Genomic DNA, 144179 nt, shown 5'->3' on the forward strand with positions numbered 1-144179 from the left:
AACCCAAAAAGTATGGCCCTTAGAAACCAGATGATGACATTGTTTCTGGAGCAGAAAGAGTGTTTGCCAAGTGTTAGTTCTGTAAGATGAAGACCATTAGATTTAGCAACTTGGGGGTCATCAGTGGGTGACCTTAAATATAAATTTACTTAATGTGAATCAGTCTTAAGAACGAATCAACTCTCAGGCACTGAAAAGTTGAGTTTTGGATCAAACTACAGAGGGAAAAATGCCAAGAAATACACAACCTTCATGGCCTGCCTACGTATCCAGCTGCCCTCTCTAGGTAATCTGCTGCCTCTTTGCTGATCAAATCACAATGCTCTCTTTGTGTCTCGATGATGAGGCTTAAAATGAAGTCAACACAACTTGGTTTTGGGCTTCTGTAGACTTCAAGTTTTTGTTTCTGATGCCTTAATTGTTTACACAATGCTTGGGATGTAGTAGATAACCAATAATTATCAAATGAATGTTGTTGGGCAAGTAGACATCAGCCAAGAACTGGTTTTCTTCCTCTATTCGGTGTTAGCCTGGATCCTCCAAGAAAGGGACCTCAAGATGAGATTAGCGATGAAAGAGATTTATTAGGGGAAATGCCTTTGCAAGAAAGATAGGGAGGAGGCCATCAGACCTTAAAGAAGATAAGGAAGGAAGGAAAGTTGGTTGAGTGGAGGCATCTTACACTAGAGTACAGTGAAGAAAGTATTGGCAATGCTTATGGGGGATGCTTAAGCCATGGAAGCCCGTCAGGGGAATCCTTGTCTTCCAGGAAAGGACCTGCCTTACAACCCACACTCAGCCGTCGGCTGGAGGCGGTCCTAAGGAAGCATGGCCTTGGCATCAACGTGGTGGCATTTCTCAGAGTGGAATCGCTGGGGCTGTTGGTCGATCATACCACCTGGAGCCAAGATCGGAGAGGAACTTTTAACGGCCACCTTATTTCCCATCATGTAGCTGCCTACTCAATATTTGATATAAACGATTGAATGTAAATACGAATCCCAAAGGAAATCAGAAAAACTCTCTTTTTCAGACTCTCTAGCCAATTCCCTGAATACCCACAACGCTATTCAGTTAAGCAAGTCAATAAATGGCAACAAACCATAATTCAGGCAACTTAAATTGGTAGAAGATGAATCTTTTGTCATTATCACTCTCTCATAAAATGATTTCATAGCTTCTAACAGACAAGATAAATGGAAGAGATAAAGAACACTGTCTCTGTTCTGGTTTCCATTTATCCCTTTTGGTTACTAGCCTTGAATCAGCCCAGACCCCAGCTTGCCTTCTCCTCTTCTGTTCTAGCACTTTCTCGACACAGTTCTTATCAAAGTTAGTCCTTAGACTGCTGCTTAGTTTCTATCCCAGAACGTCCAGCAAAACCTTTTGCCCTCAATCTATGTTTTAAAGGCACCCTTCCATCCCTGAGTGCACACTTGTGCTTTTATCAAGATGTGACCCAACAATCATGTACTCAGAGCACACTTTTCGCAAGATGGGTATTGATGAGTCAAAAGTTGATGATTTTTCTCATAAAGCAAAATTCTGAAGGGGAACATCCGATAGATTTTTTCTAACCCTGTGACCTAAGAGTTTTGGAATATAATGTGTTCATTTTCAAAAGAAGTAAACCGAGTCACGAGATGAAGAGTGATTTTGTCTTTACATTTCCTTGTGAATGATGCAAAAGTCAGAAATCTGAGGTTCTGATCCTGCACCATACTCGACCACTACCTTGTGGCTGCGCTATTTCTGCAGGCTGAGCACATCAATACGGGAGACCCATGTATTGTGTGTGCCCAAGAGTAAATGACTCTACCTTTGAAACTGCATATTGATTCTTCAGTAGTGTGTCTATAATAGACATACCATTTCATTTGAATGAAGCGATGTTCTTTCAGTATTGCAGAAGAAAATAAAATAATAGCCACAGGACAGATTTGCTTGCCTCCTGGTACATTAGTTACAGTTTTTAATTTACTAGTAACCATGTTAGTCCCTGCTTTTGTCATTCCCCCCAATAATATTTATGTGTTTAGGATTTAAAGTTGAGGACGGGTAGGTGGGAGAAGATCACAGATCAGGGGGAAAACTGAGTTTCTCTTTTTTTTCCCCAGGGTGAAGGGAGCCAGGAATGCATAAGTACCTAACGTCTTTTGTAATTGTTCTTTTTCTTCTGGGATTGAAAGTCAACTACCCCTGTCCATGTTGCACTGATACCAGCATCTTCCACGGTTTCTAAAGACGAAACAAAACCCTTATAGAACCTCACTTACCTTCACTTAAAGCAGTCAGTCATTCGGAGGTTTAATTATTCCAAGCAAAGGAGTTGAGCAATTCAGAGGAATTACAACAGTATTCTCAGGTCTCCAAAAGGCCATTCCTATTTTAGAGCCTCAAGGTTATAGACTCACAGTCCCTGGAAGATCCCTAAGATGTGTCACCTACTGTTTCGTTCAATACAGAAATGGGAAAAACAGAGCTTGGAGAAAGCAGTCAGACTTTTCTCGTGCAGCCCTCTGCAACAAGGGGGAAATGGCTGCTCTCAATTGTGGTGTGAGATGTAATATGATGTTTTTTAACAGACCTAGTATGAAACTACCACACGTATATATCAGTTTTATTTCACACAATAAATTACTATTTTTTAACTGTGGCCTTTGGTCAGGAACACTAGTGAATTCTGGTTCCCATCCTTATTTAGTTTGGCCTCACTTCCTGGAATCCTATGGACGGAATTAACCTTAGACTTCCCATACAGATGCAAATCTGTAAAATCTTTGGTCTAGTTTACAAAGACCTCAGAAAGACAGATTATGCAAGTTTTGTTCCAGAAAATTCTTTTCCTGTTTTTTTTTCTTCTCTTCATGATTCTTACTCCCTTAAAAAATCTTTGTTCTTCTGTTTAAATCTTTGTTCTTCTGTTTGTGCTCCCTTAAAAATGTTTGTTCTTCTGTTTAAAAATATATATATATACCTGTGTACCATGATCAAGGATCTTTCTACCAACTGTCCAGGATAATCATTCTTGTCTTCTAATTCATTCAAAGCTCTTTTATCCCAGGGCACCTGGGTGGCTCAGTCAGTTAAGTAGCCAACCCTTGATTTCAGCTCAGGTCATCATCTCATGGGTTCTGGAGTCTGAGCCCCGCATCGGCTCTGTGCTGACAGTGTGGAGCCTGCTTCGGATCCTCTGTCTCCCTCTCTCTGCCTCTCCCCTGCTCTCATGTGTGCACTCTCTCTCCCTCTCTCTCAAAAATAAACATTAAAAAAAAATTAAAGAGAAAAGATCTTTTATCTCAGACTTAAGTAACCCGAAAGGTTGTATTTTTTTTTTTTTAATTTTTCATGTTATGAAGTATTTGGGTGTCTGTCTTGGGCAAGGCCAGCACTGAGTGCTCTGGAGAAGGTCTGCAGACGACCTAGATCTGGAGTGTCCCAGGGTAGGAGCACATGGCCCCAAACCATGCAGGATGTTCCTTCCGCGTGGATCTTTCAGTCTGGTGCACTTTTCTGTTTGCTTCATCATCACGTTGCTAGCAAAGTAGAGAGAGAATGGATGGGATGAGGGTTGCCTCTGCCTTGTTTTTGGTCCTTCTTTTATTTCTCTTTTTTAGAAATGAGAAAATTTTCCCTAGAAATCCTTCCTAGCTTTTCCCTAACCAAGATTTGGTTGTAAGATCACTGCTAAAACGATCGCTAATAAAAGGATGGGATTATTATCTTTGGCTTTATTATTATCTAACCATTTCAGATGGGGAAGATATTGGGAAGCCAACCAGAAAAGTGACGCAGGCACGTACCCAAGCCATAAAGCACGAGATAGAGAGTGTTGAACCATAAAAGAAACATAACTGAAGTGTCTTGGGTGTGAAACCTGGAGAAACTTATTTCCAGCTGGGGATTTAGAAAGAACCGACTTCTCCACTGAAGACTGGAGTCGGGCACAGAAAGATGAGAAGCAACACTTTCATTTGCCAGTCAAGAAATCGCAGTGGGAAGGAAGGGGACGAGTATAGAGTTATGAGTTACATTTGGCCGAGATAGAGGTCTCCGAAGGTGTACCGATTAGCTTTTGCTTTGGTAAGACCCCCCACTTCTCAGAGGTTTATTGCCCCAATTCGTTTTGTACCACTCCTAGATCTGCTGGTTGTCTGCAGCTCTGGTTGGTCCTAAACCACATGTCTTTTTATTCCAGGGAACCAGGCTAAAGGAGCACTCTTTTTCTGGGATACACTTCTCGTGACACAGAGCAAAACCCACACCGATGATGAAGTTTCTAGGGGCCCAGTGGTCTGGGGAATGTTGAAGTATTCTTTGGGGATGAAAGCATAGTCACATCATCTTGCCTGTCCTCCCACTAAGAAAGAGGCGCAGAGGATGGTGGGATTCATTAGATTCTGGAGGCAGCGAGAGTCAGTTAAGTATACACTCTTCTACTTAAACCTACCAAGTAATCGTTAAGTCAGAGAGTTTTGCGAGGGGTTGAGAGGGCAAAGGGTCCAGGCTACTATGTAAGTACTTTACAGTGTATGTGCTTTGACCTAGCAGACCAAAGGAGCAGAGGCTCTGGGAGCAGCTGGAGTGACACCAAGTTGGCAGAGGGACATGAAATTGGAAAGACAGATTGGGACTCAATCACAGAGAACCTTCAGCGTCATACCAAGGAAAAAAGCAACGGAGAGTCATTTAAGGTTTTAGGTAGAGGAGTGGCATCGTCAGGGATCTACTCTGAAGCTCATTCAAGTTCTCTGTAGGTAGGAAGGTCACACAGGTGGACCCAACAGAGTCACGACACTTACCCCTTAACTGTGTTCCATTATTCCTAGCCCTGAAATATGTCCTTTCATTTAATCTTGCCGCTTAAATCCTTGTGATCCGTTACAGGTAGTCCTTCATATATTATCCTTGTGAGGGAGATTTTATCATCCCTATTTTTGACATAAGAAAACTGAGACTCAAAGAGGTTAAGGAATTTGCTCAACTCCCCCCAGCTAAGAAGGTGTAGGAGCTGGTACCTAGGTGGGTTTTCCCTCTCTCAGCATCCAAACACCTACTCTGTTAGACTGCCTCTCCCCATGAACAGAGATGAAAATCCAGGAGCCCCACAGCCAGAGGAGGCCCAGGTGGCATGCCAGTCTGAGGGGATGACATCTCCTCTTTGCATTTATTCATTCCTCCATTCAACACATCACGAGGGGCTAGAAGTCAGGCAATGCCGAGGAGAATTGAAGGGCACTATTTTAGCATGCCTTGAACTGCAGATCTTTAAATGTTGTGTTTAACTTGGGTCCCGGTGAATTCAACCCAATTATAATCGCCGATATAGTTGTCATCCTCTCTATTAGTCTAAACTCCAACAAGGTAGAACTATGTGTGTTTTGTAGCCCCGGTGTCTAGCACATAGTAAGTGCTCAGTAAAGACTTGACGAGTAAATGCTGGAGTGACTGAGGGATGGCTGAATGAATAAGAACCACATGGAATTTACTTCGATGGTGGTAGGCTTTCTCTCAATGATGGGACTGGTTTTTCAAGCCTGGAGCATGCGCTCTCCCTCACACGTCCTCCAGACTAAGAGCTAATCGTCTGAGAACTCTTGTCCAACCTCAGTCTGACTTCCTGCTAATCCCTTGCCACGAGGAAAAGTGTCTAAAACAAACACTCCGTACATCATGGTATTCTCCCAGTGACAAACCTCCAAAGATCCTCCATTTGGCTCCAACGTTCAGCATGGCATCGAAATTCCCACCCAGAGTCTGTCTTCAGCCTGTCCTTCCAGCTTTCTTTCCATCTCTTACCGTAAGCTCCTCCATCCGATGCCCTAGATCCTACGCTCCATCCAGGCGAGACTGTTCTCAGTTCGGTAAATACTCTGGTTCCTCCTTCACTTCTCCACTGGGACTCCAACCAGCCCTTCAAGATACAGCAGCTCAAAAGTTGTCTCGACTGTCCCATCTCCTTCAGGGTTACTCCCATTTGTCACTGAGATCAACGACACTTGCTTTAGAACACTGCTGTGGCTCCTCCCATAGTGCATCCTGGTTATGAATTTCGGCGTCTCGCTCTCCCCAGACTGAGAGAGGGCTCAGCAGTGAGGCTGTATTTATCTTTGCATGGGTGGCTCCTAAAGAGGGGGCCAACAGGTCATAGGTGCTCAGGGAGTTGTGGTGGATGAACGAGCCTACCAGTGAGTGGTGGACAGGCTTCCATTGGGCCATGACACTTTGATCTGGGCCCCTCTTCTGGTTGCAGATACTTCCATGTCCTGTGTGTGCCACTACAAGTGAAGGAAGCGCTACACAGGTCATGTCTCTTCGGTCACAAAAGCGTCCTCTGCTGGAAGCAGTATTCTGGGGTGGTGTGTCCGTGATCACGGAAGGTCCCGCGAGATCTTTCTCTGGAAGAGAGGAAGAAGCTTATGTATATATGTATGTATATATGTATTTAATGTTGAGAGAGAGCGAGAGCGAGTGAGGGAGGGGCAGAGAGAGACACACACAGAATCCAAAGCAGGCTCCAGACTCCGAGCTGTCAGCACAGAGCCCAAAGCGGGGCTCGAACCCACGAACCACGAGACCATGACCTGAGCTGAAGTCAGACAATTAACCAACTGAGCCACCCGGGCACCCACCCAGGCGCCCCAGAGACCTAGCGGTTTACACGTGAGGTGCTGACCTTTGGATCAGCCAGACCCACTTTCTTTTTTTTTAATTTTTTAAAATGTTTTTATTTATTTTTGAAGGAGAGAGAGACAGGGCAGGGGCGGGGGAGGAGCAGAGAGAGAGGGAGACACAGAATCTGAAGCAGGCTCCAGGCTTCGAGCGGTCAGCACAGAGCCCGAGGCGGGGCTCGAACTCACGAGCTGTGAGATCATGACCGGAGCCAAAGTCGGACGCTCAATCGACTGAGCCACCCAGGAGCCCCCGGCCAGACCCACTTTAAGCCTGGCTTTGCTGCTCTAATTTGCCTTGTAGTACAGGCTAATTTATGACAAGAGAAAACACACAGTTAGTTGATGGTTTTGTCAAACTGTTGGCTTGTGTGCTATTCATCAAGGGATGTTCTCAAAAGGGGGTAGATGTAAGGTTGCCTTTTTTTTTTTTTTTTTTTAAGTCCAGTAATGTTGAGGATAGGACCAGACATGCTCCCTTTCAGCTGAGAAATATTCCCCTCTCCTTTGTGGCCGAGTATGAGAATGACAGCCAACTTTCATCTTCCCTGACAAGATAACTCAGACGTTTTCCTCAGGGAAAGGCGATTGATCATTTGGTTCTGCTCAAGGATAACATGGAGTGTATGAAAGCACTCACAGGGCTCCATTCTTTATAGCCGCCTCCTTTGAACACATATGAGGACACACAGAATGTTCTTCATTAGACAAGGAGCCCACTTGTGATTTTTATTTCTGAAGGCTCTTAAGTACTGGGAGGTATGACAGGAGGCCATTTCTGCTTTATAATGCAGACCAAAAGAGCTCTCTGCTGGCCCCCAAATGTGCCCCTCACCTAACTACTCCGGTCGACGTTCATTTCTCTACTCTCTGAACTCTTAAAATCTCTTTCTGCCTGAAGTCCATTGCGGAACGTTTATTATAGATTATATTGGGTCATGTGTTCTCCTCTAATGTTTCATATTGTTTCAGGGAGATGTAAAACTTCTGAAGGACAGAGGACCCACCATATATTTCTTCAGAAACCCTCAGAGTACCTCCCCCAATGCTGAGTACGTAAATGGTGCTCAGCAAGTAATGCGATTGATAAACTCCCAAGCATAGAGTGTGACGAAGATACGTGAGAGACGATGAATTGTATGATGTCACCTTCTCTTTGGGGAACTTCATAAGTAGCCATCGCTAACTCATAACCGAACATTATTTTTTTTTGGAACCTGGATAACAGTGCTCCACGACCAATGACGCATATAGTTAGTTCCCGTCAACATGAAGTTGCTCCTGCCAACATGGGGATGGTTTCTAGCAATAGAATTGAGGCAACATCACAGTGTCGAACCTAATCAGGATATACCTGCCTGAAGAATTCTGTGGGCCATTCTGTTGTCAGACCTTAAACATGATAACTGAGAACTGCAGAAGCCCATGGGAAGGCATTCTAAGAGTAAAGCGATTGGATGAATTATTTTAGGAAAAACAGTTGACATACTAGAATTTTTTTTATCCGGACCACAGAGAGGCTTACAAACTTACAAGCATTAAAACTTACAAAATCACGAAGATGAAAATAGAGTGACCAGAGCATCAACTACCAAATCCTATAATTCTACCACCTAAAGACACTTGGCAAACAACAGGCTTGGAGAATCCCTCATTTAGTGATCATATAACTAAAGATATAAAGAGATCTTAGAAGGATTGGAATCAATTCATGGTGAACAGAGCCACAACATATTATTAAGGAAATCAGGAACACTTGGGGTTCTATAAATGACCGTGTCTTCCTACAAAAAATGTACTTGATGGCCTTTTCAGACACGTAATACTGAAGAGATGAGCATATTGGCTTTCCCTGTATGTCTCAAGTCGTTATTTCCAGTCTGAAATTATTTTTCGTTTCACTGGATTCCCACAGAATTTTACCTGTACCAACGATGCAATCTGTACACTTTCTGCCTCCTTTTGCCACTGTGTGCAGATTATTTATCCTGCTAGATTCAGAGGTTCTTAATAATGGAAATAATGATAAGGATGATGATGATGATGATAAGAGCTAACATTTATTATACTCTTCCTGTGTGCCACCCTTTAGTGGGCAACGTTGATTCCGATTCATTGAGCCACACCGCATATTTATCTTTGTATGTCCATTAAGCCTAATAACACTTGGAATAACATTATCTGTGAAATCAACAAATGGCAAGCGAGTTCAGCCGTTCATTTCCCCCTTGAGTAAACTGGGAACGTGGACACATTTGATCGAGATCTAAGTACATGGTTTTTCTCTCTATTGATCACTTTTCAGAAGCCTCTTCTATCAGGCAAGAAGGGTCATGTCTTGTGATGACATATTTCCCTCCCAGTCCCTAGTGTGGTGGTAACTACCTAATACGTTCTCAGAAAATCCCCCTTGACTTATATATTCCACAGCACCAATTATGAAAAGCAATGATGATATGCATAGCAATGATAATAGCTTGGGGATATTGCCATAGGTCATATACAGGTAACAGTCTACCGTTTCAAATTTGCAACGAATCACCATTCAGTGTCCCATAAAAATCACGAGGTGTTGGACCTACACAAACATGGAGAAGGCCTTGTGTGTTTATAACTAATTTGTCTACATTTTTGAAAGTGGGTGGGCTCTAAAATGCCTGGGCTTGAAACCTTTGAATACCATGAAGATAGTCAAAGAGAAACTGCAAGTGTCATTTTCAAGCTCTGAAAGTTTTAAAAATAAGTTACAAACGTCCTCGAGAAACTCCCACTCTTGGGGAAATTATTAACTTGTGAGTAATGCGAAGACATTCTCAACAGATTCCCAGTTACGTATCCCATCGTCTTCATTGTTTACTCTTGAATTACAGGGAGACTGTCTCATACTTCTTATGGACTCCCAAATGCACGGAATGGCCCAACAAAAATAATTCCTCTTCCTACTCCCCTCTCTGGCATTTTCCAAGGGCTACAGTCTCCTGAGGGAACTTACCCTGGGCCAGTGGAGGTTGAGAGGAGAAGGGCCAGGGGATGTGAAAGTGGATAGCTATGGCAGCCTCGAGCTCCCTCACTACACTGAAAAGTTCTGCAGTGGGTACAATTTACCCCCAAAGAGGAAGTTCGATGCTATAGAGTTCTCTCTTTTCTGATTAGGGGAGTCTTAGCTGCTGGCACTCAGACTTTGCCTGTTTCTTTTTGGTGGTGGGCAGGAAGTCAAAATGGCTGAATTCCCAAGCTTTCTGGATCTATGTGAAAGTTCTCAGCCTCTGCCCAAGCCTTTTTTTTTTTGCTGCCAAGTGATGTGATCAAACTTGTGAGAACAGGTTTTCCATGTGAAGTAGCTGATGCATCTGTATCTACTGTTGGCAGAAAAACCAAGAAAGAAAGGACTTGGAGAAACCTTAAAGAACATCATAAGGGGCTTAATATGAATGCGCTTTGGGAGTTGAATGATTATTCCCAAGGGATGTGATTTTTGTCTGACCTTTATTCAAGCAGCTTCTCCCTGTCATAATACTCCCGCTTAGCTATAACCCAGCGAAACTAGCTGGGACCTAGGCAAGTCACTTTTATTTGGATGAATTATAAGACTTTTCCTGTTCAACATGATCAGCATGTGGCCTAAGAGATTTTTTTCAACGAGGAAGCTGCACTGTAATAGGGCCTTTGACCTGTTATAAGTGTCAGAGGTCTCAAAGGCTTATCACTTTTGATCCTAGGATAGAATTGCTCTATCTGTCCAATAAATCCAGTGATTCGAATTTCTCAGTGAAAGCAACATTTTTTTTGTTTTCCACCCTTTCTCTTTAATAAGAAATGGCATCAAAAGGAACGTATGTGGCCATGGCTTTTCATCAGAAACAAAGAGGGAACGCTGTTGCGTTCTCCCGGGGCTGAGGTCTCTCTCCACTGGCCTCCGATGGTGTCACCATGATCGTTTTTAACTTTTGTTTACCTCTCCACTCAGACCCAAGGAAGCAGCCGTGGGGACCGAGTTCTCAGCTCTTACCACAAAAACCCAGCAGCTGTTTCATACACGCTTGATGGAGATTCCAAGCCTCAAGGTCACCAATGTAGATTTATAAAATGCTTTACTGGTTATCTCATTGAACTCTGAAGATGAAACATTGGGGCAGATGTTATCACCTGTCATTTTAGAGATGAGGAATCAAGATTTTAGTGAGATTAAGGTAGAAGGTGGATTGAACCCATGGCTTTTGACTCACTGACAATGGATTAAATTCACTGCATCCTTGTTATATTCAAAGCGTGCTCCGTGGACAAACAGCATCCGCATCAAGTCGGGTGGGAGTTTGCTAGAAATGGAGAATCTTAGGCACTCCCCAGACCTACAGAACCTGCATGTGACCCAGATCTCAAGTAAATTGTATGTGCATTGACATATGAGAAGTACTGTTCTACAACCTAACTATTGCCGGCCGAAGGGAAGTTCAGCTGAGGCCCCAAATGCAGAGCGACCTAAGGAGACGGATGTTTCCCCAGGAGGAAACTTATCGCAAGCTCACTCTGATTTTGCATTATTTATTTGTGGTTAATCCTAAAAGTTAAATCCTGCTAACTTTTCCAAGTCCAGTGAAACAGAATCTTAGCCTTTATGGGGCAGATGGATCTTTGCTCAATACTCTCTTGGAGGGGGAAAGGCACTGTTTTCATGTGAATCTTTTTGAAGGTCCCCAAATGGAAACATGTTTATTGCTCTGGTTAATGTTAGGGTCCTAGGTAATATGGCTTTTTTAAAAATATTTTTTTAATTTTTAATTTATTTATTTTGAGAGAGAGAGAGAGAGTGAGCAGGGGAGGGGCAGACAGAGAGGGAGAGAGACAATCCCAAGCAGGTCAAAGCCTGATGCGAGGCTCGAACTCATGAACCTCAAGACTGTGATTGGAGCCGAAACCAAGAGTTGAGCACTTAACTGACTGACCCACACTCAGGTGCCCCATTATGGCTCTCCTGAAAGCCCATGTAGTTTGAATATTTTTGGAGATATTCGCAGATAAGCAATATTGATATTTGCTTGCACAAAAGATAACTGGTAGTGGGAGGGGAGGAGAAGGAGTTGGGAAGGAGAGGCTTATAAAGGTCCCCACCAAGCTGCCTCTGACTTCATTCCCCTGCCTGAAAAGCATCTTTTACCAAAGAAGGCTGAATAAGCCACTCAGGGTCTGTCTTTAAGACGTCCTTATCTAAACTCATGGTTCGTGGGTTCGAGCCCTGCGTCAGGCTCTGTGCTGACAGCTCAGAGCCTGGAGCCTGCTCTGGATTCTGTGTCTCCCTCTCTCTTTGCCCCCCCCCCCCCCCCCCCGCTCATGCTCTGTCTCTCTTTCAAAAATAAATAAACATTAAAAAATGTTTTAAAGAGGTGTCCTTATCTAAATAAAAATATTTCTGGATTCTTTTCACCTTCTATTCTTACGAATTGCCCGTAAGAGTGGTCAGGAAACCAAACAGCACGATTTCAGATATTGTGAAAGTCCAGTTGTCCAAAAGGGATCCAATACCCTTGCCACTATCTGCTCTCCTGCACCAGGAATTTCATCAATCAGTGAATCAGGGTGTTTGCTCAAGGAATACTCATTCATATTCTAGAAATCTCACAGTGGTTGATTAAGGAGCCGTAGGTCCTGGGGCACCTGGGTGCCTCAGTCATCTAAGCATCTGACTTCAGCTCAGGTCCTGATCTTGCAGTTTTGGAGTTCAAGCCCCACATTGTGCTGTCTGCTGTCAGCACAGAGCCCACTTGGGATCCTCTGAACCCCCCCTTTCTCTACCCCTCCCCCACTCACTCTCTCTCTGTTTCTTAAAACTAAATAAACATTAAAGAGAGAAAGAAAGAAGAAAGAAACAAAGAAAGAGAAAGAGAAGAAAGGAAGAAAGAGAAAGAAAGAAAGAAAGAAAGAAAGAAAGAAAGAAAGAAAGAAGAAAGAAAGAAAGAAAGAAAGAGAAAGAGCCACAGGTCCTACTGCACAAATGTGATGATTTTGGGAAAAGATTTCAGGCCCCAAGCTTAACGTGTTTATTTGGGGGCATTGGGACTCAGAAATCCAGACTCTGTGACAAAATGACTCCTCGTTTTTCTTTCCGTCTTGAGTGTCCTGGGTCCAAGCGAAAGCTGCCTTAGTGGGCAGATGTGATTCTTCCCTTTCTGTGCAGGCTGCCACATCTGGGATGCATGGCATGATTCAGGCTGCTTGGATAACTCTGTATTGTTAGAGGACAAATGTGTGACAATTTTTAGCATGATCTTTCTCAGGCTGTGGCTTTTTCATTTGATCAACTGTATACGAGCTTGAGCCCCTTGTATATTATTTCATCTTTTTCTGTTCTAGGACAAATATAGTAGCTCTAACCACAATCTGTCTAGACTCTAGTTAACCCTGGCCTCTAAGAATCCGAATCCAATGTGCCCTACCCTATAATTCAAAACTCACTTCACCCCTCAAATTCTCCATAAACCTCTAGGTATTCTGAATCTCCTATGTTAACCTAAATATTAACTCTCTTGTGCCTTTTGATTTCTAGTTCTGTTTCTGGGATCGGTGACCTCGGCATCTACACAGTGATGATAATTTTGCTCTGTCAAATCTCTACTCCAAACAGCACGTCTGTATTGGAAAATTGACCTTCAGTTCAACATAAAAACCATTTATCGAAGTGAAGAGTTTATTATGTAATCAATGAGGAACATTTAGTTGTTTTTCAACGAGAAACTGATATGATTTAGTCTGTATTTTGGAAAACTCGCTCGTGAAGCAATGTGAAAAGGAAAGGTTTCAACCTCAGAATAAATGACACTTCTCTCCCTACCCAAACTGTGAGATTTACTAGAAATTGCCATGTAAGTAGTAAATATAAAGCTTTAGATACATGCGATGTATAAGACTAGTTTCTTTTTTAAACATCAGTACACACACACACACACACACACACACACACAAGCTAGGCAAAAAAATGAGGTCTTACAGGACCTATTTTGGCTATCCACAGCTGAGTGGCAAATTACCCCAGTACTTTGTGGATTACAAAGGTAAGGTCTTTCATTATTCTCGCAATTTGGGCAGTTCTCCTTTGCATGATGTTGCGGGGGTGCTGGGACAGCTGGAAGGTTCACAATGGCCTCAGCCCCATGGCGGGTAGTGGGTGCTGGTGGCTGTCTGGGAACTCAGCTAGGAGCTTCGCTTCTTCTCCGTATGAGCCAGTCCACATGTCTGCTTGGGCTTCCTCCTAGAATGGTGGTTGGATTCCAAGAAGGAGCCTCCCAAAGAGTAAAGACAAAGTTAAGGCTTTGCCTTGGAGGTACACAGCATAATTCTGCAACATTATATTAGTTAAAAGAGGTCACTGGGCTGGCTTAGATGCAAGAGGGGTAGAGAGGAAATAGGCTGTACCTGTTTATGGCAGAATGGCCAGATCCTAGTTCAAAAGACCTATAGAATGAAAGACATTGTTGTAGATACCTTTGAAAATGGAGTGCACTTGTAATGAGCACCGGGTATGGTATGGAAGTGTTGAATCACTGTATTATACACCTGAAACTCATGTTACATTGTGCGTTAACTAAATGAAACTTAAAATTTTTTTTAAAAAGAAAAGAAAATGGAGTCCGCCACAAGGTCATTTAAAAGTCCTCTTGCATGGCACTTGAACTGTTCAGAGTGGCAGGAAAAATATTATGGCACTTTAAGAAAATAAAGGGTAGGATGCCTGAGCTTTTGATAGACCTCCTGCTCTAGAGGTATATTCTTATTCACTGGGTTCAATACATTCCTAACCAGTGTACAGGGCAGAGAAGGACCAGAGTTCATTTTCACCACTTGAACGAAAGTATTAGTTAGCACTAACTAATGGAGCATCCCAACTGTATTAACTGATTGCAGTACATTTTATGTGTTCCCCGTTGCTAGCACTATACTAGGCATGGGGAGCTGCACAGGGCGAAATAGCCAGTCCTTGCCCTCCAACACTTGCCCCCACGTCTTGCATACTTAGATGCACGCTTGAAATGAGAATTAATTCCATCAGGATGGAGCAGCCAAAAGTCTACCTAGCCATACGCTTCCGAGAGTCCTGGGAAGTTTGGTCAAACTTATCAAGAGTTTAATGGAAACAAAACTAAGGAATCATTTCTTGACTTGCTACAACGCTTTAAGAAGAAATGGTTGGTGGAATCTGGCCTAGGGTAAGATGCAGACCACTCTTCTGGGGGAACAAGTCATAGTAGCAAGTCAAATTAAAGTCAAATTAAAACTGGAGGCTCTCTGGGGAGTGCGGGAGGTTTGGAAGAAGGCAAAATCTGGTGCATGTTATCCAGGCACGTGGCTCCCAGTTGCCTGACCCCTTGTGGTCGCAGCTTAGTGTAGGATCGGAAGCTTTGTTAGATGACCTTAACCTGGACAGAAAGAAAGTCTCTTGCTGCAGTGAACTCTGGCAAGAGAGGAACTGGGCACTCCGTAAAATAATCTGGTTGTGTTATTGGAGTAAGAGACCATAACGTGATTTGTCTGTTGGCATGATACAAAGCTTATTCGTTTTGTACGATGAACACAAAGATGGGTCCCAACTTGCCCAGAATTTGTATGATGAATACAGAGTTGGGTCCTGACTTGCTCAGAAGTAGCAGATACGTAGTAGGCATTCAGCAACTGTCGAGTGGATAATTGCATGATTCGAACAGACAGATCAATTGAATTTCCAAGTCTCCCCATCTGCCCTCAGCTCCCACCACCATACACACATGCCTACCATTTGAGTTGCCTTCAAGGACCCAAGAGACTATAAGCTGCTCCAGATTCCGAGGCATTTCAGACCAAAAGTTTAGTACATATTTCCTAACTCAAAACCACACAGACTGCATTCATTCAGTCCTACTACTTGGGAACAGTTGCTTTCCATAGCAAGACACTCAGCAGTTGTAAGTAAGAAACAGGGCTCAAGTGGAAAATATTTGTATAGGGAACAAAAGCAAATGGTGTTGTGTTTGCCAACGACATCTTGGAAAACCAGTGGGTAGTAAGAGAGAGAAAACAAAGAAGCCTGATATTATAATATGCCTTTCTTTCAAGCACACACATACACAAAACCAAAAGAAGGCAAGCCCCTGTAAGGGGGAATATTTCTGGCAGAAATAATTACTCTATACTTATTGCTGTTGGAGTTGTGGCCCAACAGGGGAATAAGAAGTGCAAGGCAATGGAGTAGAGCAGCAAGGGGGGACCAACGGGCATTGAGCAATTTATAAAGGGCTCAGTTTGTTCTACCTGGAGAAAGGAGTGTATATTTTAAAATATCACATTTAATTAACACTTGAAGAGAGGAACCTAATGGCTCACACAGTGATTCTAGGCAGCTTTTGTATGAAACAGATGAAGGGGAAAAAACCTGATTAGGCACTGGCCTTAAGCACAGTTTCCTTGGATTTCCTTTTTCCTCTTTACCATATAATAACATGGCTGAAAATTAGTTCTGACGGCTAATCAGGGTGAGTGGCTCTTTCTTTTCCTGGAGTGGTTAACAAGGACTGTGCATTGTGCCAACACACCGTACTACTGAATGGATGTGGGAAGGAAAGACCTGATTAGTTATTTCATTGTAGGCAGCTCTGTGCCTCCCTTCAGTTGAATCAGAGGGCTCCTGTGGTTACCAGGGTCTGCTATGTGTCTGAGGGCAGCCTGGGAATGTCAGAATTCACTTCTACTAATATGGTGGTTCTTCCTTTTCCCTACTGGTCCTTCTGTGCCCCCCATCTGTCTCCGATGTCTCCCACTCCTAATTACTTCTGTTTTTGATGGTGTATTGGAAATCTGTACTATAAAGATGGAGTGTGGTACTATATTTAAGCTATTGAATGATAAAGCAGGAATTAACTAAAGACAGAAGAACAAAATCAAATCCTGGTTGGCTCAGAATAGGACAAGTATTCACGTGTAAAGGTCAGATGTGAAGCAAGGTCATCCCAGGTGTGTAGGCAGGTGCTTCCCTCGCTAAGGGGGCGTCTTTTACTGGGTTGAAAGGAGTTTGCCTTACCAAGAGTTTTGTTTTTCCAGCTTGGGATGCTAAAAGGGCTGCAAAGAAATGGAACGGAGGTAAGGAGCCTTACGATACTCAGAGGAAAGCTGTGCAAAGGAGTGCAATGATTGCCCCACCAATTAAAAATAATAACAATAGCAAAGGTGGCCAAAGTGCTGGTATCTGGACCAAAAAGAAGCCCGTGGCTGGGGCACCTGGGTGGCTCAGTCGGTTGGGCGGCCGACTTCGGCTCAGGTCATGATCTCGCGGTCTGTGAGTTCGAGCCCCGCGTCGGGCTCTGTGCTGACAGCTCAGAGCCTGGAGCCTGTTTCAGATTCTGTGTCTCCCTCTCTCTGACCCTCCCCTGTTCATGCTCTGTCTCTCTCTGTCTCAAAAATAAATAAACGTTAAAAAAAAAAAAATAAAAAAAACCAAAAAACGAAAAGAAGCCCGTGGGATTCCACGACACCTGCCCTGGAGTTGATCTCATTTGAAATCCTGAAGAGTATCCCTAAACTATAGTTTCTGACATGTCCCCTTCGTAGGGAAGGAGCCAAGGGAATGGGTTCTGCGTTTAGTGGGAAACATAACAAGCCAAGGACTGAACTGTGGCATCTTCGACTAAGCTAAGAGTAGCCACGTCCATAGCAGTGAGCTGGGGTGCTTGGTTATGCCCAAGTGTGGTCCGGGCTGGACTCCTGAAATTTCTCCCTTTTAGATCATCCTTTGAGGGAGGAGTGGGTACTCATATTTTCCAGCCCAGTTTTCTTTGGCCTTCTGGGAGGAAGGGCCCCTGAAATAAGAGTGAGCTTTTTAAAAATTTGTATTTATTTATTTTTATTTCTTTAGCACAAATGTCCTGGCATTTCAGGGCTCTGTTTTGCGGTGTCCACGCAAGACGTTCAAAGGAGAAAGAGAACCCAAGCCTTCGACATTGCTTACAAAATGCACAGACTGTATTTTGCCTGGATAGACACTTGTCCTGTCCTTTTTCATAACAGAAAACTTACATTTGAATTATTTAAAAATGTACAGTTCAGTGGCATCGAGCGCATTCATAATGTGCAACCATCACCACCATCTAGTTCCGGAACTTTGCATCGCCCTAAAAGGAACTTGTACCCATTATCAGTCATTTCCCGTTCCCACCTCCCCCACCCCTGGAAACCACTACTCTGCTTTTTGTCTCTATGGATATTTCACGTAAATGGAATCGTACAATATGTGGCCTTTTGTGTCTGGCTCCTTTCACTTCATATAATGTTTTCGAGGTTCATCCGCATTGTAGCACAGATCAGTATTTCATCCCTTTCACGGGCGAATAATGTTCCATTGTATGGATATACCCTATTCAGTTTATCTGTCCATCAGTTGGTAGACATTTAGATTATTTCCACCTTTTGCATCCTGTGAATAGTGTCGCTATAAACATTTGTGTGCAAGTTTTTGTTTGAACATTTCTTTCCAATTCCTTTGAGTACCTGTCTAACAGTGGAAATGCTAGGCCATATGGCAATTCTATGTTTTACTTATTGAAGGACAGCTGACCTGTTTTCCATAGAGGCTGAGCCATTTTGCATTCCCACCAGCAATGTATAAAGGTTCTAATTTCTTCACATTTTCACCCACACTTGTTATTTTCTGTATTATTATTGCCATCTTAGTGGATATGGAGTGATATCTTACTGTCGTTTTGATTTGCATTTTCTTTTTTTTTTTTTTAATTTTTTTTCAACGTTTTTTATTTATTTTTGGGACAGAGAGAGACAGAGCATGAACGGGGGAGGGGCAGAGAGAGGGAGACACAGAATCGGAAACAGGCTCCAGGCTCTGAGCCATCAGCTCAGAGCCCGACGCGGGGCTCGAACTCACGGACCGCGAGATCGTGACCTGGCTGAAGTCGGACGCTTAACCGACTGCGCCACCCAGGTGCCCCGATTTGCATTTTCTAATGACTAAGCAATGTTGAGTGTCTTTTCATGTGCTTATTGACTGTTTGTCTATCTTCTTTGGAGAAATCACTCTTCAGGTTCTTTGCCTATTTTTAAATTGGGTTGCTTTTTTTTTTTCTTTTTTTGAGTTGTAAGAGTTCCTTGAATATTCTGAGTATTAGGCTCATAATCAAATATGAAATTTCCAGGGGTGCCTGGGTGGCTCAGTCAGTTGAACGTCCAACTCTTGGTTTTGGCTCAGGTCATGATCCCAGGGTCGTGGGATCGAGCCCTGTGTTGGGCTCCATGCTTGGCATGGAGCCTGCTTAAGATACTCTCTTTCCTTCTGCCTCTCTCCCCTGTTTACGTGTTCTCCCTCTAAAAGAACATAAAAATAAAAATGCAATTTACAGATATTTTCTCCTGTTCTATCGGTTGTTGGTTTACTGTCCTGTTTTCAAAGAGACGTATCAGGCAAAGCATTTGGATGCTTTTGAGAAAGGAGTACCAAGCAGGACAGTAGCAGCCTTAAGAGTTCTGACCTATGGGGCGCCTGGGTGGCGTAGTCGGTTAAGCGTCCGACTTCAGCCAGGTCACGATCTCGCGGTCCGTGAGTTCGAGCCCCGTGTCAGGCTCTGGGCTGATGGCTCAGAGCCTGGAGCCTGTTTCCGATTCTGTGTCTCCCTCTCTCTCTGCCCCTCCCCCGTTCATGCTCTGTCTCTCTCTGTCCCAAAAATAAATAAAAACGTTGAAAAAAAATTAAAAAAAAAAAAAGAGTTCTGACCTAAAGGAAGCCTCCTTACTGTCATTTTTCTCTCCCTCTCCTAGCCTCTAGTGGGTAGCTCTCATCCCAAAGTCTCCCGGAAATAATTACATCCACAACAAGTGTGTAAAGATTCCATGTGCCAGGGGTGGTGCTGGGTTGCATGTTCTCCCATCTTGAGAGCTAGTCTGTAACATAAGAGTTGTTAATCCCATTTTACAAATGGGGAAAGTATGGTGCACATATGTTTGTGAATGACTGAAGGTCTCCATGCTCCCAAGCATCAGAGTCAGGATCCCAACCCAGATCTGCCAGACCTCTTTCCACTTACCCACCAGTTTCTTAAATTTTGTTCTGGGAAGCTCTGGGGCCTCTGGGGCCTACCTGGCTGTAGGAAGGAGGATCAGGTTTGGGTCCCGAGACCAGCTCCCAGTCCTAAGAAAACAACTCTGTTTTCCTATTTTTTTAAAAAAATAATTCGGGGCTCTGGTGTGTGACTTTAAAAAAAAAAAAAAAGAGGCTTCCGGTGCTTTAGAAAAATGCTTGAAAACCACTGTGGACTCATCTCGCTTCATGGAAGAAGATCCCAGAGCCCTTAGAACTTCTTGTAATACAGAAGTTGAAAGAAAAGTCAGTTCTAAACAGGGAGCTGCTGTTCCATGGGTACAAGGTTTCAGTTCCACTGAGTGGGCAGGTTCCAGAGGTCTGCTGTATCACAGGGTGCCTACAGTTAACGATGTGGTACGGTGCCCTTAAAATTTGTTAAGAGGGTAGATCCCACGATAAGCGTTTTTACCACAAAACAAAACAAAACAAAAAACACAACCGAAACCAAAAACAACACCAAAAAAGCCCCAGAGACACAAAAACCAACGCTTTGGGAGGCATCAGATACCCCTGTTCGCTTGAGTCTGTGTGTCCAAACTCATCAGATGGTAACACCTTAAATACGTGCAGTTTATTCTATACCGATTATAGTTCGATGAAGCTACGTTTTAAAAGGAAAAGCCGTTCCTCGCTTCATTGGTAGAAACCTGTCCTACTGTGTTTGCGCACCGCCACCCCCACGCGCTCACACGCGCTCTCTCCGTCACCCTTTTCCTGCACTTTCTACTCCGGGTGGGTGATGCCAGCTCCGCAGTGGGTTGCCTCTGAACTCCCACTCACCAAAAAAAAAAAAAAAAGTAGCTTTTGCCAGTGACCGCGCCCACACAACTTCCTGGCAACCAAGACTTTCACCATTCATCTGCCAGGTATGCGGCTGGCTCACCTCTCACAGCACTCTCTCAGCCTCACAGCCTCACAGACACCCCAAACCAGAGACGCCTTTCTTGCTTTACTTTTCAATTAGCACAATGAGTTATACCGCCCATCAGCAAGGGAGCCTTTAGCTTTCCATCATCTCCAGTCACGGTGACCAGATTCAGGAAGAGAGCCACTGTGCCAAAAAAAAAAAAAACCACAGATCTGAGGCCAGCTCTTAAGAGAATATAGCTTGCAGGTGACTGTCCTCCTCGTCTGGCAACAGTTAAGTGTGTGGCCTGGTAAAGGGGTCGTTTAGATTGCCCGTTCCCACTTAACGTGTCCGATGGTCTAGACAGAGCTGGGCTCAGCTCGGCAGTGCTCTGGGCCGGGAAATCCCCTGTGCCCAGAAGTTAGGTTTGGTCTCCAGTTCTGCATTTCCCTTCTCGGGAGGCACCGGGAGCCCTGGGGGAGTTTCCCCACATTGGAATCGACATCTGAGGGTCTTTGCCGTGTGCAGATGAACACTTGACGAGAAGGGGCTCTGTCGTGGCTGGCCAGGGACGTGGGTTTGTGGCTTCTTAGAACTGCGTGCTTCTTGGGTGTCTGAACATTTATTGTGTGCCAGTAGCTTGTTGCCAGATAATTTGCTCAATCACGGTTCTGGTGTGCAATCACGTGAAGAGGTTTAATGCTGTTTAACCGCTTTGGTCAGAGACGAGGAAAGGGTGATGGGAAACCTTCCTGCGCGCTGAAGAAATTGAGATCCAAAAGTGGAACACCTTCGAATCCTGCACTTGGCGTTTTCCCCGACTTAAACGTAACACAGGACATCTTGTTTCCTTTTGCTCTCAAACACAACTCAGCTGAGTATTTATTACCCAACTCCTATAGGGTGAGTGGTGCTCCCTGGCTCCCTTAGGCGCTGACCATGATCGTTTGGGCCTGAACAACCTGCAAGCAGAAACTGGAGAGCAGGCAGGTGTCAACAGGCCATATTTTCCAAAATGGCCCAAGGCCTTCCTCACCTCCAAACCCTCCTCCGTTGACTTACGCAATCTAGCAAAACTTTTCTGAACTTTAAACCATCGAAGTCACTCACAGGTTAGCCAATCAATATGGCGCTGTTGCTACCAAAAGGCCCCTGGTAAAGTACACATAGTGTCGTAGACCCAGCTACAGAGTGGCCCCTTTTGGGGAACAGCCAGACCGTACGGATCCAACGAGACACAGATAAGAGCAAGCCCAGGTTTGTCCTACCACTTGCTGCTCGGGTGTGCACACCCACGCTGGGCTGTGCCCGACTCACCTAGCCACACTGCAGGTGAACATATGGTGAATCATCCCTGAAACACCGCATGTCCTGAAGTTGGGAAAGTGTCCCCTTTCCTCCATCCTCGTTCCTTTCAAAGCCTAGGAGTTCACCTCTCATTTGTTCTCTTCTTTACAATCGGGAAGAGTTTTCCCTGTGTCCCACGAAAGAATAAACGAAGAGGACTCTGTTATAGCCTGGCCTGCCTCCCTTCCCAGTGTCCCAGATATTTATGCAGTGTGGTGTCTAGTTTTTGGTGGTAAAACTTCCAGCTGGGAGTGAGTGAGCAATAGAAGGAAAAGGCATTCCTCCTCTCCTCCAACCCCCCACCCCAACACACACACACACGCGCGCACACACACGCGCGCGCGCACACGCACACACACACACACACACACTACCAGCTGATGGGGAAATCACTGACCGCTGTGTTGTGCCATTCAGGGAAGAGCAACAGCTATCTTTAGACTCTCTATTTACCAGAGAGGAAATTAGTTGATAGGCCTTTGGGAAAACAGAAAGCCTCCCTGAAGGCATGTAAGAGAGGGGGGGATGAGGTGTGGTGGAGAGGCATGGTATCCCTGGAAGGAAAACAGTACTACGAGGTGCAGATATAAACCCTCTGTACTGTGGTGTGGCCTTGCCGTTTAGGGGATCCTTTGCCTTAGGTTTTCCTGTTGAACTGAACTAGCAAATCCGAGGGATCCCAGGTCAGAAAACCCAGGGATTTGATTTAGAATGCTTCCCAGAATACTTTTCTCTCGGGACCTACTAGATTTCAATGGGTAAGAAATAATAGATTTATGCTCGAGGATATGTCTTATATGAAATAAAAAGCAAAACAAAACAAAAACAAACAAACAAACAAACAAAAGCCCCCCAGAAAGCCCAAGAGAGTCTCCTTCCTCTGAAACGACATAGGCTGTGGGCAGCATTTCAAAGTAATCACAGGGCACAATTGAACACATTGGGTTAGGTACACAAAATATGGTTAGTACAAACGTGCTTTCTTTTAAACTATGTAGCTTGCCAAATTAATTCCTATAAGCAATGAAGAAAGACATTCCATTGTCTGACTAATTATTGATTTGTCAAGGTCATGCCCCAAAACGAAGAATATGGTGAAGGTTTAAACATTGCAATAGGACTTTATGAAGAACCTGCATTTGAAACAGTGTTTTATTTCTGTTTCAACAGTACCTATCATTCTTCTTATCAAATGAATAGATTTAGGATCCTCCTTTCCAAACAGTGCCCTGTTTTCATGCTGGGATACAGGCGGTTCTGGATGTGTTTAGGATTTGAGAAGCAGGCACAACTATTTAGAGTCTATCTGCTGCAGCCTAAGAGGTTTCTAGGAAGCAAATTATGCATCCGTCTTCACCCTGCCAATTATATACCTGCGGCGAATAGCAGAATGTATAGTTAGAGGTCATATGATGCTTGCGGTGTTTTTGATGCCCCAGTAACAATTTTACCTTGGGACCAAGATTTATACCTGACCTCAGTCTCACTGTTAACCATGAACCAGGACATCCAATGTAAACAATTGCTTTTTCAGGGAGGGGAAATGGCACGGTTGTTAATGAGGCAAGGATTCAAAAATAACTCTTTGGAGGTATTAGATTAAAAAGGTGTGATTTCTAAAGGATAATCTAAGGATAATAGTTTATTGAAAACAAACATACTCCAGACAAGAGAGAGAAAAAGGAAAACCAATTCTCAGTGTTTAGCTCTGTATATAAAAACCTGGTGTTAACGTCTATATGCATCTACACCCCCACCCACAACCACGCTCTTATTTCCCCATCCTCTGACCCAAGGTCATGCTCCCGAGAATGGTCACCCTGTAATAAAGCTGGGAGGTGGTTTTACCCAATTCTGTGGTTGCATTGGTGACCATCTATTCCCACTCTACCTTATTAGACGGCACAGATCTATAAATCCCTGCCATGGCAGAAAGTTCTGCTGAATGGTGCTGAGCTAGAGGATATTTCCTGCAATTACCTAGAACTGACATCTTTTAAAACAGTGCCCTAGCCCTCACCAGTTGGTTGAGCAAACATGTGATGCGCCTGCCATCTCGGTGAACGCACAGAGTGTGCTGGTTCAGCAAAGCCACAGCGAGCACTTTTGTTTCCAGAGTCCACATTTCCTGACGCATCAGGCTTCTGGAGCTATGCCCTCACTCTTCCTAGATCCCACGAATTTATAACCACTGTTGGTATTGAGTGGAAATGGGGACACGGCATAAGAAACATCCCCCCCCCCGCCCCCCGGCCAGGGGAAAGGCAAGTTAGAAAAAGAAACAGAAACAAACTGCCTGTCGATCTGATGATTCATTGCTGAAAGATCGAGTTGTGAGCAAAGGGATTTATTTGTTTTATAAAATAGTGAGCACCTGCTATGGTCTCTCCTCTGGAGTCCTTCACAGTCTAGTGGGGGGAGTTTAATGTGTTCACTGATTTTTTTTTTAATTTTTAAAGTTTATTTAGAGAGAGAGAGATAGAGAGAGAGAGCACATGAGCAGGGGAGGGGCAGAGAGAGAGAGAGAGAGAGAGAAAGAGAGAGAGAGAAAATCCCTTACAGGTAACATACAATGCAATATTAGTTTCAGGAGTGGAAAATCAGTGATTCATTATTTACATACAGCACCCAGTGCTCATCACAAGTGTACCCATCCCCTATCTAGCCCATCCCTCACCCAACAAACTCCGTCAACCCTCAGTTTGTTCTCTATTGTGAAGAGTCTCTTGTGGTTTGTGTCCCTCTCTCCTCTTTCCCCCCTCTCCCATAGGTTCATCTCTGTTGTTTCTTAAATTACACATATGAGTGAAACCGTATGATTGACTTTTTTTCTTTTTCTGATTGGCTTCTTTCTCTCAGCGTAATACATTCTAGCTCCACTCACGTCGCCGCAAATGGCAAGATTTTGTTCTTTTTGATGGCTGAGTATGAAACTGTATTTTTATATCTTTGGGTAAATACCTGGTAGTGCAATTGCTGGATTTCATGGTAATTCTATTTTTAGGTTTTAGGGTTTGTTTTTGTTTTTTGTTTTTTTTTTTGAGGAACCTCTATACTGTTCTCTAGAGCAGCTGCACCAATTTGCATTTCCACCAACAGTGCAAGAGGGTTCCCCTTTCTCCCCATCCTCACCAACACATTGTTTCTTGTGTTGTTAACTTTAGCCATTCTGACAGATGTGAGGTGGCATCTCATTGTGGCTTTGATTTGTATTTCCCTGATGATGAGTGATGTTGAGCATCTTTTCATGTATCTGTTGGCCATCTGGATGTCTTCTTTGGAAAAAGTGTCTATTCATGTCTTCTGCCCATTTATCAACTGGATTATTCATTTTTGGGGTGTTGAGTTTGATAAGTTCTCAAGATAAGATAAGATCTTGGATAATAACCATTTATCAGATACGTCATTTGCAAATATCTTCTCCCATTGATAAGTGACAAACTATCTCTTCTAAGTGCTTTACATGAAGAAGTACAAAATACTTCGGGAATATAGATGCTAGAAGGATCCCCAGGTGAAAATATAACACACTATTTTTCAAAATTTCTGAGAAATTTAGCATATAAACCAACCAAAACTTTTATAAGTTATTGAGAAAGAATAGTAGGGCAACTTAGATAATGTGTTTTTTTTCAAATAACCTTTTTTATTTTGGAATGATTTTACATTTATGGAATAGTTGCAAAGAAAGTGCATGGAGTCCCCAGATGACAGTAGGTTTCTGATTCAGATAGTAATGACTTCAAGTCCCAGTTCTGCAATTCGTTATTGTATCCTTAGACACATTATTTAAACACCCATATACTTGGATATGGCTTCTTGAATTCTAAAATGGCACAAAAATACTTGCTTTAGAGGTCCGTAGGAAAGAAAAAGGATAGAATATGCGGAAAGTGTTTTGTACGTGCTTGGGCCATTGATGTGCCTAATAAGCATTAGCACTTATAATTTATATGGATGATATATTTGTTTTAAGAAATTAATGCAAATCATACATTACAATAATTGTAAATGGCCAATGTTTAGCAATGATAATTTCAGCTCTTCAACGTATAAGTTCCATTTCCTTCCTTATCTTTCTTCTTTCTTTAGGCAGCTGATGGAGCTCTTAGCTCTAACCTCCATCTAGGCTCATTCCACACCAGCCAAATGGATCCACCGTCTTCTCGTCTCACATTGTCAACAAGCTCTTCCCACCTGAAGAAATGGAGGGAAGATGGAATGGGTACACCCATTTCTTAGTTCAGACTGCTATAACAAAAATACTGGGTGGCTCAACCAACAGTTCTGGAGATGAAAGGTCAAGATTAAAGTACCAACAGATCCAGTGACTGGGGAGAACTCACTTCCTGGTTTGCAGAAGGCTGTATTTTCATTGTCTCCTCACACGACAGAGAGTGGAGAGAGGAAGCAAACTCTCTCCAGCCTCTTCTTATAAGAGCTCCAATCCCATCACGAGATGTCCACCCTCATGACCTAATTACCTTTCAAAGGCTCCTGTCTCCAAATACCATTACCTGGGGCGTTGGGGTTTCAATATGCGAATGTTGACAGTCCATAACACTCATCCAGGATAGGAGGTCGGAACATTCTGTTTTGGTCTGTTCAATGGAAGCTCACTGACAATGGTCACGGTGCACCCTTTCAGGAACTCTGAGAATGGATACAGGACACTATTTTCTTTGGGGCTGGTGAATGATCAGCTTCCCAATGTCTCTCTGCTGAGCTGAGAAAAGGGGTATAAGGGCAGAGAAACCAGGGAGCCAAGCATCATCTTCCCTTTTCTTCCATGTCTGTGAACTTGGAGGTGCTGAGGGCTGTTTCTCTACCTCACAAACACAGAGAACTCCCAGGATTCTCTGCAGGCCTCTCTGTAGTCCATTAGGGTCATGTACATTTCCCTTCACCATTGACTAACAGTCACTCCTACCATCTGATTTCCTTAGAAGAAAATAGTTTTATCTAGACAGTATTTGGGCTATGCTTTCAAAATCAGCTTTTTCAAGCTTCAAAATTTGGTAAACAGTCAGGCATATTTGAATTGTTTCCATATTTCTCTGTGCTACCAGAAGACATTTCTGATTGTCACTTAGCACCCCCTTAATTAAATCAAAGACAGCAGCTCAGGGCTGAGTGTTTGCTTTTCCTCCTACCTTTCCTTGCCCACATGAACTTGCATGTGTATCTGTGTGTGTGTGTGTGTGTGTGTGTGTGTCTATCTGTCTGTCTCTCTCAAGAGAGAGGTAGTGATAATTTGTAAACATCAGATGTTAGGTCAATTTCAGTTGCTCGTTTCAATTCCTAACAAACTTAGCAGGGACGTTGGGAAATTACTGGTCATTGAAGTTTGAATGGAAAGCCCCAGGTCAAGGGTAACAACTTTTCTTCAATTTAAAAGCTAATGTGGCCCTGAAGACAACTCTGAAATACATTTGAAAATTGTTCCCATCAATGTGTTTTGGAAAGAACTCAGGCTGCTTGGAATAGACAGCCTGTCAATACCATGCCATTCAGCAAAGATACATGGCAGAAGTTGCTACTGCAAACACACTTCCTGGTGCTGAGGTGCTTGTGCTTCAGATGCGCATTCTGATCAGATGGTGGCTGCGAGGACAGACATTGTCCAAGGACTTTCTATAAGACCTCACGCTTATTGAATACGTACCATCTTCTAGGCTCTCTCCTTCGCATTTCACACGTAGTGTTTCATTCGACCCGACTGGAAACACTATGACTTGTGCACCATTATTATCTCCACTTCACAGCCGCAGAAACAGAGACACAGAAAGTTCCACGAGTTTGCTCACAGACACACAGGTGGGAAGAAGTGAGACCAGGACGTGAAGTAAGGCACGCTGATTTTGGAGCTCCTGGCCATTGCATGAAGGTAGTTTGCCTTGCTTTGCTTTGGAGGCCATACTTCTTTAGAAGTAAACATTTAGCTGCAGGCTGGCAGCCTCACCGAAATGACAGAAAGCAATTCGAGAGTCTTTGAAATCACCCGGCAGCTTTCAGACATTTCCTCTGTCACCCTCTTTCTGATAACGTCCCCACAATGACGTCACCGCTGGCAGGCGGTAACAGACCAAGAGCAGTGCCAGGACTGAGGGCTGGATTTTTCTACTCGGCCCTTGATCCCAGGGCTTCTAGACCTAGCATGTTCTCTATGAGCTCCTGGGCCAACCGATGCTCACACTAATGCCACTGAAGAGCCAAAAAAAAAAAAAAATATATATATATATATATATATATATATATATGTATATATATATATGTATATACACAAAAACTCTTTTTACGTTACTACTGTGGTGGGGGAGGATGTCATTAGGCCTTCAGTGAAGTAATCATTGTTTCCAAAAACAGGGGGAAAAAGTCGGCTTCTTGCACCTCAAGTAAGTTCATTGGCAAAGAGGCTTCATGGTCTGAGGACAGCCTTGAAGACAAGAGGCTGTACTTCATGTATTTTCCATTAGGACTTCTCCAGATGCTTTTTGCAAGATTTCCTCTGACTCTTGGAAGGTGGACAGAGAAGGGGAGCAGGTAGAATACTGTGCACAAAAGTTTTTTTTTAATTTTTTTTTAATGTTTATTTATTTTTGAAGGCGAGAGAGTCAGAGCATGAGTGGGGGAGGAGCAGAGAGAGGGAGACACAGAATCCGAAGCAGGCTCCAGGCTCCAAGCCGTCAGCACAGAGCCCGACGCGGGGCTCGAACCCACAAACCGCGAGATCATGACCTGAGCCAAAGTCGGACGCTCAACCGACTGAGCCACCCAGGCGCCCTGTGCACAAAAGTTTTGACCTCTTTGAAGACAACTATACAAAGGGTTGGTACCAAAGTAAAGAGTCCGACAATAAATTTCATATATTAAAAAACAAAACAAAACAAAACAAAAGTCAAGAGTCCGAAGGAGACATTTCCTCCAATCAGCTGGGAACCAGCTGTACATCTGTCTCCAGGAGCTGACAGTGTATAAAACATTCTTATCCTGAGCAGGCCACATTTCAGAGAAATCTACCTTTGTCGAAGGTAACAGGAAGAGGCTGATTTTCTTCTGTGCTTTATTTTTGACACCACTAAAGGCTGGATTCACTTTAAGTAGCCCCAAATGCCATGAACGTTCTGGTGGAGAATGGTGCAAATTGCCTAGCGGCCGTAGAGAAACCTCCACTAACCAGATAATGTGAAGCGTTTCCAGCTAAATAATTAACATGTAATAATTTAGACTTGCTTGGCAGGGAGAAAATGCCAAGGAGGCCAACAGATTTGACCTTAAGTTTCAGCCATTTGGTTAACACGAATTCTCTGAGGTTTCATGTAATTTTCACATACTCTGAGGATGCCATTTCTATTCAGAGGGCAGCTGAGTAAATGATTAGCCGAAACAATTCTTTTTGACCAAATGAGTCCAGTCTGCAATAAACAATCTGGCATTTTTTTTTTTTTTAAGTTAAGGGGATTTTGAAAAGCACAGCAACATTTTCCTCACTTTTATGAAACACTGCCCCATGTTTCCAGGCAGAAAAGCAAAAACTTTCAAAAGGTCATGTAATGTCATTTCAGCAATGCAGAAATAAGAAGAAAACCAACTAACAAGCAAAAAGGATATAACTGATAACGATCTTTGGCAACAGGTCTTAAAGGAGAAGATATAAATATGCACACGTATATATGTAGTGCTAAGAGGATTTCACCTTGAAACTTCATAGCTCTAATTCCATAATAAAGACCACTTGTTTGTCTCCGGCTAGATTAGCCTTTGAGCTGCGTTATACAGGAAATCAAATCCTGTTTCATTGCAGGAAGCATTGTCAATCTCCTCCCTGAGTACAAGTTTCAACAAATGGAGTAAGAGGCAAATAAAGCCTTTTCTTCATACCAGGCTGGAGCAGTGGGTGCACACAAACGCACACTGGGATCCTGAAGTTCTCCCATGAGGCTCTGGGGAAGAATATATCCTCCCCTCCCCACAGGATCACGGCCTGTCCCACACCGGGGACATTGAATACTTTTGGCTTCTGCCAAGCAGCGCTCCTCAGCTGGGGATGTTATTCTTTCCAGGGGACTTTTGGAAATGTCTGGAGATATTTTTGGCTGTCATACTAGGAGCGAGCTGCAGTGGCACCAGATCAACAAAGCACATCAAAGTAGCATTACAAAGTCTCAAGAAATTAAGTTATCGTTGGAACCAGAGCCTACAAAAGTCAGGCCGGGCCCTGAGTGCTAAAATAAAAGATTTAAATAAGACTCAGAGTCCCTTAAGATAATAAGCAAAATGTCTAAGATTAAATGAAAATCACTGGCCACACCAAGAACCAGGAAAAGTACGACTTGAATGAAAAAAAGGCAATAAGCTGACACCAACGGAGAAACAGATATTGGAATTATCTGACAAAGATTTTAAGGAGTTATTATCAAGATGCCTTAAAGAACAATTATGAATTCTCCTGAAACAAATGAAAAATAAAAACCATTGACAAAGAAATAGAAGTTATTAAAAAGGACCAAGTTGACATTGTGGAACTGAAAAATACAATAACAGAAATAAAAAAGCAAACAAACACCTCCCTGGGTGGGCTCAGTAATAGGGTAGAGATAACAGAGGATCAAATCGATGAACTTGAGGACCAATTAATAGAATTTACGCAATACAAAAAACAGAAAGTGGACTGGAAAAATATAAACAGAGTCACAGGGAACTGTGGGGATAATAACAAAAATTCCAAAATTCGTATTACCGAAGTCCCAGAAGGAGAGTAGAAAACGAGTTGGAATGAACGAGTATTTAAAAAGAATAATGGCTGAAAATTTCTCAAATTTGGTGAAGGACATAAATCTACAGATTTAAGAAATTGAACAATTCTCCAAATCTGATAGGCCCAAAGAAATCCAGGCCACAACATATCATAATTAAATGCCTAAAAACTAAAGACAAGGTCATCAAAGCAACCAGAGAGAAACAACACATCAACGATAAGGAACACAAATTCAAATAAAAACACGTTTCTTGGGGCGCCTGGGCGGCTCAGTTGGTTAAGCGTCTGACTTCAGCTCAGGTCATGATCTCACAGTTTGTGAGTTCGAGCCCCGCGTCGGGCTCTGTACTCACAGCTCAGAGCCTGGAGCCTGCTTCAGATTCTGTGTCTCCCTCTCTCTCTGCCCCATCCTCACTCACGCTCTGTCTCTCTCTGTCTTAAAAATAATTAAAACATTAAAAAAAAAAATTCTCATCTGAAACCATGAAGGCCAGAGGAAGTTGTACATTTTTTTAAATATATTTCTTTTTCTCCTTTTTAAAAATGTTTTTGAAATGTTTATTTAATTTTGAGAAAGACAGACAGACAGTGCATGCACGCACAACCGAGAGAGGGACAGGGAGAGAGGGAGCCACAGAATCTGAAGCAGGCTCCAGGTTCTGAGCTGTCAGTGCAGAGCCTGACGTGGGGCTCGAACCCGTAAACCATGAGATCGTGACCTAAGCCAAAGTTGGCTGCTTAACCGACTGAGCGACCCAGGTGTCCCACACATTTTTGCGAGGATAAAAACAAAAAGTTGTCGATGGTGAATTCTACATCTTACAAAAGTCTTCAGGAATGAAAGGGGAATAAAGGCATTCTCAGATGAAGGAAAACTCAGATGAAGGAAAACTAAAGAATTTTGTTGCTAGCAGTCTTGCCTTCATAAAACGGTGAAAGGAAATATAATTGACCCTTGAAAACACCAGTTTGAACTGCCCAGGTTCACTTCTATGTAGAGTTTTTTTTTAAGAGTTGACAGCAGAAGCCACAAAATGTTAATTTACAGCTGGGCACCCGAGTCTCCACAGGACCAGATCAAAGGCGACTGGGGCAGAGGCCCTGTCTGCTGGCCCCTGAGACACAGGGAGGCCGACCAAGGCTGTCAGAAGCCCCTGGGGGCCCCTGGAGCTGCAGGTTTCCCTGTGCCAACAGGGTGGTTGGGTGAAGTGCCCGGGGCTGGCAGGAGGGAGGCTAGGCTGAGCAGAGGAATGGCACAGAGGGCAGGGACCACAGTAGGTAGGGAGCCTGAGCCCCTGATGTCTCTGCCCCGTGTTCTCCATACACTAGCTTGTGGAAGCTGCTCTGGGCAAGCTTGGAGCTTCAGGCCCCACCTGGGCTGGGCATGGACCCTTCCCCATGTGGTGCCCTGGCTCTGAGGCCTCCTTGGGCACTCACAAATAGCCACAGTTACAGGCTGATGGTATACTTGTAGGCAGAAGTGGCAACCGTACTATTCCTCTACGCTGCTCTTGCCAGCTTTGGGCCCAACCAATAGCTGATACGGCTGAGCTGGGGCCAACGGGAGAGGAACATCACCATGCTGGGGCCAGGCCCACCCTCACTGCTGTCTTTCCGTGGCCCAGCCTATCTATATGTGGACTGTTTTCAATAAGTATATGAACGGTACTATAAAAGTATTTTCTCGTCCTTATGATTTTCTTAGTGACATTTTTCCCTCTGGCCTGCTTTATTGTAAGAGCACGATATATAACATATACATAATGCTTGTCAATTGGCAGTTATTGGTAAGGCTTCCAGTCAACAGTAGGTTATTAGCAGTTACATTTCTAAAGAGTTGACAGCTGTATGCAGACGGCTGGGGATTGGCATTCCTCACCTCAGCATTGTTCAAGGGCCAATGATAATTCAAACCAAAAGATGATGATAAAGGAGGGAAATTGGAAGCATTGGAAAGGATGAAAGAACAATGTAAAAGGCAAAAGTATGATACATACAGTAGACTAACTCTTGTCACGATCTCTGTAAATCATATTTAATGAGTACAACAAAAATTACAAGACTATCTGATGTTCAAGACTATGACATTTAAAAGTGGGAGAAGGGGGTGCCTGGGTGGCGCAGTCGGTTGGGCGTCCGACTTCAGCCAGGTCACGATCTCACGGTCCGTGAGTTCGAGCCCCGCGTCGGGCTCTGGGCTGATGGCTCAGAGCCTGGAGCCTGCTTCCGATTCTGTGTCTCCCTCTCTCTCTCTGCCCCTCCCCCGTTCATGCTCTGTCTCTCTCTGTCCCAAAAATAAATAAACGTTGAAAAAAAAATTTAAAAAAAATAAAATAAAAAAATAAAAGTGGGAGAAGTATAGGAACTAAAATGGAAGCAAGGAGTCCACACGTCATTTGAAATGGCAAAATGTTAATAATAATAGACTCTAATAAGTCACATGTGTATATTGCCATACCCAGGGCAACCATTAAGAAAACTGTCCGAATAGATACACTCAAAACCGCTATAATGCAATCAAGATAGAATACTAAAAACATACACAATACACTGGAAGGAAAGGAGGAACAGAGGTGCAAGAAATAGAGGAAACAAGTCATAACAAGTAATTAGATGGTAGACAACTACCATAAATGTAAATGGTCTAAATTTGCCAATTAAAAAGCAGAGATTGGCACAGTGAGTTTAAAATTAAAAAAAAAGAAAACCACCCACAACCCATCTATGTTATTTACAAGAAATTCACTTTAGGGGCGCCTGGCTGGCTCTGTTGAAGGGGTGTGTGGCTCTTAATCTCAGGGTCATGAACTGGATGGAGCCCTGTGATGAGTGTAGAGATTATTTAAATACATAAAAACTTTAAAAAATTCACTTTAATTTCAACAAAATTGGTAGATGGTCAGTAAAAGGATCAAAAAATATAACTACATAAACATTAACTTAAAAAAGAAGGAATGGCAATATTAATATCAGATAAGGTAGACCTTATATGAGCAAAGAAACTTATTAGGAACAAAGAAAGACATTGCATAATGATAATTCCTAATCACCAGGAAGACATAGCAATCCTAAGGATGTATGTCCCAAACAAGAGTATTAGATACCTAACGGCAAAATCTGATAGAGCTGAAAAGAGTAATACACAAATCCATAATTATTGTTAGGGATGTCAACACCCCCTTTCAGCAAATCATATAATTATTAGATAGAAAATCAGCAAATCAAAGTGCAGGTTATGTATATGACTATATATGACTCATACGTATTTCTATACAGACTGCCAAAACAAGATAACCAGAGCTTAACTGCTGATCCTCTTCTGGTGAATTTCCCAGGAAAGCAGAAATTCACACGAGAAATTTCAAAGGATTGAAATTAGAGTGTGCCCAAAAGATTGAAACTAGAATGTGCCGATTGGTCAGTATTGAATATGTTTCTTAAGTATGCCAATTCATTTAGAAGGAAAAAATCTGTCGGCAGTATCTGAGTTCTCTTATGAAAAAACTTAAGTCTGATTAACACGGTGTTTGCAAAATACATGAAATCTGACATGGAGTCTGAAAAAGGCATTTCTTTCTTTCTCTTTCTTTCTTTCTTTCTTCCTTTCTTTTCTTCCCTCCTTCCTTCCTTTCTTTGTTTCTTTCCTTTTCTTTTTTTTTTTTAAGATTTTATTTATTTATTTATTTATTTATTTAGAAGAGGTGGGGTAGGGGCAGAGAGAGAGGGAGAGAGGGAATCCTAAGCAGGTTCCATGCCCAGCACAGAGCCCAATGTGGGACTCAGTCTCACAACTGGGAGATCATGACCTGAGCCACCCAGGCACCCTTGAAAAAGGCATTTATGAGTAGATACTTTTTCTTTACTAACTTCATCAGACCTCACATAATCAAGTGACTCACAAATTCAAGCAAGAAAAATTCACCTGAAAATTCTAGAACTTGGGTACAGAACAAAGCAATTCAAAAGACAGTGAGAGCTCCCTGGCTTGATTGGGAGACATGTATTCTAGTCACTGCTCCCCTATTAACAGCTCTGTGATTTGGGGTAAGTACCTTCACCTCTCTGAGCTTTAATTTTCTCATCTAAAAGATGAAAGAGGTTGAATTAACTGACCTCAAAAGGTTCTTTCCTGCCCTGAACTTTGAAAACAATGTGTCAATTTCACGCTTGTAAACAGGAAGCTGCTTTGGCCTCTGGATTGAAAATGCCTCTTCAAAACTGCCAACAGAGAACTTCTCTCCTTTGAGTGAGTTCCAGAAGATCACCACAGAACACTGCATTCCACTGTGAAAACAAACCTGGAGGCCAAAGCGTAAGGTGGGCCTGAAGGAGGTGTCCCAGTGCAACAGGCAGAGTGGAGTGGTGGGCCAGGAAAGTTCTACTAGACCAAAAAAAAAAAAAAAAAAGGATAAGACTCTTCTGCTTTTCAGAGTTGACGTTGGTAGCTGGAAACTCACACATGTTCTCACCCAAGAGACTTCAGAAGGGGTCTCCAATGAATGTTCTAGTTTTTAAAAAGCAGAGTAGTTGCAGTGACCTCTAAGAAAACAAATGTGCCGGGATGGGGTATAAATAACCCAATGAGTGAAATACTTCATTCTAACTCAGCTCTTAGCTGCATGTATAGCAAATGGACAAAGGCTCGTAGGGGAGCAAAATGCACTGAAAAGAAGTGCCTGCTCCCCCTGCACCTTGGCTCCAACTGCACATCACACACATTTGTTAATTTATTTATTTCCAGAATCACTCTCTTTTTACTGGAGAGAGTCCTTTAGAAGTCAATGAAGTGACACTGAGTCAGAGGCAGCAGGGTTCTAGGAAAACACAACCAGCTCTAGGTGATGAGGGTGGTAACAGTCAGGAGAACCACGGGTTCAAGACCCCCTAGGTAGATATTAAGAATACCACAATACTAGAATTGACCCTTGCAAACAAATATTCGTTAGCATCTGGAATTTGCTTACAACCACGAATAGTTCCGAGGTCCCGGAGGTGTCCCAGACACCCCTGGAGGAGCTCACAGTTTGGTTGGCCCCATCAGGTAGGGTTCTGGCAGGAAACAGTCGCCTTCTCAGATGGGAATTTAAGGATGGGACTATTTACTGAAGAGTGGGCGAAGTTAAGGGAGGTTGCAAGGCGTGTGGAGGCATATCAGCTTTCAAGGGAATGAGCCATCTCAAAATGGCCGGGTGCAAGTTAAGAGGCAAGTGGAATGCACACAAGGTCTACTGACCTTGCAGCTTAACACGACTGGGATTCGCTAGGATTTTGTTTGTTCAGCACTTGCAGTTGGAGGGGCCTCTCTCTTGTGCCGAAACGAAACCATACTTCTCAGCCTTTTCACCCTGACCTCGAGAATGCTGAGCTCTGCCAGCCTGATTTCCTTCTCACCGCTGTGCTACCTGTAACCAACCTGCCAACGCTGAAGAGCTCTAGTTGGCTCCATGGAATGAGTAAGTATATATCAGTGTGGGCTTGGGGCTTCCCAACAGTGTCTTCAGAGGCCACCCTTGGCCAGTTCCTCCTTTGGCTCAGTAAATGTCCTGGTTTTCAGAAGCAAGACAATCACCACCCTAGGTACCCCAAGTCCCATTTCACCTTCAAGGTAACTAACATCCCATTGAGGCTGACGGCCAGCCAGCCCAAGGTCACACAGTAGACTCAAGCCCAGCTTGGGCCCCTGCTTTTCGTACCTCATCGTTTTATGACTGGCCTAGGAATGGGTTATAATCTCTCCCAGGCAAAGCCGTTATCCATGCTGGCGGCCAGAGCTACTGTGTTCAGTGAAATAGCTTTAATCTTTACCTTCTCCTACATAGCTTCTGGAGTTTTCCCACGATTCACTCAACGCATTTATCTTGAACTCTATCTTCTGTATATTTAGAATGATGGAAAATATGCAGAAACACATAGTAGGCTATGTGTGCCTCTGTTATAGTACTTATCACATCATGCTATAATTTTTTTGTTTAGATATCTGTCTCTGCCACTTGACTGTGAGTTCCTCCAGAGCCCGGGATATACCTTACTCATCTTAGTGTTCCAGCTCGTCCGCAGAACTAAGCAGCTGAACACTTTAGTGTATTTAGTATATTTCTTAAGTTTTTACTGTGTGTCCAGCACTATGCTGAGCTCTAAGAATCCCCAAACACCACCTCTGAACCCAGGGAGAGAACAGTTGATTAAAGAGATTCATTTCTAATTGCTATGGAGTAAATCTTTTGTTTCTCCAAAATTATTGTGTTGAAATCTTAACCTTCAAAGTGATGGTATTAGGAGGTGAGATGCTCGAGAGGTGATTAGACCCTTAGGGTGGAGCGCTCATGAATGGGATTATTGCCCTTACATAGGAGTCCCCAGAGGGATCCCTCACCCCTCCTCACATGTGGAATTGTAGCAAGATGACCGTCTATGAACCTGGCAGCTCTCATCAGACACTACATCTGCTGGCGCCTTGACCTTGCACTTCCCAGACTCCAGAACTGAAGGAAATACATTTTTGTTGTTTATAAGCTACTCAGACTACGTTTTGTTTTTTGGTTTTTTTTGGTTTTTTTGGTTTTTTTTTTGGTTATAGCATCCTGAATGGACTAAGATGCTAATAATCATCATGCAATTTACAGAGATGCACAGCGTATTAAAGAAAACTAGAGGGGAATATTTAATATGGCCTGTTTTTTTTTTTAAGTATGAAATTTATTGTCACATTGGTTTCTATACAACACCCAGTGCTCATCCCAACAGGTGCCCTCCTTAATGCCCATCACCCACCCACCCTTCCCTCCCACCCCCGATCAACCCTCAGTTTGTTCTTAGTTTTTTTTTTTTTTTTTTCAGTGTTTATTTATTTTTGGGACAGAGAGAGACAGAGCATGAACGGGGGAGGGGCAGAGAGAGAGGGAGACACAGAATCGGAAACAGGCTCCAGGCTCCGAGCCATCAGCCCAGAGCCTGACGCGGGGCTCGAACTCCCGGACCGCGAGATCATGACCTGGCTGAAGTCAGACGCTTAACCGACTGCGCCACCCATGCGCCCCTGTTCTTAGTTTTTAAGAGTTTCTTTGGCTCCCTCCCTCTCTAACCTTTCTTTCTTTCTTTCTTTTTTTTTTTTTTCCTTCCCTTCCCCCATGGTCTTCTGGTAAGTTTCTCAGGCTCCACAGAAGAGTGAAAACATATGGTATCTGTCTTTCTCTGTATGACTTATTTCACTTAGCATCACACTCTCCAGTTCCATCCAGGTTGCTACAAAAGGCCATAATATGGCCTGTTTGAGGAGATGTTCAGGGAAGGATTCCTAGAGAAGGAAAGTGCCGAGCTGCAGTTTTTAGAGGATGGTATCCCGTCAAAGGCACTGGCACATGACATAGCCAGGTGTGGCTGGAGGAACATCAAATGTAAAACCAAAATGAGGCTGGAGAGAATACCAAGTTGGGGATAAGACTAGAATCAGGAAAACCAGGTAGAAGACGGTTGTCGTGGTCCTGGAAAGAGATTGGAAAGACTTGAACCAGGGCAGTTAGAGACAGAATGGAAAGAAGAGGACCGACTTGTGCTTGATTTAGAGATGAAGTTGTCAGGATCTGGGGAAAGAGGGAGACAGAGGAGACCAGGAAGACTCCCAGACAGACCATGGGGCCATCCCCCCGAGACAGAGGATAAAGACAGAAAGTCAGGTTTGGGACAAGACGGTGAGTTCATTTAAGATATCTTGAGTTTGAGGTGCATCTGACTCATTCAGGAAATATGCAACATGTACTCAAAGATCTATTTGAAGCTTTGTGAGGATGGGGAGAGGGCTGGGAGTACATATATAAAATTTGTGGTCATAAACTGGAAAGTAGTGGCAAACACTGTGATTTGTGGTGGGCGGTGTCACCAGGGTGGGTATGTAAGGAGATGGCCAGAGGGCTGGAGCAGGTCCCTGGGAAACACCAACACATAAGGAAGAGCAAAGATAGAGGAGCTCACACAAAAGACTGGGTAGAACAGTCAGAGCATGTTGGGGGCATGGGGAGGGAAGCCCTGGTCATGTGTGGCTTCCTAGGGCCAGCTTCCCTGACCTCAGACCACTCCAGGTCTTGTGCTATTATCCTCCACAGAAGTTACCAGAATTATAAATTAACACCCAATTGTATTATTCTTTAATGTCCACACCCCCTACTAGGATAAAGATTCCATGAGGCCAGGGATTGGATCTCTCAATATTTCTCTCTCTCTCTCTCTCTCTCTCTCTCTCCCTCTTTCCCCAAGGCATCCACAGGACTTGGCAATTAGCAGTTGGTCAGTAAGCATTTGTGACATCAAGGACTGGTGTTCCAAACTCCCAGAGGGTAGAGAGTTTCAAAGAATGTTCTTTTTAGTAGTCAAGTTATCTGTTCAATTCAAAGTATAAAATATGCTTATTGTATATTTTTAGTACTTCCTATGAAAAAAATGCATGTTTCTGTCAGTTTTTTATTAAATTAGGAAACAATTCTCCGTTGCTTCGCCTGGATATGATGTGAGGTCTCAAGATACTTGGAAAATGGAGAAAGGCAGGATAACAGCAGATTTAGTATGTATTAGTTTATAATATTGTGTAGCTAAACAGTAACAGTCATTATTCCCCAGAGCTCTACCTGTTCTCAGAGCAGGAGACAGATGGCCAAAGTGCTTCATGAAAATGTATCTGGTTATTCAACCACAGGTACAAACTGTGATGTGAACATGGTCACAGGTAGAATTTCATTTTCACAACATTTTTATAAGAAATATGCTGAATTAAAAAAATATATATTTTCTATACACAAATCCTCATATATCATCTTATCCATTCATTAAAAAGCTGACGATTGGATTCCAATGTCAAACATTGAGCAACCTACAAATTTAAATAATCGTATCAATATTTATGAAAGGCTTCATCGATGGGCATTGAGGTTAATGCAGGAAAGAAAAAAAATCCTGGTGTTAAAAGGTACCCCCAGGTTGGTGTACGCATCCCAGACATTTGCATGTTTCTCTTCCTCTCTTTTCTCACTTTTTCCCCAAATCCTTACACATCTGCAGATTTTTGCTTGATATTTTTGGGTAAGGGGATAAAACCCCTAAATCCATAATGGCAGGTACCGTGAAAACGCCCCAGGAGACATAGCACAATAGCTTATATGTGCGCCAAGTTTCAAAACGGACCTCTCCTTTCCTGAGAGAACTTTCCCATGGGAGAGATAGAGAAATAAGAGGGGTTAGCGGGGAGTGGAGAAACGTTTGCAAAGGAAGTCATAGGTTCTGCAGAGCAAACATTGTCGCTTTGTGGTCAGGCTCGCTGGTTAGAGTGCAGACTGTAGCTCTGTCTCTTGCTACTTTTCGAGCATCCTTTTAGCAGCCTGGCTTCCATTTCCTCATCTGAGAATGGAGTTCCTAATAGTGAGGTTCATCGTGGTACTTACTTCATAGTGGTGTTTAGAGTGTTAACTGAGCTAAGGTGTGAAGCACTCAGAACAAGGCCTGTCACAGTAAGTATTGGCAAAGCATTAGCTGCTTTTGTAATTTGCCATTATTTTATTCATTTAATGTTTTGAGGATGAGAGAAAGCATGAGCAGGTGAGGGGCAGAGAGAGAAGGGGACAGGGGATCTGCAGCAGGCTCTGTGCTGACAGCAGTGAGCCGGGCGGGGGGCTCGAACTCACAAACTGTGAGATCACGATCCGAGCTGAGGGTGGACGCTCAACCGACCAAGGCACCCAGGCGCCCCTGTCATTTGCAATTTTAACCCAGGCCATGGATGGAGTTGTGTCTATAGTTTTATGTCACCATTTTTGCCAGATCACCCTCTCCCTTGGCAACACTTACGAGGAAGACCCTCCATTGCTGGCTCGGGTTTGCGCTCCCCACCCTAGGCCACCATCTACCACGCTTCCTGATGTGTGGGGCCTGATGACTCTTAGGAGGTGGGTCTGTTTTTCTTTTGCAGCCCACGTGCAGCCTATGGTTCTTTCTCCCAGTACTCGCAAGCCCTGATTAAATCATGCAACAGCATCAACTCCAGACTTACATACTGGCACTGGGAGCCCTTCCCTTGGGGATTTGCTTAGAACCCTCTGAGTCAGTTGCCCGGGGAAACAAGCTGGTGACGTCACAAGGTATGACACTTCTGGCGCTCTCTCAGGGTCCTCCTGTTGAACCTGAGCAGGGCCCGGTTCTGCTGCCCGGCCGGAGCACATGCTCGTCCTCTCTCAGGCAATGCAGAGACCCTCACTGTCTCCCAGCAATGTCTAAACTCAGGTATGTTGGGGTCATGACTACATATCTCTTCCTCACGCTATGCTTCTTCCCTCTCAGGGCTCAGAAATACCCATGCAAATAAATATATGGGGGAGCCCTGGCTAACCTTTGATTCTCTTGGGCTTAGATATAAAACTTAAAAAAAAAAAAAAAGCCTTGGAGCCGTTCCCCGGAGAGCAAAGTTTGTTGCAGGTTTCTTAGGGCCCTGGAGACCTCGGGAACAAGATTACAACATCCTTTCCCATTCTCCTTACCTCCCTCTCCCTCGGTGGCATAAACATGCCTGTAATGTCTCCCTTCTGGTACATCGACCTGATCCTCATCTAGCAAGAAGTATTGTCCCAGCTTTCTTGTTCTGTCCAAATGAAAAGGAAAGAAAAGAGAATGTGGCCAGGACAGTATTTATTAGTTTATTGGCGTTTCACAATGAGGTCATTTAACCCCCACCCCAGCCAAACAGTGCAAAGGGCAGTTCTGGCCTTCCTCCCTGCCTAAGTATTTATGCAAATCTGAGGATTACTTGTTATCTAAAGGAAAGTATCTCAAAGCCACGAATAATCCTGTCTCCCAAGTTTATCAGGGAGGGAGCCTATGAGAGAAGCAACATTCAGCCCTGTTGGAACTCTCAATCCCTGAGGGGTGTATTTTACAGCTCTCTGGCCTGCCCCGGGACTCCAACTGTGACCCACAGGAGAAGGACGCCAAGGAGAGCTCCCTGAGACATTCAGGGCTCCGTGGTCAGAGCTAGCCATGAGGAGAAATTGCACATGCATTTACCACTTCCTTGCTTGGAGCTGGTATCTTTTTCTCAATTACTACATCTCGCAGCAAGGAGGGGACCAGCGGAAATCCAAAATCTTTCTAAATGGTGGACAGTGGAAATACTTGACCTTCCTAAATCTGGTAAGTCGGTATGACCATACCGGGAAGCGATCTGTTTGTCTAGAGTATCAGTGTTTTTGCACCTATCACCTCTGAATTTTATCGGATGCCAGATCCCATTCTTTGCCTTCCTTCTTCGTTGTCTGGAAACTTTGGCTTTTTCCTTGACAATTTGCTCTGAGAGACCCAATTCAGAAGGTACCTGTAGCTACGTGTCGGGCTAGTCGCCCAGCGATCTTTCGAAAAGGATCCTGCCGTGGAGCTCTTCTCAGAGAGCCCAAATGGAAAGACTAAATGAATGGGTTCACCAGGGGACTGACTACAAACACAGGCAGGATTTTGAACTTTGCTTGGGGAAATCTGTGAGGGAAGGCAGAGTGGCGGATGTTGTGTGGGAAGCATAATTTCCAATGGGGGGAACGATGCCATTTCCCAGCGCAGACTAACAGATTTATCTAAGACAAGCAAACACGTTTTGCCATGTTCAGATCCCACTTCAATTTTTTATAGGCTCAGGCTCCATCTTAAAGGGTAAACCACCCAACCAAATGGCAAATACACGTTTTCAACCGTTTACAAACCAATCCAATGACTTGATTCCTTCTCGTCTCTCTAGCCCAGCTGACCACATTCTGATGAATGAAGCGAAAATGAATGGGAGAAAAATCGATTAAAAATAATGTGTTGGAAATATGTAAAAATATTTTCAGAGTTAAAAGCTAAAAATAGCACATCCTTTGGGGATGCCAATGGATGTTTGAGATTTTTAACTAAAATGTAGGGTGTGGTGAAAACCTCTGATTTCAGAGAGCGGGCAAAAATATTCCAATCCTTTGGAATCACGATCCTAAGCAGAGGTTATGCGTGGTCAGAACGCGTTACGCTGTAAGGGGAGGAAATTCAGAAGGTTCGGAGCAAAGACGCCTGGATGTTCTGCTTCCCCCTCTCTGGCCATTTGCTGCCTTTTGATTTTGGCCTGGAAGACCCAAGCCCCCGTAGCTCCCCTGTCCCTGGAAATTATCAAGATGACTGCTTGTTTGAGTCATAGGATTTTATGAAATAGACACACAAATGGAAAACAACAAAGAAATGCTTTTGTGAAGCTAGAATAATTCAGTAAAAACCTCTGCTCTCTGCATCCATTGGCTTTATCTTAGAAATGGTCAACTAAAAGACAAGGGTGTCTGTATTCGGGGTGGATAGTGGAATCTAACCCAAGTTCCAGTATGGAACCTCACACTAAGCACGGCTGAGAACAGACTTATCACCTACTCCCACAAACCAGCTCCCTGACTTCTTCGTTTTCACTCAGTTCCATGCCCCAGAGCTGTCATATTTCCAAGTATGGAAAAAAGCCACTTATCTTGTCAAAGACACTATCATTTCCTAGTATTAATCCCCTTTCCGCTTCCCTGACTAATCAGCCACCAAATCCTATCTTTTTCCTGTTGTTAGGCTCCTTCCTTCTTCCCCAATCTTAATATCCCTCTTATTACAGGCTCTTATTAATTTGTACCTGGGTGACGAGATTATCGCTTCATTGCCCTCTCATTAGCAATTCATCTATCTACCGCTCAGATTCCAGATTAATCTTCCCAAAGCACTGTTTTTGGTTTAGTTTTGTTATAAAAATCATGAGCCTGCTTGAGAAATGTGGTCTGCTACTGAAGAAACCATAGTGGCTCCCTCCTACCTGATGGAACCAATTGCAAATTCCTGACGTGTGAGCTCACCTGCCTACCCAGCCTTCAGGCCCCCCTCTCCCCAGAAAAGCTGGTGTCTTCTCCAGGAAAGCCTGTGTCTTTTCCAGCATTGGTCCCTACGCTTCTTGTCATCACTGTTCTGCCTGTATTTACATCGTCCTTGAATGAGAGGCCTACCTGCCCCTCCACCATTTTGCTGTTTTCTTAGACCCCTGCTATCCCATGTTTTCCTTAAAATCTCTGCTGACCAACTCCAGCCCACATTTGTTTTTTTATTTCTGAGGTTTTTTTTAAAACTCTTTTTAATGTTTGTTTTATCTATTTTGAGTGTGTGTGTGTGTGTGTGTGTGTGTGTGAGCAGGAGAGGGGCAGAGATAGAGGGGGAGAGAGAGAATCCCAAGGAGCCTGTGCCATCGGTGCAGAGCCTGATGTGGGGCTTGAACTCACGAACCATGAGGTTATGACCTGAGCCTAACTGAAGAGTCAGAAGCTTAACTGACTGAGCCACCCAGGCTCCCCTTTCCCTGAGTTTTTATGACATCTCTCAGCCCTTGCTTATTTAGGCATAGTATGATTTTCTTGTTTCCACCCACATGTGAGTCTTAACATTCCGATAAAATCATAAATCCTCTAAACCAGGAGCTTTGTCTCCTGACATTCTGGTTCTACACTGGATTGTTCTACAATGGCTGGCATGGCGTAACTCCCGTATAAAAACCGAGCGACTTGGAATGTTGACTGCACTTGACCTTCAGTGTTTTCTGCCTCCCTGTACAATATTATCTCTTCTGACATCTTCTGGCCTTTGAAATGTGCAGAGAGGGGCTCACCTGCAGCTGTTTCCTTTCCGGGCTCTGTTAGGTGTCACTGAAAGTGTGGCTGGATGCACAGTTTCTCAGTTGGCGACAATGGGTTGACTGTGGTTGGCTGTGTGTCAGCGGATCGATTCAAAGAATAGATTTCACATATGTTACCCAAGGTGAGATACTGGGCCTGAACATTGCTCTGCTTTTGAGGCCTCATGGGCTGATGAAGGGTTGCGTCTCTTAATGATTAATTGGTGTTAACTAAGGATTAATTAGTGACTAGCTGATGGCTGTGTTTATAAAGTCATAGAAGTCTCGTAACCTGTTCTAACGCTCTTCAGTTTATTTTATGTAAGCCTGTGGAAGTCAGTACCCCAGCCTGCTCTCCAGGAAAATTATACCCCCTCCCTTGAAACAGCCTCCATTTTTACTTGGCTGAGTGTCAGTTATGCCTCCTTTCAAGAGCACAATCCGCTTTGGTGTGGGTCAACATTCTGAGCGTCCCATTTCCTCTTGAAGCATCCCAGGGCGTTCAAAGGGAAGACACACAGGCTTGGTGGTGGGGGTGGGGGGCTGGGGTGGGATGGGTGTCACTGAGAGTTGGGCACCGTGACCTATTCCTGCCTGGTGCTTAAGGAGAGTAAAGGAAGGAGAGGGCAGTTGGGAGGTTTTGCCTAATGAGGGAGTCCACCCTCCCCAGGGAAGGGGCAGCCGATTCTCTGTGGGGAGGGAGAGGCTGTGTAGCCTGGTGGTTATAAGCATGAGCTCTAGGGTCATGAGTCTCTGGGATGGTACCTCAGCCTCCCCACCTCCAGGCTCCGTGACACTGGGCTAGGTATTTCTTTGTGTTTTGGGTTCCCAAAGCTGCCAAATAGAAAGAAAAGTAGTGCATCATCACAGAGTGACCATGAGGGATGCGTGGCCTGGCGTGACAGAAGCACTCAGAATGCTGTATGCGCTGGATGATGAAAAGAGAAGGTAGGAGGGTGGGGATGAGCTTCTAGTCATCCCGTCTCTGAATAGAGGTCGTGCGGAGGGAAAGGCGGTTTAGTGGGACATTGGTCCCCTCACAGTACCATGGTTGGTGGGTCCCAGCTCCAGGCAAGGGTCGCCCACCTGCTTCACTGCTCCGGTATCTCCCTCTGTGGGTGACACACTCCAGCTTCCCAGCCAAAGGATGGCCACCACGGAGCCCCCGCTAGAGCTGTGCAGGTGCAGCCCTCGGGATCTGGGGCCGTCCTGGGAGTAGACTTTGCAGGCTCAAGCAGGGAGCATATGATGAATGGGGAAACCCTTGAAGCTGGAGTGGAGACAAGGCAGTGCTATGGACATCCTCATGGTCCCCATGTTGGCTCTGGCTTCCAGCGCCCGGGACCTCCACAAATTTTGTGTCCCCGCCTCTGTAGCCCACTCCATTTCCATCCAGGGACTGTCTCTGACCTCAAGGAATATAAGCTAGGAGGTGGGGGACGGAGGGGACTTTTAGCTTCGATTTAGCTTGTTGACTTTGAACGGCTTGCTGGGTTTTCCTCTTTTTAAAAGTAAGGTTCCTTCTGAAGCCCTGTTGGAGGTGGTGCCACATAACTGGAATCTCCAGGGGAGATTCTGGGTGGGGCCCTCCCCACTTCACCAACCGAGACACGACCTTTCCCTCCATTTGTCATAAAGTTGCCCAAGCCTCAGGCAGCTCCGACCTCATTCTCTTCAAGCTGTCACCATGACAAGAGCAACCTCATCACAGAGGTCCTCAGGGACGGTAAAGCAGGGCCAGCGGAAGAGAGATCCTTGAGGAGCCTCCATGGGTCCAAACTCCAAAGCAGCTCCCGAACACTGGGAAGACAGGGACCCATTTATGCTCCGGCCCCCACTTCGATACTCGGGGCCAACCTTGGATTTCCATCATCAGGTCAATATATCAATCCGCGGAGCTCTGATGCGCAACAGAGTCAGAAATACACTGAACTGTCCTTTCCCAAAAATGCTTAAGGCCCCCGTTGTTAGCTCTCAGGCGGCTGAAAGGAGGAGAACCGATGGCAGGAACCTGTCACCACCAGCACCCAAAACAGAATAGCTGTAGCTTATTGAGCAGCCATGACATTTTGGTGGGTTCTTTACACACTGTATAGATAGAGGACAGGTGGCCTGGGTGTGAGTGCTGGCTCTGTCGTTCACAGGCTGTGTGATCTTGTGTGGGTTACCTAACTTCCCTGAGCCTCAGTGTCCTCATAGGTAGTGGATACTGTGGTGTGGCCCCCAGGATCCCCCCCATCTCCCTAGCATCGAGGTACCCGTTCCCCAGTTCCCGGGAAGAGTGTTGGCTGGTGATGACTCACAGCTAGGGTCCTGTCGTAGGATTGCCCTTCAGCCGAAGGGAGCTGCCTAGACAAGACTTAGGGCCCTCCCCGGAATTGCTGCATCCAGTGACTGGCTGATTTGTGGTGCGAAGGCCGGGCTCTGGGACCACACCGAAGAGTCAGCTCGGATCCAGAGTTCCTCTGGGGACCAGACGATTTCATGCCAATGCATTGCTTTTCCTCTTTTCCTGCCGCTCAGACCTGCTGTCCCCCCTCTTCCCTCCCTCTCACAGTTGTTCCGGGGGGTACCCCTCAATGAACACTCTGCAGGCAGATCTAAGCATCTGATCCTTTCCCAGGGAACCTGACCTACATAACACAAAAGAGTAAATGTACAGGAAAGATGCCTCCTCCTGCTTCTCCTCTCTTCTTCGTCCTAATAAAGACACATTAGCACAGGGCCTGCCCTGGCCTGTACTGTATCTAATACAGGTTGTGGCACCTACACTCTGTGAATGTTGGTGGCATGAATAAATGACCAGAGCATGGGTCTAACTGGGAAGAGTTAAACCCTGGTCTCTTGGGCCCCCCATCCCACCTGTAGCGTCGTCTCCCCACCCCCATCCTGCTGTTTCTCGAAGCCGGTTATCATCAGCACCCAACACTGGCTGAGCGTTCTTAGAATTCTTCTTCCAATCCCCCGCCAGTGTTCTTGGTTTCTTCTCTCGTTTTCCTCCACTTGTTGCCAGCTTATATTCTCCATTTCTCCTATGTCTTCTATCTCATTCTCTTATCTCAGTGTTTTACTGAAGCTAACTGCACCCGAATGATGCTTGAAACAGTATATTGCACATTCTGCAGCTAGATTTTAGCAAAGGTTTCTTCTACCTGCCCCCAAACACCGCTACTCTCATCACTGCAATTATAGAAAATACCATTTTCTGTTAGTCCCCATTTGCTGTTTTATTCTGGAATAGTCTCCCACTGTAAACCTTGCCTCATTTGGAAGGCATGACCTAAGAAAGGTCCAGCCTGTTCAAGTCAGGCACAGAGCTGGGCTGGGCGTTGGATGACGACTCATCCAATGAGAGTTGTAATGCCTTGTTCAGAAAAACTTGTGGAATCTCCCTCTCTGGAGTTATTTCTTACATAGAAGAAATTCTCATTTCCTGAGACAGTTGAAGACAGTTCTGGCTTAAAGGCAAAGAAATGAACTTAATGACTTAGAAAGGCTAAGTTTCCATAATTTCAAGATTTTTGTGAATCTTGCGAAGACACATGAATATAAAAACGAAATTTCCTTTAGCTATGCTTTCTTAAATTGCCCTAGTTATAAAAAATGTAATTCAGCCTTCCCAGGTGGTAAATTTGTTAGCTAGCAACAACAACAACAAAAAAAGTGGAAGCCAGCTAACAAACTTAGACCAGCAACATTTCAGAATAAAAGGCACAAAGACCAAAGAGACTTAGAGCAGACCTGGTCGAAAAGATAAATCACAGGGCAGTAGCTCTCAGGCAAATGCTGGTCAAGAAGATACCATTAGCTGTGCCTTCCTGGTGGCCAAAATAGTTGAGAAATGTAAATGACAGTGGGGCGCCTGGGTGGCTCAGTCGGCTGAGTGTCAGACTTGGGCTCAGGTCGTGATCTCGAGGTACGTGAGTTCGAGCCCCGCGTCGGGCTCTGTGCTGACAGCTCGGAGCCTGAAGCCTGCTTGGGATTCTGTGTCTCCCTCTCTCTCTGCCCCTCCCTCGCTTGCTCTCTGTGCCTCTCAAAAATAGACTTTAAAAAACATTAAAAAAAAAGAAAAGAAATGTAAATGACAGTAATTTTGTCGTAAGATTCTTAACAGGGCCCGTTGTTGCTACCTTGTTTTAATGCTCCCCTGTTGGTCTGCTCTGGCCACCATAACAAAGTATGATGGACGGGTGGCTTAGACAACAGAAATTTATTTTCTCACAGTTCCAGAGGCTAAAAGTCCAGGATGACTGTATCAGCAGTGTTGGTTTTTCCTGAGGCCCCTTCCTCAGCATGCTGACGTGCTCCCCGTGTCTCACTCGGTCATGCCTCACTCTGGCTGTTGTCTGTGTCCTAGAACTCCCCTTGTAAAGACACCAGCCTTATTGGATCAGGACTCACCCTTACCGACCTCATTTTAGCTCACTTACTTCTGTAAAGCCACTTTCAGAGGCACTGGGGGTTATAACTTCAATGTGAATTTGGGGGGAGGGCATCATTCAGTCCCTAATAACTACCATTGTCACCCTTGACTCTTCTTGCTATGCTTGTTTGATAACCATTTCACTGTATTGTCCTTAGGGACCGAGCAGACCCTTGTCCCATTGGGCGAGCTGATCGAGACCTGTTCTTGTGGCCCTCCAAGGAGCCTACCCATTGAATGAGCTTATGGCTCCTCCCTCTCCCTGCCCTCCAGCTCAGCTGTGTGGCTCCTCTCCGCCCTAGTTCTGGCTTACGTATTTCTCTTGGCAACATCCTAGCGCCTCCCTCCCGAGCTCCTTTGCGAGGGCTCCACAAATATTCCTTGTTGATACAGATGATGGCATGCCAATGCAAGATGAAGATCGGCGGGGACAAGGCTGCTCTACGCACCCAGCTGGCATCTTCACAGCGTGGCGTATATATGGGAGCTGGGGGGTAGAGGTGGAGAAGCGATTGGCCAGTTTGCGGCACGGAGAAAAGTTTTATTGATGAAGGAGAAGCCAGGGAGCCTCTGAGTAATGTGTTCTTTTCCCCAGTCCAATTTCGACATTTTTGACTGGGAAAAGCAAGAGAGAGTTAGGACCAGCTTGACTCACGGGGACTCTAGAAAGCTCTTGCTAAGGAAAGCGGTCACATGGACCTCACATGCTGGGCGGAGGCGGCCTCTCCCCAAAGAGAGAAACCCTGGCAGACTCTCCGAGCTCAGGACGTGATTAATTGCTATGTTGATAGAAGAGTGTGGGCCTCCTCGCCAGGGCCCGGGCCCCATGCCTGTCCTTCCTTACTAAAGCAGCTGCCTGCTGCAGCCTAAACAGCTGGAAGTGAAACCAGGGGTGAGGTGAGGGCTGCTGGAGGGGTGGGAGTGGGGAAGGGTGGAGGAGGTGACTTCCTCTAACATCCATGTACTCCAGATTCTACAGCCTGAGGGCTGAGTGTCAAAAGTAGATGACGAGTATTGGGGTGGCCGCGGGTGTATGACATTTAACGCTTGCTTCCCACCCCTCCCTGGAACCACCCTTCTGGCTCGAAGCTTCCTCCTCCCTTCTGGGGCTCCTGTATGTTCTGTCTTGTACCATCAGATCATTCTTTGCTACTTTGCTGACCCTCTTGGCCCTGTGCCCTTTAGACGAAGGCACTGCCCCAGCATTTGCTTTCCATCTCTCTCTCCCTCTCTCTCTGTCCATTGCATCCCGCCTCTCCTGGGAAGGCCAGATCCAAATGTCCAAATGGAAGTTCCTCTAGGCAAGTGGTTCTCAACCTTATCTGTCCTAATTAGAACCACTTGGGAGATTTTTAAAAAATCCTGACGCCTAGGCCACACCCCCAGAAAATTAGAATCTCTGAGGGAAAGGGTGGCAATCAGGCATCAGTATTTTTCAAAGTCATTTTTCATTCTTCCACCCGGAGAGAGCTTTCTTTCTTCTGACCTCTCACGGTGCTTTACCTGAAATGTTCTTAGAAACCTTTGTTTTTTAAAGTCTGACTCTTGTATGGAAACCAATCTGACAACAAATTTCATATTAAAAAAAATTAAATTAAATAAAAAAAAATAAAGTCTGACTCAAGAACCAGACTGTGGGTTTCAAATCCCCATGTATCCACCATGAGACTTTAGGCAAGTGTGTTCATGCCTCTATGCCTCAGTTTCCTCATCTGTAAAATGGGTCGGGAGAGAGCATAATAATAGGACTTACCTCATAAGGTTGTTACGAGAAATTAAAAGCCGGGCACGTAACATCAGTGAAAGTCGTCTATTAGCTTTGAGGAGTCAGTAGGATTTGTAAGTGATAAATTTATGTCTAACCCAGTGAGTGTCTCCAGAACTTCCTGGAGAGTTTGCTAACGAGTTCCTGGACCTCACTCCCAGAGATTCTGACTGCGTAGTCTGGGGTGGGGCTGAGGTCTGCATTTCTCATGAGTTTTGGGGTAACACCAGTGCTGCTGGTCTGCGGACCCAGCTATGCATATTGCTCGCCTAATTCACCTCTGTATCCTCTCCCACCTGCTTCTTCACGCTAAAGACTGGTAGGAGGCCAACTCTGCTAGAACTCTCCTCGAGTTCAGACCTCAGAGGTCATTCCCTGACAGCTGATTGATCCCTCCTGAGTACAATGCCCTGGGGGCCAGAACTTGCCTGACTCATACTCTCAGAGAGGAGTCCAGATGGCCCCTTTTGTACCAGCCCAGAACTTTTAAGGAGTAGGATGGGGTCTAACGCAAGCACAACTCAAAACCAACCCCAACTCTGTAGTGTGACCCATGAGGCCTGAAATCAGGAGCCGTGGGTCTGTGCGAAATGGTAAGAATGGGCAAAGTTTGCCCTTGATTTGGTTTTACTTCTCTGAAGAAGGCCGTCTTTCTCTTATGTCTGGCCTCAGGGACCTCGTGGTATTTAGTGACACAGCAGAGCCCCTGGGTTGCTCTATCCCTGTGGATTTCAGTCACTGCCTTAGCCAGATTTTCTTTGTAAGGCCTTTGCGCACCCCCTTGCAATCAGAGAAGGACATCAACTTCTCCCTCAGATAAGCAAGATGCCATTTTGTGCTTGTCCCTCATAAGAGCACAGAGCTGCTTTGTGGTGCTCTGGACCCTGATTCTGGCTTCTTTAATGCGATTGTAGTGCTAGGCACTTAAACATTTTTTGGTTCCTTCTGGAAGAGGCCAGAATATGCCCACCATTGCGTCTGGCTCTTTGCCTTCGTGTTGTTTATTTGGTTTTGCCCACCTCTGTGCAGCTAAGGTATCTATCTCATTACAGTCTCCTTTTAAGCTGACTATTTTGTTTCCATTTTAGCTCAAGTCCATTACACTAAATACTGTACACATTATTATCCCCTAAACGACTTTACTCAATCAGTTTTAGCAAGCAAGGTCAGGGCCCACTGAGCTGGAAGACCAGCCCTTGAATTGGCTCTCAACCAAAACAGCCAACAGCACCCCCCCCCCCCCACCTCCTCAAATCAACATTGCTCCCAGAGGGACGGAGCTTTACATCGGTGAAGAATGTATTAATTAAAGCAAATGAAAATGTCCTCATTTGTTGTAATGAATTTAGCTCTTGCAGGCCATTTTCTACGGGGTCGCCTGCGTGGAAGATGTGCTGAAAAGAATTAAAGGGGAAAGAGACCTTAAGTTCGTGACCGCCTTCAGAGACCTGCTTTTTACCACGCTGGCTTTTCCAATATCCACAGTAAGTGACGAAGGTGTGTTAGTAATATAATACCCAGGTAGATTCGCAGGAACAACACACCCCCCCTGGGCAGCAAGGCTGTTCAGGGCCCCATGATTGCAAACCAGAGCAACTGCGTTTGCATGAATGTCTTGCCTGAGGACTGTACCGTGTTGCCCACTGGCACCCGGAAATAGGGCTCATTACGGACTGGAGTTAACACTGCCTTCTTATCTTGGTGAACGTTCGATACAAGATCCTTGTTGATGTCTAATGGGGAAGTTTGAAGGATCTTTCTTCATCAAACGACAGCTAAGATAACCTTGGCTCCATGGGAGTACCGGGAATGCAGGGTGCTGGGGAGACAGATGACTCATTTTCCCTTTTATACATCTTGTTTCACTTGCTACAATGAGCATATGTTACTTCTGCAAGTGGAAACCATAAAAAAAAAAAAAAAAGAAAAGGGTATGAGAACTTCAGAGTTGGTACGTGGAAAAGACAATTGGGGAGAGAGCGAGACAGTCTGTCCAAAATATCTCGTGTGGGGTGCACAGTGAGAGCCTCATTCATTTTGTTGAATGAATGGACCCTGGAAAGAAGTACAACATATGCCAGTGACAGTGAGCGTATCTGCTGATTCGGTCCACGTTTCGATGACGTGGCTCCTGTTTCCATTCATCGGGCAGAATGGGAATGAACTGGGATCAAGCCCATCGGCCGCCCAGCAAAATCTGTGCTTAGAAATGGCTGCCTCTTTCCACCTATCCTTGTCCTGAATCCTCTAGCATTGAGCCTTCAAACTTAGATGGGTAAGGAAACTGTAAGACTCAAACCACCCCGTGTGGCTGCTCTCAGTGGTTCTGATGAAAGCTTAGACAAGACAGGTCATTGGTTAAAATAAAATGACTTGGGGCACCTGGGTGGCTCGGTCAGTTGGGTGTCTGACTTCGGCTCAGGTCATGATCTCACAGATCGTGAGTTTGACCCCCGGGCCGGGCTCTGTGCTGACAGCTCGGAGCCTGGAGCCTGCTTCGGATTCTGCGTCTCCCTCTCTCTCTCGGCCCCTCCCCGCTCATGCTCTGTCTCGGTCTCTCAAATATAAACATTAAAAAAAAAAATTTTTTTTAAATGAAAATAAAATAAAGTGACTTAAGAGCCAGTGAATCCTGTTTATCTATATCCACCCTGTCTGCTACGATGACAAACAATTAATCCCCAACTTTCTGGAATCCCCAGAGTGGACCTAGCAATTCAACAGTGAGGGATTTTGTCTTCATCTTACATTTCTATAACGTGTCTGGGGGATATCTTTAAAACTGGTGTCTATTCTTATTTCGCCATGTTTCCTTGGTTAACTTAGAAAGCTCCGACTGACAAAAAAAATTTAATGATGCTATTTTTGTGTTCTATTTTCCAGTTTGTATTTTTGTCGTTCTGGATCCTCTTTCTCTACGATCGAGAGCTCGTTTACCCGAAGGCCCTAGATGATATCTTTCCAGAATGGTTGAATCATGCAATGGTGAGTGAGGGGGAAATTCAGTGACTTTGGAAAGGCAACAGCCTCTGTACTAAGAACTCCACAGTGCCTTATTTATGTTTCCAAACTTCTCAGCCCCCAGCATCCTGTTCACTTCTCACTCTCCATCCCATCACTATTTATTTCAAGAGCACAGTAAGGATACAAAATGAACAAACATGGCTGCTGTAATTGGACCCACCGCAAGCAGAGGGGATGTCGAGGCAACCTTTTTGCCAAGTTACTTCTGAAGTCGTTGAAAAGACACCCAGCCATAAGGACAGGCAACCTCTTGGCGGCTGCAGTCCTGAAAGAGAGGTGACTTCAGCAAATGGCATGTAATGAAAACCTGATCTAGGAAAGAAGTCAAGCAACCTTTAAAAAAAAATCCACCCCAGCATCCAAGGAGCAGCTCACACAGCTTAGCTTTTTAGCTAATACTTCATAGGTCTATACATGGCAACTGGAATTATCATTAACACATTTCTGTGGATATATTCCCATTTCGTTTTTTATTCGCGTGTTTATTTTTGAGGGGCTGGATAGTAAACAGAACCTGTTCTGAGATATTCAGGTCACTGGTATCTGAACGCCAGTAACAGTGAGCTGGACAAGTGGTCCTGGCACACGGCTGTTTAGGTCTTGGATGAAAGGGGAGGTCTGAGTCACTGGCATTGCATGCATGCGCTAATCATTCAAAGTCCTAGCTCAGCTCTCAATATTTACGAAGGAGGCAACATCACATGAAAGCTCTTCAAGCTCACAAACTTTCTTCTGCTCCTAATCCTTACATTGTCTTAAAGCTCAGATGATTACCAATTTGGAAAAGCAACTCATTCCATTAACTCTGCCCTTCTTTGTGCCCTACCCCTGGAAAAATATATTCTTTCACCTTTACTATGTACTCAGTGAGATACTGATGATTAACTGACAAAGATATGCAAGTTCTGATCTAACTTCGAGTTCGGGACAAAAACTATACATTAAATGAGTCCCACCTCTCGGGGATCCCTCCACCACCTTCTTTTGGTGAGACCACTCCTCACCTTCCCAATTTCCCATCAGCATTAATCTCAGATACCCATGTAGGGAATATTTCTGCTTTTTAATGGCACGATACACTGTGCTAAGCTTGTTCCTCAAATATGCGTTCATTTAATTCACACAACCTTCTTTAGATGACAACTGTAATCCTGATCTTTTGCACAAAAAAAAAAAAAAAAAAAGAAGAGGCTCAGAGAGGTTAAGTGATTTGCGTGGGGCTACCAAGCTCAAAAATGGGACAGCTGGATTTAAATCCAAGGCTAATTCACTGTTGCTTTTTAGTACAATAAGTGCAAAATTTGTGGCTCGATCGGGTGTCATAATTCACCAGGCAATCAAAAAGATGTCACTCAGCTTGATTAACATAGCAAAGTGAGAATTCTCACTTAAAAAAAAAAAAAAAGTCCAGAATCCCCATCTGTATGCTCATAAGCCAAAATATGACTTAAGAAAATGAAGTGACTGGGGACACGTGACTGAGCTAGATGTTATTAAAATATAAAGGCAGAGTCTAGGAAATATCTCTTATTTGGAGCCAAACACATATGTCAAACACCTTTTTCCTGGCTTTGTGAGTTCATGTAGGAGTTTTCCTACAACCATTACAGGCTTCCCTACCTCTCGCAGGTTCCACTTTCCACATAGAAGTCAAGTTGGACTTCTTCCAAATAGTTGTAATGGTGATGCCTGGCATTTGTGACCTTGCTAAGCAGCCATATGGATTTTTGATAATTTTGGAAGCAGATAGTTGGATAATGTGCATCATACCCACAAACTAATTAGCAAGGCAGATATTGTACAACAGAGGTCTTAAGATATTTTTGTGCTTTCACAATCTAGGGGTTTCTGTTGACCCTTCTATGTGGCCTCTGGTCAATTAAGTAACTTGAATCCCTGAGAGAGAAAGGACTAGAGTCAACGGAGGAGTGACACAGGTGACAAAGAGAGGAGAGGGGGAGGCAAGCTGTCTTGGGTCAGACACAGACTCTCCTGTGTTTCTGTTCGTTTAATTGGAGAAACTCCCAACAGAGCCTTGATGGAAAAATGTCGGCATGGCAGAACCAACGGTGGGTGTCCCTGATGCGGTCACCTTCAAAGTGTCATGCTTCCTTTTGTTCTGCTCCAAATCCAGTGTCTTCAAGACTGCATCTCATCCCTCTTTCCCAGATTGTGTCCCTTACTGTCTCTAGTTTCTGTCCTAATTATTAAATTCTCCTAGTCTATTGCCTTGAGGAATGCTCTCTACTAATTTCTTAAATACCAGTATGAATGAATATGAAAATGGCTATCACTGGGTCAATTTGTCGACTCTTTCTAAATTCTAACAGTGTCCTTCCATGACAATACAGAGGAGTGAATACCTGGAAACCACCACTGTGGCAGCCAGGGTGATAATGAGCGGTTAGGCTAGACGTTTGGTACCAGTCGTCTCCATATGGGGCCGGCCTTGTTCTGAAGGGAATCGCCCCTTTTCTCTTCCACAAGATAAGGATTATTGTTGTCCATAGCCAGTCACAAGCTTTCCTTAAAGATTCTCTCATTTCACAACAGTCCTCATGTTTGTGATTCTAGCCTTAGCCCTGAAATATTTCCCCTGTTGCCATTTGTGATGTTGCCCTGGGCTTTATGAGTAGTATTTGTCATATTAAGAAATACCACTCTCTCCTTTGACACAGTGTGGTTATAAAACCTTCATGATTCATCAGGTCTTTGGAACCCTACCAGCCTGACCCTTCTAGCTCCTTGGAGGCGTATCATTGAAGAAGAGTCATTCAGAGTTGACTGTCATCTCTCATGGACATTTTCGTACCCTTGTTTTTTAGTCAAACCAAATAGTAACATGAGATATTTGCATTCACCATTGCCAGGCTGCCATTCGCTGGTGCCCTAGGAACTCAAGTAGATCAACCTGACTCACTGCTGAGTGGTTCTCCAGTCTTCATGAAAGAAAGGGAAGATCAGCAAAGTATTCCTCCAGGTTTCACCGGGGAAAACACTACCTCCCTGGGTCTTATCTAAATGACTACTAAAGATAGAACCAGAGCAGACAGATTTAAATAGCAGGAAGACGACTCAGTAACTGAGGAAACCATCAGATCCTAACCTGAAGAGAGCTAGGGAACTTATTTCTCTGGAAACCAACCTACATTGTTCAGGTTGCCCCTAAGGAGAGTTGAAATAGATCAGAGAACCCCCCTCAGAGCCCCTCTATGTTTGAAAATAGTACCCAGTTAATTGAGAACGCATGTGCAAGCACTTTTATGAAATATCAAGGATGGCATAGATATGTGATGGTCATAGAAAACTCTCAATCCATGGTCACAGAATTTTAGAACTGAAAAGCTTTCGTTCGTGTTAACAGACGTTTCAAAATCATCTGCTCTTAAGAGACAGGCCTTACCTTGGCTCTTTAAATTGGAGCAGGTGCCAGATATGGCTTCTTAGTTATTAAATGCCTTGCCATTTATTCATTTGAAAGAAATAATTAAGTACCAACTATGTGTGTAGCATCACGATCAATGTTTGACAAGGGTTTTGATTTCAAGCACCCTTAAATCTGATTGAGGCTAGTATATACACACAGAGGTGAAATAATAAAGTAACAATACAAACGTAAGACATTGACATATGAGGCATCATACAGAAGTCAGTCATTATTACAAAATGAATGACGTAGACAGGAGGGCTTCTATGTCCCCTGTGTCCTGGCCTGGCTGTGACCGACACATGATTCATGTCTAGAAGGCCAGTGGGCCCTCTCTGGGGATGTGCTGGGGAGTCAAAATGTCGTGACAGTGAAACTCTAAACCTTCCAGTTTCTTCCTCCCTCATAGCATGCAAGACGCTGTCTCGCACAAATTCAGACCCAATCTCAGATTTTTCTCTCCCACCCATAAACCTGGTGTGAAATAGTTGGGCTGCCGAGTAGGTGAGTTCTGATGACTAAAGAAGGTCAGCTGTGGACCTATCAGTACCAAATAGCCACACTTTGTTGTAAAAAATTACCAACCCATCCTCCATACCTTTCTGATTCCTCATCCCAGCCCTGCCTCTGAGCAGAGGAGACCCACAATCTAGATATCTATGGATAGGTCAGTGGTTTTCAGCCTTTAGGGAATAGACCTTTTTGTGAATTGGGAAGTCTCTGAGTCTATAAATTCCATCTATGGGACTCAGGTTAACCTTCCCTGGCATAACTGAGCATATGCCTGGAAAGAGGACCCCTAGATGATTTTGATGCTCAGTTCAAATCGAAAAGACAGAATCAAGAATTATGCATTAATTTTTTTCATTTAAATGTTTGAATGTTTATTTATTTTTGAGAGAGAGACAGAGTGTAAGCAGGGGAAGGGCCGAGAGAGGGAGGGAGACACAGAATCTGAAGCAGGCTCCAGGCTCTGAGCTGTCAGCACAGAGCCCGACGCGGGGCTCGAACTCACACACCACGAGATCATGACCTGAGCCAAAGTCTAATGCTTAACCAACTGAGCCACCCAGGTTCCCCAAGGATTATTCATTTAAAAAAAAAAAAAGCCATTATGATATACTTAGATCTGTTTTCATCTTTATGGGGTGAAATGTGAGATATGTGTCCTAACTGCAAAAAGCTTAAACTATAGATATCATATATATATGTATACCATACACATATATATTCCCACTCAGCCTTTTGACTTACTAAATGCAGAGGCTGTGTTTTGCAGCATCTTTGGGAGGATATTTGTGACAGTAAAAAAATACAAAAACAGCCCCCACCCCAGTATTATTAACCAGAACGTCCACATCTGAAAGGAAAGAGGGACCTGGTCAAGTTCCCATGGGATACTCCACCTCCCATCCACCTCTGCGTCCCCATGATGTAAGACATCAGCCAGAGTATGTCCTGTTGGTAGAGTGCCCAGCCCACGTCACTCTTAGGGTGGTAAGTGAGATCTGTTGGAGGATATTTGAATCACAGTCCAAACTCACTGGAAGCCATGCAGCTCTCCTACAGTGAGATAGCTGGAAATAAACTCTCCTCAAAAATACCTTTGCAAACCGTACCTTGATGGACACCATTTTTATCAAATGTTATCTCACTATAGGGAGCCCCCTTTATATTATATCTACATATTTTTATATAATATATAACCATATATATTTTTTTCCAGCTAATGTATGTAATAATAAGCAAGACCTTTAACTTTAACATGAGGCAGTGCTAACAAGCATTTATAGAGTAGCTTCTATGTACCAGGCCCTCTTCTAGGCACTAAAGATGTGAAAACAAACAAACCAAAGAAATCTGTCCTTGTGGAGAATATATATAATCTTAGTGGGGGAGAGAAGCAATAAATGAATAAATAGTGAATGATGTCAAGGAGTGAAAGTATTAAAATGAAAAGTAAAGCAGGGTGAGGGGACAAAGGAGTGTGTGTGTGTGTGTGTGTGTGTGTATAAAACTAGTAGGTTTATAGGGTGTAGGCCAATCAGAGTGGTCAGGGATGCCTCTGTGGTGAGCTGATATTTTCAGAGAAATTTGAATAAAGTGAGGCAGGTGGCCACAGGAAATTTTGGCAAAAGGGCTCAGGCAGACATTAGAGCAAGTACTTGGGGCTCGATCTCACAAACACGAGATCATGACCTGAGCTGAAATCAAGAGTCAGACGCTTAGCTGACTGAGCCACCCAGATGCACCAAGAGAGATAAGGTTTTTAACCTAAGGCATGGGGAAAGGGTATGGATGGAGATCCTAGGGACAGTGCAAGGGTTGAGGAGGACATGTTCTGTGTGGACATGTTTGAGATGCCTGTTAGATGGCAAAATCGAGGTGCAGAACAGCAGGTTGCCATTTGAGCATTGGGGAGATTTTCGGACTGGTGCTATAAATTTGGTTGTCTACATCATGACGATTCTTTTTAAAGTTAATTAAGTTACCACCTAACGGGTAAGTACAGCTCATGAAGATACTCCAGGACTAAGCCTTAGAACATTCCGTTTCCTGTGCCTGAGAGGAAAAGCAGAGTTTTACAAAGGAGATTGTGAAGGGGCTGCCCATGAGTTAGGAGGAAACCCAATGCCTTTAGGTCTCCCAGAAGTCAAGTACACAAATGTTTCAAGAAAGAGGAAGGATTGCATGTCAGAAGCTTCCGAGAGGTCAAGTATGATGATATTGTAAGATGACCTGAGTTAGAATCTTCCATTGGCTTTGGCAATACTAAACTCTCCAGTGACTTGCACAAGAGCAATTTGATGGAGTGATAAGGGGAGGTAGAGCCTTGGTAATGCTACATGCATTAGTTTCCTGTTGCTACTTAACAAAGTAATGGAAACTTAATCAGTTAAGACAACATAAATCTGTCAGCTTAGAGTTCTGGAGGTCAGAAGATCAAAATGCGTCTTGTGGGGTGAGGTCAAGACATCGGTACAGCTGCATTCCTTCTGGAGACTCCACAGGAGAATCGGTTTCCTTGCCTTTTCCACCTACAGTCTGCTTACATTCCTTGGTTTGTGGCCTCTTCCCCCTTCTTCAAATCTGTTGTGCCATTACATTCTAAAATCTTCTCTGGTGATTTTCTATTCTAGACTAGGCTGACGTCAGAACGAAAATATGACTGCCCCAAAAGATCAGAAAGTGGTATTGGGACATGATTCATCCTGGGACTTTAAGGAGGGTAGGGATACACTAGTTAAGTCCTTGAATGGATGGTGTGCCACTGAAGAGATCCTTTTCCAGAGCATTGTTCCAAAGCTCCTGAACCAAGAATGAAAATGTGGTCAATGGCCACACCCTGATATTTCCTTGGATATTTTTTCCAGGTTTAATCACTACAGTGTTATTTATGGGTTGTCCTCTTGTTTAAAACCATTTCTAGCTATTACTTTATTCGCACTATTCCTTTCCTAATCTAAGGCGGGTTAGACTCTCCAACAGACATTCACCTGGGAAACAGGTTGAGTGAATGCTTCAGGCTCAGCAGTGAAATCAGAAGCTAAGCTGGGATTAGGGAGCAGAATTCACTGAGTAAGGACAATAAAGCCATCTTGCCCCTCAGGAAGTCTTAAGGTGAACAGCAGATTTTGATAATGAGCTACCAAAGGAGTACCAATCCACTCACAGTTTTATATAACTACAACCAAGCGATCACAGTGCGTGCTTTTCTTTGATGTTCATTTACTTTTGAGAGAGACAGACAGAGTGTGAGTGGGGGAGGGGCCAAGAGGGAGGGAGCCACAGAATCCAAAGCAGGTTCCAGGCTCTGAGCTGTCAGCACAGAACCCCATGCAGGGCTTAAACTCACAAACTACGAGATCATGACTTGAGCTGAAGTCAGATGCTGAATCGACTGAGCCACCAAGGCGCCCCATGCTTTCTTCATCTCCTGAGAGCAGGGAGGGACCCGAGTGGTGAAAGTTTATCTTTATTTTTCTTTTTTTAAATCCCACTTTGGAGAACTTCCCAGGTGTGCTGAAGAGTGGCTCTCTTTTACGATTCCACGATCTAGTATTTCTTCGTATTTCTAAACAGAATACCCGTTTGGAAATACATCCCAGTTTCAAAATGAAGGTCCAAGACTTTTATTTTATTTTTTTAATATCCAAACGATATACGTGTCTTCTAAGTAGTTACTAGGAATTTGAATAATTAAAATCATTTGGTGCCCTTGAGGCTGTGCTGCTGAGTCTGCCCTCCCATGTGATGTAATTAATCCCTACTTCCATGGCAACCGTGTGTAACACTACCAACAAGAAGAATGACTTTGTGTTGAAGAATAACCAGGACGGAGAAACTCATAACAGGAGGTCCTAAACCCCTCTGAAATACCAAGAGAAAGAAAAAAAAAAAAAAAAAAAAGCTAAGTGGGTAGGAAAGAGCTACTAACATCCCGTGATCTCAGAACAGAAGTGAAAATGCCCAAGAGCAGCAGGGTGGGCGGGTGGGAGAGCCTTCTCCGCCACCAGATTCCAATGAACGTCACCTGCCTGATTACAGAGGCAGCACAAAGTCCCCCCATGCCTGTGGCTGCTTGGGAAACCCACTGGAAGCCACTCAGACAGTTGTGGAGCCCGGTCCTCTCCTGGAGTAGGGAGCCGCTGCGGGACTTTCAACCTGCCCCCAGCCCCCAGCCCCCTTCCCTGGCCTCTGCATCCTCTCTGCCTGTAGAGCAGTCACCCGCGCCCCGCTGGAAATTTCGAGCTTGTCTGAGTCCACCACCTCGTTCTCACCTCCAGGTGCTCGCGTTACCGAGCAGGAGAACATTTCTGCAGGACACTGCTCTCCTGGATGGTGTCTCCACTTACCCACACGCTGCACGCCCATGGCATGGATTCCTGGCTCTGAGACGCTTCTCTGTCTTGAGTTTTGAATTCCCCGCCCTGCCCTTCCTCTCCCTCTCACGATCTAATGGGCACATTCGTGTATACGGGCGCTTGCTTTGCCAGCTCGGTCCTAAATCTCACCCACTCTGGCGCCCTAGCAGCGACCGTACTTTCTTACCAGCTGCCCCCCCGTCTCACCTGCAGGTACTCATGAGATTCATCCATTTTCTCGAAGGTTTCACGGAAGTGAGCACATGGGGGCAAGAGAGAGCTCTTTCTCCAGGGAGGTCCTGCACGCTGAGCCGGGAGGCCTGGGGGGGCCACTGGGCTCCAGGAGTGGGAGTAAAAGCTTTGCTCAAAGTGGGCATCCTGCTTTGATGCTCAGTGATTCTACACGCGCGCGGGGCGTATACTTACAGTCGTTTGGTTTGTTTTAAAAAAAATTTTTTTAACATTTATTCATTTTTGGAGAGACAGAGTGAGACACAGAGTATGAGCGACAGAGGGGCAGAAAGAGAGGGAGACACAGAATCCCAAGCAGGCTCCAGGCTCTGAGCCATCAGCACAGAGCCCCACGCGGGGCTCGAACTCACGAACTGTGAGATCATGACCTGAGCCGAAGTCGGACACTTAACCCACTGAGCCACCCAGGCGCCCCCCCTTGTTCGTTTTTAGAGATAAAATCCTTGTCCTAGTCCCGTGCTTTTGAGGGAAAGATGAATTAAGGAGCCTAAATAAGAGCAGAGCATTTTTTTTTAATTTATTTTTTAATCTTTATTTATTTTTGAGACAGAGACAGAGCACGAGCAGGGGAGGAGCAGAGAGAGAGGGAGACACAGACTCTGAAGCGGGTTCCAGGTTCTGAGCTGTCAGCATAGAGCCCGACGCGGGGCTCGAACCCACGAAAGCGAGTTCACGACCCAAGCCAAAGTCGGACACTTAGGCACCCCAAGAGCAGGGCATTTTTGCGCCTTTGCTGGGCGTCCAGATCTTGTCTGCCGTGTGCTGTGTGTATGGGGCCGGATGACGTATGATACAGACGTAGCCCCCGTCTTCGTGGAGTGTATAGTCTAGAGAAGGGACAGATATTAAACAGTCTCCCAAAGTAATGGATAAGGACAAACTTTACGTATTCTATGAGAAAGACCCACAGCACAGTGTGGGTTTGTGGCTCAGAAAAAAGGCCTCTGTGAGGATGAGTGGCCGGTAGCCGGGAGGGAGTAGGGGGTAAAAAAGGAGTTCAGGCAGAGGTAAGCGCACATGAAGCCCCAGGGTGGGAAGGAGCTCGGGGCACAGAGGAAGGGAGAGCAAGGGAGAGGTGCCGACCAGGTCGGAGAGCAGCTGGTGGGGCTGTCGGGGCCAGAGCATGAAGCCCCGTGGACACCAGGCTGAGGACTGTGCATCCTGTTTTTCTTGCCATGGGAAGGCTCTGCGGAATCATTGCCAGGGGCGTGACATGATCCGGTCTGTGTCAGGAGAGGCCCACCCCGGCTGCCATCTACAGAACACTGTGCAGGTGACAGGACCACTGAGGAGGCCTTTGCAGGCAACCAGGTGTGGGTCGTGGTGCCGGGGCCCGCAAGCCAGGTGTGGAGATGAGCAGAGACGGAGGGACTTCGGGAGTGTTCAGGCGGTAGAATTAACAAACTTGCTGATGCCTTAAAGCGCAAGGCAAAAGAAAGAAGCCAAGATTACTCCCCTGAGACTTAGCTTGAGACACTGGGGGTGACTTTGCATAGAGGGGGAAGACTGGGAGGGGAAGACCTGGTAACTTGGCGGGCTTTCTTTCCCTTTTCTGGGGCTGTGGGCTTTTTTGTATTCTGCTTAGCGCACAGCGGACCTAATGGCCCTTCCAAATTTGAAGCTGTAATTGGGCCCATGCATCCAAATGCATGCAGGCTTGGAGGCTGCCATAAAGCAGCTTTGGGGGGACCATTTGCAGTCATGACCAGGAACGTCTACAATTACCAGAGCTGCTACATGGATCGTTTCGGACTCGATTTGCCTATGCCACGGTGTCCCAACACAGACCCTAGCGCTGGGAGGCTCTCCAAGTCCCTGAAAGGTCTCTGGTCCTGCAGTTATGAGCCGCTGCTTACCTTCAAGGTCTCTTCCTCTGTGAGTACATCAGAATTAGAAATAAGGTGTTCTGGAGGGATAGCATTTAAAAAAAAAAATTGCTTTCGGTCATTATTGTTACTGTCGTAATTTCTTTCTAAATAAAAACCAAGGAGCAGATGATAGACCTGATTTCAGGCTTTCCCCTCGGTGCTGTGGAAACAGCAGGGAGTAGTCTTAGACGGCCTTAAGGGGTAGCTAGTATTTACAAAAACAAACAAAACAAAAAGCTGAAAATCCACATTTTGAAAAATTGTGAAAACTACACAAAATACTAGCTCTTGGAGCACCTGGGTGGCTCAGTCAGTTGAGTGTCTGACTCATGATTTCAGCTCAGGTCATGGTCCCAAGGTGGTGGGATTGAGCCCTGCATAGGGCTCCATGCTGAACGTGTAGCCTGCTTGGAATTCTCTCTCTCTCTCTCTCTCTCTCTCTCGGAAAAAAAAAAAAAAAAAAATGAAAGTTCTGGCTCTAACTATGATTCGTTGAATGTATTTTCCTTTTTTTTTTCTTTTAATCCTTTTTGAATGTTTATTTATCTTTGAGAGAGAGAGACAGAGCCCAAGCCGGGGATGGCCAGAGAGACAGAGAGAGGGAGGCACAGAGTCCAAAGCAGGCTCCAGGCTCTGGGCTGTCAGCACAGAGCCCGATGCGGGACTCGAACCCACCAGCTGTGAGATCGTGACCTGAGCCGAAGTCGGATGCTTAACCGACTGAGCCATCTAGGCGCCTCTGAGCGCACTTTCCTTTTAATCAGACTGTTTTTCTTATCACAAATGCCTCTCTCACTTATCAAGACAGAGAGTATCAGAAAACATAGCGGCTTCTTATTCCACTGATTTCTACCCACGAAAGTCTGCCTTGATTAAACCTGGGAGTGAGGAGTGGACAGCTGGGCCGAGCCCTGTGACTCTGTAAAACACATACTTATCTAAGGAGCTAGAGTTATCAACATTTGGGTAGAACTTAGACTTTTGAAAGCTTTCGTTCATGTTTCTGTGAAATTTGTCCACCTATTCTCATTGTTGAAGTCTACCTTTCTGCCAATTGTCTAAGGCTTTTTGTAACTTATGGACACCCTGCTTTTCGTATTATTGGAGAGAGAATGTCTTCTCTCACTTGTGGGGGTTTGCGTATTTGTACCTGCCTTTCTTGTTGTGAATATACTTGTATTCTTTAAGTGTTTACTGAAAACTAAAAATGCCCTGGATGCCATTACAAAGACCCTCCATTAACACAAAAATCTGCATCTCTCTGCTCAGAGAATCAGCTGTCTAATTATGAATGTTTAAAACCAGAATTAGGGGTGCCTGGGTGGCTCAGTGGGTTAAGCATCTGACTCAGGTCATGATCGAATAAGAACCCCCTATTGGATTCCAAGCAGTGGACCTGCTTGTGATTCTCTCTCCCCTCTATCACTCTTGCATGCTCTCGCTCTCTCTCTCTCTCTCAAAAAAAAAAAAAAAAAAAAAAAAAGCAACACAAAACAAAACAGGATGAAAGCCTGATGTTAGATAAGGGGCAAAAGGGTAGGGCCACTGTTTGAAAACGCTACTTTTTGCGATTGTCTTAGTTAGGACGTGTGACTCTCATAGACAATAATACAGCGATAGTTCTCTTTTTTACCCATTTCATGCTTGGCAATAAATATTCTTTTATTCATTTTTATTCAATATGCATTTGTAGCAATGATTGGCAGAGATAACTAAAATACTTAACCTATCAAACAGTATTTAATAAAAGTCTTTTGTCTCCAATCAGCCCAGGGAGGTTAGTTTAAGGCTTATATGTGGGAACATTTTAATTAATATGCATGCTTTTACTGACATATTTTAAAATACTTTGCTAACCTAATAATGTCAGAGTTAGAAGCATTGAAGTATCATGATGATCACAGAAACTGTAAGCCCGACACAAAAGGTGCTTAAGAAATATTTGTTGAATGATTTTTGACACCTGGAATATGAGTTGTATACCCAATGACAATGGGACTTAATGGTAGTCAGGGGGTTTTTTTGGGGAGGGGCGTTGACCCCTAGAGTACAGTAGGGTGCAAATAATCCAAGACGTTGTCAAGTGCAGGCCATCAGGAAATGGACCATCTGGTGAAGAATTTTCTTTTTTTTTTTTTTAATTTTTTTTTTCAACGTTTATTTATTTTGGGGACAGAGAGAGATAGAGCATGAATGGGGGAGGGGCAGAGAGAGAGGGAGACACAGAATCGGAAACAGGCTCCAGGCTCCGAGCCATCAGCCCAGAGCCTGACTCGGGGCTCCAACTCACGTACCGCGAGATCGTGACCTGGCTGAAGTCGAACGCTTAACCGACTGCGCCACCCAGGCGCCCCTGGTGAAGAATTTTCTATCTTCACATCTGTTAAGTTTCTTCTGGGGCTGAAAAGTTGAAAGGGGTAAATTATTAGGAAAAGGGGTGCTGGAGCTTGATCCTCAAAAATCAGGTTGGGGTGAAAGGACGCAAAATTTCTTCCCTCTGTGTCTAAGTTGCACAAATGATTGAACTCAGATGTTTCCTACAAGTTAATTTTTTATTTCCTGACAAGAATGGCCTTTAAGTACCAGAAAATCCCAGTTTTGGCCCCATTTCTGCCATTGTCTTGCTGTGTGATCCTGGGAACGTTAGTAAACCTCTCTGGGTACGGGGTCCCTTAAGACAGGCGTGTTTACTGTTCTTCCCAGGGATGTTATTAGGAGCAAAGAAAATTATCTATGTGCAACGTGAAGCTATCAGTGATACATAATGACCCATACCAAATCGTTGTCAACTTAGAATCACCATGACTCCCTTCTCCAACCTTCTATGCGTAGCAAGGGGAAGCCTGGGACCACACACAGCTTCTAGAATCACTTTCTCCATATGGTTCCAGGCGAGACTCAGCCAACGAGGGGCATCCTCATGAGATGTGCAAGAGAAGAAGCCGTTATTCTCTAGTGGCAGTTGAGAACAGCTTTGTGGGAAAACAGACACAAGTTTAGCCACATCTGCTGCACAAGCATCTAGGAATCACACACTTTATACTACAGCAGCTAAATCAATGGTGGCAGCTCCCAGAGGCTTATGAGGGTTGCCACGGCCTCTTGGTCAACTCCCTCAAATCCTCCCTTTGAGCAGAAGTTTCCCTGACTCTTACTGCCCTACCTGGTCCAACGGTTGCCTATCCCCCCAAGACCTTCCTCCTTGGAATCTCTCAACGGGCTTCTGTGTTCCTGCTGGGCTCCTGGCGGATACATGGCCATAAAATTCCTGCTTCCTTCTGAATCATGCCCACACCCTTCACATGAGGAAAGATCCATCCAAAGGAAACAAGGTCTCCAGTGACTTCTGTTTCTGGCTGCAGAGTGGGCATAAGTACCCTGAAACAAACATGACAAGACACCTGAGACATTTAATAAAGTATTTTTCAAAATATTTTAAAATGTTGGACTGACAAGAAAGTTATGGAAATTCCCCCAGAGAACCAAAAGAGGAGGTAACAAAGAGAGGGAGGTATAGGCAATATTTGAAGAGCGGATCACTGGTTATTTCCTAGAATTTTCGAAAAATTAACTCTCCGATTCCAGAAGAACCAAATATTGTCACGCAGGACGAAGGGCAGCCACTTGTGTGACCCCGTGGACATGTAGCCACTTGTGTGACCCCGTGGACACCTTAGACGTGAGGAAGATCCTAGAAACAGCCAGACTAACAAGATGGGTTTCCCAAATAGAAATCTGATAGCTGATATCTCATTAGCAACAAAGACGCCAGGAGACAGTAAAGTAACAGCTTCAAGCATTGAAGAAAGAAACAAAAACAAAAACAAAAAAACCCCACCAACCTATTTACTCTATGCAAGTGTCTTCTGAAACAGGGGCAAGAGGAAGGCCTTTTCAGGCACGCAGAAACAGACTTTACCACCTGTAAAGGCTAACGGGGATACTTCAGGAAGCAGGAAAATGATGTCAGAAGGGAGGTCGGCGATCCCAAAAGCAAACGGCAAGCAATTTGTTCAACTTCCGGTGATTTAAAAAAAGAATGCATTAAAATGCTGGATGGAGGGGCGCCTGGGTGGCGCAGTCGGTTAGGCGTCCGACTTCAGCCAGGTCACGATCTCGCGGTCCGTGAGTTCACGATCTCGCGAGATCTCGAGTGATCTCGCGTGAGTTCGAGCCCCGCGTCGGGCTCTGGGCTGATGGCTCGGAGCCTGGAGCCTGTTTCCGGTTCTGTGTCTCCCTCTCTCTCTGCCCCTCCCCCGTTCATGCTCTGTCTCTCTCTGTCCCAAAAATAAATAAAAAGCGTTGAAAAAAAAAATTAAAAAAAAAATGCTGGATGGAAATACGATGCAAATTGGGAGAGGATGGTTGGAAGGAAGGCATTCTAAGGCTGCCTTGGATGGCGGGGGGACGGGGAGGAAGGGGCGAGAGATAAGGACTTCTCTTGGCCCCTACTGAGTTAAAGGAGCACGTTGTAATGTCTATAAGGGCGACATAAAAATGGAGCCTATGGCTTCTGCATCAGTAGAAGAAAAACTGAAGAGGAAAAAAAAAAAATACACTGATGAAAATTTGAATCCATAATCAGAGGCAGTTCCAGGGAGTAGAGAAAAGAGCGGGCACAGGACTCCCGTGGGGTAGGTTCAAACCCACGAATGCAGGTGCGCTTTATGGGGGACAGGCCTTTGAGCACCATCGAGTTACCTCCCCACCCTCACCCCGCAAGCGTTTCTACCGCTTTTAAAGGCACAAATCTCTAAATTATGCAACTAACCCCTGATTGAACGATGCCAGTTATTAATGTCGTCAGACACGGGGACAGGAGTGGCAATACGGAAGATCAGAATACATTTGAGGGGAAAACGCAAAGTTTCTAAAGTACTCGGGTGAAAGGGACCGGCGGAAAAAGAGAGCGAGTGATGAAGCAATCCATTTGGTTCATCCGTTTATCAGGGGCAAGAGCCCAGCTCCCTAAGGCTTATTCCACAGGCCGCCATTTAATAATATTAAATTGTGATTATAGATGCATTTGGTGGAGTGTCCTCCTTTCTAATCCTGGCAGGGGTCCCTGGAGGGGAGGTCCTTAGAGGTTTCTGGCATTAAGGAGAGGCTCTTGATCATAAAGTGATCCCTTCAGGTGACCAAATTGCCTGCCTTCCATGCCGGGCAGCATCACAATTAAGCAGAAGGAGTATGTGCTTCTTTATATCGTGGCTCGTGCTGTTTAGCTGGTGTGTAAGTAAAGCTTTGGTGTTGACTTTTAATGTCCTCGGGATTTCTTGATTTACTTTCCGGCTCACGTCAACGTGGGGGTTCTGCACAAGCCTCCGGGACAGCCTGGGCCACCCCACCAGGGGAAGGGTGAAATGCAAGCCCTGTTTGCGATGTGGGCTGGGCCCCATGGAGAGATTTAACCAGAAACCAAACTCCTAGCTCTCCTCCAAGCCTCCACGAGCTGTGAATGCCCCAAGACGAAGACGTTGCCAACACGGGAGCTGCTTCCTCTCCCCCACACCCCCAGTCCCTTAATCCCTTCCATCCTTGTCAATCAGAGTGGTCCAGCTTGTCCCTTTTGCTTAAGGCCCGGCCAGAAGCAAGATGGCAGCCTGCTGCTTGGTCCCTTTTCTGAGACCCATTCTCTGGCTTCCAATCAGCCGTTCAATCCGACCACTCTAAGAGAAGATGAAAGGAAGGACACCCTTCTCTTTACCACCCAAAGCAAAGACAGACCTCAAGTTAAAACTTCACTGTCCCGAGCCTATCCCTGATTCTCACCAGGGTTTGGGGGCGGGGGCGGGGGCAGGGGTGGCGTGAGGGCAGGGTGGGCTAATTAGGAGTTTCCTTCTGGGCAGACAAGCCACAATGGAAAAGAAGCAGGTGAGTCTCTACAAACGGGACAGCGCCCAAGAGCTTACTAAGTAGCGTCTACGCTTGTTTTGCTCCTTCCTATTCTGGTCACCAACGATCTCCACGTTGCCAGACCGTGCAAGACCTCCCTGTGGGTGTGTCGCAGAGACCGGTGGGTCGGTGTGGCACTCACCGCCAAACCTGGCCCGGGCTCCTCTCTCTCAGACAGTGGAGCCGCCGTCCTCCCAGCTGCTCAGCGCAGAAGCCAGCGTTGACCTTGCCACCTCCCCGCCTTCCACCACACTCACCCCGAATCCATTCTACCCCCAAAATGCTCAGCAAATCTGTTCACCTTCTATCCAACACCCTGGTGTCCACAGGCACTGCCCATCCAAAATATTCATCACCTCCCAACTGGTCTTGCTTCCATTCTTAACCTTTTCCACACCACAGCCAAAGAGATTGAAACAGAGTGTTCCCTTCTTGATACTCTTCAGTGACTCTCTGTTGCCCCGAGAATGACACCTAAATTCCATTCTGTGGCCTACCATGTCTGATGAACCTGGCCTCTGCTCGGAGCCCGAAATCCTCAGAACTCTTTCCTGCACCAGGACCTTTGCACATGCTGTCCCCTTTGCCAGAAATGATCTCCTTCTACTCTTCCATGGCTCGCGCTTATCATTTGGGCCCCAGCTTAAAAATGACCTCTCCAAGATGGCCTTTCCTGTCTACCCTACTTAAACGTACGTCCCTGGCCCTAATGCATGGATTCCTGTTTGTTTACTTCATAACATATATCATGATTGGTATCTCTGTGGGTTTTTTTTACTTGTTTGTAGAAAATCTTGCTGATTCAACTGTAAGATCTACAAAGGCAGGGCCCACATTGTTTACCATTTAATCCCAGCACCTCTCACAGCGCCTGGCATGAAGTAGGCACTTGATAAAGATTGTTTCGTGGAAGAATGAGTGAAATCTTCACCTCTTACTGTCTTAGCTTCTCTGTGCCCTTGACTGGCCCCAAAGTTCCCCCTTAGGGGCAGAGTGGGGTGTGCTCGGGCTAAGGGGGTGTTGGAGGCAGAGAGGAAGCCTTTAGCAGCCCTGCATTGAGAGTCTGTGGCTCACACTATATGCTTTCAAACTGTGAGGTGTTCTTTTGTTCAGAAAGGTGTAAGTGAGGAAAATTCTAGAGAGATTACTGATAGCTTGAAATATCTATGGGAGTTTTGGTTGTTATATCTGAGATATGACGTACTACTGATTGACTTTTGTTCAAAGAGATGCACAGAGACGTAACAATTCCATACGTTTTATGAAAGGAAAGATACTGTTGTTTCCGATCAGGGCTGTGGCTCCAAAACGGACCGTTCTCTGGCAGAAACACTTTCCGGCTCACGCTTTCTTCTGTTATCACCATTCTCGGATGTGAATTGGGTAACTGAGTATTCACGTAGCCCACGGGAGTTCAAAAAAGTTATTGAATCAGGGAAGAAAAATGGCAGAGGCTGAAACTAAGAACAGGAATAAAGACATGACCACATTGGAGGTAACCAGGTGGAAGAAAGGTGGTCAAAGGAAAAATGAGAATCCAAAGAGCCTCTTTCTATCTCTGTGAAAAATGTGTAAAAGGCCAATTCCCCAGCTTCTTTATTGCTGCCTTTCTTGGTTGATAATATATCCAACTAAGGGCTTCTATTGATGGGCAAAGAGGCTAGTAATGGGGTGCATGAGTATATGTAGGTGCCGAGTGAATCCATGAACATAGAACTTCAATAGAAACAGAATAAATCCTTGGGTGGCCTGCCACAGAACCTAATGTTTGAACATCTCAGTAGTAATCAAGAGTTTTCTTAAGTTGGGGGCAGAATTAAAAAAAAAAAAAAAGTTTTGGGCCACCTGGGTGGCTCCGTTGGTTAAGCAACCAATTCCTGATTTTGGCTCAGGTCATGATCTGACAGTTCGTGAGATCAAGCCCCACATCGGTCCTTGTGCTGGCAGAGTGCAAAGCCTGCCTGAGATTCTCTCTCCTCGCTCTTTGCCCCTCCCCCAGCTCACACTTGTGCATGTGCCTTCTCTCTCGCTCTCTTTCTCAAAACAGATAAATAAACTTAAAAAATTTTTTTTGGAAAAGCCTCATAAAGGCAGGCGAGAGTTCAGCATTTCACTTCCCTTCCTAGGAATAGATTTTACCAGTGAAAATTCAGATTTGAAGGCTAAACAAAAACAAAAAACCTTTGTGGGCTTTTTTTTTTTTTTTTTTTTCCTGAGTTTGGAAACCAAAAAGTGCATGATTATTTCAGAGGGTTATTCCAGAGAGCTCTCCTAGTAAGAACTTGTGTGTTTTGGGTCTGCCTCTCCAAACACATCTAGGAACTCATAAAAGCCACATTTTACTATTCAGTGGTGCGAAGGAATTTTGTGACCTTTTGAGAAATTCTGTTTTGTTTTTCCTAAGAAAACCACGATAAGGAAGTGAGGCAAACTTCTTGACAACGGGAAGACTGTCTCAGCGCCCCAGGTTTGCGTTCCCAGTGGCGTGGAGGGACTCTGGGCAAGCAAACTGTCACCAAGTTGTCCTGCATGTGAGTTCCCAGATCTTGCACTCAGAAAGGTGTTCTAATTTCCACCACCCTTGGGATTTGTGGAACAGACATCCGTGGCAACCACGGACACATCCCCGTGCTATTTCCCCAGTGCCCAGGGGCTCCAAGGTCCAAGTCCAAGAACACCGTGAATAAAAGGTTGAAACCAAGGGGACAGGGAACCGAACAAAGAACACGGGAGTCAACCTGGAAGAAAGAACAAAACATTTGGGGAACGTAAGAAATAAGCTCCTGCGTTCCCTTCTTGTCTCTGAAACCAAGGGCGTTGGGACTCAAGCTTTAATACCTTCTCAGCGTTTGACACATTTGACCATATTTATCGAAGAATTCTCTTCCCTTTGTCTTACCTCCAGACTTTCTGACTGCTCCTTGTTGACTACCTCTGCAAGATGTTCTTCCAAATCAGGCATTCTCAACTGGGATTGATTTTGCTCTCCAGGGGACACTTGGCAATATCTGGAGATGGTTTTGATGGGGACACCTGGGGGAGGGCGGGTGCTCCCGGCATCTAGGAAGGAGGCGAGGGTGCCGCTAACCATCCTACAACACACAGGCAGCCCTCCTCAAAGACCTATCAGTTCTACACCATCAGTAGTGCAAGTGTTTATTCCTAAATTCTTTATTCTTTGCACTCATACACTCTTTGGGGGGTCCTCTCATCTTCTGCTACTTAAAAAAGTTGTAGCTACACTCTAATGGCTCCCAAGTCTCTGTCTCTAGCTAGATGTCCCTTCTGAGCACGAAACTCGGATTTCAACCATTCTGTTGGACATCTTCAGTGTGATAACCTACAGACAGCCCTTTGGTTTTGCTTTTTAAAACATTCTTTACTTAAAAATGTTTTTTAATGTTTATTTACTTTTGAGAGAGACAGAGCACGAGCGGGGGAGGGGCAGAGAGAGAGGGAGACACAGAATCTGAAAGAGGCTCCAGGCTCCGAGCTGTCAGCACAGAGCCCGACGTGGGGTTCCAGCTCACAAACTGTGAGATCAAGACCTGAGTCCAACTTAGGCCACCCAGGGGCTTGGGCCACCCAGGTGCCCCCAGAATTTTTTATTTTAAAGAGAGAGAGAGAACACGCGAGTGAGCGAGAGGGGCAGAGGGAGAGAGACTTTTCCAAGCAGGCTCTGTGCTCAGCACAAAGCCTGATGTGAGGCTTGATCTCGTGACCCTTGGGATCACAACCTGAGCCCAAATCAAGAGTCAGATGACCAACTGACTGAGCAATTTAAAAAAAAAAAAAATTCTCGATGGAGTGCCTGGGTGGCTCATTTGGTGGAGCGTCTGACTTCTGCTCAGGTCATGATCTCGCGGTTCATGGGTTCGAGCCCCGCGTCAGGCTCTGTGCTGACAGCTCGGAGCCTGGAGCCTGCTTCGGATTCTGTGTCTCCCTCTCTCTCTGCCCCTGCCCCGTTCACACTCTGTCTCTCAAAAAATAAATACAGGTTAAAACAAATGTTTTTTTTAATAATAAAAAAATAAAAGAATTCTCAGCAAGGAAAAAAAATGTTTGTCATTGAACAACTAGTGTGTGCTATATCATCTTTTAATAAAAGGGGATTAAAATGAGTTTTTGTTCTGAAAGAACAAAGCACCGCTTAGTGACGCGCTGTGAGAGGAGACACAGTTTGGGATGCTGCTGAGGAAGAGAAACCCTAGAGTCGCTTAGGTCAGACCGAGCCTCGCAAAAGAGAAAGGGGGTCTTTGCGTTAAACAAGGACTTCCACCGTGAACTCCAGGCACTCCCGCCAGTGGTACCTCTTGTTGGCCAACACTTCCCGAAGAGTCTCCACTCTGTTATGCTTTAGAGCTCGCCGAGTCCCAGGTCGCACTGCAGGGCTCTAATAAATATGCACTGAAATTCATTAATGTTTCTTTGAGTTTGAAGTCCCTGCCCCATATACTTTCCAGTTTCCCGGAGTGTGAAACGGAACTGCTTCTCGTGAGATAGTTGATGGATAGCAAATGAGGGTGTTTCCCAAGCAAACTTCTTCTTTTCTTCTGCCCCTGTGGCCCCCTCCCAGATGCCTTCCCTTCTGCGGGTTAGACCCCCGCCTCCCCTGCGGTGAACACACGTGTCCCTCTTCACCCCCGTGGAGGCTAACCCCAAATCAACCAACTACTCGCATTTGGGAACGCCACCAGAGAGCAGCAAGCACCCCTCTTCAAGAACAGCTGGCGTGTCGCTTCAGGAATACCCTGATGGGTCAGCAAGGGAGAGCGGGAGGCAGGAAGGCGAGAGAGTTTGGAAACCGGTCCCTCATGGGATCAGTCATGTGGGGAATTTGGAACTTTGCCCCGGAGCGTGTGCGTGCAGGGTGCTTTCCTGAATCGCTGTTATCTCCCAGGGAAACCAGCTGCCCACACATCGTGTCCTTTACTGACATCACGATGTGCTATCTGAGGGGAAGCGACGGTGGCCCGAGACACCGTGGCTCTTAAAGCAAGAGCAGATTCTCATGCTTCTGCAACTTTCTCTTTCGTGAAAAGAACAGTCTCCTCTCTCCAACTTGGAGCAGCTTTCTAGAGAGCTGCCCATCTGTCTATGTCTTAAAAACAAGTCTCCATGTGTGCTATCTGGAGCCAGGCTCAGAAGCACGGAGGAAGGGTGGATCACACTCCAATTCAGAGGAGGAGATGCAAAGAAGATACCGGACGAAACCTGGGGCTTTCCACCCGGCCCGATCCCAGAGCGGAGGGCCAAGGCCAGCAGACCCCAAGACGAACAAAGTACAGCGTCTGCTGGTTACATAGGTTTTGACTTCCTGCAGGGCTGCTGGCTCCTGGGTGCTGACACCCCTTTAGCTGAGTCTCCAGGGTAGTCGTCGTGACGTTGACACCCTGAGCTTGTTCCCAGGCGTCCCATTTTCTCACGGGTTTCCCTGTGACCCACGACGTCCACTCTCAGGACCTGGGGTTCCATCTGTAGCCGTGGCAAAGGATAAAGGTGATGGCCCAAAGAGGGATTGATGTGGCCCTGCGACCGTGGACACAGCCCGCTCTGCGGCCGCCCACGTCAGCTGCACCTGGCCTTCAGCTGCTGTCTTCTCCCTCCAGAACGCTGCATGGTCTTGCCAGGAGAGGTGGAGGACGGCCCCTCGCGCTTCTGCCCCACTCCATCGTTCCACTGATCTGTGCACGAATGCCACAAACAGTCACGTGGCCGGAGAAGGGCAAGTAGTGGGTCGGGCGCTGGCGATGAAACGGGAATAGCCCTAAGCCTCGAGTCGTTTCTGTCCCTGGGAGGTTTGGCCAGTGTCACGTGAGCACAGTGATGTGACTCTGATGTGAAGGAGCACGGGAGGTCCAGCTGTGGCCGGGAAGGGAACGTCCTGGAGGTTTCAGGATGCGGCGAAGGCTCCCCGGAGGCAGCGATATCTACGCCAAGCCCTGTAAGGTGAGAAGAAGGTGAAGGAGGCGACGGAGGGGAGGGACATGTGTGTGACGGATCACTGTGGGTGGCGGAAGAGGGGCGAAGGCTGTATGTAGGGACAGCACGGCCTAGAGGTAAGGCCGGCGAGGCAACCAGATCCTCAGGAGCTCTGCAGGCTGCACGAAGGACTTAATTCTACTTTGCAACACATACGTTCAAATCGAGGAAATCGATCAGAAGGCACTTATTAAGCGGAGGAGGGAGGCGTCCTGAAAAAGTAGATGAGATCTTTGCCCTCAAAGAGTTGATAATCTGATGACACCAGGGGAAGAAAGTTGACCGTGGAAACACGAAAGTGACAGCGTAAGAAACAGAACGGAATGGAGCTGAGCACCGCAGGGCGGAGGGCAGCCCCAAAGAGCTGTGGGAGGGACAGGAGCGTGCGCACCTCGTGCAAAGGCAGGATGTGACATGGGTGTGGCGTGGCCGGGGCATGGGCCCCAGAAGTTGCAGAAAGGGCTGCGTGCTCAGCTCCGAGAGGCGGGCTGGCTTCCTCGGTGAGGCTTCTCCTTTGCAGTAAGGGGCTGTCGTTGTTACCACTGACTGAAATCCTCCAAGCATTTAGATCTCTGTGTCACCAACTGGGGGTAGAATACCTCCGCTCCAGCCTCTCAGCACAGAATAAAATACGGGCTGTTGTCCAACTCATAAGGGGAACAAAACCAACCAAAAACACCCCAGCGGGGGAAAGGGTATTTATGGGAGTCGATCTACTACTCTGATCATGAGAAGCCTAATTATACAATATTATCTCCTTACGGGCAGAGTCCCCGCCTAGAGATTCTGTTTTATTATTTTGCTTTCAGATTGTATCAGTTTATGGAACCTAGATCTCTGACCTGTTCTGCGTCGGGGACACCACCTACTAGTGGAAAATGTTAGTGGAACAATTTGCTTTCCCCTAAACACAGACAAACGAGAAAAGAGACTGTTCGTTCCATCTCTCTCTTTTTACTTCGGTTGTCTGGCAACCTATTGCTGAGTTTCAATCTCAGTAAGAGCAGCCCAGCAAAGCTCCGGTTGGTAGATCTGCATTTCAGTGTCTCCTGGGTCCTGATTTTCCTTCATGTGTCCTCATGGTAAGGCGGGTGCTTTGGGTTGCAGGGCACCTCAAAGGTGTGTGGGGCTGGTCGGGAGAGAAGCATTCTAGAGCTCAGCAAATGGAGGGGGAAAAGAAAGGAAGTTTAGGGAAAGAAACAGAATGATGAGGAGATTGGTTTGAGTCAAAGGAGGGGGGAGCCTGTTGAGAAGCTGTGGAAAATCAGAGATGAGATGAGATCAGGAGTTTAAACAGTGGACCCGAGGCAGCTGGGAGCTGCAGAAGGCTTTTTGAGCAGAAGTAGCAACATGAAACTTGTTTTAGGAAGGTTAGTCTAATTGCAATGTCGAGTATGTACAAGAAAGGGTAAAGCTGGGGGGGGGGGTGGTGATGCTGGGGAAGATAAAAGGATATAGACAACCATGGGATGAATTGGAAAGGAAAAGTGAATCAAGTTTGGGTAGAAAACATGAAGCAGTGGGTCGGTGATTATAGCAGGTGTCTAGGGTGTTGTTATTGCCAGAGAGAATTAAACGAGAGGAAGGGATTTGGGTGCTTTGGAGAGGTACTGAGAGAGAGAACAGGAAAAGGCAAATATATCCCTAGATTGTAGAGTCCTAAGATCCCAGATCTTTCTTTTTGTCCTACCCTTAACTGGATAGAGTCTAAACAGGCACCTCTTCACCAGGCTGGATGCTGTCAAAGCCAAGTAGCTTCCTATCAGAAGATCTGCTGCTCTGAGCTGTTGGCCAAACTCCATATTAACCCAAGGGACAACAGTGTAGTAAGTGAGAAATCACTTAGAAACCCTCTTCAGAAGATTTACAAATGTATCACTTAACTCTCTGTTCAAGCCATGTATGAGTTCATAAATAACACCATGCTTTTTTTTTTTTTTTTGCTCAGCCCAGTGGAGCATTTACTTCTCTTTCCAGGTCAGGAAAGACTATTCACATTGCTCCCAAGCTTTTGTTATGAAAATTTTCAAACCAAGTGCAGTTGAAAGAATTTTTGCAGTGATCCGCTGTAATACCTGCCACTTGGATTCTACTATTTGTAGTTAACTGGATTTGCTTCACCCCAAATCTGTGCATCTGCCCATCCATCAACTCATCTTATTTTTGGTATATTTCAGAGTAAATTGCAAACATCACTACTCTTCCTTGGTAAATAAGACTACTGGTGTTTAACTTCTGTGTCTGGAGTTTTGCCACGCTGGGCTGTGTCAGCCCACCCAGGAAGACCACGAAGATCAAAGGCAAACCCGTGGCTCTTTCTGTGGGTGGTTTATCTTCCCAATCCCCCTCCCCAGGCATTTGAACATTGGCTCTTTAATTATAGTGGTGCCTACCTTGTGCACTTGACTTTCTAGAAAGTGGGAAAGGGACTTTTTACAAATCCAATGGCAGTGTCTTCTATTCTCTGGTATTTGAGGCTGAAAAGACACCTACAGGCAGTGTAGGTGGAAAAGTTTATAAAAAAAGAAAGGAAGAAAGAAAGAAAGAAAGAAAGAAAGAAAGAAAGAAAGAAAGACGGGGCGCCTGGGTGGCGCAGTTGGTTAAGCGTCCGACTTCAGCCAGGTCATGATCTCGCAGGTCCGTGAGTTCGAGCCCCGCGTCAGGCTCTGGGCTGATGGCTCAGAGCCTGGAGCCTGTTTCCGATTCTGTGTCTCCCTCTCTCTCTGCCCCTCCCCCGTTCATGGTCTGTCTCTCTCTGTCCCAAAAATAAGTAAACGTTGAAAAAAAATTTAAAAAAAAAAAAAAAAAAGAAAGAAAGAAAAGAAAGAGGAAGGAGGAAAGGAAAAGAAAGGAAAGGAAAGATATAACCTATGTCTACGTTTCTGGATTTTCATGTATCCGATGGATTTAAAGCAAAATTGTAACTGTAACAACGTAGGGGCCAGAAAGAATACAGATGGTCTCTGCTTTTGGATACAAAATATTCCCAGGGAGACCTTCACCATTGTCCCAACCTGTGGGTGTCAGAGTCAGAAATTACAGTGGTGAGGAAGGAGGCAAAAATTTTTCGCTGGCAAATGAATGGTAGTTATTGAAATCAGAGATGGTCTTACAAGGATTTACAAAACAATTATTACTGTGTGTTTTTACCACATGGAGTTTGCGAGCTTAAGGAACATGGCCCAGCAGTGTAATAACAAGCCTGAGTATAATAGCATTCTATTAAGGTTTGTTTTGCCTCCTTTTCCATGTCTGCTGTATTTACATTTAAGTTTTAATGGATGTTTTGGCCATGTGTTTGCCCCTGAGGAGATTTTGTAAAGGCTTTTGTGTTTTTTAATACAGAAGAAGTGTTATATTTAATGCATAGTAAGCAAAAAATACCCTGAATGTCCCCAGAAATGAGATCTTGCTGGTGCAATAAAACTTCATCTTTCTTTAAGTTTATTTATTTATTTTGATATAGAGCGTGTGGGGGAGGAGCAGAGAGAGAGGGAGAGAGACAAAATCTTAAGGAGGCACAGAGCCTTACACGGGGATCTGTCTCACGAACCGTGAGATCATGACCTGAGCCGAAATCGAGAGTTGGGCACTAGGGGTGCCTGGGTGGCTCAGTCAGTTAGGCGTCTGACTTTGGTTCGGGTCATGATCTCAACGCTCCCGAGTTCGAGCCCCACGTTGGGCTCTGTGCTGACAGCTCAGAGCCTGGAGCCTGCTTTGGATTATGTGTCTCCCTCTCTCTCTGCCCCTCCCCTGCTTGTGCTCTGTCTCTGTCTCTCTGTCTCTCAAAATTAAATAAGCTTTTTAAAAAAGTTAAAAAAAAAAGAATTGGACGCTTAACTGACTGAGCCACCCCGGCACCCCTAAAACTTCATTTAAAATTATCAATCCATTAGCACCATAAACAAACCAAAGACATTGTTTTAGAGACTTGGGGGAAAGGACCTCAGTTTAGAGTCAGTGTGAGGAACTGATTCTAAGATTTCAGCATTGCCTGAACGGAGGGAAGGAGGCGAACACTGAGAAGAACACAAAGTGGGCGATATTACGGAAGCTCATTGTGAGAAACAGCTTCTGAAGGACAAAGTCTCTCAATGACCAGTCCAAGAGGCTAGCTGCAGCCGTGTTTATCTTGATCGACTCAAATCAACACGAGAGCCAGTCCAACAAGGAAATGAAATAGAGGAAAAAGGCAGAGACCGTAGTTTTAAGCATTACCTGGTTTTCAAAATGTGGAGACTCCCTGAATCCTTTCACTGGAGAAAATTAAGTGCTCTTGCCCCTCGAGGATCTTAGAGATAAGAGTGGGACCATCCTAGGCTTATGGATTTAGGGCTTGGAGCCTGCATGACTGTGATGGAAACCTGGGGGCTCCATGGGTTATCTCGGGGATTAAGGCTTGCTTCTTTCTCCAGACTCAGGCAAATGCATCTGATTGTACCCGTAGCCTCAAAAACAGGGAAGCTCTTGGGGCACCAAGGTGGCTCAGTCGGTTGAGCGTTTGACTTCGGCTCAGGTCATGATCTCGCAGTCAGTGAGTTTGAACCCCGTGTTGGGCTCTGTGCTGACAGCTCAGAGCCTGGAACCTGTGTCTCCCTCTCTCTCTCCCCCTCCCTCCGCTCATGCCCTGTCTCTCTCTCTGTCAAAAATAAATAAACATTAAAAAAAATTGTTTTAAAAACCCAACAGGATAGCTCTTTATAACAGCTCAGTAGCTCCCTGGGGCGAAGTGAGTAAAAAGTAAATGCTGGTTATGTTTCACGTTGCCACTCATGTAACCTTGTAAGAATGCTCTGTGCGCTGGTAAATTTAAGTTCTTATGGCCAAGGCTATTTTGCAACAAGGTATCTAAAATGCTTTACCAATAGGGGTGCCTGGGTGGCTCAGTCGCTTGAGGGTCTGACTCTTGATTACGTCTCAGGCCATGACCTCCTGGTTTCGTGAGTTGGAGCCCCGTGTAGGGCTCTGCGCTGACAGTGTGGAGCCTGCTTGGGGTTCTCTCTCTCTCCCTCTCTTCCCCTCCCCTGCTCACATTCTCTCTGTCTTTCTCTCTTTCTCTCATATAAACATTTGGGGCACCTGGGTGACTCAGCCGGTTGGGCGTCCGACTTCGGCTCAGGTCATGATCTCACCATCTAGGGGTTCGAGCCCTGAGTCGGGCTCTGTGCTGACCGCCCGGAGCCTGGAGCCTGCTTGGGATTCTGTGTCTCCCTCGCTCTCTGCCCCTCCCCGGCTCACGCTCTGTCTCTGTCTCTCTCAAAATAAACATTCAAAAAAATTTTTAAAAAGTAACCATTGACATTTTTTTAAAATAAAAATTGAAAGATAAAATGCTTTAATATCCTACTTCTTAAATCCCTGTCTCAGGCTTAGCATTACGTCTGCAAGAGATTCAGACCAAAGTGGGCGTTCCACTGAGGACAGGAGAAAAAGGCATAATTTGGTAGAGAACGGTGGGGAAAGAGCAACACTGTCCTTTTAACCAATGCATTTGGAACGAGATATTCAAGGAAAAACTGTACCAACATGATGGCTAGTTGACAAGGGAAGATCATTTCACCGCATCCTCTCCGTGAGCACGCACTATTGTTTCAGCCCATGATGTTTTTGTTTACTCTGGAAGGAAATATTTTACCCCCTCTGAGATAATTAATTTTTGTCAGTTTCGCTGTTTATAAGGGAAACTGAGAAACTGTTAATTGAAATACAGAATGAGTCACTGTTTTCAGTAATTTTTGGCAGTGTTCTAATTTGTGTCAATCCCAGCCTAATTATTAGATTCTTTGGAAGCAGAAAGCATATTTGATTTTTCTCTTCCTGAGTTGTTTTTTCTTCCTCGGAGGAAAAAAAAAAACCATGCGCAGCCTGATAAAGGTTATACAATGTATACGAATGCGAGGTGAAATACCAGGACGTTTGAAACACCAGGAAGTTTATTGTATCACGCTTGTCTCCTCAGGGTAGTTCCATGTTTAGAAAGCTCTCAGACGACCTTCTTCCTCCTATCCCTCAGCTCCGGCCAAAAAAATGCGATTCTTTTAAAGACCTTTTAGCTGGTATTAAGCCACAGTATATGGCCCGTCACTAATGACATCACCGAGGTAAACTTCCCAGAAGTCATCAGGGAGAAGTCATTTGGAAATCCAATTGAATGTCACTTGCAAAGGGCAGGCTTCTAGAAGAGGTGACCAGTCATGCATTCCTGAGTTATTTGTTGCAAGAGCATTAATCACTACGAACTCATTTGCTCCTAATGCGAACGCACTGCATTATTCCCCGGGAATTCTGTTCCAAATGATCGTTAATGTAGAGAATGGAAGCTGCTGACGACAGACAGGGTTAATAAAATCTGTCAGATCAATGGCCAGTATAATGGGACTGTTAATGCTTCCTAATAGAAGCCGGATCTTCCTGGCTGCGGCAGAGGGAGGGCGGGTGGAGAGGCAGGTGGCCGTGCTGGGAGGACAAGCCCCGTCTCTTGCCTCCCGAGGTGGCCTCTGGGTGAAAAGATCATTGACAGCAGTCACGGGGCGTTGCCAGGGCTCGGAGGTGGCCACGGCTGGGAGCGTAGGCAACCACCGTGGGCTGGGGAGGGAGCCACAGGGTGGCCACAGGGACCGCTGTGCTACCCTCTTCCAGCTGCTCACACGCCTGCATCTGAACACCTGGCGCTGTGGGCAGCCCAGAACCTCCCTTCAGCCACACTGGGCCACCAAGGGGATGAAGGACAGCGGTCACAGTAATAAAGGTGGCAATCCCAGCTAACACTCACTGGAAGTGCTCCGGGGCGGCAGACGAAGCCCATTATACGCTCTACCCCTAATCCTCAGGGTGGTGTTCCCTGTGACATGTGGACTGGCTATCCTCCATAGTATAGCCTAGGAAGCTGAAGTTCAGGTTCAAGTCACGAGCCCAAGGTCAGATCTGAAAGTTGGTGCCTGTAATCACGACGCTCTTTATTAGAGGGAGAGACACAGAAACTATAGCCGAAAATCAGACCAGAGAAAGATGTGGGGTATGCCAATTGGCCTGCGTGTCTTTCCACTTGTACTTGCAACCCGTCAGTAAGTTCAGGACCAACCTGGGGCAAAGTCTATCAAAGCTGTAGCATGGGGACACCGGGCGGGGGGGCTGGGGGGGCTCAGTCAGTTGAGCGTCCGACTCTTGATTTCGGCTCAGGTCATGATGGGTTGTGGGATGGAACCCTGAATGGGGCTGAGTGTGGAGCCTGCTGGAGATTCTCTCTCTCCTTCTGCCCGTCTTCCCCACTTGTGCTCTCTCCTCTCTCTCTCTATGATATTTAAAAAAAAATTATATATAAAAGCTATAGCTTGTCTGCAACACTGTTCCTCTAAGCTTTGCTACTAACATGAGGGAACCCAGGGCCTGGAAGAGGCCTAATTACTTTGTACCAACCAACTGCAGCCTTGTCAGGGCCCCAGGAGGCCCTCTCTGCCCAGCAATGCCTTCCATTAAGATTTGTTCCTTCTTCCTCCACCCTTACCGCCTAAAAACTTGCCACATTTCTTGTCATCTGTGGGTCTGGATCTCCTGACCGTACCCTCCCTAGTTCAGGTAGAGTGAGAAGAAACTGTGGTCTTCTGGAGATGCCTCTGAGCACGATGCAGACATGACTGAGAGCAAAGGCCACCCAGAGCTGGCACCCAGGGCCCTAGCCACACAGCTGGGCAAGGGAGCACGGTGATATGGGCTCTGTGACATCTCTAAGCCCCAGCGACTATTGCCTTGGGGATCAGGAATGGGGATGAGTTGGGGTTTACAAGCGGAGCCTGAGGACACGAGAGGCTACCAAGAGCCGAGGCAATCGGGGCCTGGGGATGAAAGGGGAATGATAGCTGTACGTGTGAAAATATATATACATAAAATACTCACACTACTAGATGTTCCCAGTAAGCAGTATTCTCCACCACCCCACCCCCAGATCTTACGAGTACACATCGTAAGTGCCAGACTGCATAGAGCGGGATACAAATGCAGTGGAATTGGGTGAGAGAAATTAGCAGGAGGAAAATTCAGAGACAGCATCGTGGAAGATTGTCTTGGCTGTGAAGAACATGAATGATTAGAATAGAGGGAGAGAAGGCATTCCACACGGAGAGTTGGGGCATGAACAGAAGTGTGCACTAGCACGCTGAGTGCAAAGGGGAATGAAGGAAACAGCTTTGTTCTAGTGAAGGAGTGTGTGGGGGTGGGTGTGTAAGTGTGTGGGGGGGGTGGGGGGGTGGGAAGAGAAGAGCAGAGAGCAATAAGCAGGAGCAGAGAAGGTGCTAGAACATTACAAAGAGCCTTGGTGGCCAGACAACGGAGTTTGGACCAGGATGGCAGGCAGTAGGGAGCCATTGGAGGCTCTTGAGCATCTAAGGAGCATGATGCGAGCCAAGTTTGGGGAAGTTTCAGCTGGTAGTTGCATAAGAAGTTAGATTGGAAAGGAAGGAGAGAACTGGGGGCATGGCAGGCCACCGGGGCTGTCTGACGTGACGATTTATATCATTTCTTCTCCTCCAGCACACATCCATACTGCCCTTCTCGCTGGTTGAAGTCATCCTCAGGCCACATTGCTACCCACTGAAGAAGAAAGGACTCACCTTGTTGGCTGTGGCCAGCCTCGCTTACATCAGCAGGTATGCATCGCAAAGAGGAAATCTCCTTAGACTTTTCTTTTAAGACTCTGGATACCCCAGAAGAAGCACTCTGTTCTATAAGAGTGCCTCCATCTTGGGTCAACAGGGATTTAACCATCATTACATCATTAGGCAGGAAAGATTCTTACTGTTTGATGTGAAGTCACGGGAACGTCACTTGTGCCAGAGTGCACAGGTGTGAGTGCACAGGGAGCAGTTGCACACTCCTCTCTCTGTCTCGTGAAGAAGTCATCATTGCACAGCTACGCATGCTACTCCCCCCAAGAAAATATTGATCATTGGTTCCGTTTGCAATTAAAAAGGCATTTGATGGCTCGGGCATGCTCCTTTGGCCCGTTTCTGTTGCCTGTATTTTTAGGGGCTTATTTGCATCAACCTCGGGCACCAGAGCTCCTACAGGGCGTTGGGGCAATTTCCCAGCGCCTTGCAGACCAGCCACGCTGGAGGCACGGGAGAGCTGGCCTAGACTTCATTATTCAACTACCTGCTGCCACCAAAACTCAGGAACGCTGCCCAATGGTCTGTAATCAAGGGAAAAGGCTTGGCCTTCCACCCAATGACTAGAACCGCCCCCCTTCCCATGCTGTCGCCTTCTCATCCGCTACCGTATCTTGCTCTACAGACAGGGGCATGCCAAGCATAATCCCTGCAGATCAGAAGCTAATCTTGCTGTTCCTTCTCCAGTCTAGACTCATCTAAGCCGTTCGTGTCTGACAGTCTGGGTAATCCCCCAATCCCTCCTTATATATGGAGGTTCAATTAAGTATAGGGCTCTGCTGGAGGTAGCAGCCAGAATGAGAGCACATTCCATAGGACACTGCTTGTTTCATTGGCTTCACCGTCCTTTGCTTCAGAGCCCATAATCTTTGCGCTCAGAACTCAGATGGTGGCTCGTCCCGTGCCTTTTGTTTCCTTCTGGAATGTATGTCCCTCCTCCCCTGCTGCACCTCTCCTTCTCTGAGTGCCCCACATCTTTCTTGCCTCTCTTCTTTTGAACAAAGAAAGTACTTGCTCAATAAATCTACCTTAGAACTCTACACTGGTCTGGTCTCCAGTCCGGGGCCTTTGCTTTTTTTTTTTTTTGTTTTTTTTTAGAGAGAGAGAGCATGAGCAGGGGAGGAGTAGAGAAAGAGAGAAGGAATCCCAAGCAGGCTCCACATCTATCCCAGATCCTGACACGGGGCTCAGTCGTATGGCTGTCAGATCACGACCTGAGCTGAAATCAAGTCAGAGGCTTAACCGACTGAGCCACCCAGGCACTCCTGGGGTCCTTGCACTTTAACAAAGGACACTTTTAGGGAGCAGGGGATGGTTGGACACCTACTGGCAGTTGATTCTGGAGCACAGTGTCGAGAAGGATTCTGAGACCCTACAAAAAAGAGTTTTGTCATCCTTAGCAATATCTGTCCATAGTGTAAGAAGGCAGGTGGGAAGATACGTGCCACGTACTTACCGTATCTGGCTTAACCCTTAGGACTAAATCCCTAAAGAGAACATCTGGATCCTGAGGTTGGGTAAGAGTATGTATATATCAAGATATTTTCTCGTATTATTATGTGTGGAGCCGAAGCAGGGTGGCACCTGGCAGATTATCCACACGAATTTCCATCCTTTTGCCTTTTGGGGCAGACTTTCATCGGATTGAGTTCTCCTTGCTGAGTGTAACTTTTGGAGTTTATATATACGGTAGCATCTTCGGTCTGTTAACTTCTTCCACCTAACGACGTGGAAGGCGGTCACCCATCGTCACACCTGACCCTTGCCCTCTTATCTTCAGAGACCAAGAGGGTAGAAAAGCACCTAACGCCACTGGTATCTCGGGGAGTAATTGTGGCGGCCGCAAAGATGAGAAGCAGCAGTCAAGAGAGCTTAGCTTGTCGGTGGAGAAAAGAGTTGCAATGAGACGGGGGTCCGGTGCGAGAGTATCATGTGTCCATTCGATTATTCATCAGTGCCAGGCACTGGGTTAACCAACTGAAGACACAGCGGTGTGCAAGGCACCATGCTGCCTTCAGCGTCTGTCTGAGAGACAGGAAATTGCCCACAGGGACAACAGGGTGAGGGGACTATAATAGGAGGAAGCACAGGGTGCTGTGGGTGCCCAGGAAGGATGTTGAGAGCTGGCTTCGGCAGGGAATTGATGTCTCAGCTGAGACCCAAAGAATGAGAAGGAATAAGTCAAGACAGACATGGGAAAGATCTTCACGCAGAGGGAACAGCATCTGCAAAGGGCTGGAGTTGCTGAGGGTAGGGCTGAATTGGAGGACAGGAAAAGCCGGCTCATGAATTCACATCAGCGAATCTGGACCGTAGGAGGTAAGGGCTTGTCTGTGGGAAAGTTTTAAGCGGAGGAGTAAATGATTGATTGGAAAGATGACTCTGGAGGAAATTAAAGAAGAACAAGACGGGGAGACCAATTAGTGGCACTTGTGGTAGCTGGAAAGAATGGATGTTAGCCAACCGATGACAATATCAGACAATCTGCAAATGGAATCAGAGAGGGCGAGTGATGGAAGTGACTGGGAGGTCATCTAGCACCGAAGGCCTGAAGCCTCACAGATTAAATGATATGCCCCAGGTCCTGTGGCTGGGGAAAGTTGAAGCTGGGACTTACACTCAGGGCTCCCGTTTCCAAATCCAGTTCGCTTTCCACCGTCTCCACACGGCCAGGGGTTTGCTCAGCTCTCCGTGTGAGCAAAACATACTCTGCAAAGTGAGCTGGGGGGTGAGCATGAGCCAAAGCTTAACCTCATTTCCACGGTCGAAAAACTTCGGTGATGTCGTTGTTCCCAGCTCTGTGCTCGGACTGGATGTTACAGTGATACAATGGAACGAGGGGAGGGAGGGAGGTGACGGAGACCTGTCACCAGTAGGAACGTGACTGGGTGGGCCCGGGTGAGGAGAGGAAGAGGTTTGCGATTTGGACCCCCACATCACCGATGAAGTACCAAGGCGGCATTTGGCCCCGTTAGGCTCCACTTTTGCTGGGACAAAGAGAGGACACTTCCGCTGCTGCATTGACTACAGCTCCCCTACCTCTGCCCGCTCCCGGTGGTGGGAGCTCAGACTCGGCCGTCGGCCGCCTCCACCCTTACGCAATGCCCTGGGGCCCGTGGGGCCCTCGCAGCGACAGATGGCCATCAACCAAGTTCCACAAAGTGTGGCTATCCACAGAGACGTTTTAGGGAAGTGGCTGGGGGCCAGCTGTCAGGCAGGCCGGTTTGGATGGTCAAATAGGGAAACGGCGTGGCAAGAATGAGGTAAAGAGTATGGGCCGGGGCCAGGGTGAGCGTGAGAAACAAACATGAGTCAGAAAAACGGCAGTAACGCTGAGCCGGGGAAGCATCGCACTGCCGAAACCGTGTCACGACGACCTAAAAATAGCCACTGGGACCGTGGGGACTGCCTCACATGTGGCCCTTGATTTTTGTCATTTTTCAGATTGCAGAATTGGAGGGCTGGCCCGTAAGTGGGAAAAGAAAGCTTTGCAAAGGAGCGATGACTGCAAACGTTTCCTTTCCTTTGGCAAGCTTTACTCACCTGTAAATACGGTAGCTTGCTCCCCGCTCCCTTCTCTCTCACCCCTAAACTCCTCACCCAGCTCTCTCTGAGGTCATGGCGAGGAGCGGGAAAACAGACCTGTTCCTACCGCTGGCTCTGATCCGCTCTTTTAGTGAACAACTATTTCCCCTAACACGAGGCTGGTCCTGCTGGGAAGAGCCAAGTTATATAAGGCCCAGCCCCAGTCTACGGGGGGTTTGTGCTTCATAAGTGGGGATGAGCCGCGCATCGTCAGAGCACAAGATGGGAGGTGAGGAAATACAGCAAATACAAGGAGCCACGGGGAACACAGAGGAGGAAGCAGCTTTGCACGGGAAGCAAAACAGAATAAAATAACACCCAAACAAAAGGTGGGCGGAATATTCTTCTCATTGAGTTTGATCCCAATGTCCTAGTCTTGATCCATGGTTACGTCATAGCTCCCGTGTCAGCCCATGTCTGGGTGCTCCGGGCACTATTTTCCTGGCGGCAGGTGGCCCGGGTCTCCAAGATCCTCCTCCCTGAGCGTTCCAATAAGCCCATGAGTATTCACACCTGCCCATGGTGGTCACCTCTGCCGACTGGTCATGCATACCTAGCCTCCTGGGCCCCCCATCTCCACCGGGCTCCACATCCAAGTCAGGTTGCACTCCACCCCCCGTCTGCTGAGACCCACACTGTAATCGCCCACAGGTCCCCTGTGTCCATAGGATAACACTACCGCCGCTACGACAGCCCCAGCTGACCTGCAGTGGGTCGCCACCTTGCTCTCCGTAGACCAGAAATCTGCAGGTGCCACAGGTGTCTCTGCTATCGCGTGAGGTCTTGCCAGGGACGAGCATCACACAGATACGCAGCTATGACCCAGCAGCAGGGGAGGTGTCTGTAAAGTCGTCCTCAATAGCAGCTCCTGTGAGGCAAGAGAGATCATTTCTGTCTTCTATACTCGGCTCACTCAGGTGAGCTTCCCCATCAAAGGTGCCTGGGCCCTCAGGGACAACAATCCTCTAAATCTGGGCATCCATTTCCATGCACACACATTTACACATACAGATACCTCAGCGCCAGAATACATTAAAAGCTGCCAGAGCGATGCACTAAGCTGAGTTCCAAGATCAGTGTCTACGTCCACTAAGGCATCATGGTAAATCGCTGCCCGGAACCACTGTTAACTTTTTCCCGGGTTTAAATACAACGCTTGTCTGGGATTGTCTAGACGCACTGGAGTTTCACACCCTTGAATCTTGAGATCAGACTCCCAGTCCCATTTTTCCCAGTACCACAGAGGTACTCCTTTGCCCCCATGTAAATTAATATATGAAATAAATATAAAGATGCCAACACAAGGCCCCTAGTTGTCCACATTTGGAGCCCAGGCCAGCTGGGGGGCAATCTGGAGACAGGTAAAAGTGGAGGGCTGGGAGAGGGAAGGGTCGTCCACACTTGTCCCTCCCGTGCAAACCTTGGCTCTTGCTCGACCCAAATGCCTGTTTCAAAAATTAGAAGTAATACGATGCTGAAGAGTGATACTCCTGTACAAGCGGGAATGAGGGCACCTGAGACACATTGTGGAAGTAACAGAATAGGTTTGTGGCTTCATTGACATGCCATGGGCCAACGAGAAGAAAAAGTCAAGGACGGTTCTATGAGTTTTTGGCTGGTAGACCAGGGAAGATGGTGGTCGCACTAATACGTGTAGAAACATTAGGGAAACAAAATGGCCTGGGGGTGTAAGTGAAAGACTCCATTTAAAACCCCCTATCTGTGTCCTATTCCAAAAGATTCTGGTTTAATTAGTTTAGGGTGCGTCCTGAGCATTGGGATTTTTAAAGCTCCCCATGGCAGTTCTCATCTTCAGCCAAGGCTGAGAACCACTTGCCTAGAGGAACTTCCATTTGGACATCCTTCCCAGGAGAGGTGGGACAGTGGAGATCCAGGGAGTAAACCCTCCTGGTAGAATGAGCTTCCTGGAAAAAGAGTGAGAGACTGAGAGTGGGGAGAGAGAGAAAGAGAGAGAGAGATGGAAAGTAAATGCTGGGGGGCAATGCCCTCCTCTAAGGGGCAGGAAGGACAATGGGGCAGCAGAGTAGCAAAGAATGATCCAATGGTAGAAAATGGAGAAGGTACAAGAGCCCAACAGTCCCTGAAGGGAGGATGAGGCACCGGCCCAGAAGGGGGCAATATAGCAAGGGTGGGCAACAGTTTTAACTGTCTTGAACAGGTGGCCACCCCAAACAACTCTCATTATTGCTGATATTTTTCAACGTCTAGGTAAATAATTTAGCCCTCTAGCTTCACCGTTTCTTTCTACTCCATTTAAAATTTCCTTTTCTTTTCCTTTTATTTTTTTTTCTTTTCTTTTTCTTTTCTTTTTTTTCTTTTCTTTTCTTTACTTTTCTTTTCTTTTCTTTTCTTTTCTTTTTTTTCCTTTCCTTTCTTTTCCTTTCCTTTCCTTTCCTTTTCTTTTCCTTTTCTTTTGTCTTTTCCTTTCCTTTCTTTTTTCTTTTCCTTTCCTTTCCTTTCCTTTCCTTTCCTTTCCTTTCCTTTCCTTTTCTTTTCTTTTCTTTGTCTTTTCTTTTCTTTTCCTTTCCTTTTCTTTTCTCTTCTCCTTTTCTTTCCTTTCCTTTTCTTTTCTTCTCCTTTTCTTTTCTTTTCTTTTCCTTTCCTTTTCTTTTCTCTTTTCTTTTCCTTGTCTTTTCTTTTCTTTTCCTTTCCTTTCCTTTCTTTTCTTTCCTTTCCTTTTCTTTTATTTTCCTTTTCTTTTCTTTTCCTTTCCTTTCCTTTCCTTTCCTTTTCTTTTCTTTTCCTTTTCTTTTCTTTTATCTTTTCCTTTCCTTTCTTTTTTTCCTTTTCCTTTCCTTTCCTTTCCTTTCCTTTTTCTTTCTTTTCTTTTCTTTTCTTTTCCTCTTCTTTTATCTTTTCTTTTCTTTTCTTTTCTTTTCTTTTCTCTTTTCTTCTCCTTTTCTTTCCTTTTCTTTTCCTTTCCTTTCCTTTCCTTTCCTTTTCTTTTCTTTTATCTTTTCCTTTCCTTTCTTTTTTTTCCCTTTCCTTTCCTTTCCTTTCCCTTTCCTTTCTTTTCTTTTCTTTTCTTTTCCTTTTCTTTTATCTTTTCTTTTCTTTTCTTTTCTTTTCTCTTTTCTTCTCCTTTTCTTTCCTTTCCTTTTCTTTTCTTTTCCTTTCCTTTCCTTTCCTTTCCTTTCCTTTTCTTTTCCTTTTCTTTTCTTTTATCTTTTCTTTTTTTTCCTTTTCCTTTCCTTTCCTTTCCTTTCCTTTTCCTTTCCTTTCTTTTCTTTTCTTTTCCTTTCTTTTATCTTTTCTTTTCCTTTTCTTTTCTTTTCCTTTCCTTTCTTTTCTTTTCCTTTCCTTTTCTTTTCTTTTCTTTTCCTTTTCTTTTCTTTTCCTTTTCTTTTATCTTTTCCTTTCCTTTATTTTTTTTCCCTTTCCTTTCCTTTCCCTTTCCTTTCTTTTTTCTTTTCTTTTCTTTTCTTTTCTTTTTTCCTTTCCTTTCTTTTCCTTTCCTTTCCTTTCCTTTCCTTTCCTTTTCTTTTCCTTTTCTTTTGTCTTTTCCTTTCCTTTCTTTTTTCTTTTCCTTTCCTTTCCTTTCCTTTCCTTTCCTTTCCTTTTCTTTTCTTTGTCTTTTCTTTTCTTTTCCTTTCTTTTCCTTTCCTTTTCTTTTCTCTTCTCCTTTTCTTTCCTTTCCTTTTCTTTTCTTTTCCTTTTCTTTTCTTTTCCTTTCCTTTTCTTTTTTCTTTTCCTTGTCTTTTCTTTTCTTTTCCTTTCCTTTCCTTTCTTTTCTTTTCCTTTTCTTTTTTCTTTTCTTTTCTTTTCTCTTCTTTTCTTTTCTTTTCTCTTTCCTCTCCTCGCCTCATTCTCTTCTCTTCTCTTTCTGACATTCTTTACCTAACATGGATTTTTTTAAGACAGTGGTAGAAGAGACGTCTGGATGGCTCAGTCGGTTAAACATCTGACTCTTGATTTCCGCTCAGGTCATGATCTCATGGTTTCTGAGTTCAAACCCCACATCGGATTCTGCGCTGACAATGCAGAGCCTGCTTGGGTTTCTCTTTCTTCCTCTCTCTTTGCTCTTCTCCTGCTCTCATGCTCTCCCTCTCTCAGAATGAATAAATGAACTTAAAAAAAAAAGACAGTGGTAGAAATTCACAAGTTACTATTAAAAAGCCAGAGCTGGCAGGTATCTTCGACCTTCCATTGTTTGTGTCTGGGAGCCTGGGAAGGCAGGTGAACAGAAGGGTGACACGGGGCTGCATTCTAAAGGCAGCAATAGGCTCTGTCCTCATCTTAAAGAATCACCAAGTCCCAGTTGTTCTCAAGGACATTTTCATGGTAGGAAGTCTTCTGCTAATTTGTTGAATTTGTTGACAAAATGTGAATTCAGGTTGTGCTTGCCTTCTGGTCTCAGATGCAACAGTGACCATCTTGCATGCTTTTGTAGGAAGTCAGCATGAAAATATGGGGCCAGAGGGTCCTTTAATTCTATTATTCTACTGATACAGCATGAGTGTTCATGCTTTACGAAGTATATGCATACAAGAGCCTAGATGGCTCAGCTGGTAAAGCATCCCGCTTCAGCTCAGGTCATGATCTCATAGTTTGTGAGTTCGAGCCCCACATCAGGCTGTGCACTGGCAGTGTGGAACCTGCTTAGGATTCTCTCTCTCCCCCCCTCTCTCTCTGCCCCTCCCCCACTTGTGCTCGCTCTCCCTCAAAAAAAAATAAATTAAAAAAAATCAAGTACATGTGTAAAGCCCACAAAACCCCTTTTTATCTACTAGTCCCTAACCCACAGACTTCCACTGTTTGTGTACTGATAAGACACAGAAAATATGAATTTTATGAGAACCATCGGATGCTGTAATATCTAGGATAAGAAAACTATAAAAGATTAATTTTTGGCTGCCAGTCTGTGCCTGCCCAGCCTGACTCATATAGAGTCACTCAGCAGACAGCACTAGAAGGACATAGAGTATTGCTCTCTGAACTGAGGGTCAGAATTATTGGCCTCTTCAAAGTATTAATAAAGTGAGCAATTGATTAACTATAGCCTGGAAGGCCAAGGGTACATCTCCCTGGTTTTATTATTTTTTTTAATTTTTTTAACATTTATTCATTTTTGAAAAGCAGAGAGAGACAGAGTGCAAATGGGGGAGGGGCAGAGAGAGAAGGAGACACAGAATCAGAAGCAGGCTCCAGGCTCCCAGCTGTCAGCCCAGAGCCCGACGCGGGGCTCAAACTCACGGACGGCGAGATCATGACCTGAGCCGAAGTTGGCCACTTAACCGACTGAGCCACCCAGGCGCCCCTCCCTGGTTTTAGAGGCTGTGATGTTCTTGATGGGTCACACAGCTGAGAGCTGTCTGCAGAAGCTGCAGTGAACAGCGGTTAGAGAACCATAGGTGCTGGGGTACCTGGGTGGTTCAGTCGGTTGAGCATCCAACTTCGGCTCAGGTCATGATCTCACAGTCTGTGATTTCGAGCCCGCGTCGGACTCTGTGCTGACAGCTCAGAGCCTAGAGCCTACTTTGGATTCTGTGTCTCCTTCTTTCTCTGCCCCTCCCCTGCTCATGCTCTCTCTGTGTCTCAAAAATAAACATTAATATATATATATATGTTATATATATATGTTATATATATATATGTTATATATATGTTATATATATATATGTTATATGTGTGTGTGTGTGTGTGTGTGTGTGTATAAAGAGGGAACTATAGGTGCTAGTAGAAACACCCCAAAGAGTCATTTGCTTAAAAATATAAAGAACTTGCCATGTTCCCAGCACTTGGGAAACAGACGTACATGATAGATATAATCCTTGTCCCATTCCAGGTTGAGAACGACAATCAAATAAACAACAAGGGTAAGTTCGTGGTAAAGGAAGTATCTGGCATAAGAACCTAACTGAATGGGTGTTATGGGATCTTCGGGAAATCTTTTCTAGAGAAATTGACTTACAAGCTGAAACTTGAAGTGTGAGTATGGTTCAGCCAGGCACAGAGCGAGGAGGAGTGTGTTCCAGGCAGAGACAACAGCATGAGTGAAAGCCCAGAGCTGCAGTGCCTGGTTTATTTAAGAAACAGAAAAGGGTCTAATATGGATGGGTTCTAGATCTGAAGGTGGACAGGTGGGCAGGACAAGGCCAGGTAGGCTGGGGAAAGGAGCTTGGGTATGTTCCTAAAGCATTGGTGGGGTCCACTGGAGGCAGGGGAGTGATTTCCTTTTTGGAAAGATTAATGGATCGCTAGTAGCTTGTGGTAAGGAAAGTGGATTGAAGGGTCCGAGAAAGCCCACCAAGTAAGTAGACAATTACAGAAACCCTTCTGGATGAAGGAGCCTGGACCAAGATTAGGAAATGAGTGCAATAGATAAACAATTAGATGTGGTTTTGTGGCATCTTACATGGGGGCTGGGAAAGAGCTGCCATTGACTAAGAAGACATTGATGAATTCCATTTTGGCCTCCATCTTCCTTCCTTCCTTCCTTCCTTCCTTCCTTCCCCCTCCTTCTCCTCCTCCTCTCTCTCTGTCTCTCTTTCTCTGACTGCCCTTCATTAAATAATGGCACTTCTACGTGCTGTTGTATTTGTATTTTCATTACTTTTCTGCTGACAGTGAATACACTTCTAACTTTCTTTGCGCTTTCTCTGTGAAACTACAGACTTCATTAACTTACCTCAGGAACTTTCCTTTATGGAACCTTATGCTGAAGGAAACAAAAATGAAGTAAATAAAGAGAAACTTTCCAGGCCTCCAGGGGAATGTCCTTATTCACAGACTATCTTACATAAATGTGCATGGAAACTAGGAAGCCCTAATTTCTGGTGTATAAAGTAAACAAAGTGAACTAATTAAAACAATCTGTTTGGAGTGCATTCAGATCTCCCTGTTGACCCCAAATTCCAGCCCTAGCTCCTTGGGGGTTTACTTTCTGTCCTTTATACCTTCTCTGGTCTGTCGTGAAAAGCAGCCATGTAAGAAAGAAGTGCTGTAGATACCCTTCTAATGCACATGCCCATGGGACGCACATCGCACAGAATCCCAATATTGGTAATAATGACAACGTAGGGGAACGAAACCCACAACGTCTCTTAGGCATGAGGACTGTTTTCTTTTCATTTTTAAAAATTTTGTTATTCATTTATTTTGAGAATGGGAGAGGGGACGAGAGAGAGAGAGGAGAGAGAACCCCAAGCAGTCTCCATCCTGTCAGCACAGAGCCCAATGAGTGGCTTGCACTCACGAACCATGAGATCATGATCTGAATCGAAATCAAGAGTTGGATGTTTAACTGAGTCACCCAGGCAGCCGGGCATGAGGACTATTTTATGTTGATTAGTTTTAAGAAGCAGAAGGTTGAGGAAGAAACTTTGACCTTCACCCAACTGCCTAAAAGAATTTAAATGGAGGGTCTGCTCTGGGAAGGGAGCTGTCCCCATAGATAAGCGCAGTGTAATATGAACTTGGTGAGGGGGACGGGGAGGACCCTAGCAAAGTCTGTTTATGCCCTCCTTGTGTATGGCCCAGCAAACATTCAGTTAACAAACCTCTACTCTCTCTCATCTTCCTGTGAGTTGTCTTCCTTCCCTTTGAAGACCCAGAACACCCTCCCCTATCCCTTGGTTTCAAATGACATCTAAGTTTCCATTGTTTGACTGCAGATGGGCCCCATATTCTTGTGGAGCCCCCATACATACAAAATTAAATTTGGTATTCTCCTGTTTGTCACGTGTCAATGTAATTCTTAGACCAGCCAAAAGGACCGTGAAAGGTGGAGGAAACGTTTTCCTCCCAAACAATAATCATCATTGTTTGTTTTGTATCTAGTAAAGTTTTAATTATGTAAAAGAAGCATCTAGATGAGTTTGGGACAGCAGAGTGATACAAGCATGGCCAGGACTAGGCACCCAGGGCCAGCCCTAGATTGCTTTCTACTACCCTAAGACAGATGCATCCTTGAATCGTTTTTATTCTGGTAAAATACACATAACAAAAATTTACCATGTTCATTATTTTTAAACTCAGTGGCATCAGGGGCGCCTGGGTGGCGCAGTCGGTTAAGCGTCCGACTTCAGCCAGGTCACGATCTCGCGGCCCGTGAGTTCGAGCCCCGCGTCGGGCTCTGGGCTGATGGCTCAGAGCCTGGAGCCTGTTTCCGATTCTGTGTCTCCCTGTCTCTCTGCCCCTCCCCCGTTCATGCTCTGTCTCTCTCTGTCCCAAAAATAAATAAACGTTGAAAAAAAAAAAAGTAAAAATTGTTGTGAAGTTTAAGTGATGTTTTTAAAAAATAAATAAATAAATAAATAAACTCAGTGGCATCAAATAGTTACAATGTTGTGCAGCCATCACCAACATCCGTCTCTAGGACCTCTTTCTTCCCAAACTGAAAATCTGTACACATGAAACCGTAATCCCCCATTCCCTCCTTCCCACAAGCCCTGACAGCCACCGTTTTGCTTTCTGTCCCTATGGATTTGATCGTATAGTAGGTATTCTCTGGGACTGGTTTGTATCCTCGAGGTTCGTTCATGATGTACCGTGTGTCAGAATTTCCTTCCTTTTTTAAGGGTTAATAATATTCCACTGTGCGTCTATGCCACGTTTTCCTTATCTCTTCATTGATAGATGGACACTTGGATGCTTCCATGTTTTAGCTCTTGAAAATAATACTGCTGGGGCGCCTGGGTGGCTCAGTCGGTTGGGCGTCCGACTTCAGCTCAGGTCACGATCTCGCGGTACGTGAGTTCGAGCCCTGCGTCGGGCTCTGGGCTGACGGCTCGGAGCCTAGAGCCTGCTTCCGATTCTGTGTCTCCCTCTGTCTCTGCCCCTCCCCCGTTCATGCTCTGTCTCTCGGTCTCAAAAGTAAATAAACGTTAAAAAAAAAGAAAATAATACTGCTATTAACACAGATATACAAATATGTCTTTGAGTCCTTGCTTTCGATTTTTTGGGGGTAGGTACCAGGAAGTGGCATTGCCAGATCATATGATAATCCTATATTTACCTGTTTGAGTAACTGCCACACTGTTTTCCACAGCAGTCTCTTTGGCTGATGACGTGCTGAGTACCATTTGTTGGCCATTTGTGTATCTTCTTTGGAAAAAGGTCCGTTTATCCTTTTGCCCATTTTTAATGGGGTTGTTTGGGGTGTTTTGTTGCTGTTGTTGAGTTGTAGGAGTACTTTGTATATCATGGATATGAATCCTCTAACAGATATGTGATTTGAAAATATTGTTTCCCATTCCATAGGCTTCCTTTTCGCCATATTGATTGTGTTCAGGATGTACAGAGACGGCCCCTTGAATTTCATACCATAGGTGCCTCCCTTGCCTCACCCCAGTCCTGACACTGATTTTAGTCCTTGTCTCTTCCATAAGCATTTGAAAAATCTAAAGCATTTTAAACAATCCAGAGTACACTTGGGTTTCTGAAAGTTTAATTAAGCTCAGAATTTTATTCTTCCCTCTGAACTGATAACCTAGGGCATCAAAATTCGCCTGTTGTTTCTGAAGCATGACCCGGTCTATCCTAATTGTTACTGGAGACAGGGAGCCTCAAAGAAAGGTTGCTAAGACCCCTCTGTGCCATCCCTAAGGAGAGGAAAGCTTTAAAACTCTTATTAAATGATCACCGTGGGCCAGACACTATTTTATTGTACATGGGTTAACTCCCTTAATCTTGATGACAGCTTTATAATATGGACGCTGTTTGCACCCCTCACGTTTCACATGAGGGCAGGAGGCAGAGGGGGTTCGATAAACAGCCAAAGGTAAGAGAGGTAATAGGTGACAGAACTAGACTTTGAATCACAGAAGGCTGGTTTCAGACTCTGTCCGCTTCACCAATTATAAACTCTGCTAGATACATCATCTTCCCCATGTTTAATTTTAAAAGTTATTTCAGATTTTGGCATCGTGCGACGCAGTTGGTTTCCAGCATGCTGCCTTTGCAGGCTTCTCTTAGATATCGTGGCTCCTCTCCTAGCATTCCTTTCCCTTCTCTTGGCTTACAGAAGTGACTTCTATTTTATCCTCACGTGAGCAAGATCCGAACCTCCTGTAAATCCATCCTTTCCTACTGCACACTGTATCCATGGTTAGATTCATGAGCTGAAAATCAGGGCCAACAATGAAACCTCTCCTACCTCTAAAAGGCTTATTGCAATCGAGCGATGATGTTCCATGTCTGTCCCTCCTACCCTAAGAGACTCAGGGCTACACCTGACTCTTAGGTACAGAAACGCAAACCCCGCTTGTCTGGCTGAGAGCCAGAAAATGATGCCATCTCGGCAAGTTCAATGTCTCGGCAGGCCCTACCTCTCAGGGAAAAGAATAATTTGCGTCCTCACATACTCTCTTCGGCTGATGATGTGTTTGATGTTCTCCCATATTCTTTCACCAACATTGAATTTTAATGGATTAGGTAGAAGAGCCCAGCACACCTTATGAAATAGGATGTCTCTTTGAATCAAGCCTATTTATCCAGAAAAGAATCACTTCTGTAGGTTTGTGGAACACCTTAGCTGTTGACAAATGATCCCCATGGCTTCTTTTCATCTGCCGGGGCTCCAGAACCCCATTGATCTTGAGGATAAAACGGCTTTACCACCACGCCACCCCCCATCGTCCTAATTATTGTGATTTGTCATTATCTGCAGGGTCCTATGGATCTACTCTGAGACCGGTACGTGGGTGTATCCTTTGTTTGCCAGACTCAGCCCTGTGGGGCTGACAGCCTTCTTCTCCCTCAGCTACATCTTTACCGCCAGCATTTATCTACTTGGAGAGAAGCTCAACCACTGGAAATGGGGTCAGTTTATTTCTCTTTTACCTACAGAGACACATCTTCCTTACACTCTCTCCACTCCTCCTGAAAACAGAGGGAGAATCTAGTCCAAAGCAGAAGGAAGCGGTCCTTGATGGCTCTGTCCAGAGGACTCAGGTCCTACCAAAGCAGGCAAAGGGAAAGCCTGGAAGAAGTTTGCATTTTCTTAAAGGACCCCATCACATTCTTTCCCTGCCCCCCCCCCCACACACACAGCACCTCCTTTAACTTTAAGGCTAAAAATAATCCTATTTAGAGAGTTCAGGACCCAGAGCAAGAGCAAGGTGTCACTATCCCCACGTGAAAAAATGAACTCAGAGTCTTCCTCCCTTAAGTGAGGGACTGAGCGATCCAAGCTGTTAAATGTCGAGGTTTTCTTCTTGAAGGTGTGGGTCCAGATGACCTCTTAGTTCTCACCCTCAGTAGCGCTTTCCCAGATGGCCTCCCATCCCTCTCCCATTCGGCTGCTTCTCAACCCTTAGCACAACATTTACCAGATGAAATCACTCCCTGTACTTGAGATGGGAATTGTCATTTAGACAGGGTCTTAGGCCAAGTGAATAGGTCAGCAAACTAAGCTTCCCAATTCTAGGTGGTTGGAACCATATTGCTTCTTCATTAAAAAAACAAACAAACAAACAAACAAACAAACAAAAACTTAGCAGACTTTAAAATAGATTTTCTTTGATTCCTTGCTCCCCCCACTGCCCCGACCCCCAGAATATTATTTTGTTGGAGAAGTAACTATCAAAAAGTCAGGCTGCAAAATAATCATGATTTTTTTTCCCTACCCAAAGGGAAGTACAGGAACTCTCCCCTGATTTTGTATATAAGGAAGACAAGAGTCACATACAGTCCCCCACATCACTCGCCCACATGCCATTCTGTTCTATCAAAATAGAAATGGCAGAAGTGGCTTCTTCCGCCCAATCTATGAACTGGTGTGAAAACATAAGCCCGTGTATGCAAAAAAGAAAAAAAAAAAAAGGAAAAGAAAAGAAAAACAACATGACAGTTTCAGAAGCTTCAGTACAAGAGTGTATATTTCTGAGAGGAGAATGAGACCCTAGAGAAATAAGCAGGCAACTTGGCTTTTTCACTTGTTTTCTCCTTTTGGAGAATTTAACTGGTTGGGGAAATCTTAAAGGCAATATCCTTGAAAGCAAACACTTAAAAACCAGTTCATTCATGTTGTGTTTATTTATTTCCAAAATCAGCATTCCAAATCGCAGGAAATTATCCGGGGGGGCGGGGAATTTGTTGACATTTCAGATGTGTTGACATCTAATTCTAACTGGTTTGGCAACTTGAAGTTCTTGGTAAGGATTTTTGATGTCTTCCCTAAATATATATATATATATATATATATATATATATATGAAGAAAGAAAAAAAACCTAATCCGTTTGAAATGTGACAGAAACAAGACGTGCAGAGAAAAATATGATTACTCAGGGCTTAGAGAACGTTAACTTTTTAAAACAACTGTATTTAATTCAATAATGATGAATTTTTAAGTTCTTATTCTACAGTGGCTTTTAAACATCCACTGAATTAAAAATTTTTTCACCAAATTTAGTAGTATTGAGATCACTATGTTCAACACAAAGCTCTTTTTTTTTTTTACGTTCATTTATTTTGAGAGAGACAGAGATAGTATGAGCGGGGGAGGGGCAGAGAGAGAGAGAGAGAGAGAGAGAGAATCCTAAGCAGGATCTGCACTGTCAGCAAGGAGACTGACACAGGGCTTGAACCTACAAAACCGTGAGATCCTGACCTGAGCCCAAACCAAGAGTCATGCCTAACCGACTGAGCCACCCAGGTGCCCCACAACACAAAGTGCTTTTAAATAAGCTTCGTTGGTTAAGAACTACATCTAATTTTTCACTACAGTTAGGTCCCAATGAGTAACTAGGCTAGGGTCAACACGTGGACCCTCACATGCACACATGGGAATGTTCATGTGGTGATAGAGATTACTGTGGGTGGCCACGCATCCCTCTCCTCTGTCTAGATTTTTAAGAAATCTAGAGTCTCCTTAAAGAATAGACTGAGTCAAAAGTCCTATATAGCATCAGAATAAGATCATAAATGGGTTAAATTCTAAACAGATCATAATTACAAATGGTCTAATAAGAATTAAAAGAGAAATTACAGGGGCACCTGGGTGGCTCAGTGGGTTAAGCTTCCGACTCTTGGCTTCCGCTCGGAGCATGATCTCCCAGTTCGTGAGTTCGAGCCCCGAGTCAGGCTCTGCGCTGACAGCACAGAGCCTACTTGGGATTTCTCTCTCCCTGTTTCCCTGCCCCTCCCTGGCTTGCTTGCTCTCTCTCTCTCTCTCTTTAAAGAAAAAAATAAATAAACATTTTTAAAAATTTAAAAGAGAGGGAGAAATTAGATTACTTAACATTCCAATGGCAGTGAACACTTTTAAATTGCCTAAAAGTAAACAGAACTATCTATGTGAACACACTTTCTCACGTCTTAGTCTCCTTAAAACACTTTAAGCCTTCCCCAATTTACAGATGAAAATCCAAGTTCTTGGGATGACACGTGAGGGTCTCTGTGAACCAATCCCTGCCTTGGCTTCTCCTCTGCTTTTTCTAAATGTGTGCCCCAGCACCCCCAAATTGCTTGTTTACTTTACACATTGATGCTGTTCCTCACCATCCTGGGCTTCAGTCTCTCACATTCCCCAGTCTTTGCCTGTCTCACACCCACTGAATCATATCAACTCACCCCTTCCAGGAAGCCTTCACTGGTCTGCACAGAGATTTGTTTTTACCCTAGACCCTGAGTTCTATAAGGGTTAGGGTATGTCTTCTCCATCTTTGAATCTCCCCTTTCCATTAGCTTATCCCATGGATGAATCAATGCAGACAAGAGATATCTGAGGGTTCTTCTGTCTAGGCATTTAATGGGATTTTGTGCACAAGGATTCTGGATATAGTGGTCAAGGAGTGATTCTGATGGTTGGAGATTAAAGCACTGGATGGAGAGTTTAAGGAGTAGAGACAGTGACACTATGGAATCCTGGCTGGGGAGCTGTTGAAAAGAGATGCACGTTATGGCAGGCGGTGCAAAGCGGGGGGTAGAGCCCTGGGCTAGAAATCAGGAAACTAGGCTACGTCCCCCACCAAGCCACAAACGGGCCACGTAAGTAAGCTGTGTCAGTACCCTTCAACGACTCAGTGACGGGACCTCACGCCAGTTTGCCTCGGACAGTCCTGGTCAATGTCTGCCACGCCAGTGTGCATGTAGCTTAGCCTTGTCGAGGCTTGGACGGTCAACCGTGTGGTTCTTCTACCTCTGGGTTCCTCTCCGAACCTTCTGTTCTGGATCCAGGGAGAGACGAAGGCAGCCACCTCCTCGGTCCAAATCCAGGGCTCCCTCGATTTTGTCACCTGTTCACACCTGAGCTTCCTTGGATGAGAGCAAAACTCTAAGGAGTGCTTCGGTGACGCAGGGGGAGGTGGTGGTTAGGGGAAATGCTCTGTGCCAGACTGCCAGGGTTCCTACCTTGGTCCTATTCCTGGTAGGCCTGTGACACCAGGCAAGGCACTGAATAGTGCCTTCACAGTAGTGTTCCCGTTTTCCTTGCGCGTCACAGAGACAATCCGAGTAGCCTCCTCCTAACATCCCGGAAAACCGTAACTGATGGGAGAAGTGTCAAGTGACTAGAGCAGGGCCTGGCACATAGAACCCATGACCATTGCCGTTAACGTCATTCTCCCTCCTCAAAACCCAGTCACCTTTTCTATGCGGACGTTCCCATCCTCTCCCTCAGTTTTATGCATCAATGACCAGTTTCCCCAGCCGAATGCCCTTGAAAAGCAACAATCACACAGCTGCGGTCAAATCGACAGAGGTGAAACAATTCTTCTAAAGCTAGCGTGATGGAGGAGGTCAGGCTAACCGAGGCCAGAATTAATCAGAATCCCCGGTTCTGAAATCCTGAGACACAGGAGTTATCAGCCAAGCACCAAGCGGTCAAGAAAATACCAGTGAGGACCCATCGACCATGCGAGGAACTCTCTAGCAACGGTCCTTAATCTCCTCACCACATTGTAAAATTACTGTTGCTAAATCACTGGGGGCGTTTGAGAAACACTGATCCTCGGGTCCACCCCAGACCAATGACACCGCTGTCTCTGGTGGTGGGTCCTTGGCATCGATAGTTTTCAAAGCTTTCCAGTTACTGTGGTTTGCAGGCAACATCCGGAGCCACCGTCTCAGGGCAGCACTTCCCAGACTTGCATGCGCCTCCAGCTCTTGCTAACACGAGGCTCTTGTTAAAATGCAGTAGATTCAGCAGATTTGAGGTATGGCAGGGCATTCTGGCCTTCTGACGCCTACACCCAAAGAAAGACACTGATGCTGCTGGCCTGTTGCAGTGATGGCCACAGTGGCTGAACGCCTACCCTCTTCCTACCTCCTCACGTGTCACGTTGGCGGGTGACAGTGGAGAGGAGTGAGAAGGGCCGTAGGAAAAGGTGATGCCGGTGATCACATGTAAACCTGGATAGTATGTGATGTCCCCCAGGAGCACGCAGACTCACAGGACCGGCCCTGTGTGCAGGGAGACAAACGCTATCAGGCCCTCAGGAAGGTCTTGCTGGTCTCCAAGGGGATGCTGTGGCCCGAAGAGCTCTCAGGCGGTGCCAGAGGGCCACCCTGCCTGACCTGTCGCCATCTCACCCCCCTTCTTGTGCTAGCTGTCATGTGTTACAGGACAGAGGACTGGACCAGCACTGGGTCACTTTGGGGGGACCAGACGTCCACCAGGAAAGATTCGATTTCTACTTTTCGGGCCGAGTTAGATGGAACATACATTTCAAACGATAGTAGAATCAGGCAAGGTGAAACAGCCTCTGGCAGATTGGTGTAAGCTTGGCCCGCCATGTCTGAGCACCTAGGGAGGCCCCAGACATATTCTTTCCACCCTGATTTGGAGAAAGGGATTGTCAAGGGATTCCGGTTCAGGCTTCCTTGTCTGCCATTGAAGTACTGAATTCTCTTTCTTTTCTTGTTTTCTCCTTGATAAGACACAAGAATGCTGACGTCCAGATGCAGGTCTCTTCCTCAGGAAGAGAAACACAACCCACAAGACAGGTCAGGCACAGGAAGGAGCTAAGTGCCTCCAGGACATCATGGCAAAGCCTCTTATATGTAGCTGTGGCCAGAGAGGTAATCAGCTTATCTCTGGCCCCTGACCCCTCTTCTTACATTCCTGAGAGACTTGTGCCCTGAATCAGACTATCCTTTGTCAGGGCCTGTGACCACAAATCCTCTTCTTCCTAAGGAGAGTTTATAAACTGAAAATTCTAGTCTAACCAAGTGACTTTGTCTATGGCTAGGACAGAATAACGTTAAGGCCTTCCTTTAATACTATTTTCTGTAGACAGGATCTTTTTTTTTTAGTGTTTATTTACTTATTTGGAGGGAAAGAGTGAATGAGACTAGGGACAGGAGAGGGGGAGAGAGAGAGAGAGAGAGAGAGAGAGAGAGAGACTCCACAGTCAGCACAGAGCCCGACTCAGGGTGATACCATGACCCTGGGGTAGTGACCTGAGCTGAACTCAAGAGCCCAGCACTTCACCGACTGAGCTGCCCAGGGGCCCCTGTAGACCAGCTATTTTATTTATTTAAAAAAAAAATTTTTTTTTTCAACGTTTATTTATTTTTGGGACAGAGAGAGACAGAGCATGAACGGGGGAGGGGCAGAGAGAGAGGGAGACACAGAATCGGAAACAGGCTCCAGGCTCTGAGCCATCAGCCCAGAGCCTGACGCGGGGCTTGAACTCACGGACCGCGAGATCGTGACCTGGCTGAAGTCGGACGCTTAACCGACTGTGCCACCCAGGCGCCCCATAGACCAGCTATTTTAAAAGGGAGATTTCATTGTTGAAGCTGCTTAGAGGCCATCTAGTCTACCTCTTTAGTTTTATACATGAAGATATTTGCTTTGCGATTTTTTTCTATCTTGCATCTTGCCCCTGATCATTTCCTCACCAAAGAATCTTATCAGGAGATGACTCCATATGCATTTCTTTTTATTTTTATTTTTTTAATTTTTTTTATTTTTTTAAATATTTGTTCATTTTCGAGAGAGTGAGACAGAGCACAAGCCGGGGGAGGAGAAGAGAAACAGGGAGACACAGGCTCCGAAGCAGGCTCCAGGCTCTGAGCCGTCAGCCCAGAGCCCAGCGTGGGGCTCGAACTTGCGAGCATTAAGATCATGACCTGAGCCAAAGTCAGAGGCTTAACTGACTGAGCCACTCAGGCGCCCCAGTCCGTATGTATTTCTAAAGCGTGGTCTCACAGGAGCAGAAATTCAGTCAACAACAAAATCGCGTCTCCTTTTTGCCTTTCTCGCCCTAATTTCATCTCCCTCAGCTCAAACAGAGTCCAAACTGGATTATTGCTTCTCCTCCTTTCACTGCCTCTTTCCTCACGGGGGTTTCTCCAGCCAGAACCTCGAATCCGTCGCCTTCCTGCTACGTCTGCACTGAAACTTTTACTCATTCATGTGCAAACCTCATTCTTCTAACACCTCCTATCTCCCCAACCATCTGCCTTCTCACCCTTTTCCAAGCCAACCCGCATAAACTAGGCAAATATTCTTCAAGTTTTCAGTTCAAAGTCTAGCAGCAGTAGCTTTTGTGATTGTAGATACATAGGTGTAAATCTTTGTGAATATAATGTTTTTCCTTACTCTGTTTTCTGACTATTGGAATAATAAGGAATATAATTACATATGGTATCCATAGTGATGTTGGTTAAAAGAATGGGTTGTTTTTTTTTTGCCATGACGGCAGAAAACGTTTGGCTCTTGCACAAGACAAACGTTAAATGCTTGGCCTAAAATGTCTCTACTCCTTGGTACTATCTAACAGAAGATTAAGAAAGGACTAACATGAGGCAGGGGTGGACGTAGCTCCCTAACTCCCTGCCAACTCCTAGTTGGCATCCCACGGGAAGAACTGTCCTGCCACGAAGAAAAGAGCGATAACAAACACGGTTTCCCGGTCAGAATTTGGAGTCCTTGTTGTGAACTTTGCGTAAGGTAATGCTATCCGTTACTAAGTCAACGGTTCCTTTATCTCCAGCCATGTGCTGTGGAATCGTGGTCAGAGACCAATTCTGAGCATTCAAAGAAGCCTAGAGACCTCTCAGTTCCGTGAGCATTCAGGACTGAGGACCCACCCCTACCTGCCAGAAACAAAAAGAAAAATATGGTTTCTGTGATGTTCACACCACGGAGGTCACTACAGAAGAAATGATTGTTGGAAGTCCACACAGAGACATACTCGATGCCTTCTCTAATGTGTTTGTGGGTGTGTGGAAATGTCTCAGTGCTCCGTCTAGCTGTTTAGTGTTAGACGTGGGAAATTCTGATCCAGGAGAAAGAGACACTTGTGCTCCTCCCACAAAGGAACTTCCTGCCACCACTTCCGCTCCCGGGCTCTTTCGAAGTCTTCAGTTTCTGTCGTGTTTCTTAAATGGAGAAGGACTCTCCAATCATTGGCAACTGGGGTTGCAGAAGTATGTTTATGGTTACAGTTACACTTGAGGGGCTGGGGGGTTGGTAAACAGCATGGATAAAGAGAGTTTTAGGAACCTTCAAAGGGACTGCGGGGAGGCGGGGGGGACAAAGGTGAGAAGCTTATGTTGCCCAAGATCTTGAACAGGGAGGAATTAATGTGTCATTTCGCTGAAAAAGGATTCATTACAGACAAAATGGGTATGCTTCAGAAAAGAGGAGGTCCTTTGTTTGTAGTCAGGGACCTGGGGAGGAGAGAATCTACATGGAAAATGAAAAATAAGTGAGATCATAAATGAAAATGACATGAAGCCTGTAAAGCTGGGTACATTAGGAAGGCTTCTCTGGAGTGACTGAGGGTATCTGGATTGATGAGTAGAAGAATAAGAGAGAGGACGGTCCTTAAGTGTTGAGAGACATGAATGCAGGATGGCCCCAAAGGCTGTGTGATTAGGAGTCTGCTGTCCTAGAAAATCAGTGTGATAAGGGGGATTTCAGGTCATCAGTCACTACAGCCCCCGAGAAGGGGACTTCTAGCAAAATAAAATTAGTAGAAGATATTTAAGGATATAATTGATGGAGGGGGCAGAATCTGAAGGGTGAAGCATGAAACTAGGGGCATGAGGTCGCTGTGGCACAAAGCCAGAACTAACAGGGCTCTGGAATGGGCAAGGAGAGGCTGACTTGAGAAAAGTTTTCGAAGTAGGATTGTTAACATTTGGCAACAGGTGGGAAGGATAATGCATTCGTGAGGTGTTAGACATTTCAGAGCTTGTGTGAAGATGTATGATCAATAAAGACGGAGGTACCAACCTGGCTGAATGGAATGATTCTAGAACTCTAATGCTATAATTTCAGTAGAAGAATGCCCCTCTCAAGAGCTTACTAGAATCTAATATGCCAGTACTTTTCTGTTCTGATAAGGTGATTCGATGAGAGGTTGCGGAATGAACCGTAAATAGGTGAATAGCCACTCTTCTATTTCTCCTCTCATTTGATGTCTCTTCATCTCCGTTTGCAACCATCTCCGAGTTAGTCGATGGGTGGTGTGCTGCCTGTAAAGACTTGACCAAAAGCGACATCAGTCGGTGCACATTAGACGTGCAGAAGCCTTGAAGGCAAATGGAACCATTGGTCAACAGGCTAGCTGTGAGCCAAGCACCAAGTGGGGACAACAGAGTCACTTCTTGCCCTCTCTGGAGAGGTGGTAGGTTTTCAGAACTTCGTAAAGTGCATCTACTTGCCTTGGGATAATTGCCCTTGATCTTCCACTGGCCCAAGGCACAGTGAATGTCTATTCACACAAGAATACCCATTAGGGAAACCCTGAAGTCTGATCTCTCTCTCTCTCTCTCTCTCTGTTCTTCATTGTGCAGGTGACGTGATCCAGCCAAGGAAGAAGAGGAAGTGATCACAGGCCATTTTTTAAGAACAAAAGAGGAAGAAAACATGAGATACTTCTCTTTTCTTTTTTCTTTTTTTTTTCTTTTCTTCTCTTTCTGGTTGGCGGGGAGGTGATAGAGTCAGATAGGAAGGCAGAAAGGACAGAGGATGATATTAAATTTAATAGGAGGGTTTCTGAAGGTAGCTTAATTTGGGGACTCTTCGTTTTTTGAAAGGTTTTACTGGACAGTTGTTCAAAAACAACTGCTGTCTCAGAATCCGTTCCCTTCTTCTGGCCTCTGCAGTCAAAATCTGGCCAAAGGCCAAGGAAATTTGCATAAACTTGGCGTTAGAGAATGCCTAGGAGAGAGAAAGCAACTTAGGGTCGTCAAAACTCTTCACTTTAGAGAGGAGGGTGCTGAGGACCTAGATAAAAAGTAACCTGCATGAGGGCCAAAGACAATAGCATTTGTCCCCCCGATCTTCTAATTCTCAGGCCGGTGCCATTTTTAATAAGCCCAACTTTCCTAAAAGCAAGTATTTTCGTAAACTAGTCATTTTCACGGATTGCTCATCTATTTTATTTTCCACAGTCTAGACATAAATTTAGGGAGACGGGTGCTGCCGAAGTTGTCTGTCCGCCTCACAGGATAGCAAACTGATTGGTGCAATGAGACAGTTAAGTTGTAAAAAAAAAAATATGGGGACATCTGTCCATCTTGGGAGCGAGCATCTGGGGCAGGTCCAAAGACGGGACATAGCAATGTCATCAACATGTCTTCCATTCAAATGTGGATTACTTCATCAAATAAATGTACCTCTTACTTGGGGAGCAAGTGACGGGAAGTGACATGGCCCTGGGGAGCCCCGAGAACGCGTTGGTACAAAACACCTCGCTGAGTGAGCTCTTATGGTTTAACAAAGCTGACTGCCAGGTGACTAACAACGCACATCCGTGAACCCTACTTTGATCTTCCTAGGGGGTTTTTGTGGGTCTTTCTTTACAGGGTCTTTATTTACTGGGCCTTCATTTTGTAAAGAACATGGGTAACAAGGGTTTACATGTGGGGCAACATTTTGGAGTCTGGCAGCGTGTCACCAGGTCCCAGTGGGTTGGGTGTGGGCCCCAGAGTAGACTGTGCTTGGCCTTCCTAACCTAACGCCGTACAGGAGAAATTTGGCAACAATCGGTAAAATTTGGTAAAAACTGTTCCTGGAATCACAGTAAGCCTTGATTGCCATTTGACCGGCCACCGTGCCGTATCTATCCCAACACCAGAAAACCTCAGAAAGACCAAGAAGTCTTGAAATGTCAGAGAAGGCCGCCAACTGACACAGCAGGGCGGGCGGCCCACAGGAAGCCTAGGGCAGGCACCGAGAAACCTGCTGTCTTCCTAATCCTTGATCCACTAATATATAGATATGAGCCTCCAGTCTTTTTGGGCTGAGCTGAGAACACCGACTGCCTCCTTTCCTATACCTGCTGCTGCCTGACTGCTCCAAGCACCTGGTCTCCGCAGGAGCCCCGAGGCAGTTGTCAAGGCGGAAATTCCCCAAATGGGAAACCCGCAGGGGATCACCCACATTTTCCACACCCCGAAAGTGACTCGGGCTGCATACTTCTCAGAGCCATTGTGAGCTGTTGGCCGGAAAGAGCCCGCAGAACTCTCTCTGCGGCCTCGCTGTCCCTGGAACCAAATGAAACCTTGATTTCTGCATGACTGACCAAAGTGCAGCAGCCATTCCAACACCAGAAATCCCTCAGAACCACCTCCGGTTGGGCACGCACATCAGCCCTTAGGTGGCTCCAGGGTGCCGCGGTAAAGGGAAAATCGGCAGAACACCTGCGATGAGCACTGAATAAGCATTACGAGGTCCGCAGGGTTTGCTGCCTGCGTAAGGCTACGCCAGGCCCTGCGTGGTTAGAAAACAACACCCACCAGTGAGAGAATCGGCGATAATATTTGTACAGGGGCATGTAATTTACAAGCTGCACTCAGCCCCGTGGTCTCGTTTTACCCGCACAAAAATATAGGTACAAAATATATTCGGTTCTCATTTTCCAGATGAACAAACGGAGTTTCTGATATTGGTGTGCTCCGTGAATGTTTAAAAATTAACTTTCGGGGGGGGGGCGGGGGGGGGGGCTGGGTGGCTAAGTGGGTTGAGCGAAGGACTTTTGATTTTGGCCTAGGTCGTGATCTCATGGTTCGTGTGATCGAGCCCCGTGTAGGGCTTCTGAGCTGACGGTGGGGAGCCTGCTTGGAATTCTCTTTCTCTCTCTCTCTCTCTCTCTCTCTCTGTCCCTCCCCTACTTGAGCACGCACACGCACATGCACACGTGACCGCGTCCTCTCTCCTTCGAAATGAATAAGCTTTAAAAGAAAACCTAAAAAAAAAAAAAAAAAAAAAAAAGTCAACTCTCCAGGGAAAAGAAAGTGTAAGGCCCTGATTTATAGTGTTTTGCCCACTCCACGGCATAAACACTCCACCACAGCCTTTCCCAAGCCACCAACCGGCCACCGAAGGCAGAGCTGGGACGAGACACGCGTAACCACGTGGGCCTCGCAAGGCTCGAGGAGCTGGCCTGGAGGGCTCCACTGGCCCCGGAGGAAGGAAGCGACTGGGCCAGGGCCACAGGGGCGGTTGCTTCCCGAACCCACCTTCCCACCTCTTGGTCACACGGCAAAGCAGTAACTGGCCATCTGAAAGCTTTCACTTAAAAAAAAAAAAAAAAAAAAGCAAAAATGTATTAGCACGTCAGCAGGGCTGGACCGAAGAAGGTGATGGTCAGGGGCCCCCAACTCGGTGGCAACTGTCATCCCCGGCGGCAGAGGGAAGAGCAACTCTGGTGCCTCATGACCCGGCCATACGTTCTGGAGTGGCTACCTTACGCACGACCCCCGTTTTCAGTTCGAGGCGAAGACTTCTCCTGTTTGCCTAAACGATCCATTAACCCCATCCTCCCCTCAAATGGGTCATCCATTTCTCAAGCTATTTTCAGCTCCCCCGCACCTACTCGCTTGCAGTGCTTGTCATAACAGGAAGTCAGTTTCATCTACTGTAATCCCCGAACACGTGGCGCCTGCACGTGGGGAGCCCAGGGGGCTGAGGGAGGAGCGGGGAGGCGGGGCTTCCAGAAGGCCTCCAGGCTGAGCGCTGAAGCCACCCGTCCCAAGCCTGGGCCTCTCCCTCCGGGGCCCGGGTGGCAAAGACCAGAATCCGTACCCAGACATTGTTTTCCCTTCTCATGGCGTTGGTGGCTCTTTTTCTTTCTTTCTTTCTTTCTTTCTTTCTTTCTTTCTTTCTTTCGTTCTTTCTTTCTTTTCTTCTTCTTCTTCTTTTTTTTTTTAATAAAGCATTTGAGTAGGCAGCAAAGCCAGTCAGAACTGTTTATTTATAGCTGTGGATTCTCAATGCTGTATAAATTAGAAATCATTGCTGAATGAGGCCTGCGCCCACTCACACACGCAGGACTGCTATCTGTGAGTCCTTTCACACAGTTTGCCTGTACACAGTCTAAAATGGGAGAAAATGACATGCTCCGAGTCAAATGACGAAGTCACAGCTCAACTGCAAAGCAGAAAACCGGCAATTATTTTTCCTCAGCACAATATGGGGAGTACGACAGGTGCAATTATCCAATATTATTTAACAGCACCGGTTTGTGGTGTAGGGAGAAAATAAAGGTTTCCGTGTCTCGGAGAAAAAAAAAAGAGAGAGAGAGAGAGAGAAAGAACCTGCCTCCTGGGCTCCGGTTTCTGCGGATTAAGCTGTGTTATGTAAATTGAAACTGGCCAGGATTCCAAATAGGGAATATAGCAGCACCTGGCTCCTTCAGACTTCCTCCCCCCCACCCCCCCAAACGGGCAACCTGCGTCATCAGGGCCTTCTGAGCAAAAGCCCCTCACCTTGGAGACCCTCATCCTCCTCCTCTTGAGGCAGCAACTCCAGATAAAACTGTGGGCAAGGCCAGGTTTGCGGAGCTCCTGTCCCTGAGACTGGGGAAACCCTCTCCTGACCTGCCCCTCCGTCCCTCGGCTGAATTAAGAGGAGGTGAAAGACCAAGTGTCCCACAAGGAATCATCAGGGCCCCCTGTTTGGGCCTCCAGCGTGATTTTATTCCTATTTCCAAGCCTTTCCTTCAACCGGTCTCCCTACCTGGAAAGACCTCTCTCCACCCAGCTATCATCGTATAAGTCAGTTGTCCTTTGTGGCTTCCGGCTTTGGTGGGAGCCAGTGCCCAGTCTCCTAAAAAGCTCCCTGGAGCTCCCCAAGACTCAAGGCTCATTCCCTTCTATGCACCCCAGAGTGGGACGTACCAGTCCCACCCAGTACGACATCTCTCTTCTCCATCCAGCCTCTTGGCTTCTGTCCCCATGGCGGTTGGGATGCTGGAAAGAAGGTGAGCTTCTTAACCCGGCAGACTCCACTCCGCACCATGTATTTGCAATCTGGAGGAAATAGTTTACATTTCTGAGGCCTGGTTCTTTCAAGTCACACGATAATACCTGCCATGAGTGAATAAGACTATTTAAGTGGTGGCAGCATCCAAGATTCTCCATCCCACTTGACTCCAAGCTCGTGGAGAACTTGAGCCATGTCGAGTTGTCTGCATCCCTCACAAGGCCTCGCTCTGTGCCCTGAGAAAGTACTGGAAATATGTACAGAGGATTGACTTGAGGGTTGGTTACAGCCTCATAATCATATGGGCATCGTCACCAGGGGTCTCCCCCTTCTGCCAGAAGCTGAGACTGTTAACATGAGAGCTGCTGTTTCACTTAAGATACTCTCTCCATGTTCGATCCAAGAATCCTGTTAACAGTGATGGTCAGGTGATAGTTTCATGGGACCCGGAAGTAGAAAGCACATTACAGGATGCAGCATATTCTGTAATCAAAATATCAAGCATAATTTTTATTTGATAAAGGGGAAAATCAGACAAGGAATGGCTTGGGGAATAAAGATTGCGCACAGATGGAACTCCAGATCGAATGACTGGATAGCCCTGATTGCCCCAAGGAGCACCTACATGGCACTGATCCAAATCGGGGAGACTTATCCCTAAGAAAGGGGACCACTGAAGACAAATCGTGTTTACCTCAGCATTTATCTTCCTTTCCTTCTTACCCTTTTCTCACAGATAATCGCTCCTATCATTGAGTCTTGGTCTAGTCTGACTCTTCGTCTTAACTGACACTTCTTCAGCCACTCCCAAGGTATGACTCTTCGGGAAAAAGTCTCCAGTCTTTCTGCCACTCCAAATATCTCACTAATATACAAAGCAACCCTTCGCTTGGGTAAAGTATTCCACTGGACGTGGAGAGACACCTTTAACACATAACTGAGAGAGGGGACCCATGGACTTGCTCTCATTCATGTTCAATGATCAGTGAGAGATATTTGGTGATCTGAAAGAAAGTGTTCATATAGGAAAAGGTATGCTTAGCAGAATGGAAATGAGGATATTGGGAGAAAAGGAATAGGTTCAGAAAAGAACAAACTTGCCTAGTTCACAATGGTTTACCATGTGAGTTGCCAAGAGATGCCTGGGGGTGGGTTCCTGGCTCTCCATCCCACTCTGCAGGAGCTAATCTTTGGTTAGTGTGCCCCAAGATAGAGCTACACAATGATCTTGGCCACTGACGGGTCAACAAAACTCTACAAGCCTTTGGAGGAGTGGAAAGAGGAGGCACAGCTGTGACACGCCATTCTCGACGTTTCTAGTCTTGATTGTCTGGCTGGCACTACCGGAATTTAAATTTGCTTTATAGCTAGAGAGAGAAGTTAGTGCTGGATTGTCACCATTCTTAAAAAGAGAGGAGGCAGAGCAAAGAAAAAAAAAATTGGATTCCATTGGCCCTTGAAGAGCTTCAGCCTGGTTGAACTTCTCCAAGATTCCTTCTTATCCAAACATCTTCGCAACCAGTCCCAGACCTCCTGAAGTGTTCAAGATAGACTGACACCTATTAAAGGTACACTGAGTGGCGTTGAGGGCAAGGGGCATGACTTATTCATCACTGTACCTACCCATACACAGAGTATGGTGCATCACACGCTACGATGCACTCACATTTAAATAACATGTTCAGTCAAGGTGGTGTGGGAATTTAAACCCAGATTCATCCAACTCAAGGCCCCCACAGTTTCCACTTCACCAAAGGCTTTTAGTCTTTCCTGACTGATACCTCAGAAATACATTTCACATCACGACTCTGTAGAAACACATAAACACACTTTTAACAGGTGTGACAGACCATTCTCTATCCTATTATTTTCTATTCTATTACCTGAAATATTGCCTGAAATTGTGACCATTAAAATTGATTTCTTTTTTTAAATGTTTATTTATTTTTTTAATTAAAATAATTTTTTTAAAAAAAAAAATTTTTTTTTTCAACGTTTATTTATTTTTGGGACAGAGAGACAGAGCATGAACGGGGGAGGGGCAGATAGAGAGGGAGACACAGAATCGGAAACAGGCTCCAGGCTCCGAGCCATCAGCCCAGAGCCCGACGCGGGGCTCGAACTCACGGACCACGAGATCGTGACCTGGCTGAAGTCGGACGCTTAACCGACTGCGCCACCCAGGCGCCCCTAAAATAATTTTTATCATTTATTCTTGAGAGAGAGAGAGAGAGAGGTGGGAAGGGGCAGAGAGAGAGAGAGAGAGATACACAGAATCGGAAACAGGCTTCAGGCTCTGAGCTGTCAGCAGAGAGCCCGACAGGGGGCTCGAACCCAGCCACCGTGAGATCATGACCTGAGTTGAAATCAAGAGTTGGATGCTCAATCAGCTGAACTATGCAGGTGTCCCCTCATTAAACTGACTTCTTGATCCAGCAATAAGGTTGCAACAAACGACATAGCACTCCACCGTTCAGTAGGATTCATTCATTCATTGAGCAAGTGCCTACTGTGCCTGGGTCATATGCACGCATGGTCTGAGGACAGGGACGAGGTGCTCACTGCTCGGGCCACTCGCATTGGGGTTAGGGGTTTGCAGCCTTTCTGCCTGTAGTGTCTGTGGGAATATAGAAGTGAGCCTTGCTTCTCCCGCTCGCTGTGTTAACAGCTGCTCTGCTAGACTCAGCCCCTCTGAGATGCAGACAGGAAGAAGAGAAAAAACATTTCCACTACAAGAGCTTACAAAACCTTCCGCTGAGGCTTAAGTCTGACCTGAGCTGATACATTTGGTGACACTGTGGGGATTTGTTTTCACTCAACACTTAATTTTATTAAGATTCAAATTATGAAGTTAGATGAAGTTGAGTTAAGAAAACAAATACCGTATGACTTTTACCTTGGCAGGAATCTGATATGTGATGATGAAAACTCCCAATCTAGTTGTGTTTTGTTCCATTGGAAAATTTTCCTTAAGTATCTTCTAAAATGCACTCACATTGCCATTTTATATGCACGCATTCTCTCATCTTTGCCAATTTGTAAAGTCATGTGGTTAGGTAAAATTCTTTTTTTTTTTAATAAAATAGATGGCTTTGGCATTGCCTGTATTTTCCTCTGCTAGACTCTAGTCTGGCCATTTTGACCTTTTGGTGCCCTCACCTATCACCAAACAGAGACGAAGAGGCCAAGAGATATGTCTGCAGCCAATTCAGTCATGGTCTCCCTGCTCAACAGTGGTGATTTCTGGCTAAACCTCCCACCATGGGGAAGAAAAGACCTGTTGCAAATGTCCTTCCAACTCACAGATGAACTCTGTTGGGCCCACCTGGGAGCCATGTTGAGCCCTGGGATAACTTACAGCGACGATAAAGAAAGATTGCTGCACATCCTGAGGGGTTTAATGAAAATGTCACATGCACGTAAATCTTGGTCCTGTGGTTCCTTATTGGGAAAGAGATTGGAAGTACAACTCTGGGATGAGGGTGGAAGGTCTCCAAGGATGAGAGCCAGCAAGGCTCTAAGCTATTCGTGACTGAGTGTGCTTGTGTCTGTGTTACAAGGAGGTTGTGGTCATGTGCCTGAAATCTAAGGGCAGCCAGCCCCTTTTCCCTGGCTGGTGGGTGGAGATGCCCAGTATGGGCAGCTCTTGCATTTGACAGATTGCCTTACTACCTCTCACCTTGCCCCCTTCTCCACTTGACATTTGTCATGTCACTTCATCTCTCATAGGGTCACCCTTGAAAGACCCTCCAAGGACCAGTGAACATCAGGCTAGAGTGTTTATCCAGTATATCTGGATAGCCTCAGTTAACATTTACCATGGCTAAATTTAAGTATATTTATAATATAATTTAAATATATTTATAATTATATTTACAGTATATATTCATTTATAGTTGCAACAGTCTAGAAGTAGTACAGCCATTATTATCTTTATTAGTTTCCCAGGGCTAGCACAATGAAGGACCACAAACTAGGTAGCTTAAAAACAATAGTTTATCCTCTTCCAGTGCTGAAGGCTAGCAATCTGAAATCAAGGTGGCAGCAGCACATGCTTCCTCCGAAGGCTCTAGAGAAGAAGCCTTTCTTCCGATGGCCCCTGATAATCTTTGGTGTGCGGCTGCACTGCTCCAATCTCTGCCTCCGTCTTCACATGACATTCTACCTTGCATGTCTCTGTGTCTCTTACTATGGCAGGATTCTGAAATCGGTGTCCAAATCTACCTCTCCTTTCTCTTTTAAAGACACCAGTCATTGTCTTTAGGGCTCCCCGAAGCCAAGAAGGATCTCATTCAGACCACCCCACTGCAGAGATGTGCCCCATCGCCTAGTGCACCCTTCCTGCCTACAGGGGCAGTGCCTTGGGGAGAAAGATACAGGGCCCCAGAGTTAAATCCACCTGCACCATGGAGATGCCAGGCTCTCCCCCCATAATGGTGAAGCAGGAGAAGTAATGGCTTTCCAGATGAGGCTCTTCAGTTGGAGGAAGAAAAAAGAGGAAGTTTTGTTCCTAGTACACCATGTCAGCCAGGAAATCTGTCCCCTCTACAAGGGCAGGAACTCAGAGTTACACAAGTCCATTTGTTTCCAGGCCTCTGTGATCTCTTTGTGTCCTCTTTGTTTTGTATACCTCTTGATTTATGAGACTAGGGGAGATGATCGCTTCTCATTTAACTTATTTTGAAGATGATCAATAACCAATCGCATCTACAGAGATGCTATTTCTAAATAAGTTTACATGCTGAGGTTCAAGCTGGACATAAAGGCCATTCGACCCAGAACATTATCCCTATTTTGCAAATGAGGGAATTGAGGGTCAGAGGTCTTTGGATATCAAATTCCAGCTTTTTAAAAAAAATTAACTTTATTTATTTGAGAGAGAGAGAGAGAGGGAACACACACACACACACACACACACACACACATACACACACACAAGTGGGGGAGGGGCAGAGAGAGGAGAGAGAGCACTGAGCCTGATGCGGGACTTGAACTCACAAACTGTGAGATCATGACCTGAGCCGAGATCAAGAGTGGGATGCTTATCAACTGAGTGACTCAGGAGCCTCTCAAATTCCAGATTTTAATTCTTCTCACTCATCTGTCTCAATTACAACCTGCTACAGATGGTCATTTGCTGTTTATTACCTCTAGACCTCCTCACAGCCCCGAAAGTAGACATTATTGTCCCAAATGTTAAGGATAAAGAAACTGAGGCTCAGTGAGGTTGGTGTGTTTTCCCAAGGAGGAATTACCCAAGAAGAATGGAGTCCAAGCCCAGTCTGGTAGCTTTGGATGCTTGGCCCCTTTCCTTTATGCTGTGTGATCTCCACCAAATCTTGCTTCTGTTTCCTCTGTAATGTCTAGATGGTTAACCCTTCTTTCTGTGTCCTCAAGGTCAAAATGTTAAACATGTTCAGTTTAAGGCTTCTGGAGCAATATGGGAAGGGTGTAGGCCCAAGAAAACCTCATTATTGTGGAAGAGCCTCTTTCCTGGGCCTCACAGCTTGAATGGCCACGAAAATGGGCTAAATGGACATTGAACAGAAATACAAAGGGCTGATGGAGGAGTAGAGCAGAACTATTCAGCCTTGGGATCCCTGGGGAACTGTAAAAATACTTATGCCCAGATCCCTCCTCCAGAGATTTGAATCCATCTGGGCTATAGATTAGGCATTGGGAATTTAAATTTTTTTTAATGTTTTATTTTTATTTTTAAGACAGAGAGAGACAGAGCATGAGTGGAGACGGGGCAGAGAGAGAGGGAGACACAGAATCTGAAGCAGGCTCCAGGCTCTGAGCTGTCAGCGCAGAGCCCGATGTGGGGCTCGAACTCACGAACTGTGAGATCATGACCTGAGCCGAAGTCGGATGCTCAACCGACTGAGCCACCCGGGTGCACCCTAGGCATTGGGAATTTTAAAAGCACCTCTAGGTCACTCCAGTGTGCAGCCAAAGTTGGAAGCACCGATGTATGGGAATTCTCCTTGGATTTTCCTCGGACATGGTGGCAGCTGAAGTCTGATTGAACATAATAAGTTTCAGGTTGTTTTAAACATCACCCGGAAGAACCTTCTTTCCAAGCTGCCTTCTAGAGTCCAGCCATCCTAATGCTCGGCAAATCTGGTGGCGTGACTGTCTGCCTGGTTCCTTTGGATGTAACTTTGAGGCAGAGTGTGGGGCCAGGATCTGAGAACAGTTCAAAGGCCTCTGCAGGCTTTGTGGTTGGGCATCCTCATGCTTACCTCAGACCTCAACACACTTCCCTAGAAGCAAAAGAGCCCAACTGCAAGGACACGGTGGGGGCCCTTTGTGGGAATTCTGCCAGGGGTCAGGCTTTGGACGGGAACTGCAGCATGGCCTCTCCCTTGGGTCTCTAGCCTGCTGGCTGACCCTGCAGACTTTGGACTTGCCAGCCTCTACGACTCCATGAGCCCATCACTTAAAATGCCCCCTCACGTATGTATGTACATATACATATATATGTAAACACACATCTGCACACAGACACTAAACCTTATTGGTTCTGTTTCTTTGGAGAACCCTGACTAATCCACTCTACTTTTCCTCTTCCCTGCCCTGGCTTTCTTTCCCTGGGTCTGTCTTCCAGCCCTGCTTCACGCCTACCCCCACTCATTCGCCCCTCTCCAGATCATTTGCCTGCAGTGCCTGTGACTCATAGGCCTATAATAAGCCCTCAGCTTCCGTTTGCCAAACGCTCTCTCTCTCTCTCTCTCTCTCTCTCTGTCTGTCTTTCTTCCCTTCATTCAAGAATCGCCCAAAATCCTACATCATCCAATCAAAGACACAACAGTCTGCCCTCCCTCGGATAAGCCCATTCAGTGGAACAGATTTCAGCAAGAAAACCCTAGTGTTGGAGCGTTGCTTGGAAAATGAACTTGCAAGACTGTTCCACACGTGACTCTGAGGGGGCTTGGGGTTTCAAAATGCTCTGCCTCAGATGGGGATGGGCTGGACCGCACAGGGAAGATGTCTGCCTGGTACCTCTTCACATGTGCTAATGACCCTACAAGACTGTGGTCTTGGAGTGGCTTTCTGATTGAGGTGCTAAAGGCCACTGTCCTCCACAGTTAACAGATTTTACAACCAACCTCACGTTACCATCTTGGTCCTATAGCATTGCTTTCCAGGGGAACTGGGTGAGAAGGTGTGAAGGAATCAGAGCAAACCCATAAGCATATGTCCTCTTGACTTTGGGCCACTGTGCTTTCCTCCTGGAAGCAAGTCTAATTATTATACAAGTTCAGTGCAGATGGTCAATACATAAAGTTCCCATCAGGGAGCACAGTTACTGATCTGGTGGCCCATTAACCCTACCTGTGTTTCCTGGCAGGCTGTCCCAGGGTCAAAGGTCATCAGTAGCTGGAATGGGAAGAGCAGCCATGGCCAAACCAGTTATTACAAAAGACCTTCTGGGGTCTCGTCGCTGTCTCCTATGTCCACTGTGGTTGATGGACAGTTGTGGGGGGGACACTGGGGAGAGACCTTGTGCTGTTGCTGTAACCACCATTAGACCACACTCCCAGGAGATACTGCGGGAGCCACTGCCTGAAGTCCCCACCAAAGATCCCTGAATGGCTCGGGGAGAGGGTGGTAGGCAGAGATAAAGAAAGCCCAAGGCATGAGTTCATATTTTAGGGGGGAAATGTAATGTCAGAAAGAGCACAAACACGATAGGCAGGCAAAATTCAGTTAGTCCCATTACCGCAACATTTACCATTTTGGGTGACTCATTCAGCCTTCACAGCTGGGCTTCCTCATCTATAAATTGAGGGCACAATACCTACCTTGTGCTAGAGTGACTGTAATGTATGGATGGAATGTTGTAATGGACCTAGAATACAGCCCAGTGTCTGGAAACCAATAAACATCCATGTCCTTCTCTGCTCGCTTAACTCAAAGCCTCTATTAATCCAATGAGGATATTTATAGGTTATCATTTGTGATCCTGTAGATTCAGTGTTAAGTCACAGAGGACAAAGCGGCTAATGAGGGCACCGGGGTCAGAAGATTTTAATGGAACGGACACTAACTAATTGTCTGAATGCCTTCACAGAATCAACAAGAAGGTCCCCCAAATTCCCTGACTTCGAGTACAAATAAGAGACCATTACAGAGCACCCAGCAGAATAAAAGCGGGAGAAAGCAATACACGATTGTAAATGCGTAGACTCTAGTAATCCTAGTTTTGGGAACCCTGCAGGTCTTCATCAAGCCCTAAAATTTCCACAAACATTGCTACTTTAGAGTGGTTTGCATCAGGGCATACAGTGCGTTGCAACTTCCTCCTTCTTGCCATCCCATATATGGGAAAACCTTCCAAGCAGTCCTCATGTTACAGGGTCCTAGAGATAAGTTCAGTTTTAAATTCACACAAGACAATCCTTGACATTTGGAAATGTAGCCTTTAAAGCACATGTGCTGAGTTTCAATTCTCTCCTCTTGTAATAAGATGACGTGGCTTACAACGGTAGTATAAATTTAATGGGGTGGGGGAGGGGATCTAGTCTCTGTGGGTCTTTGACTACATTTGTCTGTCTCATGAATAATTCTAGGCCTACAATTAAATGGAATGATGAGAGCCCTCTGGTGGCTAAATGGGCTCTTCCCCTTATATTAGAGATAGGAAAACCAATTATCTTGTGTTTTGAAAGTTCTGTGTCTTGTTCCAATTAAGCAACGTTCTGCATGAACTTCATCTTTTCTCCACCTGTGCCCCTTCACCCTCGGGTAAAGAGATGATAAGATTTTTTATTTTCAATCTCTTTGATGCTCACCCTCAGCACATATCTGGGCAATTATTTAATCTACCTTCTGAAGAGATAAAACACATTTTTACAAATTTCATCTTCAGACATTCATCTAACAAATATCTACTGTGTATCTATAACAAGTCAAACACCATATGAGATTCTGTAAGAGATACAAGGACATTTAAAGTATAATCTCCAATTGCAAGAAGCTTATGGTACAATATAGAAAAGAATAGCCTTGAATTTTTTAAAATGTGGGTTTTGTTTTACTAAAACTTGATAATTTTATCAGCTACAGAAATTTCTTCTAAGAGGTATGCTCTTGGGTTCTCTGTCTTCTATCTGCTCAGGTCCTGTACCAGGAACCTGAGCACCATTCTGAACTTTCCCTTCTCCCACTCACCGATACAGTTATCCGCCGTGCCCTGCCAATTCTGTTTCTCTTGTTTCTATTGATGTCAGCTTAGCTTAAGGCACTATCATTTCAGTTTATCACAACATACTTTAAAAATATATATGTGGGGCTCCTGAGTGGCTCAGTCGGTTGAGTGTCTTGATTTTAACTCAAGTCATGATTCCAGGGTCGTGGGCTCGAGCCCTGTACTGGGCTCCGTGTGGAGTGTGGAGCCTGCTTGGGATTCTCTCTCTCTCTGCCTCTGCCCCTCTCCCCAAATCATGCACTCTCTTTCTCTCTCAAAAAATCATAAAAATATATATATATTTAAAAATTACTTTGAGTGGTTAATACACACATTATAAAATTCAAAATATACAATAATGAATGCATTAAAAGCAAGTCTCTTTCATACCTTTATTCCTTGGCTACACAGTCCCCCTCTACAAAGGCAACTACAATTCCAGTCTCTTGCATATGCTTCCAGAGATATTGCCTTCATGTGCAATCATAAATATATGTTTTTTTCACAAGTGACAACATGCTTTTCTGCACCTTGCTTTCACATCTTTCAGTACATCATGGAGAAAATTCTAAATCAGTATAAAGAGGTCTGCTGCATTCCTTTTTAAGAAATGCATAGAATTCCATTATATGTATATTGCCATACTTTGTGTAATCAGTTCCCTTTAGATGGAAATTCAGATGGTTTCCAATCTTTTGCTATTGTAAGTCAATGCTGCAATAAAGATCTTCAGACAGACATCATTTTGCATATGTGCCAGAATATACTTGGGATAAATTTCTAGAAATGGAATTTTTGGATCAAAGGAAATGTGTATTTTTACTCTTGATAGTTATTGCCAAATTACTCTTCTTCGAGGTTTCACCAATGTCTACCTTTGCTGACAAAATATGAGACCCTGATTCCCCAAATCTTCAAAAGTAGAGTGGGTTATACAGTTTCATGGGTAGACACGGCATCTCTCTATAGTTTTAATTTATATGATTCTTACCTCGAATGAGGTTGAACCCCTTGTCATGTTTAAGATGTATCTTAATATGTATTATTTGTATGTGTTTTTAATGCACAGACTTTTGTACCTTTTATTTTTCTCTTTGGGGTTTTTTATTTTGTATTGAACTTCAGGAGCCTATAGTGGGCAGCCTCTAAGACATTCCAGATGACCTTCACTCCCTGACATCCACATTCAGTCATAGGTACCTCCCACACTGTACCAGGTGGTCTCAGTGACCAACAGTGTAGGGCAAAAGGAATGGTGTGTCATTTTCAATATTAGTCTGTAAAACACATTTGGCTTGTCTTTTGGTGACTCTTTCTCATGAGTCACTTGTTCTGGAGTAAAACCAGCTGCAACGTCAGCCAGCTGCTGATGGAGAAGTCTACGTGGTGAGGAACTGACACCTTCAGCAAGTGACTAGGGAGGATGTGAGGTTTCCTGCCAAGATTCACATGAAAGACCTTAGAAGGGGGCCCTCAAGCCCCAGCTGAGCCTTCAGATGAGACCGCAGCCCCAGCTGACCGCAGTCTTGACTGCAATCTTACGATAGACTCTGAGCCACAATCATCCTGCTAAGCTACTCCCATATTCTTGTACCTCAGAAACTAAGTGTTCTAAAATGTTTGTTGGTACTAAATGTACTAAATGTTTGTTGTCCTAAGCTGCTAAATTTGGGGGTAATTTGTTATGCATCAGTCAACAATAATATAGAGCTCTAAATATGTTAAGAAAATCACTCCTTTCTCTTGAGTTCGAGCTTCTTTGAGTTTCAAATACTTCTTCCTATTTGTTGAATGTCTGTTTTCCTTTGTCCTTATGATTTCTTTCCTTTTTATGTCCTTTATTTCTTCCTATGCAGAATTTTAAATTTTTACATAGTGAAATTTACCAATTTAGGTATTTTTATACCTAGAAATTATGAAAAAGGACCTATTAGAAATATTCAAAATTTTATTTTCCTCTATTTCCAATAATGAAGGGCTAGGCCATTTGAACCAACATGCTAAAATCAATGGAAAATATAATTTTCTAATCTCTTTAAAAACATGAAAAAAATAACAACAGGAAATTATCAGACCAAGTCTAAGAGGCTCCAAGAACCCATAAAGGCAAGAAAAGCAACAAAAGCCTTTTGCCCTGAAGACTTATTTGGGGGACTTACATACCTGTTTTGAAGACTTTACAGAGAAAGAAGAAGTCAAAGCTCAGTGTCCACCAGGTTGAAAAGTTAGTATTAGACACCTCTCTTGTGTTAACCTAGAATCCCAAAGGAAGAATCCTCAGGATAAAGATAAATCAGAAGTAAAACAAGCCACTCCTCCCCCCCCCCCCCACTGCCCCCATAAAAAAAAAAAAAACCTCCCAAGATAGAGATGGCCTAATGTTGGATAGGGCAAAGGAGTGGGGAAACACACACACACACACACACACACACACACACACACACAATCTGTCCCTGGGTAGTTCTACCCAGAGGCTAGCCCCCTGAGAAATTATAACCTAAATTAAAAACCCAAGAGTGGTGCAGAAAACTTTAAGCCATGACTTAATTTGAATTGATAACAGAGAGATAGTGTCCACACATGTCTGGCAGAAGCCAATGCAAAACTGAAAAAGAGCTCTTTCACCCAAGCCACGGTAACCACCAAAAATCGTGTCTCATAGATAGCGAGCAGTGCAAAGTCATGATAGCCTAGCCACAAGAAAATAAGTTATAAACAGTGGGAGAAAAAAAAACAGCAGAAAAAAGAAACCTCACTATCTAAGCAGATCCTGAAAGACTTAAGTTTCCCGAATAATCAGAAGCAAATTATAAAATAGCTATGTTTAAAGAAATGAGAATTAAAACTACCTACAGTAAACAGGAACTTGGGGTGGGGGCAGGGAGAGTGACCTAACAGATTTGAAAAATAACCAAATGGAACATCAGAAATGAAAAATACAAAAATGGAAATTAAAAACTCAAAGGAGGAGTCTGAGAGCAGAATCAACTAAGCTGCAGAGAACAAGAAGATCAAAGAAATGATCCCAACTGTAGAACAGAGAGACACAAATGGGAAACATAAGTGGGTAGTTAAGGGAAATGGAAGCTTGAAGGAGGTTTACCATGTGCAGAACCTGAAGAAAATTACATAAAAAAGCCCAACCACCAGAATGAATTAGTGGATTTACCAATAGATGATACAAGGTCAATACACAAAAAGTAATTGACTTGCTATATGTTAATAGTAAATATTTGGGAAAGAAGATTTTAAAAAACACCATTGATAAAAGTGTAAAAACATAAAAGACTTAAGAGTCTTTTTGTTATTAGGGTAGAATTTATATACAGTGAAATGCACACATCTTACCTGTTTGATTTGGTGACTTCGGACAAACGCATACACCTCTGAATCCTATCCCACACCCACCTCCATCAAGATAGAAAACATTTCCATCACTCCAGAAAGCTTACTTATGCCCCTTCCCAGTCAAAACCTGTTCCACCTCCGACCGCCGGCAACCACTTTGATTCCTTTCACCATAGATTAACATGATCTATTATAGAATTTCGTATCAATTGCATAGGATGTACTCTTTTGTGTCTAGCTTCTTACCCTCAGCATGGACATGATGTTCTTGAGGTTCCCATGTCTTTGCATCCACATTTCAGCCTTTTTGTTGCTTTTAATGTGTATGGGTTTATCACAATCTGGTTTTCCATAATCCTACTGTTAGACATTTCAGTCAATCACAGTTTGAGCCATTGTAAATAAAGCTGCCGTGAACAATCCTGTGCAAGTACTTTTGTGGCTACATATTGAACCATCTTCTCTTTTCTCCTAGGAAAATAATTAACAGTGGAACTGCTGAGTCAACATGCACTCACCCCACTGTACTGGGATTACCCACAAAAATGGCTGCCCCATTGGATTGTAAGCTCTTGAAAGAAGAGGCATTAACCATGTATTTCTTGAGTTCATATACTGAGGAGAAAGCACAAGAGACACAAAATACATAAGTAGACAACATATCTTCAATCCAGCTTGTCTTGGTTATGCCATGGTACACTTCAGGGATATGAACACCTAATTAAAAAGTCCTTTTGGGGTACCTGGGTGGCTCAGTCAGTTGAGCATCCGACTCTTGATTTCAGCTTGGGTCATGATCTCACAGTTTGTGAGCTGAAGCACATCAGGATTGGGGTCTGTGCTGACAGCGCAGAGCCCGGTTGGGATTCTCTCTCTCTCCCTTTCTCTCTGCCCCTCCCCCCCCATCCTGTGTGTGTGTGTCTCTCTCTCAAAATAAATACAAAATAAAAAAAATCTTCAAAAATTTCTTGTAACAATTTTGTGAAATAAATCCCATGAAAAAGGTGCAAGGACTTTTGAATCTCTACGATAACTATTTATTTTTATTTTTTTTTAAGATTTTTTTTTTCTTTTCTGAGAGAGAGAGAGAGAGAGAGAGAGCGAGAACAAGTGGGGGAGTGACAGGGAAGGAGAGAGAATCGCAATACTTGGGGCTCAATCTCACGATCATGACCCGAAATCATGACCTGAGCCGAAGTCAAGAGTTGGTCACCTAACCGACTGAGCCACCCAGGAGCCCCTCTAATGATGACTATTTTTAAATAGTTAATATTTATTAAGCCCTAACAATACAAAACAATTTACAATGATCATCACATTCATGCCTTATACTCTGGAAAGTTAGTGCCAGGAGACTAAGGTTTATAGAAGTTAAGTCATTTGCTTAATGTCACACAGCTAAAAATTGGAGGGCCTGCAATGAATCTGAAAGAGGGATTTTGATTCATTATTTCAATAAGTATTACGTTTCAGTACTTATTTTTAAAAAGCTGTTTTGGTCCAAATTTTCCGACACCAGAAATAAAAATGATCATAACAAAATCTGCATCACCTGTGTACTATAGGGATCCAAGGATCTCACTTATTGAATAATAATTTATTCTGTAAGCAGAAAAGCACGATACACAGGTAGCATCTCCCCCTCATTGTCATTACCATCACCATCATCACCATTTTTTTTTAAAGTTTTAAATGTTTATTATTGAGAAACAGAGACAGAGCGTGAGCATGGGAGGGTAGAGAGAAGGGGAGGCACAGAACCCGCAACTCAGCAGGCTGAGCTGTCAGCACAGAGCCCGGTGTGGGGCTCGGACTCGCGAACTACGAGATCATGACCTGAGCTGAAGTCACACACTTAACCGACTGAGCCACCCAGGCGCCTCACCATCATCATTATTTGACCACCTATTAACCATGTGTCCTTAGGTATGTGACTGTTAACTTCTAAAAAGGAGATACTAATCCTACCATCATGTTGTGACAATCAGAAGATACAATGCATCTTATATCACCTTCCACCTGTTCCTACTATGGTGCTTTTCCTTCCTGGCCAACTGGTCAACCCCTGGTAGGGTGGAGGGCTCCCAATCCGTATTCTCCTGCTCTCAGCCCTACCAAAGCTTTTGCACAGAGCCACTATTCAGAATGTCCATTACAAAAGTATCTGGGGCCAGTTTCCAGCAACTTGTCCAAGCATTTGCAAACCCCAGCCTCCCCTCTTCTCTCATGGAAGCTTGCAAGTTTCAAGTTTAAATGCGGCACCTCTGACTTTTCGGTAATACGAATAAAGGGAACGGTGTGTATAAACTGGCGGTCGATTTTTCTAAACACAAAGTACCACGCTTACAACCATATTCATTTCTATGTCAACCAGGAAATATGATTTACACTTTGTTTTGCTATTTTGAGTTATCTTTTGAGCCTTGGAACACTGACATTATATTATCCTCAATGGAAAGCATCATTTGCAGAGGAAATTTGAAAGCTACAAGGCCTCGCTACATCACAGGCCACGTTCATAACTACAGAGCGAAGGGACAGGGGTGCAACTCTTCTGACCTCATAGCCACCAAGAGGGGTTGATGGCCAGTTGATTCTGCTGCAGCAGTTGGCACACGACCCCATTCCCCGCCAAGCCTGGGACTGTCAAAGAAAGGGATCACGTAGACGCCATGGGGCTCAAAAGCTGCCAAGACCCTGGCCGCCCTCCGCTTGCTCCTATGCCAAGGGATGGGCAGTGAATGCCTAGTCAACCTGAAGAACCTCAGACCGATGTGACTCTGCCCAGAGCCAGGCCGGGGCAGCACCAGCCTGATCCCTCTACGTGCCCCCCCCCCCCCCCCCCCCCGCCCCAGCCCAGTCTGGCCTGATGCCCCCGAGGTCGGTGCGCCTGCTTCCGGTCCTCGCTCTGCTCCTCCCCCAGCAGCGCCTTCTACCACGCATGCGCTCCACCCCTCCCTCTGTCACGGTGCCACTGGCTTTCTGTCACGCTCCCCATTTCTGTCCCAAGGGTTACAGGTAAACTGCCACCGAGGTTGCTAAATTTGTTCACTCTTTTTTATAGTTTCCTCTACTGAGGTCACGTTGGCAGATGTTTCCCTATTTAGGAACTTAAATGCAGTCCTCCGGTGGGTATCCTGGGAAGCTATTCTGTGCAACACCACGCCGCCACCGGTGACTCCTCTTCCTCCCTCCACCTGCTCTGTGCTCTACAGACAACAGTTAGTCCCTGACTGCTTCCGGCCCCAGGTAGGCCTGCCTTTCAGTTCACCGGAGCTCTCCTGCCGGGAGAGCAGGAGACAAACACCTCATTCCCTCCTCGCTGGGAACTGGATGCAAATATGGTGAGTGGGGAAAGTCATGGTCGGAGTCCTCATTCTTCAAACGCAGAGGCCTTTCCGCACAAAGGGTCCCCAGGGCCCCCGCTGGCCATATGTAAATTGATCCACGGGCCCAGGGTTTAGCTGGTCAGAACAAAATAGACCTGCTCTCAGGTGGTCTCACACTGGTTACAGCCCCAACACCCAACACGTGATCCAAGAGCATAGCCTCCAGGACTGTGCGTGGTGGCTGCCTGCCCCCACCCCTCTTGCCCAGCTGCACCAGCGGCCCCTGAGACGACTCTGAAGAAGGCAGTGGTTTTGTGTTTGTGTGTTTGGGATTTGTTTGTTTTGGAGGGGCAGAGAGAAGGAAAGACAGAATCCTCGGCAGGCCCCACGCCATCAACGCAGAGCCCGATGCAGGCCTTGAACTCACCAATGGTGAGATCATGACCTACGCAGCGATCAAGAGTCGGCCTCGTAACCCACTGGGCCACCAGGCGTCCCTGTGTGTTGGTTTTCTTCTTTTTTTTTTTTAAACTGTGCTTTGTAATCATCTGTTCTCAAAGATGATGCTTCTCTTTTCATTTGTTTCCCATGGTCCGTGGTGGAAATGCAGGGAGTCTGAGAAGATAACACACAGGCTTCTGGTTCATTACAGGGCAAGTGTAAACCCTAGATGTGAATTTGAGCCCGTTGGAAGGTACGTTTCTAAGGCGCAAGCCCATTCTGAAGGATCGCCCAGGACACGTCTTCCCTGGAGACCTCCACGGTAGCAGACACTTGCCTCCTGAAGGGTTGAAGACAAGTAGGGATTGTTCCGTTTGACCTCTGAGTTTGACTGGAGGCAAGTCCTTTAAACCTACACAGGCCACTCAAGCCCCCATGGTCCCTCTCTGTGTCTCTGAGAGCCTAAATGTCCCTCAGTGTTTTTTGATAACGGCCTCTTCGTTTTCACACAGACTGACCTATTAGTTCCATTTGTTTATTAGAATCAAGGTACCCTTATTTATTGGAATATCAGTGGACAGAATGACACCAAGAATTATAACAGCCCAGAGAGGGCCCGAGGTCATACACAGGAGCCTGAAGAAAAGCGAAGGCAGAGAAACAGTCAAAATAATATGTTACATCCATGGTATCTGTCACAGTTTACGAGGCACTTTTACATGTATGATCTATAATAATCTAAGTTCTTGGTGGCAAATCACAGAAGCAATTTCTGGCTAACGGCAACAGAAATAAATGCATCGGAAAGGCAACGTATCAGTTCACAGGATTTACACGAACACCAAACACGGAGAACAGTCAGGAACGAAGGGGACCTGGTTCCATGTGGCACGACCACATGGTCACATCCTGTCTGAAAGCTGAGCGAGGCACTGCTCCCCCTGCCTCTGACCTCAGGGGTTGACCTCTAATAGTCTCTGAGTCTTTGTGTCCCTCCCCCGAGATTCAAAGTTCCAGGTAGGCACATCTGCTTGATCTCGCCTGTGCCCCAGCGGTCGGAAAGGTGGGGGGGGGGGGGGGGGGCGATATCAGGCGAAAAGAGAGAACGTCCATTTCCCTCACCCCTCACCTCTTGGTGTTTGGTACTGAGTAGCTGTATTAGTTTCTACTGCTGCATAATAGCTAGCACAGACTTAGTTTAAAATGGCAGTCACCTATTACCTTACAGCTTTTGTGGACCAGAGTTCCACCACATTCTTAGCTGGGCTTTCCGCTCATGGTCTCACCAGGTTGTAATGGAGGCATTGGCTGGACTGTATTCCCACTGGGAGGCTCAACTGGACAAGAGCCTGTTTCCAAGCTCCCTCAGATGATGGTGGAATTTTTTTATTTGCAGCCGTATGTCTGAAATCCCTGATTTCTTGGTAGCTATCCACTGGGGACCATTTTCAGCTCCCTGAAGCCACACTCAAGTCCCTGCCAAGGTCACAGGCCCACCCTCCATAGAGAGCTCACAGCAAGACTGTTGACTTCAGAGTCAGCAGGAGCACCTCTCTGGCTTTATATCTCCCTTTAGGAAAGCTATAGTTCCTCTTTCAAGGTTCACTTGATTAGGCCAGGCCCACCCTTTTTGATGAACTCCTAGTCAACTGATTAGTAATCCTTTCATAGCAGTGAAACCCTATCATGGTCACAGGTCCTGCCCACACTCAAGGGGAGGAGATTATACAGGGTATATAAACCAGGGGATGGGAATCTTGGGGCCCATCTCTGAATTCAGCTTATCACACTGGAAAATGTCAAGCACTTCCCTACTTTTAATCTCCTTGGAGCATAAGATCAGGTATAAACTTTACAGCTTTACAGAGGTTAAAAAAAAAAAAAAAGACTCTGAGAAGCCAGAGTGATTTGGTTCTAGCCACAGAGCTAAGAAGTAGTCGAATTGGAAGTTGTCATCAGAGCTTTCCAAAGGTAAATGGAAATAAGCAGTAACAAATATAAACATTCATGAAAATAAGTTATGTGATCATACGTGGTGCTACAGGCTCTGATGGAAAGAAGAAAGAAAGAGCAAAGATGGGAAATTATGACTAATGAACCCACGGCCTGCTGTAGGAGGCCATTCTGGAGCTATTGGAAACAATGCCAGTAAAGAACATGAGCTGTCCGTTTGATGTCAGAGAGAATAACAGGCATCTGGGACGTGATTGCTATATTTAAAAGAGGGAATTCACAGCAACTTTCAAAGGTGAATGGACGAGTTGGCACAGGTCTCCCGAAAAGACCAAACAAGAGCTAGAGAGATCGCCACTGAGATGCTGAAGTTTTCTCTAGCTCGACCCTTCCTGTTCTTCCCTTCACAGCTCAGAGACCAGCCCGTCTCCTAAGGAATCGTTCTGTGACAGGCTTATCAAAGAGACCTTGAGCTTATGTCCAGCCAACTATATTATTTCCTTTATCATCAGCCCGAAGACGTTTTTTTAATTTTTTTTTTTATTTTTATGAGTTTTACGTAGTTAAGTAATAATCTGTACACCCAACCTGGGGCTTGAACTCACAACCGTGAGATCAAGAGTTGTATGCTCTACCAACTGAGCCAGCCAGGCACCCCTCCCCCAAAAGATTTAGATATTTAGATTTTAAAAGGTAGGATATCGAGGGGGCGCCTGGGTGGCTCATTCGGTCGAGCGTCCAACTCTTGATCTCGGCTCAGGGCATGATCTCACGGTTCGTGAGATCGAGCCCCAAGTCAAGGCTCTGTGCTGTCAGCATGAAGCCTGCTTGGGATTCTTTGTCTCCCTTTGTCTCTGTCCTTTCCTCGCTCATTCCCACTCTCTCTCGAAATAAATAAATAAAATCTTAAAAAAAAAAAAAGCTAGGATATAGAATGGTAAAAGGGTTAAGGTTCTCAATGATATAGCTTGATATTCTGCAAATAACAAAATTTTGTCTTTCAAGATTATACAAGTAAAAGCTGGATAGGTCTTTGAACCCATGTCTGTGCATGAAAAACATACGTGTAAAGCAGTGAGAGCAGAGTTTTAAAAAATATATTCAAATGTGTCCGAACACACAATAATATATTTAACTTCTATTCACACATATGCCACGTGAAATGAGTAACGGTAAGTTACTGGAAAACCTTTGTACCGATCCTGGCCATGCCACTGTCCAGCCGTGTGACCCTGGAGATATAACTTAGCCTATCTAGGCCTCAATTTTTCTCATCTACAGGGATAAAAAGTTAGAAATTTTGATTTCTTCCAACTTTAAAATTTAGTAGTTCTTCAATAAGCTGGTTAACGTGCAACAGTCCATATTGGGAAAGAACATCCTACTTTTCCATCTTAGATGAGAGGGCTACCTCTTGATAATCACGGGAGACCGTGAACTTGATTGCACTTTGGATTACATTCAACTAAGCCTATCGTCCAGCCCTTTTGGTTATTCTGGGATACTTGGTGTCTGTAGAACTACTTTCCATAGCGATATATATCTAGCTATTTAGAATTACGCACATGTGCCCGCGCGCGCGTGCACACACACACACACACACACCAAAAATACGAAGACAGCAGCAGGGTCAGCGGGTTAACAGGGAAGAGTAGCTGAGTTAGCCGAGGTCTAGAGGACAAGAGAATGGAAGAATTCCCAGGCCCTCAGAGCTTTTGCAAATTGACATCATCCATATGTATCACCATTAATTATAATAATCATCTCCTACAACAAGTGCTCTGCTTGACCCTATGCCCATGTTTTATTTATTTTTTTTTTAAGCATTTCTTCCTCCTTTATCTACTCTCTGAGCTGATTAATTAACTGCAGTGAAAGATAAGAGAGGTCTCCGCCACATGGTCTTTTTGGCCTATCCCTGCTTCCTACTATCTTACAACACTTCTAACGCTTTTTAAAAAACAACAGTTACATTTTAGTGCGACCAACAAGAGAGCTGGTTCTGTTCTCTTAACCCCTCACTTTCCATTTTTATTGCAGCGGAGCAAGGCACCAGGATCAGAATCCAAATCCTGTCTAGACTACAAGTAGGCTCTCTGGGACACATGCCCACTCTTTTTCCAGTCTATGCAAGGAGAGTGCATATTCTTGCTATGACCTTCTTAAAAGCCAACAGTATTCTCTTCCAGAGAGATATGGAATCTCATCTTTTTAGAAAAAGAAAAAAAAAAAAATGGCTGTCCACTTTGTTGCTTCACTTATCCCACCAACCAACACAGTTGAACATCCTCTGAAGTTATCGTTGAGGTAACTTAACACGTAGTATCTCAAGTTTGTCATCCACAGTCCAAATTTCAATGATTCCTCCCTTGTCCACTACCTTAACTTACTCTCTTTACACTTAGAAATTACCTGCAAATTACCTTACTCAATGCGCATGGTGCTTTCATTACTCAACCTTTCAGAGGTCAAGTTTTTTGTTTGGTTTGTTTAGAGAGACATAGAAAGTGGGGAGAGGCAGGGAGAGAGAGAGACAGAGAGAGGGAGAGAGAATCTTGAGTAGGCTCCCTGCCCAGTGCAGAGTCCAATTTGGGGCTCAATCTCACAACACTGAGATCATGACCTGAGCTGAAATCAAGAGTCTGACAATCAGCTGAATCACTCAGGCACCCCTGAGGTCAAGTTTTTATTAAGCACTCTGTTCTACGTGAAATTCTCCCCGCCTTTGGCTTCTGTGCCTTCTCTCCTTTTTTTTTCCCCTCTTACCATTCTAATCATCCCTTGTCGGTCTTCTCTGGGGCTTTCCTTTCTACCTGCCCCCGAAATGTAGCTTTGATGCAAGCTTCATAGCTTTGATGCAGGCTGGCTGGGTCCGAGGACTCAGAGGGGAGTCCTTGGCTTCAGGCAGGATAGAAATCATATGTAAGCCAAGGAGAAGTGAGAGCAGAGTTGACTGAAGATGTGGCGTGTAGACACAGACAGAGTGTCTGGGAGACTCAGAAGGGAAAAGAGAGGGAGTCCCATCTTTGCTCGGGGTCTGGGGTTTCTCTTGAGGGTTGTGGTACCGTGCACGTGTCTTCTCAGGCATCCAAGAACAAATGCGAATGTGTAGGTGTCCTCCATAAGTCACTTACGCCCTGGAACCTGGGGGTCTTGATGAGTCCGTGGTCTCTGTGCTGAAGGACTCCAAAGAAATCATCAACGCCACGACCTTCACAAGGAGGACACACACGATCTGTTTCTATAAGGCCTGTGTAAGGCGGGCGTGTAGGTCCTAGCAAGAATAGAAGCAGAAAAAGGAGTGAAAAAAGCAGTTTTTCCTGGGATCTCTTTCGTTTCCCTGCCTCAGCCTCATCCCATAACCCTTTGCTCCTTTTATTCATCCCACTTTTCCAGGCAGTTTCATCTAAATTCGTGATTTCACTTACCATCCCTTCAATGACTACTCCTTAATCTATTTCTCCCCCAAAGACCTCCCTTCTGGAGCCCAGAGTTATGGATTCAGATACCTACTAAGAATCACCATTCACATGTTGACCAGATATCGTACGCTCAACTGGGCTATCTCCGTGTACTTGGGCTGCCGTAACAAAACACCATAGAATGAGTGGCTTAAACAACAGAAACTTCTTTTCTCACAGTTCTGGGGGCTGGGAAGTCCAAGATCAAGAGACCAGACAGTTCAGTTCCTAGCGGGGGCCTTCCTCCTGGCTGACAGCAACTTCTCTCTGCGCACGCACTTGACCTTTACTCAGTGCATGCTCACGAAGAGAGAATTCTTTGTCTTCCTTTTCTTTGAAGAGCACTGACCTCATCATGAGGGTGCCACGCTCATGGCCTTATCAACCCTAGCCGCCTCGCAAAGACACATCTCTAAATACCAGCATCACTTTGGGGGTTAGGGATCCAACATATGAATCGGGGGGTGGGGGGAGCCACAAACATTCAGGTCATAACCGAATGCCTCATCTTCCTTCCCAGACCTGCCCCACATGTGCTATGGGTCATGTCAATGGGAGACACCACCACCCACCCAGCTGCCTGCCTGGCAACCGGGAGGGCTCTCCTTCTAGGTTCTCTGCACCTGTTTCTTCATCTGTAAAACAACAATAGTATCTCCTTCACAAAGAGTTAGGTCAAATGAGTTGATACGTGTAAAATGCTAATGAAATTCAGGACACTAAGTTATCCGTAGTATTGACTTAGACTCTCTCTAAAATAATGTTTTTAACCAACTCCACAAAAATGCTTCAGATCCTACCTTGCATAATACCCTTGGACTAACCACCTTCCCCCGACCTCTTCCTCTGCTTCCTTGACTTCCGGTAGCTCACTTCACACACGGAATACTGGGATTGCCACCTAACGAGCTTTTCTTCATTGTCTCAGCTCGCTGTCCGATCCTTTCCTCACACAGCTACGGGAGTCATCCTTTCACATTGGAGCTCCTATCAGCACATATCTCTGGCCAAGTCTTCAAGGGCGCCACATGCTTTGGGGCAAAGCTCAAATTCCTCAGCGTCATCTAAAGCGCCCTTCGTGAGATGGCTCCTGCTTACTGTCTGGCCCCTGTTGGGAGAGGCGGTCCACATGGGGGCCGAGTGTCTCTGCACACCCTTACCAAGCATGCCAGACTGCAAGAATTGCCCTCTCCTGACACTGAGCTGTTCCTGAAGCCAGTCACATAGGGACCCATGGAGATCCAGGTGATGACAGCATGGTCACTGTGTTTCTGCTTGCTCCCTTGGAGTGGGGGACTTGAGAGCTGCTTGCTTCAAAAGGGCTGTGCCTTTGGGTCTGGGTTCCTCAGCTTCAGAGCAAACTTACTGAATGTGTAGCATGCATCCGGGTCCATCACATGACTTCTGTGTCATCTGGGGGAAAAAGGAGGCCAGTGCAAATATGCTGAAGATAAAGCTGCTTGCTACCCCGTTAATAATAAAGTACTTTGTCTCTGACCCGGGAATCTTGTGTCATCTGCCACGATCCACAAAACCATGCCAAGCTAACTTGTTAGCTTGCAAATAGAGAAAATTCCATACCTTTCACGGTTTTTGACAGCCCTGTCTCCTCCTACCTCTTGTTCCATCTCTCATCCTATGCTCTGGTTATACTGACCCGTTTCCTGTCCCTGTGCCTTGAAAGATGCTGATCCCACTTCCCCAAATCTTATCTACTTTCTTTTCTTTTCTTTTTTTAAGTTTATTTATTTATTTTGCGAGAGAGAAAGAGAGAGAGTGCGTGTGTTTGTGCGAATCAGGAAGGGGCGGGGGGGGGGGGGAGGGAGAGAGAGAATCCCAAGCAGGCTATCCACGCAGAGCCCCACGCGAGGCTCGAACTCACAAACCATGAGATCAAGCCAAAGTCAAGAGCCAGACACTTAACCGACTGAGCCACCCAGGCATCTTCCCTTTATTTTTGACCAGCCAAAAGTGCTGTCCCCTCTAGGAAGCCTTCCAGACTTCCAGTGGGATTTTGGTGACATTCATCTCTTCTCTCGCGGCACCCTGAGCACATCTCATTAGTTAGAATCCTTGCCATGTTGCACCATGACTTCTTCCGCTCGCGCAGCTTCTCCACGGGAAAGGAAGCTTCTTGAAGGTAGGGGTCATGTTTTGTCTTTGCGTGCCTCGTGTCTAGAGACTTTATCCTGCAGTACTTGGCACGTAAATGTTCAATACATGTTACATGTTGGAATGAATGACTCGATCCTAATGGGTTTGACCCATCCTGAAGGATGAACCTGGAATGAAATTGTCCTCTGTTTCTCTCTTTGCCTTTCACACTTCTTTTTCTCCTTACCTTCCCATTTCTTTTTTTTTTTTTTATTCTAAGCTACACTCTACTCTGTGTGCTTAGCTCGACACAAATAGACTTACGTGAGGCAAAAGTATGCCTGCAGAGCAGTGAGGTGGATTCCATGCACCATATGGGAAAATTAATCTCACCTTATATAATCAGTGCCTAAAGACAGAGACTCAAACTTCCTTCCTCTCCCAAATTTCCTGAGAGATTGCAAAAGCAATGGATTAAGTGGCGGGGATGGCGTGGCATTTATATTTTAAAATACTTTTAATTTTCTCTCTCTCTCTCACGCAGCCCTCCTGGCAACAGAGAACGGACCGTGGTGAAAGATAATTGCCTAGGAGCCTGGCCAGCTTTAGATAAATTTGCTATCGCCGCAGTGGAAAACTTGGCTTTAAATGAGCCTCTTTTCCACCTCCAGAATCCCTAGGCAGTAAAGACCATGAACCCAGAAGGTACATCCCGACATGTGTTAAATAAAGGCATGCGCTAATAAATAATGTTCAATAGCGTGCATGCGTAACTCCCCGGAGGTACCTTAAAAATCAACATTTTCATAGGGAAACTGATAGTATTCTCTTTCCTGGGGAAGGTAAATGTCTTGCCCTGCTTCCTGAATCACTGTCCTGGCTCTAGCTGTGTCTTAGGAGTGAACTCAATGATAAAGTGGCTGAGGCTCCGTCCTTGTGGACTTTATTAGGGAGCCAGCTATGAAGTTGTTCTCTCGGCCTCCAACTCATCCTTGAGTACTCAGCTTTGTGATTCTGGCACCGATGCTGCAAACTCCGTGGGTTTTGTTTTGTTTTTTTTTTTGTTTTTTTCCGCCAGTTTCCTCCACCTTTGCCTCTTCCAATAGGGAAGGGGATAGGGCATAACGGGCCGAGAAGGTCCCTTACATCTTCTTGTCTGTTTGCTACGGTCGTTAGCGTCACCCCAGCCTTACTCCTTCATAGTCTTAAGGAAACTCACTCTCACGAATGGCAACCAGCCCATCTCCCGGCAGCCGCACTTTGCTGGACTTTGTTTCTGGTCGCTTCCCCCTGCCCCCGCCCCTCACCTGTGCCTGCTAACAGCCCTGGTGGCAGCCCGTCTGCCCTCCGGGTCACGTTTTCCTGCTTGCCTCCCCGCTCTTCCCTCTCTTCCACGGCACCCTGCGAGATCACAGGGCCGTCCCTTTATAGGACAGTGGCTAAAATAGCAAGCGAGGTGAGACCGAACACTAGCAGCCAAGAATATTTGCGCTTGCGGGCTTAAAAATAACCAATCTGGAATGACAGAATAGGAAAAATCCAGGTAAGACAACATTTGCTCTCGCACGAAGTCACAAATGGCTTTACGGGTGGGTGCGCTTTTCCCGCTTGGTACCACCAGGGCTCACAGGCAAAAGTGATCTCCCGCCTTTCCTAATCTTTCCTCCCTCCAAAACGCAGTGAAGAATTGAAATTTCCCATCTAGCGTCCAGCATTACTTGTCCCCCCCCCCCCATTTTTAAACAGGAATAAACTGCGGTGCCAGCAGTTTTAAGCGATGCTGTGTAATTTTCAGCTCAAATGAGAACTTAAAGCTTCGCTAATTTCTTGAAGAGATTCTGCAGCGTCTGATGGTGGTTGGGGGCGGGGAGAAGGGAGGAAAAGAAGAAAAAGGAAAGGAAACAGCGGGACAGCCGCCGTGGTCAGCCCCACCTCTGTGGCCAGCGCTGCTTATCACCACCTTGCTCTGTGTTCCCCTCGCCCATGCTGCCCTTCTGTATTCTAGAAGTAGAGGCAAAACGGGACGAACCACCGTCAGAACGCTGATCGGTTTGGCTTGCATGCTGCCCCCCCCCCCAACTTGTCTCCAAAAATCTATCCCACGTCTCTTTCCAGTTCTTTGGGTGGTGAATGATACGAATAAGGACATTGACAACGTTCTAAGCAAACTGTAACTGGCATGCTGGTGGAAATGCTCACTGAAACCTGCCATGGGCAAGTCAGAGTCCCAAAAAGATCTCAACAAGCAGATCAGCCGTATGAATTAGGACATTTATGTCTCAACTAATGTATAAGACGAGGGAAGGTTGGCACATGTGCCAGAGATCATTCGTACGACATGATTATTGGTAGAACCACACATGATTGCATGTTAGGGCCCCTCCTGCATGTTCTATTAGCGTCCTCGGCTGTATCTTATTACAGGGCTCATTACACAGTATTGCAATTGACTACCTTCCCTCCTGCGTTGCAAGCACCCTGAGGGCAGGGACTGTGTCTTTTTCTTTCTCCTTTTTGTAATCCACAGGTCTCACATAATATATAATCCATTGTGAGGACTTTATGTCAATCAAAATGAAATGGCCTATAGCTTTTGACTATAAAACTCAATACCATTTGTATTATACTGAAGTTACGTCTTAAACACTGCAATATTGCTTGCCTTGTATTAAGATGAGGTTATAGGAGGCAAGTCTATTGATTAAGGATGAGTGCTCCTCTCCTGACTGGCTGGACAACCTTGATCAATTTCCTTAAGGCTTGGCATGCCTCACTTTCTCTACCCGTAAAATGGGGATATAATAATCCCTCCTTCATAGGGCTATTGTGAGAATTAAATGAGGTAATACACACAAGGTATTTAAATAGGCCTGGACGATGAGGATAATGACAGTGACTCTAAAGTTAAAGATATGATACAGGGACAGATTAGGAGACAGTATTTGCAACACTAAGCCAGACTAAAGGATCAGCCTATAGAATATATAAAGAACTTAGGGGCACCTGAGTGGCTCAGTGGGTCAAATGCCTGACTCTTTCTTGATTTTGGCTCAGGCGATGGTCTCATGGTTTGTGAGATCGAGCCTTGTTTTGGGCTCTGTGCTGACAGCATGGAGCCTGCTTAGTATTCTCTCTCTCTCTCTCTCTCTCTCTCTCTCTCTCTCTCTCCCTCTCTGCCTCTTCCCCACTCTCTCTCAAAATAAATAAATAAACATTAAAAATATATATATATATATACATATAGCTTCAAAATTTAATTCTAAAAATCAAACAAAAAAGGAAGAAAGAAATAAGGATCATTTACCACCATAGAAACTCAGCTGACAAACTGACAAGCTGACAAACGATAAGCCAAAACTCATCAATAATTTGGAAAAGGTAAAGCAAAATCCATGAACTTATTGTCCTTCTTTGGAAATCTTGTAAAGCAAAATCCACCCGCCAAGGGGATGAAACCTTCAAAGTCTGATGGTATCGTATCAAATGGAGGCAAGTGTCCAGAGTGATGGGAACACTCGTGCACGGGTGATGGAAGTGTAAATGGGCACAAACACCATGGAGGGCATGTTGGCCGTGTTTCTTAACATTGAACATGTGTACACCCAGGAACCCGGTATTCTTTACACCAGGGCTATTCAAAGGGTTCGTCAGGTTGCAGGATTTTACTGGACTGACCTAAGAGCCTACCTGTGTTCACAAAAGCCCTTCCTACATCCATCCCAAATCCTACTTCAGTTCATGGCTCCTGAGTTCAAAAACCTGTGAGTAACAAAAGAGAAGCCTCCTTTAAGGACCACTCAGAGCACCATAAAGCTTTTGGTCTTTTAGTGTTTGTAGGCACATTTCTATTAGGAGTAAAGCCTTGCTCTGAGATGAGATACAGTAAAACCTTGGTTTGTAGGAACAGTTCGTCTGGAAACATGCTTGTCATCCAAAGCACCTGAATATCAGAGCGAATTTCGAGAACCATTGGCTCTGTTGTGATCATGTGATGTTCAGCGTCACGTACTAGTCGTATTGCGAGACATCGCTTGTTCGTCAAGTTAAAATTTAGCAGTTCCTCTAGGCCATCCTCAATATTTATGCCTAAAGCGTATCATTAGCTGGAAAGAAAAACAACATTAAAAAGCCAGAAAAGCATAGGTTAGTGACTCTGTGTTTTTTTTTTTAATGCATCTGACATGGAGACACCAAACTGCCCAAAGTAAATTAGATAAAAAGCCACAAATAAAATGTGTTCATCGTTTCTTTCTTTTGGTGTGTGCTCTTCAATAAAGCAGCTAAAATGCACAGTATAAAAGCTATCGTTAAATGTCTATTCTAGCTGAAATTAATTCCCAGCTCATTTTATTTATAAAACGCTTCATGTTGGGGCGCCTGGATGGCTCAGTCAGTTAAGCATCTGACTCCTGATTTTGGCTCAGGTCACACACGGTCCCATGGTTGGTGAGATAGAGACCCATGCCAGGCTCTGGGTTGACAGTGGGGAGCCTGCTTAGAATTCTCTCTCTCCCTCTCTTGTGCCCACGCAAGCTGGGGAAGGGCAGGGAGCAAGGGAAAGAGAATCTTAAGCAAACTCCATGCGCAGCACAGAGCCTGACATGGGGCTCAATCTCACAGCTGTAAGATCGTGACCTGAGCCAAAATCAAGAGTCAGACGCTTAACAGACTAAGACCCTCCCCCCCGCCCCCGCTCAGATGCCCCCTTTTCCTTTAAATATGAGGACAAGTTTTATCCTGAGATCTAAAAATCAATGATGTTATTTCTGACGTCTATACTGGGTTCTAATTTAATTACTCCCCATAGCACAATACCAACAATCCAAAAATGCACACAGACACACTTACCAAAGCAATGCCATGTTTTTCATCATATACCTCTTTTCAAAAATAATTTACGGTGTTAGCCAAATGGTATCTAAATATCATTTACAAAATATCGTAAGTTAAATGACAAGACACGTCAGTTCATTTTCTTGTTTGGATAACTTATTATAAGGGAATAAATTAATAATCTCTACACCATTGAAATCATCCCTTTACAATATGCATCTTGAAATTTCTTTCTCATTAGTTTTAGTAGTGTTTAATATGTATGTACTATTAAATTCAAATTCGATTCAAGGAATGGCTAATGAGATTTTTGAATCCTGTATTAACATTTACTGGAATCAAAAACGAAGTTAAACTGTTGCTGTCGGAAGATGTTTTATTTTGTGGATAGGCTTGACAGAGGGTGTTGGTTTTATCAGTGTAAGAAGGATATTTTTTATAAGTTAAATGAGATAAATCTGCAGCTTCAAGGTTTTGATGATAACAGACTTTATTTTTTTTAATTTTTTTATTAACGTTTATTCATTATTTTTGAGACAGAGAGAGACAGAGCATGAGCGGGGGAGGGGCAGAGAGAGAGGGAGACACAATCCGAAATGGGCTCCAGGCTCCGAGCGGTCAGCACAGAGCCCGACGCGGGGCTCGAACCCACGGACCGTGAGATCATGACCTGAGCCGAAGTCAGACGCTCAACCGACTGAGCCACCCAGGGGCCCCAAGACTTGATTTTAGAGTTTGCTTTTTTGGAGAACTCTAAGAGAGCAATCTGTTCTAAACAAGGTGCTTACAGTGAAGGAGCAACGTGTAACCAAGAGCTGTTTCATAAATCTAGGCGTCTCTTCTGGAATTTGGAAGTGTAACTAACTCTCATTTGCTTGTCAGGTAGTTTTCCAACTTTCACCAATTTGAAGAATTTAGTAGAATTTTTTTTTTTTTAATTTTTTTTTTCAACGTTTATTTATTTTTGGGACAGAGAGAGACAGAGGATGAACAGGGGAAGGGCAGAGAGAGAGGGAGACACAGAATCAGAAACAGGCTCCAGGCTCTGAGCCATCAGCCCAGAGCCTGACACGGGGCTCGAACTCACGGACCGCAAGATCGTGACCTGGCTGAAGTCGGACGCTTAACCGACTGCGCCACCCAGGCGCCCCAAATTTTTTTTTTTTAATAGGCATCATGCCCAGCACAGAGCCCAATGCGGGGCTTGAACTCACGACCCTGAGATCAAGAGTCAGACACCTCACCCACTGAGCCACCCAGGCACCCTGAATCTAATAGATGTTTAACAAGAAGAGTACTAAAAATAATTTTGGGTAGTAAATTACTAGGTAGTAGTTGGCATGTAATTTGAAGAAAATTCAAATAATTGGATAAAATTGCTTTAACAAACACCTTTCATTCCCACTTATTTATTACTCTGAATGAGTCTTCTCAGCAGTTACTTCTATAAAAATGGGGTGGAGGACAGAAATAAAAGTCACTGCAGAAATCGTATTGTTCTAGTATAAAGCCATTCATCAATGGATACATGAACTAATTGGAGGGAGAAGCACCATTTATATCATTTGTGGAGAAGCATTTTCAAAGATAGTTTATTTCTTCTGCTCAATAAATTATAAGAGGATAATTATTTTCTAATACAGTTTTGTTTTCTTGCTCAACTGATAACACTCCCAATTAGAAAGTTTAAACACTTACAGCCTTCTGATCCCAGGAAATAAAACGTTTAAAAATTTTAATTTCCACTTATAATCTTGTCAAAAAGAAGTATAATAGGGTGATCAAAACTGGGACTTCCCAGCGTGAAAATATATAACACGAAGATAAAAACTCTGTGGGGGAATTGGAACGGAATGTGGAAACAGGAAAGATATCAAATTTCCATAGGAAATTATGCATGCATTTTTTAATAGATGATGATTATTGAATCAAATTGTTATGGTATTTAGATTTTTTTGGATACACTTGAAAGAGTCACTATTTATTTTTAAATGTTAATATTTACAAAATGCTAGCAATTCTACTCTTCAGAACCGTTTTAAGCCTGTAATTTCTTAAAGGTCAATGTTAAACTGTGTGAGGGGTACGTAGTTTCTCCAAATTCGTTGAAGGGTTGTACAAAAAATAAGTTTGAAGACTTACAGGTTGAATTGCCCCCCCCCCCCCCCCCCAGTTCCTACACTGAAGTGCTAAGCCTAGCAATTCAGAACATGACCTTATTGGGAGACAGGACCTTTATAAAGATCATCGAGTTAAAATGAGGCCATTAGGGTGAGCCCTCCTCCAACATGACTGGTGTCCTAATAAAAAGGAAAACTTGGACACAGAGACAGAGGCGATACAGTGTGAAGAGACGTAGGGAGAAGGTGGTTATCTTCTAGCCGAGGAGAGAGGCCTGGAATAGACTCTCACAATGCTCACAGGGAATCCTTCTTGCAGACACTGATCTCAGACTTCCAACCTCCAGAATTGTGAGAAATACATTTCTGTTGTTGAAGCCACCCAGGCTGTGGTACTATTTTTTACAGCATCTCCAGCAAAGGAACACAAAGGCTGTTCTCCCGGAGAAATACTCACACTTACAGGCAAGGAGGAGCGTAAAGGGATATTCATTGCGTCCTTCTCTGCCTTAAAGGAATAGATCATTAAAATATGACACCCTGGGGGCGCCTGGGTGGCGCAGTCGGTTGAGCGTCCGACTTCAGCCAGGTCACGATCTCGCGGTCCGGGAGTTCGAGCCCCGCGTCGGGCTCTGGGCTGATGGCTCGGAGCCTGGAGCCTGTTTCCGAGTCTGTGTCTCCCTCTCTCTCTCTGCCCCTCCCCCGTTCATGCTCTGTCTCTCTCTGTCCCAAAAATAAATAAATGTTGAAAAAAAAATTTAAAAAAAAAATATGACACCCTGGCATTTCCCATTTAGTGCTGGGGACGGTTCCTGGAAATGGGAATGCAATTCCAGGTTTGTCTGGTACAATTCCTTTGGAGATACGCTCCTGGTATCCCAAACTGGAAAATGGTCTTCCTTTTTCTTCAAACGCCCCGAAATCACACATGCCTTGGGCCATAGTTTTCTTCAGCTTCTTTCCATGCTATTGGCTGGTAATCTTTGGAGTTGCGGTGGTATTTTGGACACACTTCATGACGCCAAAGGACTTTCCGCTAGTTCCTAAATTGCAGGCTAATTTTTACCCTCCACTATTCTCTTCAATGTGCTCCTGCCACGGCAGCTCAACTTGGATTTTA

General features: G+C 45.2%; 1 protein-coding gene and 2 long non-coding RNA genes across 4 annotated transcripts; all 3 read left to right on the forward strand.

Moving 5' to 3' along the window:
• The first annotated feature begins 34706 nt into the window (after positions 1 to 34706).
• On the forward strand, positions 34707 to 36930 carry LOC122490597. The gene is made up of 4 exons (XR_006299163.1): positions 34707 to 34772; positions 34906 to 35045; positions 36009 to 36181; positions 36702 to 36930. It is a non-coding gene; the product is annotated as an uncharacterized LOC122490597 (long non-coding RNA).
• A 3932-nt stretch (positions 36931 to 40862) lies between these two features.
• Positions 40863 to 108845, forward strand: LOC122489238 (androgen dependent TFPI regulating protein). The gene is made up of 7 exons (XM_043590824.1): positions 40863 to 40991; positions 41644 to 41894; positions 51950 to 52084; positions 53484 to 53585; positions 84440 to 84555; positions 98789 to 98940; positions 107874 to 108845. The coding sequence occupies exons 2-7, from the start codon at positions 41742 to 41744 to the stop codon at positions 107906 to 107908; spliced, it is 693 nt and encodes a 230-aa protein (XP_043446759.1). The 5' UTR covers positions 40863 to 40991; positions 41644 to 41741; the 3' UTR covers positions 107909 to 108845.
• An 18915-nt stretch (positions 108846 to 127760) lies between these two features.
• On the forward strand, positions 127761 to 135509 carry LOC122489239. Of its 2 annotated transcripts, XR_006298880.1 has the most exons (4): positions 127761 to 127846; positions 127936 to 128172; positions 128810 to 128956; positions 134969 to 135509. It is a non-coding gene; the product is annotated as an uncharacterized LOC122489239 (long non-coding RNA). The 2 variants fall into 2 exon arrangements; XR_006298879.1 differs by lacking the exons at positions 127761 to 127846; positions 134969 to 135509 and adding an exon at positions 132592 to 132631 and having other exon boundaries at positions 127853 to 128172.
• The last annotated feature ends 8670 nt before the right edge of the window (positions 135510 to 144179 follow it).

This window comes from Prionailurus bengalensis, chromosome B2, assembly GCF_016509475.1.
Source record: "Prionailurus bengalensis isolate Pbe53 chromosome B2, Fcat_Pben_1.1_paternal_pri, whole genome shotgun sequence".
Taxonomy (NCBI): Eukaryota; Metazoa; Chordata; class Mammalia; order Carnivora; family Felidae; genus Prionailurus; species Prionailurus bengalensis.

Coding starts and splice junctions, on each gene's coding strand:
- LOC122489238 (XM_043590824.1), top strand. CDS start 41,742: ATGAGGAGAAATTGCACATGCATTTACCACTTCCTTGCTTGGAGCTGG. Junction 41,895..51,949: donor ACTTGACCTTCCTAAATCTG/GTAAGTCGGTAT, acceptor TAATGAATTTAG/CTCTTGCAGGCCATTTTCTA. Junction 52,085..53,483: donor TGGCTTTTCCAATATCCACA/GTAAGTGACGAA, acceptor TCTATTTTCCAG/TTTGTATTTTTGTCGTTCTG.